Source organism: Lacerta agilis, chromosome 7 (genome assembly GCF_009819535.1).
Source record: "Lacerta agilis isolate rLacAgi1 chromosome 7, rLacAgi1.pri, whole genome shotgun sequence".
NCBI lineage: Eukaryota > Metazoa > Chordata > Lepidosauria > Squamata > Lacertidae > Lacerta > Lacerta agilis.
The window spans coordinates 63,594,900-63,701,245 of NC_046318.1; the positions used below are offsets into that span (position 1 = coordinate 63,594,900).

The following is a 106,346-nucleotide window of genomic DNA, read 5'->3' on the forward strand; positions in this document are numbered from 1 at the left end:
AGTTTAAGCCAATGGGCCTAATATTTATGTGGGAGAGTAAATGTAGCTACTGGGGAAGGTGTTATTTAGCCTTCTCCGGAAGGTTCATCTCATGTTCTTAAGGTTGAGCATTTGCCAGGAACTCAGGTTCAGCAGAGGGCCAACCGTCTTCCGTTCTATCATTCCTACTTTGCAGAGTACCCAAAAGCATCACATGCAGATTAGTAATAATTTTGTTCTGAATCTTTCAGGTTCAAGGAACTCACTAAGAGTGTCATGGCTAAGGACCTCCACAATCTCCAGCATCTACAGATAGAGCTGGAAGAACTGTCTGAAATCAGGGAAAGGCACTGCCAGTCAGTGTAGACTGAGCCAGATAAACAAAGTTAAACTCAGAAGGCCACTTCTTAGGTTCCAGTTTGGTCGGTGCTCCCACTTTTCTGCTTACCTCGCAACCTGAACTCAGGCAACTAGTCCCTTGTTGTCTTTTGCCATCTATTAATGCTGGGCAATCTGGTTCATGAGGTAGAGCATGAGACTCTTTGTGGGTTTGAGCCCCATGTTGGGCAAAAGATTCCTGCATTGCAGGGGGTTGAACTAAATGACACTTGTGGTTCCTTCCAACTCTACATTTCTATGATTCTATGGTGTATTTCCTGGCTTTTTCTTCCCCATCTTCCTTTTTTCCTTAACTGTTCCTGAGCAGCAGAAATATAGGCTCTCAAAGGTTATTGCAACAGGAACTTTCCTACTGTCTGCAACTGCAGCAAAAACGTTTTCTTTCTTCACTTCCCAGTGTGTGCACCATCCTGCCATAAAAAGCAGTGCCCTTACAAACAGCTGGAGTTCTCAAGAAACAAGAGACCTACAAATACGTTTTCGTCAGTATTTGTGCTACTGACATACTAATCCTGCCTCCTTGAAGTGAGATTCCTTGCAGCCAGTTCGAAAAAACTATACAATTAATATTGGTAAGGTATTCTGCATCTGCCCCTTTATTTGTCCTAAGAGATAGGAAGCAGCTTATGATTGGAATCAGATTGGCAAAGATAGTGACATCATTATGATATTTACTGGAGAAACAAGCTGAAGAGATTACATCAATTGGGGTTGGATTCCAAGAGAGTTAATTATTTCAATAACTTGAATGTCTGGAATCCTGGCGATTCTACATTGTTTTTCTTTGAAGAGTTGCATTTGTTTTGTTGAAGTGGAACCATGTCAAATTCAGATTGCCCATGCTATGCTTTAAATGTCTGAGCAATATTTGGATGGCCCAGTGACTATTCTTCTGTTTAATTTAAGATTGCTATTTTCAGGGGGGTTTTTATTATTCAATAAGAAAAGGGCCAAAGATTCAGGTGTTTGCTTAGAACTATGAGAATCAATTTCTTATTGGTGCTGAGATATGACTGATACAAACGTTTTTATATATTTTACTTTACCTTTTATGTTTACAGAATCAATGTTATACCAACTTATTCCTACTACAATATTTTTCACATTTTCTCATTTCTAGACTGCATTTGTAGTGGTTGTAAGCTAGTAATAGTAATGATAATATTTTTAATATTTATATGCCAGCCATTTAACTGCTTCCAACAAAAATATTAAGTCATTATGTCCACCTTACTCAAAATGAGTTTATGCATCTCTATCCACTGCAATAAGCTTTGATTACAATTGCAGCTGGCCAAACAATGTAAGAGGAAAAAGTAATAGGAAAGGTGATACCATTTATTGTATCAACTTTTATTGGTTGGAATGGAACATGTTGTATTCTGGCAGAATTCAGTTTCAGATAAAATGAAAAGCAGAATAACTACACACACACACACAACCTTGCACACAAGTGACCCTTGGGATGATTCATCACTCTTCTTTCCCTATGTGCTTCTGCGACATATATCCGAAGATATATGCACACAATACGATAGCAGAGTGCAAGCAGAAGCTAGGCATTGGAGGTGTGGAATCTAAGCTACTTTATTATATACAAGTGTTACAGAACAAAGGAACATGGCTCCTTTCTCCTCCTCCTTCTCTGAGAGAGAACAGACTAAAAGCAATAGTACAAGATAACGGAACAGTGTAACTGAACTTCTGTTCTCATGACTCCAACAGTATGGAATGTCAACACAGACATGTGATGAAAACAATCACACATCCTGCAATGGAGGAATGAAACCCCAACAATATATAGGCACAGCCTGGTGTTAAATCTCCAACCTCATCTCAGCCCAAGATACCCCAGTGTAACTTGTTATTTCATTCAGGGCTCAGTTGAAGCTGGCTGAGCTGGGCTTGTGTAAAGTCTTCAAAAAGGAGCATTTAGGGATGGGGCAGGGGCGGGACCACATTGGATCCTAATCCCATTCAGCTTGGTTACCGTACTTTACCTGGCAGTACAGCATAGAACACCATTTTAAACACTAATTTTCCCTCTGCCAAGCTTAGGCAGAGCAGCAGTGCTGCTGAACAGGATTTGGATCTGGTGTAACTTTACTCTGGCTTAACTTCAGCTTTATGCCAGTTTCATGTGCATATGTTGTTGTTGTTGTTCAGTCGTTCAGTCGTGTCTGACTCTTCATGACCCCATGAACCAGAGCACGCCAGGCACGCCTATCCTTCACTGCCTCTCACAGTTTGGCCAAACTCATGTTAGTAGCTTCGAGAACACTGTCCAACCATCTCATCCTCTGTCGTCCCCTTCTCCTTGTGCCCTCCATCTTTCCCAACATCAGGGTCTTTTCTAGGGAATCTTCTCTTCTCATGAGGTGGCCAAAGTACTGGAGCCTCAACTTCAGGATCTGTCCTTCTAGTGAGCACTCAGGGCTGATTTCTTTGAGAATGGATAGGTTTGATCTTCTTGCAGTCCATGGGACTCTCAAGAGTCTCCTCCAGCACCATAATTCAAAAGCATCAATTCTTCGGCGATCAGCCTTCTTTATGGTCCAGCTCTCACTTCCGTACATTGCTACTGGGAAAACCATAGCTTTAACTATACGGACTTTTGTCGGCAAGGTGATGTCTTTGCTTTTTAGGATGCTGTCTAGGTTTGTCATTGCTTTTCTCCCAAGAAGCAGGCGTCTTCTAATTTCGTGACTGCTGTCACCATCTGCAGTGATCATGGAACCCAAGAAAGTGAAATCTCTCACTGCCTCCATTTCTTCCCCTTCTATTTGCCAGGAGGTGATGGGACCAGTGGCCATGATCTTAGTTTTTTTTGATGTTGAGCTTCAAAAAACCATTTAGTGAGAGATATTTCACACATGCAGATTGTCTGAAGAACCCCAAACCCAATTATCCATTATTTGTGGAAACCAACTTTTCACTCCCTGATGGTATGCTCCTGAGGGTTGAGGACCCTTGGAAATGATGTGGGGTTTGGTGAAGGGGCCAGGGGCATTTATGGAAATGGTGCCCTTGCTTAGGTAAACAGAGCAGCAACTTATCATCCAAGCCATTTTAGATTTGTCACCTGAATTAATGATGCACAAAAAGCAAACACTGATTTGTGGAAACAATGCTAAGTGTCTCTTGGGAAAAGGTCCTAAGACTTAGGGCTGATGAAGATATCAGGTGAACTGAAAAGCTTGCACACTATTTGGCGACATTTTGATTGGTCTAATAAAGGTACCAAGCCCAATTCAAGGTGTTGGTATTGGTGTACAAAGCCCTACATGCCTTCCAATCTGTATTCCATGATGAGCAGGGGATGCCCAGCTCTTGATCCCATTAACAGGCATAGCCTGTGGCATGGCAACACAAGACGGGGCCTTCTTGGTGATGGTCCCTCAATTGTGGCACTCCCGCCCTGGGGAAGTGCAGTTGTCCTCCACACTTCTCATTTTTCGTTGTCACCTCAGTACATTTCTGTTTTCCCAGGCATTTCAGATATGTATTTGCTCTGGGATCTGGTTGAGCCTGTTAACCTAGACCTATGCCATTGCATTTAGTTTTGAAACATTGCTTCAATTACTGTATATAAATGGTTGCATGTTCAAGATGTTGTGCATCACCTTGGGCTTCTTTGGCTGGAAAGATGCTATACAAATATTAAAAATTAATATTGTCTTAATGTGGATTTTGGCTTTTTTTAATGGGCCAACACAGCAATGTTTACTTCTTTATGCTCACGACCAAAACTACTGATTTCAAAGGTCCTGCTCCTTTTCAGTTACATAATCGAGAAAATTAGAATTATGAGTCTCTGAGGAGGAGTCCAAAGGCATAACCTGGCTCCACAGAAAGAGAGGGGAGGCTTCGACCTCCGCTTTCTGGATCACCAGTCGCCAGAGCGGCGGCAGCCAGCGCTCGCCCACCGCCTTCCCTTCCCCACCGCCCGGCAGCGCGGCAGGGCTTGGCTCTCCCGCCGTCTCCTCCCCTTCCCCGCTTAGCGCCCTCTCCGGGATGGGACGGGGAGGCGACTGCGCCGCCGGTTCCCCCCTTCCGTCCTCCTTGGCTGCCGAGCCGGAGCCGCGCTGCCAGGAGGGCCCGCTCTCCTCCTCCTCCTACTCGGGACGCGCGCTGCCTGCTGCCTCCTTGCCCGCTTGCCTGCTGCTTTCGGGGCTGGAGCCGCCGCCGCTGCGCCTGGGAAGAGAGTCAGGTAAGAGGCGTCGCCGGAGGAGGGCTGCCTTTTCTTTTGGCGCCAGCTGCCGTCCCGGACCTGAGGCGTGAATGGCGGGGGGGGGGGGGGACTACTTTAGGAGGATGCAATAGAATAAGCATTATTAGGGGAGCAAGGCTTTCATAGAATCCTAATACGTATCTGTATCTGAAAGCAGAGGGACTGAGTGGAGGGGAGCGGGAAGTACCGTATTTTAAGGGAGCGCCCTCTACTTACTTACTTACTTACTTTATTTTATTTATTTTACTTTACTTTATTTTATATACCACTTTTATCTGATCTCAAGGTGGTGTGCATGGTTCATCCTCACAACAACCCTGGGAGGTAGGTTGGGTTTAAGAGATGGTGACTGGCCGAGTGGGGATTCGAACCCTCCTCTCCCAGGTCCTTGTCCAACACTCTAACCAGGGCCGGATTTAGGTTTGATGAGGTCCTAAGCTACTGAAGGTAATGGGGCCCTTTATATGTCTAGCTGTCCTTTGTCAACAACAAATTGTCACTGCTATATGGTAATTTATGGACCTAATAGGTATCTCAAGCCATTTGTCACTGTTGCTGTATGTAGGTTTTATTTTATTTTTTTATCTTATTTTTGTGGAAATGTGCATCCAGTGTTTTTCCCCCTTTAATTTTTTTTGGGTTAGGGTTAGGGTTATCTTTCCACGAATTGCATTTTTTTCTCTTCTAACCCCACCTGCTCTCTTTTAAATGCAGTTATATACATCTTGCGCACGTACCCCCCTTTTCTCAACAACAGGCAATCAACCCTTTCCCACGATATCTCACGGCTAAATAATGGCTTAATTAGTGCAAGGGCTCCGTTGGCATGAATGGAGGAAGGACAAATGAAAGTGACTGTGAGCAAAGAAAGCTAAATTTCTTGTATGTACTGTATATGATGTGCCATTTCCAAAGTCACTGCTGGACCTCTTAATGTGGAAAAGTTGCATTGGGGACTAGGTATCCAGGCAACTTTTCAAATCTTTAAACATGAGCAGTACAAAAGAAAAATCGAAGAAGATGTGCATACATACGTCTGCTGGTAGAATACATGCTCCGTGTACATTTTCACATGGAAGCACTTTGAAAAATGTATCTATATGAGTTTCAGTGGTGATGACTTGTGGTCAATACAACACTGGAATCTCAGTCCCATAAGTTCTGATTCTTAAGAAATCAAATTGTTCTACCACATAAAATACATAACCTAGCTCTGCCAACTCCATGGTACTATTAATCCTAAGTATTTTGTGGAAACTATAACAAGATTCAATTCAAAGAGATCAAATGAGCTGTCCCAAAAGAATCAATTTGATGAAAAGATACTTTGTCTGTAGAGCAGTTGAACATAACTTGCCAACTAGGAGACCAACGTCATTACAAAAATCTTCCTCAGTAAATCTTGCTTCCCCACATCTAGTGGAAATTATGCAAAGCTGACCAAACCATGGGATTACTTGTTTCAAATATCACTATATGCTTCTTCATAGCTGTCTTTATTAAACTAGAAAATGTTAGCTACAGAGATCCCAGTGGCTCCATATGCAATTTAAGATAATAGAGCATAACTTTTAGCTTTCTCAGTATGGATTGACAATTGACATGAAATGTTGCAGCAGTGAATGAGAACTTTTCCAGATATTTTAAGCAAGAAAAAGAGATCCCATCACTTGATTGCTGTAGGGGAGCCAAACATCTTTCTTCAAATAAATGTCGCTATTATTCTTAATGTTACTACAGTAAAAATAAAAAATAAAATAAATTCCACAAAGTATTATACTGAGATGGTTGCATTATATTACTGCTTGCTTATTTACATACATTACAAATATCAAACCATTGTGATCCAAAACCATCCCACTTTTTTTGACGACCGAGCCAATTTTATGTTATTTGTCAATGTTTCAATCACAGTTGTATCCTAACCCTTTTTATACCAATATTTCAAATGTTTCTCTAAGGAACTGAAATTCCTGTTACGGTACCATAACTGTAAGTGCTTTGTGAACGATGTCTGCATGTGTTCTCATGAGCACCTATTGGACAGTGTCGAAAAGATCCCAAGTAAACAGTAACACAACTCCCTTTTTTCTTATTTTGTTCCTTGGCACTGGAGCATAGTATGAAGACATGTGATGCAGCAAAATTACTGCAGCTAAGCAGGTCTGGGCCTAGTTATTGCCTAGACTGGAGCCTTCTTGGAAACCCTAGGTATGCCACCTTGAGTTCCATAATAAATAAAGCTAGGGGATATAAATATAATAAGCAAATAAGACAGAGATCCAAACCCCCAACTGTTGCACTGAAGGTCCAAAACAGCTTCATTGGGCCCCCTCTCGCATGGAGATCCCCATTCCTCCTGGCAAAAGTGCAGGTGGTCAAAAACACAGCCAGTGGGATTCCCACTGGCGGCAGCCCACAGAAAGACTCAAAACAGTAACAGGGAGGGGTGAGCCAGTCTGGGATCCACTGGCTCCAGAGCTGGCCCACTGCCATCACTTGGTGGCTTTGGACCTGATTCACTGCTAGCTCCACGCTGCTGTATCGGAGAACAGGGCTTTGCCTGCCCCTTCATCTTCCACCCAAGCTGGAATGTAAACAGCGTTTCCGTGCGCTGCTCTGGTTTGCCAGAAGCGGCTTTGTCATGCTGGCCACATGTCCCGGAAACTGTACGCCGGCTCCCTCAGCCATTAACGCGAGATGAGCACCGCAACCCCAGAGTCGGACACAACTGGACCTAATGGTCAGGGGTCCCTTTACCTTACAGTCTGCTAACCCACTGGGCTGCATAATATTGTGAGTGTTTGTAAATATGTGGCCTTTTCTATGTTTTACATTTGCATTTATATGTTGAAAAACTTAACATCTTGCCTTTCTCCAATGCTAAAGCCCTAGGAATGTTTACTCAGAACTAAATCCCATTGAATTTGATGGGTTACTTATTTATTTATTATTACATTGCTAACCCACCTTTCCCTCTACGAGCTCAAGATGGCAGACACACCAGTTCCCCCCACCTTTCCCATTTTATCCCCACCGCAAGTAAGTGTTGCGCAGGATTGCAGCCTTAAACTGCCCATATCACAGTACCAAAAATAAGTGAACATATATGCATGAAATTCATAATCTCAAATCACAGCAAGTAAGCAAGTTAGTGTGGCACAGAAACACCTGTTGTGGTGTGAAGTGTTAGGCTTCACCATAGGAGATCCAGGTGCAAAATCTTTGCTCTATGTATGCTTCCTGTTGCAATATGCAAATCAACCTCTTCTGTGTAACCTGCCCCACACATGATTGTTTTGAGCAGTGAACATCCTTGGAAGAAGGGCAGAATACAAATGAATCAAATCACTGGAAGATGTTTTACAGCACCTTCTAAAGTCTTTTACAAATGTTGTTAGTCTTTTTATATAAGATTGTTAATGATGGCATTGTCTTTGTTTTTAGCTTTTTCTATTTTATCTGTATAAGCTGCCTTGAGTCCTGGATTGGGGAAAGGGCGGGATATAAGTAAATATAACAACAACAACAACAACAACAACAACAACAACAACAACAACAACAATTGTTGCGTGTACATTCAGAAAGAATCAGCATTAAAAGTAAGGTGCACGGCATATTTCTGGCAGTGATTGCCTGACGATAAAACTTAATCTCATTTCCTCTTGTCACAGTGAAGTGCCCTGATTATCCATCTTGCTCCATTCTTTGTTCTTTCTGAAAAATGAAGAAAATGATTTCATGCTTCCTTTTGCTGGTTGGACTTTTCCCTGCCTTGGCCAGAGAGAGACACTTTCCAGGGACACTTTTAAGTCAAAGAAATGATGTTTCTTTACTTGGTGAGTTGCAAGTTGGCAATACAAACAATACCTGCATACAGTTTAGGGCTTCCTAATGCTTGTAGATTGTAAGCAATGAGGACTGCTCTGCTCTGCTCTTTTGGAAGGGATAATTATTGTGGAAGCCACAACACTAGAAATAGGATAGGGAAGCGGAGAAGTAGAACAGTTTGGGATGATGCATATACCATTATGATGAGTGGTCTTTTTAAACAGGCAGCACTGCTTCTGGATGGACCAAAGAACCTGATGAGTGGCAGAGAGGCTTGCATAACCTTTTCCTTGCCTGCTGTTTTCTTTATCAGATTACAAAACAGCCATGATTTTATTGGGGGGGGGGGAGGGCAGAGAGATAGTTGCTTTGGAGTGATTTGGAGCAATAAACAGTGAGCAAGAAAATAGTCACACACTCCCTTCTCTTCACTGCCTCTCTAGTGCCTGTTACTTTCTGGAAGTAGCTTTTACTGCTTAAAAAAGGCATGGTGGGTTGATGATTACATTCATAAATGTCTAGTTTAACACTTAAAATGGCACGTACATGTTGGGGAAATTTTTGTTATTAATAGCATTAGTTATATGAATTATACCCTATTGCTTGAAGTGTCTGGAATAAACTAGTACAGTAAATCTATTTTGCTAGAAGCTCAACTAGATGACCTAATGCACATTTTATATTTCCATTGCTTATGAATGTGTCATAAACACTGGATTCCCAATAGAGGTTAGGAGTCAAAATCACAAAAATTAAAGTTGTACGTTCACAGTTGTTGTTTTAATCCTTGCTGCTTAGTATTGTTAGAATTGCGTCAGAAAGTTCCATGAGGGGGATATACCCTATCCTGTCCTTTCCCTTTTGGACTACATTAATTGTAAATCAGAGCCATAATTGTGGGCATGGTTAGACAAAGCCAGAACTTTTCACTTCCATGTGATGTTTGCAAAGACTCCAAAATTTGCCTTGGCTAGAGTGCTGCATTTGACCCAATTTCTTCTTATTCCCGATTAGTTAATTATGGAACATATACAAAATCCACAGCTTTAGTTACTAACACTTTCCCTCTGACTATTAGTATTCCAAAGCTGCATCACTACTTCTCAGACTGGTGCCAAAGCAATGTCCTGGGAAGGAGGAACCTACACCTGGCATTCAAAGCTAGTAAGAGCCTTGTGACAACTGACGGGGCCCATGGAGAAGACTATTGGCTTTTTGGCTCCATTTCTTCATGGGAGGCCCCATTAGCTAAAGTGGTACCTCAGGTTAAGAACAGTTTCAGGTTAAGAACAGGCCTCCAGAACAAATTAAGTTCTTAACCTGAGGTACCACTGTACTTGAGTCTGAAAAGTTACACTGAAAATAGCTCACTTAATTTTTACTTGAAATGATAAGCATCTTTTGAGGGTGATTCCCCCCCCCCCTTGACTTTTTTCAACTACATTTGAATCAACACAGAGAATTCCAGCTTACGGCATAATTGGAAGGGAAACAATGAACTGGATCCAACTCCTCAGATTGAGGTCCAGACTTCCTAGTTTGGTCTCCAGTGGTGACCAAACTTAAGTTCAGCCCTCCCAACTCTATTTTAACTTCTTTCTTTCTGACTTCATTCCTGCAAATATCCCTTGCGTGTTATCCATGTGCAATTATTATACCATAATTATTAGTGTTTTATTCTACGTTAGAAAAAAAGAGAGAGAAATAGCTGCATACAGGAGTGAGGTAATAATATGGAAAACTAATAAATACGCCAGCATTTCTGCATCTCATTAGAAATGGAATGCCATTTTTGCTCATTTTGGAGCATGTTCAGCAACCTCTGGTTCTGAAAGTGTTAGTAACCTTTCTATGAATCTCTGAAGAAACCTTGACTGTAGCCCCCAAATGAATAAAACATAGTTACTTCATAGACCACAAATAGCATTGTTGTTCTGGGCCCACAAATGTTTCTGGTTGCTGACAAAAGACCAAATGAACCAGAGGGAAATATGAGCATTTCCCTCAATAAATTGCAGAAACATGTTTTCAGTTTTTATCCTTGAACTACTGATATTTGCTTAAGTACGCAACAATAGACAACAGTACCAAAAAACCCAAAAAACTTTGTATCTCCCCAAGATGGAACGTTGCTTCGGTGACTATAGAACCGAAGTGCCGCGAGATGTTGCCTGGTGTGCCGTGGGAAAAATTGAAAAATTACTTTATATATAGTCAATATAGGCACAGAGTTAAATTTTTTAACATTTTCTAATGGTGGTGTGCCTCGTGATTTTTTTCATGAAACAAGTGTGCCTTTGCCCAAAAAAGGTTGAAAAACACTGCTATAGAATATGTAGACTCAGGATAGGAGCCCATAATAATAGGTGCTTACCACTAGATAAAATTTGGTTGTTGCCTACATATTTTATGCTAATTCACAATTCTTTTAGTATTATTAGTACAGTCAAACCCTGGATCCCGAACGCCTCCATTTTGGTTACTTGCCCCTCCCATTTCAGCCTTACAACAACCCTGTGAGGTAGGTAAGGCTGAAAGATGGTGACTGTAGCAAGGTCATCCACAGAGCTTCATGGCCGAGTGGGAATTTGAACCTCGGTCTCCTAGGTCCTAGTCCAGCACTCTAACTACAACACTAAAAATATTGGTGGATTCAGCGTCTGTGGGTTGCTAATTAAATTTCATTTGCTTCCTAGTTCTCAATTCAAAATATATCACTCTACCTGACCCATCATACTCAATTTGGGGAATTGTTTGTTTTATATATCTGCTTTCCCCCCTCCTTTTTCAGAAAATTTTTGCAATAACAAACGGCTGGACCTTGTGTTCATCATCGACAGTTCTCGTAGTGTTCGCCCTTATGACTTTGAGAAAGTGAAAGAATTCATCTTAACCATCTTGCAGTTTTTGGACATTGGCCCAGATGCCACCAGAGTGGGACTCATTCAATATGCCAGCACGGTCAAACAAGAATTTTCCCTGAAGACCTTTAGGAGGAAACAGGATGTGGAGAGAGCAGTGAAAAGAATGTTGTACCTGGCTACAGGTACCATGACGGGATTAGCCATTCAGTATGCAGTGAACATCGCATTTTCAGAATCTGAAGGCGCTCGGCCACTCCGACAGAATGTGCCTAGAGTGATCATGATAGTGACAGATGGGAGGCCTCAGGATCCTGTCGCAGATGTTGCCGCAAAAGCCAGGAATTCGGGAATTCTAATTTTTGCTATTGGCGTGGGAAAAGTAGATATGAATACCCTCAAGTCCATTGGGAGTGAACCTTATGAAGACCATGTGTTTTTGGTTGCAAATTTTAGCCAGATTGAAACGCTGACTTCTGTGTTCCAGACTAAACTTTGTGGTAAGACTCTTAAACGTGGATTTTAAAAGTTTTGTTGAAAAGTATTTTAAAGGTGCCTCCTTCCTTCTTGTTTTTAAAAGAAACAGATGCATGCCAGAACCATGGGCTCCTTATCATGAAAGACAAATTGCAATGTGTTTGATAAATAGACAGGTTTTTTTTAGAAGCATCACAAATAATTATTTAAGGTTGCGTTCAAATGCAACAACAAAAAACAGTTTTCCATTATGTGCATGAGCCGCAGTGAACCTTGACTCACACAGTTTCCCTTTCCCTTTCCCTTTCTGTCTTTGCATGCGAAGGGACGAAATGTAAAACTTCTGATTGCAGTTGGTAATGAACTGCATCTTCCTGTTTTCTCTGAATATGGTAAGCTGTCATAGGTCGTTCACTTGTACATGCCAGAATCAAACAATAGTTTAATATCCTGGTTTGTTAATTAACTATGATTTGTACAAAGCAGAGTTTCCCATGTTCAGACAGAATGGGAAACTGTGGATGGTTATAAACTGTTAAGTAGTGGGTGGACACAGCAGGCGACACAATGATTTCCAAGCAGCTCTTGTTTATTCTCAGGCTGGAACAGAAGTGAGCTGAAGAGCTCAGCAGTCTGCTTATATAGAACTCAGCTACAAGCAACAGTAACAACTTTCTGTAGTTACCCAATCCCTGAACGTCACTTTTCAATCCCTCATTTGCATGTGCGGAACTGCAGCAGAATGAACTATATACACACACCCCTAGTGGCCTAGGGTGAGAACTTCAATACATAACATAAACCTTGTATGAAAGCTGTCAATGTCCCTTCAAGCATAAAACTCATTGTGGCTCATACATGTGGCAACAAAAGATTATTTATCATTATGTCTAAATCTTAATATAAATTTAATATCCTGTATGAAATTCACAGTCATACTAGGATTAAAGTCTTCTCTATGACATGATAGATTTATTTCTATTTTACATTGGGTACCAATCAGCTGTGCTGTTCCTGATGTTAGCCGCTTTGAGACTCCTTAGGGTAGTGATGAAGCGGGATATCTAATCCAAACTCCTCCTCCTCCTCCTCCTCCTCCTCTTCTTCTTCTTCTTCTTCAGTCTGGCTGACCATGTGCAATTTCTGCACATGTGAGTACATTCTTACTTTCCCATTATTCTCAGGGTACAGTTGGCATAGGATTTGTGTCTTTAGAAATCTGTGGTATGTTCCTGAAGATAGAAATGACATCCACACGTTAACAGGAAAACCAGAAATTGTGATAGTATGAACATGGACTGCAAAATATAAAATTTAAGAAATGCATTTCTTCCAAATACATTTTATTTTTTTAAGGGGGGAGTGGTTATAAACACCTAGCATGCCATAGTTCTCATTCTGGTAAGTATTAGAAGAACATTTATGGTCCACAGAAATTATTCGGGATTTACTCTCATTTGCATATACATCTCTCCATAATCTTATCACATTCTGACTCACATGAAAGCTCTCTCTGTGTTTAGTTACTGAGCTATGAACATAAATTTGTGAATTGACCTGTAGGGCATGCTTGCCTGGAGCTTGAAACTGCCCCCCCCCAAAAAAATCCTGAAAACCAAGATACCATCTGCACAAAGAAACCACCACGCTGACATCAAATCTTAAATTGTGTGGACAGCACGTTCCTCCGAACCCTCTTTTTATCCTCATCTGCAGTACAGATTTGCTAAACACCAGTGGGTATGGGGACTGAGGGTATTAGATATGTTCACTTAGTTCATCTAGCAAGCCCATCTGATCACTTTGGATAACAAAAGGGGCAGTGTGATGTGTTGGGCAGAATGGTGAACTTGGACCGAGAAGACCTGAGTACAACTCTGCTCAATCATAATGAAATATGATGCTGTGGTTGCAAGTAACAGGAAGGAAAGAAAAGGAGTACCAACACACACATGGCTGGATTTGTGAAGGGATTACTTTAGTGTGGGATTTTTATATGAAGATGTCCATATAAAAAATATTTTTGAGCAGGAAAGACTATTTTGGTGCTCATTTCATTCCTTTAATATGCATGTTCTCTTTGTCCGTTGAAAGAAAAACCTCTTATCTAGGTTTTTACACCTCTTACCAGTCTTTTTCTATATTAAGTCTTTAGCAGAAGTAGTTTTGTTTCAATTACTTTTCTTTTTTCAGTCCAACACATGTGCAGTGTGACTGAACATGGCTGTGATCATTTCTGCATCAACACTCCTGGATCCTATGTATGTAAATGCAAACAAGGGTATATTCTGAACTCAGACCAGAGGACTTGCAATAGTGAGTTTTCTATTGTATCTCTCTTATATCTTACCAACTCATAAATACAGTCTTTGGTGTAAAATTGCGAAGTTGTTATGGTCTCAACTGCCTGAAAACATTTGACATTACTTCCTTGGAAAATCAATATATCCACTGCTGTTACAGGTAGGTAGCCATGTTGGTCTGCCATAGTCAAAACAAAATAAAATAAAAAATTCCTTCCAGTAGCACCTTAGAGACCTTGGTATGAGCTTTCGTGTGCATCTGAAGAAGTGTGCATGCACACAAAAGCTCATACCAAGAACAAACTTAGTTGGTCTCTAAGGTGCTACTGGAAGGAATTTTTTATTTTATTTTGTATCCACTCCTGGTAACTTTTTTTCATAATGTGAAATGGTGGAATGGTTTTTTGGTGTGTGTATAAACATATTTTAAGAAAGCTACATGTTAAGTTTTCTCTAGTACAACATAGTGCAGTTTCTGATGTAAACGTGAGGCTGTACTTTCCTTTGCTCCATATCATTGGCTGCTTCTGGTGCGAGCTGGACAATTCTCAGCATAACAACACCAGGATATTATGCACTATGCATATTGGGGAAACATCTTTGAGGGGGGAATTGCTAACATTTTCAGCAACAGATCCATTTTTTTGTGGTTCTGCCCACAGGAAAACCAACATTGCTATATAGTTGGTAGTACATGTACCTCTTGCCTATGTCTTTCCCCTTTCAATTCTCCCATCATTTTAATAGTAGGAAAACTTTTTAAAAACACTTTGCATTTCCACTTTGTCTCACATTTTCTTTTTCCCCTGTGCCAAAGATTTCTTCACTTTCCTTGCCAAAACAGTGCATGATGTCTAGTCTCAGATCTTGTCATGGTTATTGCTTGCTATAGTGTAGAATACATTTAAAATATAAAATGTTTTATCTAAGATCTGGAGCCTTAGACTAGGGCAGTGTTTTTCAACCACTGTTCCGTGGCACACTAGTGTGCCGCGAGATGTTGCCTGGTGTGCCGTGGGAAAAATTGTTTATTTGATTCCTATTCAAGAGAATTGCTTTATATTATAGTCAATATAGGCACAGAGTTAAATTTTTTAACATTTTCTAATGGTAGTGTGCCTCGTGATTTTTTTCATGAAACAAGTGTGCCTTTGCCCAAAAAAGGTTGAAAAACACTGGACTAGGGCTTCTCTCCTGTTTGGGTCACCCTGTAACATGTTGAAAAAATAATTAGCTGCAATAGTCTGTCAAGGAGATCCAACGCAGCATTGTGGCACCAAATGCTTTATACACTTCTTCACAGTGTTTATAGTGAAGATTTCCCTCAGAGGCAAATCATTATGTTTTTCCTCCACTTGTGTCTCAAAATAAACATTATATAGTAGCACATGGCTTTTTTTTAAATTCTAAGTGGCCTTCCTTCCCATGATAACTTAGTTCAAGTAATGTACAGCAAAGTGATAAAAATTACAAATAGCATGGGCATAATTAAATAGAAGGTGCCCCAACACCACCAGTTTACGACATACAGCTTATTGCCTTCTCTTATAAAGTACTGATTTAGGACAGTAGTGCAGAAAATTGGCTGCAAGGAACATTATGATGAGTGGTGCCCAATGGGTGACCATGAAAATTGCCAGAAATTGGTGCAGTAGGAATGCACATTAATTCACCGGTAGAATCGCCGTTCCTGACACAGCACATAAAGTGCCTTTACTGCAATCAAGTGCAGAGAGAAAGAGAGCCATGGAGGGAGCAAGACTGATGATGGTCCATTTATATACCTTCCTAAAGGTTTTTCTCGCTTTTTATAAATGGCATAGTTATATTGTGGCCTAAGCTAAGTATAGATTCCCCAAGATATTTTTTCCCTGGTAACTATGGCCAAGGAAGCATGTGTGGCAGCTCTGGATGTATGCGCTGCTGATGGCCCTGTCACACCTATTGTAGAATATTAAGAAAGGTAGATGTTAGAACAGTTTTGTCGGCAACGGTTAGATTCAAGCTGATGCAGCCCTAGTGTGATTTATTTATTGCCTTATTTTAATGGTTTGTTTTACATATTAATATGCCACCTTTCAGAATGACAGTTTGCATCAAATACAAACAATTAAAAAAACACCAAACAAACCACTACTACAGTGTGATCCAAAAATATTGAGTGGATTCATCTAACCAGCCCCATCAGCAGAAGCTTTCCGGCCAGGGTTTTCCTCCTCTTTCCCCCCGCTGTAACCCACAAAATTGGCTTTGATGGGATCAGGAGAACCACCCCAGAACAGTGTGCAGGAGCAAGAAAGGAGTATCATTCTGTCTGGCAAGCTGGAATGATTGCATAGATTGAATGATGGGAAGAGTGTGGCATTAATTTCCACTTACTGTATTTTTTAATTTTTTAATTTGCATGTGTTGTAGAATGTCCAGAAGCATATAAGGCCAAAAGCACATTCCTCATGTGGCCTCTAATCTCTGCAGATATAAATAAGCCTTGTTTACATTTTCAGGCAATACATGGTCAACATTAACCAGATGTATTTAACTAAACACTAGCATCGGCTTTCAGTTAACTTCCACACTAAATTTAACATCCTCAAAATCACTTACCCTTTCTAATCTCTCAAAGTCACTAGCTATAATTCACATCTCATTAAAGTAAATGACAAGGCTCTCACCAGTAGTTCAGGTTTGTGTATTTCACTCGCTGGCTGCAGTTCCACAACCAGTTTATACATATATGTGACCCATTAATTTAATCAGCATTGACCTATGCGTACAGGAAATGTGCCCCTATGTTAGAAGGCTTTCCTACACCCAGTATCCAGATGTTGAGTGTGGATGCCTGTAGCAGGAAAAGCCGAAGTCTACATGTATTAGAGACTGTGTGGAGAGCCAGTGTGGTGTAGTGGTTAAGAGCGGTAGACTCGTAATCTGGGGAACCGGGTTCGCATCTCCGCTCCTCCACATGCAGCTGCTGGGTGACCTTGGGCTAGTCACACTTCTCTGAAGTCTCTCAGCCCCACTCACCTCACAGAGTGTTTGTTGTGGGGGAGGAAGGGAAAGGAGAATGTTAGCTGCTTTGAGACTCCTTCGGGTAGTGAAAAGCGGGATATCAAATCCAAACTCTTCTTCTTCTACTACTGAATCAAAGGAAGTACTTTAAATTATTGATACCACAAGTCTGGAATTCCCCACACAGAGCAGCCTGCAACAACTTATCCCTTCCTATTTTTTAAGAGAGTTTGAAAGAAAGAAAGAAAGAAAAGGAGGATTTTGGAAGGCTTCTTAAAATCGATTAAAACCATTCTGCTCACTAAACAGAATTGGTTCATCAAACAGATGAGAGTTAATTTTATTTTTAGTGTCAAGATCAGGAGCAGTCAGTGGGGTCACTGCCATGGAAACCAGCCTCTCGGCAGTGGGGGTGTTATATACTGAGCTGAATCCTAGAACAATAGGATCCAGAATGCAGCAGTCTGATTGGTCCGCAGGAGCCACCCAATCCAGCTCCAGGTGGAAGTGAATCAGCGACCTGATTGGCCTGCAAGAGCAGCCAATCAGGCTCTTGGAGGAAGTGAATCCGCAACCTGATTGGCCTACAGGAGTAGCCCAGAATTAGCCAATCACGTGGGGCCCATTGTGTAAATAATGTATATCTAGCAGACGTTTTGGGGAAAGACTCATTTCTTGCTACTATGAGCTGAATAAAGAGCATGAAATTCACACTTGACTCCGAGTATATTTCAGGGGTTTTTTGCTGCTTACTAGGACAGTGGCTGAAAGAGGATGGCAGTGAAGTTGGAGTGGCTCAGGCACACCAGGGAAAGCATCAGACTGGCTCTGCTGGTGTGTTTGTGTGCCCCCCCCCCATCCTGGCAAGCAGCAGTGATACAGCCCCACAGCCCCATTGTTTTTTTATGCAACAGACTAACATGGCTATCCTTAGTTTTACTACTGTTATTTTGTTTGTGTTGTTGGTTTCTAAATAGCTACACCATTTAAATAATGTTTTGTTTATTCTCACATTTGGGCAATTAAGATTTCCTTTCTGAAAGGAAACAAAATGTGTCAGGCATAGAGGGAACTTTGAAGAGATAGGTATAGCGTATCCAGTTTGTTCGTGCAGAAAACAAACCTATAATAAGTCTTGGCTGGGGAAAAAGTAAGCATGCCATTCTCTGGGAAAGCATGTGTGTATTTGTCACAATGAGCACAGATTGTATAAGTAAGCAGTTGCTTCTTTCACCAAATATTTAATCTATATTTTCAAAATTATGTCTAGGTTTTTAAAATATCAGTATCACATATCAGTTTTGACACTTTGTTTTAGAATGGTTTTTCATGAAGTTGTTTGTACTGTATATCATGAGCTTATGTTAAACATGACTTGCTTATTTTAATACCTTTCTCACATTTATCTTTAAATATGTCCAAATCTCCCTGGTCACAAATTCTTGAGGTAGGAAAAACAATCTGAATAAGCAAGGGTGACTTTAAATCACTTAAGTAGTACTGATTGTGGACATTTAGTTTCTAGGCTGTAGGCACAGACTGCAGTCCCAGTTCTTTCTAAGATTGTGGTGTCATTTTTATATTTTGCAGCCCAGGACCTATGCGAAGTTGAAAAGCATGATTGCGAACAGATATGCGTGAATACACCCGGATCCTATGTTTGCCAATGTTATGATGGTTATGAACTTGAGGAAGATGGAAAGAAATGCTTCAGTATGTATCTGCTTCCTATTGCTCTTATACTAAAAAAAGAAAGTAAGGAAAAAGAGGCTGCTTTTATTGCCATAACTGTCTTGGATATCTCTTAGCTCCTGAAAACCTTCCCATTAACCAGTTAAATAGTAATGGCTGGTATCCAAAGGGTAAATTGGGCACAGCCAAAGGTTTTGGGTGGGATTTTTTACTTTCTCTCTATGAACTGAAGATCACCCTAGGCCATATGAAAGTCCACTCAGTTTCAAAAGTAATTTGCTATGTGGATGGTGGTCAAAAAGCACAAAATCAAAGTCTCTGGGGCACATGGAACTAGATTTATAGTTGTTTGGGTCCTACCCTTTGATAAGAGTAACCTGAAAGAATCAGAAACAGAATAATCTTTATCTGCATCAGCCACTAGCCATAGCAATAAAATAAAATAAAATGTACTGAAGATAGAGGTAAAAACTTAACTATACGAAATACATTTTGGAGGTTTACATCAATAATCAAATAATAGATCTTATTCTAATTGCCCCGCTAAAAACCTTGCTGTTTTTGCTGCCACCTTATCATCTCGATCTGCTAAAAGAAAGGACACAGTATCAATGGTTGAGCAACCAGGCATGGTCAATAATAGAGGGGTAATAACCTCACTCCTCAAATCTTTATAAAGATTGCAAGCCAGAAGCACATGAGCTACTGACTCAATACTGCCATCTCCATCCACGTGGACATAACCGTTTTCCCAGTGGATATTTTTGAAATGGACCCTCAAGTACAGCTGAAGGCAGTATATTCAATCTTGCGAAAGTGAAAGCGCGTCTGTATTTTGGAATTGTTAAATTTTGCTAACAGGGTGCCAAAGTGTCAAAATGACTAGGTGGAAAATAATGATACCATGGACAAAATTTCCTTATTGTGGCCAAATGGTTCTGTCGCTCGATATCATATCCAAAAGAATATCAGAGTAGGTTCCCATATTACCACAGGGTTGACTCGTGCAGAGCTTGTCTGAGTCCCAGAGCGGGAGTTTTGTTAGAATAAAGTTATAAACACAAACAAAACCAGCTGCTCCCTGGTGGGGAGCCCCAACCAGTATAGCCCTCCGAGGCCCGGAGAAGTGTACCTGGCTGCCCCCTCACCTGCATGGGCCTGCCACAGGCTTCCATTGGTCACTTTCATTCCCATGAAGAAGGTTGCCTATGACTGCAGGCAGATCAACCTCTCTAGTCTCTAGTCTCCTATATTCGGTTTGGAGTATCAAGGATGACAGGGTGGCTGAGACCCATAAGCTGTCAGCTCACACGTTCCATTGCTTGTGGGGAATGGAAGGTTCTGCTGGCTGGGAAGCCGTAAGATAAAATCTTACAGAGCTAATGTGGGAATAGGATGAAGGGAAGGAAGAATTCATGTGGTGCCACTGTAGAAATTTCTCTAGGCAGGAGAACTCCAGCAATGGCAGGGAAATTCTCAGGCACAACAACAAACTAATAAGTTTAAGGGCACAAGCTCTTTGTGGTAGCTATGTGAGTTGTTCCTAATGTTATGATTGATCTGCTGTTTCCCACATTGTGGACTTCCCTTTTCTGGTGCTGGAAGGGAACACCTCCACATTTCATTAAAGAGTGTTCATTGATGCTAAACAACTGTCTTTCTCAGGCTCCAGTTTTTAAAAGCTTGCTTAAAAAAATATGCGAAAGCATACTGATTCCATCATATGTTCAAGTTTTCTTAGGCCCATAAACACAGTCACACCCCAATACTTTGTAAGCAAAACAGTTTCCCACAGCTGTACATTCTCTCTAGCAAACTTCACTCTGAAACCCATAAAACTTATTGCTTTTCAAATAACAGCTGTTTTATGTTACTACTTTGCATGAGGAATGGGTTATTCTTTGTTCTAATGAATACTTTACTTTCTGATTGCTGAATACATAAACTTATTATATATAAATCGGATGCATTTCCATTTACATGCACTATGTTCTCTTTTTGTTTATTTAAGTATTTTCATTTGTTTGAATACCTCCTGTCCTATGTCCTACTGAGATCCCTAAAAATCAAAGCCATCTTCTTTTGTATAGTATTTGTTAATTTCTCCAGGGGCACTTACACACACTAATTCTTCTGTAACTGTGCAATTCCTTTCCCCTAGAGAAAGGAAGAAGTGTGCATGCACACGAAAGCTCATACCAAGAACAAACTCAGTTGGTCTCTAAGGTGCTACTGGAAAGAATTTTCTATTTTGTTTCCCCTAGAGAGTTCTCATAGCCCAAATATCTAGCTTAAGTGCCATCATACTTTTCTTTTTCTTTAAGCTAGGGCTGAGCTATGGGCAGCTCTCAGGTCAGCCAGAAGCTGAAACAGACTAAAGAGACTGATAGGGAGACTTTTATAGCCTTTCCTATCCAGGAGGGCCCAATGGCCAACTTGGGCGGGGGGGAATCATCCAGAGCCTGTGAACATTTCACTAGGAGGAATTTGTTCCAAATGGCAGCTACACAGAGAATGGAACCCAGTTCTAGCCCTGGCAGCTTCTGGCACTTCAGGGACACAAGGATTTCTTAAAAAGCATTTCCATGCAATTTCAACCAAGGTATAAGCTTCTCTGCTCAGACTTAAATATATTCCAGGCTCATTGGATAATTTAGCAGGATGTTATTAGTGGCTTATGGAATGATGAGTCCTCTTCTTACTGCTCAAAACATGTCTATTCTCATATTCATGTTATTTATTTTCCCTTCCTCTTGACCTAATTCTACAGAGGTGTGGCTTTTCTACATTTAGCTTGGAGGAACTCTATAATACAGTATGTGCAGCTATAGGCAGCTTAGGCTGAAGTCCTATGTACCTTCCATATGAGTAAATCTAAATGAGCAAAGTGGGACTTAATTCCAATTGTGTGCTGAAAAATCATATTATTTTTTTTAAAAAAAATGAATGCCCTTACCCTAGCCATATTTACTTAGATTTAATTATCATCTAACAGTGCTTAAGATTGTGGTCCTGTTTTTCTACACCTTGAACTTTTAAGATACAATTTTCAGTGGCTCATGGGAATACTGTTTCCTTACATTTCCAGTGGTCAGGCATGAGTGTTGTTGCTTAAGTAGCTAAACCTTTACCACCTGAGCACAAGGGAGAGGGGTCAGCAGGCTCAGGGGAACCCCAAGTTTTGCAGAAGACAAATGTGCTTTCTTTCTCAAGAGTGGATTATATGTACCAAATGAATTACTACTACTTTTCTGAAGAGTAGATTATATGTGCCAGATACTATTAGTTTCAAAAACCTAGAATAGTCATGTTGTCTGAACATCTCAACTTTACCCCAGTAATAAAGAGTAAATTACAGTTGAATCAGAGCCCAGCCATTCTGAATTCTACGCTTAATAATTGAATCTATAGGACAGAAAAAACTAAAACAGTTTAAACATCAAGAACTGATGTTTTGGCAGAACTGAAGTAATACTGTAACACAGCACATATGTGTATGTGAGAACACACAAAAGATGTTGCATATGGTGTTTTGTGTGTGTACATTAACACTCACCAGATAAAATTGTGTGCCCTTCACTGTTAATATTAGAGATGTCTGACCCTCATCAAGATACTACAATTTCTTTCTTGCAACTCTTTGTTGGAATCCATTGCAATGTATATATGATTGGAACCAGACCATAGAAGGCAATATGTTCAGTACCCCCACACCCTTCTGGCTTTCAAACAATGTGAAATATTTAACAAAAGTAGTAATCAGAAGCAGATAAACATGTTTTCAGGAGAAAGGAACAACAACAACAAAAAACAGATGGGAGAATTGTAGTCAGTTTTTTTCCACACCAGTGGCCAATATCCCTAGTAACAACAACAATCTATGCATATATTCTCTCTCCTGCAATACAGCAGACTACCTGAAGTGACTTAAGATATATGTCTGTCAACTACCTTGCTGGGAATTAGATACCACATTTTCCGGTGTATAGGACGACTGGGCATATAAGACGACCCCCAACTTTTCCAATTAAAATATAGAGTTTGATATATACTCGACCGCAGATTCTCCACCTGGCGTATAAGACGACCCCCGACTTTTGAGAATATTTTCCTGGATTAAAAAGTAGTCTTATACGCCAGAATATACAGTATAAAGCAAATTCACATGTAAAGTATAAGAAGAACCAAACTGCCATTTTATTTTATTTTTTTAAAAAAGTCTAATGGAAAGTTTTGCCTACTTTACACTGATAGAATTTGGTCTAATAAAATCTTAAATGCTCTTCATTGCTAGATATTCCTATAAATGCTATTCAGATAAATGTTATAAATCGTTGGTCTATATGCTGTCCTGTAAGTTTAGTATGTTTACAATTCATATTGCCTCATTTCAAAGTGGATATTGTAGAGCTGTAAAAGATTTATTATGTTTTTGTATATGCTGGAAGCTGCCCAGAGTGGCTGGGGCAACCTAGTCAGATGGGCAGGGTACAAATAATAATAATAATAATAATAATAATAATAATAATAATAATATGATGATGATGATGATGTGTGTAATAATTGGGACTTTTCAGTTTAGAAAAAAGGCAAGCAAAAGGGGACATGATAGAGATTTATAACATCATGCATGCATGATGTCAAGAAAGTGGATAGAAAGAAACTGTTTTCCTCAGGAAGCTGAATGCTGGTTGTAGCCAATGCTAGTCCTGCTCAGAGCAGACCCACTGAAATTAATGGACACAACTAATATCCATGAATTTCAATGGGTCTACTCTGAGTAAGGGATCCAACCCCATTACTCATCTATTCGACAAAGGCACTAGTCACTGACTACTTTTGTAGTTTAGAAATAACTTTGTAATATATGTTTTCCCATTGATTGGGACTTCATTAGTATAAATAAGTAAATTATACCCTGAAATGTACTGTGGTTAGAGTAGATTGCTGTTACAGTGGTACCTCGGGTTGTGGACACGATGCGTTCTGGGGTGCTGTTTCGCACCCCGAAAAGTCCGCAACCCGAGTGGCGATATTGCGCTTCTGCACATGCGCGACCTAGTAAACACTTCCGGGTTTGCCGCGTTCATAACCTGCGCCGTTCGCAACCCACAGCGAACGCAACACGAGGTACGACTGTACTATAATTTTGTCTCACGAGGCTGCTGAAAAATTGCGCCTGAGATTTTTAAGGGAAAGCTGATTATTGCTTTAATTTTCAAGAAATGTTCCATATGACTGTCTTCGGCCTGGAACAAGGAAGGTGTTTGCCAGGAAAGTGGTTACACATCCTACATGACGGAAAGTCTAAATTGCTTGGATTCTGCCCAATTTCTTTAAGTCAGCAAAGCAGAAACTTCCATAATGTGAAAGAATATTATCAGCTGCTTTTTGTTCTGTTTTCCCTAGGTTGCCTAAATTACAGCAGAGTTATAGTTGTGGGATTTGGGGAGAATGCATTAATCCAAACAAATGGACATTAAAACATTTTTTTAAAGTAATAGGATTTTGGAACGTAAAAAAGAAATATAACAGGATCTAGCAGCTAGTTCATAATGGCTTAGTTGGCACTGTTGGGAATGCCGTACTTGGTACAATTTATATGAAACATGACATTATTTCTAGGGCAAAAATGGAAACTTAGTTCTTTTTATTAGTCCAAATGATCTAAGAAACCACTTTGTGATTTGATTATGTTTATCCTTTGTTTAGAATAATTCTTTAAAAACTGACACAAGCTCCACAGAGATAAATACAGTTCAGCTTTATCTATCCAAAATCTGCAGAGCATTCCAAACAATTTAGAACGTTCTGAAAGAGGGTTTGATTAACAGGTTTACATTTAGGCAAATAGAAGGCATCTGATAAGGGCACAAATATATTCTAATAAGCAGAAATTTGGGGTAATGAGTGTTTGCACAATGACAGATATACAATGTTTAATATTTTCAGGGTAAGCTTAAACCATTTCACATCCACTTTCACAAATGAGTTTAGTTTTGGCATCTTGCCTAGTGCTTTGTAGATAAATATTACGTTCTGTTTATATTTAGAGAATATGAATTACCAAAATGACTACAACAATGCTTCTTGCTGTCAAAGCCCAGTATGGTGTAATGGCTAGAGGGCTGGCTGGGAAGGCCCAAGTTCAGATAGCTCAGTGTGAAGCTCAATGGGAGGCCCTGAGGCTAAGTTGCCTAATTTATAAGGTTGTTGTAAGGGGAGATAGGGGACGGAGAATAGCATGCATGCATCTTTCAGCTTCTTGGAGGAAGATTGGGATAATAAAGTAAACAAGTCATGGTGAGCTATGAGGGTTTACATGATAAGGTCCGTGGGGTAGTTGTTCGCGAGTTACCAGGCAAGACTGACCAGTCTCTTAGTAGGTTTATTGTGCGTACTATTTGCAGTGCAGAGCTACAAGTTCATGTCTGTATCAGTCACTCGCAGAATCCAGGAGTGGCCCCTTCCAGCTGTGACCCCAACATAAGAGTTTCAGTATCCGAAATCTCCACCTCCCCTCCTTGCGTTTCACCCCTCTGCGCACTTGGGGCAACGGCTGAGCGAGAGGGGAGCAGGGTCTTTCCAACATCCCCAGAGTCTCTGCTCTCAAGCCCCTGAGCTGCCTGCCCCTCCCCACGGGAGACGTCGCTGCTTCCTCCGCTGGAGGAGGAGGTGCTGCTGGTCAGGTGGGGCCAGGGCGCTCTGTAGTATTTTAAAGGTTTAAAGGTGTGACATCATATATTTTTTTACCATTTATCCACATAATTAGCTGCCCCCGGTGGGAATTGGAAAATTCACAATGAATTGATATCACAACACAATAAACTAGTTCTACAGGAGAGAAGGAGAATCAGTATGGTACAGTGTATAGTATAGACTAGACCTGGGTTCAAATCCCTGCTCAGATATGAAACTCAGTGGGGGACCCTGGGCCAGTCACAGTCTCTCATGCCTTTCGCTCCTTGGAGGAAAGGCAGGATATCAGTGAAACAAACAAATTGATCCTGGGATGCCATTTTTGGTAGACGCTCCATGTTGGGTACAACACAGAGCATCTACCCAAAATGGCATGCCTGGGTCAATTAGTTTGTTTCATTGATATCCTGCCAATGTGGAGTCCTGAGTTACAATGTGTTGTATGGAGAGAGCACAGCTTTTTTTTCAGCCTGAACTCACTGGAACTCAGTTCTAGCACTTCTCAGGTGGGCTTCATTGTCATTCTAAGAGAACGAGTGAGGTGTTCATGGTGAGTTCCAGCGCCTTTTTCTTCTTCTGGAAAAATAGCACTGGAAGAGGGAGACTAGTTCTAACCAAATCACTGCTGCCCAAAGGATCCAGTTCCTGAATATTGTTCCGTACTCACCACATTTTAAGTAACGCCCTAGGCTTCTTCGAAACTGTAAATTTTTCTAGGCGATGACAAAGGAAACTTTCGTGTTTAACCTCGAGCAGTCAGAGTCAAGTTTATTTTGGCTGCACTGTGATAGTCGAGAAAGAGAACAGATTGCTGTTGAGCACCATTGCTCAAAGCTCTATTAGAACAGCTAGCACAGAGTTTCGAATGTGTCAGACTGAGTACAGCACCATTTCTACACCCATGTGCTTTGTCTCTCCTGAGGATCCATGAAGGCAGCTTTAATTTCAAGGATTGTGAACGTTACTTCCATTCCTCCAAACTCTGCAGTCCAGATGTATGGCATGCTTAAACCAAATAGGGAATCTCAGATCAGGGGGCCAAATGCAACCTTCCAGGTCTCCCCATCTGGCCCTCAGAACTCTCTGCAGGCCGTCTACCCTCTCCCTAAACCATACCCCTCACTGGCTCTGCTAACCCCCCCCCTGAATGTCTTTGCCTGGCTGCAATGTGTCCTTGGACTCTTGCCTCTGTCTTGTCTGCTCCTGTTCATCGGGCAGTGGGTTTTTCCACCTGCCTTGCTCCAACCTTAGGAGCCTTCCCTAGACCATGTCTTTGAGAACTGCAAAAGCAGCTGGGAAGAGAGAAGAGGAACTTGGGGATATATATATATATATATATATTTAAAACAATTTTATAAGTTGTGTGTCCTTGTTTCTCAATTTGATCCTTTTACGTGGTTTTGTGGTATTTAATGCATTGTGACTTGCTGTTATTTTTACTAATTATAGTTTAGTACAAAAATGTAATTGATAAGTGAACTGTTTAATTATTATTTGCTATTTAATTTTACTGTTTACTATTATATTCTAATGCATTGTTGAATATTGCTTTATTTGACATAAGTTGTTTATTTTAAAGTTATTGTGACTTTTTCTGGTATTGGATGAGATTGTTATGAGGTGTGTGATCTTTGCTGTCTATTTTGTTGTTTCTTCAGCTTGTAAACCACCTTGTGTATAATAATATAGAAAGGCGGTATACAAATTAAAAGTGAAATGAAAAAATGAAAAGGGATGGCGGGTAGAGAGGGGTGTGTGTGTAGAATGTAGCCTACTGTAGAAAGGTGAAATTCACATTTGTTGCTTTCCCCCCCCCCTTTGCCTGTGACCCTGCCCTCCACAGACATGCGGCCCTCTGAAGTTTACCCAGATTGGAATGTGGCTCTCAGGCTAAACATGTTCCTTACCTGTGGTTTAAGTTATCACTGGCCTCTTACCAACCCACAGCTGACTTGCACAGGAAAATTCCAACATCTTCAAAGGATGATGGAATTCTTCCCCAGGACACTTCACTTCCCTTTCCCATGAACACAAGGTATGGAAGATCATGCCTCAGAATGAAGTTCATCTCAGCTGTATAGTAACAATGTGATGGGAAGGTCAGTTTAAACATGTGCTATGCTCTTCGTGTCGCTGCAGCCCAAATTGTATCTAGATGGAGAACCACACACACATTGTCCACTTCTTTCAGCAGCACCTGACTAAGGGCCTTAGTTGATAAATTGTTATGTTGGCATCCGTCTGTCTTGAGAGACAAGGGAGTGAGCCTCCAGGGATGAAGTCATGCTGCTGCGTTAGCAACACCAAACTGACTTCCTAAGGGCGCAAGCCTGGGCAGTGTGTATGGAGGTCCTGGGTTGCCCAGATGACAAGACACACACTCCCTTTGGCCTTGCTGATGTGGTCCAAAACAAAGCAGAGTTATACCTTGGTCAGCAGCTTAGCTGCAAGATTGCCAGCAGGAAGTATACAAGGCACCATCCAGTCATCTTAGGGACTCCACTCCAGATTTGTGTAGGGTTTTCTTCTCCGGAAGATATCCCGCAAGGCCACGGAGGTTTAGGATCAGAGTTTTCCATCTCCTAGATGGGCTACCTGCCCACTGCCAGCGTTGCAAACATTCATTAGGCAAGTTCTGTCCCCAAGTGAGCTTGTTGTTCTTGTTTGTTTTTCAGTTGTAAATTACTGTGCTTTGAATAACCAAGGCTGTCAACATGAATGCATTAATACTGAAGACTCCTACTACTGTCAATGCCGCAAAGGGTTCATTCTCAATCCGGATAAAAAAACCTGCAGGCGTAAGTTTTCCACATCTATGCTTAGTTCTTTCAGATAGTAGCACACAGGTGCATAAAATCTGTTGTAAGGGGAAGTGCCACAGTTCCATGGCAGACCACCATCTGTTTTGCATGCAGGAGTTCCTGGCTATACCATGGCATCTCCAATGAAAAGGATCTCAGGTTGCAGATATTCTTGAAGGGCCATTCCTAGTAGGTGAAACTGGCCTAGATGAAGTACTGCCATAATGTACATTAACAACACTCTTTAGTACATGTGCCTATATGATACAGGTAGCAGAAAGCATGTGTTTGTTGCATGAACACAGTACAGTTTTAGAATACAGTACATTTGAAATATTTTACATACTGGTATGTGCCTTAAAAATATAATATGTGAAGCACCACTAAGTCACTAAAGTTCCAGCCCTGAAGCACTTAGAAGTAAGCCCCATGAAACTTACTTCTGAGGAGGCATGTATGGGATTGTGCTATAAGGTCTACTTCTATTTCTGTTTTGTTTTGTTTTGCAAACATTCAGAGTATACCTTAGGGCCAGATGACATGCGACTATCAAATTTGGCTTAACCTGGCCATTTTATTTTGAGGGGAAAGCAATACAGGCTGGAGGAGACCCTGGGCAGGAGCAGGCCCTGAAGGTCGTGGGAAAGGGTGTAGCTGGTGGGGTGCAGGCCGGTCTGTGGGGGGCTGGCGTTTAAGGGGTAGCAAGAGCAAGGAGATTATGGGAGTCATGGGTGGGCATTGGAGCTAGCTGGGCTTCAGGGAGGGGTTGTCTGCATCATGGGAAACTTTAATAAAAATATTAACGTGCAAAAAAAAAAATGAATAAAGCCCCTCCTGGCAGTGATACTGATGTAGACTAGAAGGTCCCTATTTTCATCTGCGGAATGTTGGGGTTATGGGTCCAACAAGACAAATTAGATGTATTCTGTTCCCATTAGTGGCTGGCAGGGTTGCATGGGTGAGGTTGTATCACTTTCTGGACCTCCTAACACCTCATGTTGCTGCCAGTTATTGAGAGGGCAGGGCAAAGCAAAGCAGCACTGACCTCAACATGGTGTAGATGCAGCTTTGGGAGTGTCAGACGGGCCTGCGGTTTGCTTCTGTCCCCAGATTTATAAAGATTTTCTTCCATTTTCTGTGAAAAACTAATGCTCTTCTTATAGTCACATCTCTGGCTGAAGCCTTTATTTTTGATTACAGTCTGCTTACTTTGTGTACTACTCCTGTTACTTAAACAATAATAATTTTCCCCCTCCCTCCCAATCTCCAGGACCAGACTACTGTGCAGTGCAAAATCATGGCTGCCAGCAGGAGTGTGTCAATACAGATGAATCCTATTACTGCCGATGCCAGCAGGGGTTTACTCTCAATCCAGATAAGAGAACGTGCAAAAGTATGTTGTCCTAAAATGTATAGTAAGTTCATCTGTTTTTACTTCTCAACATCGCCATCACAGCTTTTTTTAAGTTCCTTTTTGCCGTTTTGAGGTGTAACTTTTGAACATGCCTTTAAAAATCACCTCCTCCATATGTCCTCATTATAATGCCTAAAATCAACCAACCAATCCCCCACGCACATAGAAATATCTCTGTGCCAACTTAAAGCAGCACATGTGCATTAAGAAGCCTCCTTGGTGGAACTCCGGTTCAATGGCATTCTACCAAAAGACCATCCCTAAGCCTCTTTAAAGAAGGCTGATCGCCGAAGAATTGATGCTTTTGAATTATGGTGCTGGAGGAGACTCTTGAGAGTCCCATGGACTGCAAGAAGATCAAACATATCCATCCTTAAAGAAATCAGCCCTGAGTGCTCACTGGAAGGACATATCCTAAAGCTGAGGCTCCAATACTTTGGCCACCTCATGAGAAGAGAAGACTCCCTGGAAAAGACCCTGATGTTGGGAAAGATTGAGGGCACAAGGAGAAGGGGACGACAGAGGACGAGATGGTTGGACAGTGTTCTCGAAGCTACCAACATGAGTCTGACCAAACTGCGGGAGGCAGTGGAAGACAGGAGTGCCTGGCGTGCTCTGATCCATGGGGTCACGAAGAGTCGGACACGACTAAACAACTAAACAACAACAACAACAACAACAACAAGCCTCTTTAAAACCCAGTATGAAACTTAGAAGTTGCACTAACTTTTGGTGGCTGGTTTGCATGGAGGGTTTTGCATGTCACCTTTTTAACCTTATGTTTATATATTACAATAGGGCAAAGTTTATTTGACTATATTCCCAGAAACAGCCAGAGCTATGCATTTTGGAGAACAACACTTACACAAAGAAACTGATGAAACCACCCTAAGAGGCAGAATTGCATCTAGGGTTGAATGGTAAGCTCTTGGTAGGAGGCAGTCAAATGGAACCCCAAGAGCCAGCAGCATACGTCTTGGAGAGAAGGCAGCACTCACCTGACCTCCAGTCAGCAACATTGCTACTGCTGTTTACTGAGAGGTAGAGGGGGAAGGGAGAGGTTGGTGTGGTGGAGCCTATCTGGCACTCCCATGTGTGTGTTTGTACCATGCCTTCCTTACTGCTGCCTTGCCTGTAAGCAGCAACAGCAGCACTACAGATGGGAGGTCTGATGAGCACCGTAGCCCCATCACACCACCCACTACTGCCAGCAGTTAAAGATGCAGATCCCGTCTTAGTTTTCCCAAAATGAAATGCAGTTCAAATTATTCCTGCACTTTACGAGTAGAACAAACAAGCATGGCAGCCCCCATGTTTGTTTGTTTTTGGCAAACCATGGTTTGTCACCTTCCCCCCACAATGCACCATGTCAAAAATGAATTTTTGTGGAGCATTGCATTTAGGGGAAAATAAGATGGTGGGTGCAGTGGAGGCCCCAGTAGGCAATGTCTTCACCAATGGCATCATTGGGTTTCAGCAGGTGTTCTACTGGGTGTGTTAAGCCACTGCTGGACCTGCTAAAATCAGCCAAGAACTACATAAACAAACCATATCAAGTGCAATGCGCACAGATATTCTCTGCAAAAATCAAATATTTTGAAAGGTCTTGTCCTCCTGATACTGTCACTTGCATATGCAAAACAGTCCTGGTGAACTCTTTATTTTGCTTCTGGTGTCTAGCACCAAGCTGGAAGGTGAGGTTTTTTAATGGTTTTACATGATGGCTCTTAAGTATAATTTTTAAACAATTATGTTCCAGCATTGTTACATTACATGTTTTCCTTTCCCTCCCACAGGAATAAATGTCTGTGCTTTGGGAAAACATGGCTGTGAACATGAATGTGTTAACACGGAAGACGGGTATACTTGCAGATGTCGAGCTGGATACACTCTGAACCGTGACCGCAAAACATGCAGAAGTGAGTGTGTCAGGCATTCTGGTGGAGTTAATCTGTATACTGGACAGAGTTCTGAAGCAAACTTATGCTACAGATCTCCTCAGGCTTTTATAAATACGGGCTTTTGTAAAGCTAGCAAGATTCAACATAAGCTGAGATAATGCCAGCATGTGATTTAAATATTTTTCTTTAACAAACAAACTTGCTGCAAAGTTCTAGAAAGAGGAATGGCTTACTGCTGAATGTATTTTAGGTCCTTATCTTGGAAAGTGCAGATAATAACTAAAACAACGAGAGCACACGTGTGTGTGTTTTGTTATTGGTTCTGGGCCTCTCTGTTTCCTTGCTTTAGGCATCTCTTACGCAAAAAAATGACTTCTTGATTTATTATTGCAACTCCACATATTAAGTAGTTCTCCACATGGCACTTAGTTAAACTATGGAATTCACTCCCTCAAGAAGTAGCGATGGCTACCAGCTTGGATAGCTTTAAAAGGGGATTAGACAGATTCATGGAGAATAAGATTATCAGTTGCTGTCCGCCATGAAGGCTGTATTCTGTCTCTGCGGTAAGTGGCAGTATCATTTGGACTGCCAAGTTCTAAGAATCACAAGTGGGGAGTGCTCTGTTACAATCAGGTTCTGCTTGTGAGCTTCCACTGGGCATCTGATTGGCCAGTGTGAGAACAGGATGTTGAACTAGATGGGCCTTGGCCTGATCCAGCAGGGCTGCCTCCTGATGTGTGTGATGTCGTACGTCTGTGTCACATGTGTGATGTCACACGCATGCGACGAGCTCCCCCCCCCCCAATGCCACGCGAAACTCGGCGTCTCTGAAATCAGGATATCTTACCATCTGTCCAAAAGTCTCTTTTTTAAAAAAAATGGTAAATGCAGCTGCAGGAGGGGTAGGATTAGGATCAGGACTATGGCACTAAAGATGAGATTTTTAATCCTTTCCCCCTGTAACATTTTCCTGATGCAAAATCTGCTACCAGACTACTATTTGCTCTACAGGAGAAAACCTATAGGTTCCTCCATGGTACCACGAGTTTCCACCCTGAACCAACTGAAGCTTCAGGGAGGCAATTCATATTGAGAAAATGGTACACAGAAACAGGCTTAAAAAAAAAATCTCCTCAGCACTACATGTCTAACCACAATCTCCTTCTTGTGGCTTTATTTACCAATAAGAAATGCAGGAAATCTGATCACAGGTCCCCTGGTGTCCTTTCCGGTTTGGCCCTGAAAAGTCAGGTCATGCAAGTGAATAGCCTCTACTATAGTTATAGAAATCAAAGAGGGGGTGCCTTTGCATGTAGTGTGAGCTCATATAATGCACTTTTCCATCCCATTCCTGTACTTAGGCAGTCTGGAGGAATCATGCAGACTGTTTGCCTATTTGAAATGGTTCTAAGAGTGAGCTATAAAAATAGCAAAGAATGTCTGCTAGCAGAAAGTTAATAGAGCAGTTTGTTTGAAAAAGGGATTTCTTCCCTTCTCTCTCTCTCTCTCTCTCTCTCTCTCTCTCTCTCTCTCTCTCTCTCTCTCTCTCTCTCTCAGAGATCTATTTTTCCCCCCAGGAAAAAAAAAGTGTTTTGCTCTGTACTGCCAGAGCCAGCATAGAGGGAAATGTACATTCATAAAAGCACGTATCAGCTGCACCTCCCAGTTGTTCCTTCGCATGAGAAACAAACAGTCCAGGCTTCAAACTTTAACAAATCCTCTGTTGCATGTATATCTGGCATTCTCTCTCCTCTGTTAGGAAGTGCCCTTGCAACAGCTGAGCAGTCACGCTAATTTGGAAAAAGGTGATGTTAGGTTACCTCATTTCATATGATTAAATTATAATCCTGCTACACAGTCAGTCCTGAAGATTTCACTGTGGTGACTTTACCAAGTATGACTTTACCAAGTACTCCAAAAATGTAAACAGTAGTCCAATCCACCATCTGCCCAGTGTAAGGGAGGTTTGGATTGCTTTGTACACTTGATCAGATGTTCCCTCAGTTTTTAGGTATGCAGTTGGACCTTGGACTTTAAACGGCTTAGTTGCCGAACGTTTAGGCTTCCGGGCAATCGAAAACGTGAAGTGAGTGTTCCAGTCTTTGAACGTTTTTTGGGAAATCGAACGTCCGATGCGGCTTCCGATTGGCTGCAGGAGTTTCCTGCAGCCAATCAGAAGCCCGCGCTTTGGTTTCTGAACGTTTTGGAAGTCAAATAGACTTCTGGAATGGATTCCGTTCAACTTCCAAGGTACAACTGTATCTATATGGGTGTGGGTGTAAAAAAAATGGGGCCACGTGACAATGAAATGCAGAAAGTACAGCCTGTGTCCATTCTGTGCAGAGTTTTAACAAAGTCACAGTTTACAATGGTGGCTTTGCTTATCGTTGTTACTTGCATATTTTTTGCTTCTGGGCTTTAAAAATGGTTTAACGTTCCAATGTATTCTTTGCCATTGCTGATACATAACAATCCAGGAAAAGACCACTGTGCTGAGTCCAACCATGGCTGTGAGCATCTGTGCCTGAACACCAAGGACTCTTACATTTGCCAGTGTTCCGAAGGTTTCATCATTAATGAGGATCTGAAGACCTGTTCACGTAAGTCTCTTGATTTGGTTATTGCCAAGTGGGTTAAAGTGCTGAATTTTTTTTTATTTTGTTCTGAAAGGCAATTTTGAGGAAAACTCGAGATTATAGCATGCACTCAGGTTTTTTCGGAATCCATAATTAAAGCAGACAGGTTGGAATCTTGAGCCAATAAACAGAAACAAAGCTTCATAGTCCCATATTCCAAGCTACCCTTTAAAATTGATAGTGACATTCCCTGTTGTTTTCATGTGTGCCATCTCACAACACCCCTTTCTTCCATTAGTGAGGCATTCCTCAGTGGGCTGCTAGTGGGGCCAGGTGTGACACACCTTTTTGTTTTTGTTTTAACCCACTGTTTTATGCGAGTCTTTTGTATTGGAAGACTTGTATCTTCAAAATAATAATAATAATAATAAAAAGCATGCATGCAAAGGTAAACAACACCTGCCTGTATGCCCACAATGGACCCCAGGTTTGTGGAACTCAGGGTGGATGGGTTAGTACTAATTGAGGGGAAGGGGAAACAGCACACAGTATGAATACATCCCATCAAGCAACCCCCACTTGTGTGGATGGGGAAAATTGAGACAGAATTCAGTTGAATGTGCTCATGTGTGGATGAACTTGCACAAGGAAAAAACAAATATGCACAACCTATATGTGCATTAACACTTTGGTGTGTACACAGCCTAAGTTTAAAAGAAGAGAGAGGGCCCATTGGACCATCCCTTAACAATTCCCCAAATCACTAGTAATGAGTGATATAACTTCCCTTTCCCCACTCAGCTATGTTTTACTTAGAGTAGACCGATTGGAATTAATGGACCTAACCAAGGGCTTGCACACACTTCTGCTTGAGCCGTGCCTAGAAAGCACGGGCCACATGGTTTTCCCCTTGGCCCATTCCTTTCCCAGGGAAAACCTGCTCTTTAGCTCTAAATCAGAACAAACAGCAAGACATGGAAAACCTGATTGCCGTTTGCTCTGATTGAGCACTAAAGAGCAGCTTTCCCCAGGTGGGAAAGCAGCAAGACAGCAGGAAGTGTGGCTAAATCCTTAGTTATGTTCATTAGCTTTGATGGGTCTACTCTCTCTGAGTAAAACAGTTTAAAAGCAGCCTAGCCAGTCAATTTCCTGCATAAAAGTAAAATCAAGCAATGTGACCATCGGCATGACAACAGTGTTACGCAGCCATTCATGATTATGGTACTACTGGTACTTGATCAGGGTTAGCAGAAATATATAGTTTTAAGGTAACTACCTGGTATGTATGTAATCATATGGCAACACCCTGTGGTTGAGCAGTTAAAACAGAAACTTGGATTCTGTGGCCTGAAAGGAAAAACTGAAAATTAAGGGGAATAACACTTTAGTACAAGCTATTCTAACCCAGCCCTAGGTGTCTGTTTGAATCCAGACTAGCCAAAAAAACAACAGGCTTGCTGAAATAGTTTTATCAGCCTACCACTGGAAAGAGTTCTTTCCTGGGTAATAGGAGAAATGTTTATCCTTTATGGAGTTTTATTTTCCTCCGGGCAGCACTTGGGATTTCCATCAAAAGCTCTAAAATTTTATATTCGCTACTCAACTCCTGTGTGTAAATTTCTCATTTTATGGCTTTTCCTTCTGGAGATTCTTACTTCCCAGTTTGCTTTGCTTATTATTTAGAAACAGGCACTACTTCTTTTGTGCTGCTAGGAAATCTCATGGGTTATATTACTCAGTTGACATGAAGTTTAACAGTTGCTTAAATCAACAGCAGAGGAAAGAACCCAACACACTCATTCTAGTTCTAATACAAAGCACTTGAGAAATAAGTGGCAAAGAATTATTCAACATCGGGGGCAAATTAGCCTTTTTGTGACCCACCATTGTCTCCCAAAAGAGACGGATGCCAACAAATTTCTGTTACGTTTTTAGTTGTGTATCTTTTTTCAATAGGTTCTAAGCCACCTTCAGCGTGGCTTTAACTTTGGAAAAGTGCCATACAAATAAAATGATGGATTGGTCTAATTACCAAGTGGTACTTTCAATCACAGATAGCCAATGTGGTGCCCACCAGATATTGTTGGACTGCAACTTCCTGAACAATGGCCATGCTGGCTGATGGGAGCTGTGGTCCAGTATCCTCTGGAGGACTCCACATTGTCAATTCTGCCTGCTTGAAATGCACAGGAACTCCGGATATACATTGGAGTACATGAGTGTTGAGCTAGAGTCATAGGGTCCGTTGGTCTGCTCTTGGTGTGGCACTAAATGAAAGTGCATATGTCCTCCCCCACCCCACCCCCCAAAAAAGATTTTGGCAAGGGGTGTTGTGTCCCCCCCCTTTACTTTAATTCAGTGCACAGGAGACTAAATCTATCAACTTTTTCAGAAACTTCCTCGGTTATTATCCTGTTTGTCCTGCCTTCATTTCCCTCCACTTCCTCTGTTGTTTCATTTGCCTGTTTTCAAGTTCCCTGGGTGTTAGGACTCTTCTTTGCAAATACATAATAATATTTGCTACTTTTTTATTCCCAGGAGTGGACTATTGTTTGCTGAATGACCATGACTGTGAACATTTGTGTGTAAATAGTGAAAGATCTTACACCTGCCAGTGCTTTGAAGGATATGTGCTGCGTGGGGATGGGAAAACTTGCAAACGTAAGTTTGTTTTCCCCAACTTAGTTAACTTATTTTCTTATAACTTTTCTGTTAACCTAGTTAACAGATAAATAAAAATTGCCAACTTAATCTGTTAACCTAGATAACAGATAAAAAAAAATTGCCAATTGTTATTACTGTGAATAACATAGTTACAGAACTACACATGGAGGGGGGATGTTTTCAGACTTCACTAGTAGATTTAAGCAGTATTGTGTAGTATGATGATTGTTGAGCTCGAACCAAAGTTCAAATGAGTGATTATGAGAGGGAGCTTGGGGAAGCAGAGCCAAAGGTTTTGTAGTCTTCATGTTGACTCATAGGGTGATCACGTGGCATTACAAAAGAAACAAATTGTCTGTTTTCAGGTAGAGATGTCTGTAGATCTGTCGACCATGGATGTGAGCACCTTTGTGTCAGTGATGGCATTTCCTATGCCTGCAAGTGCCACGAGGAATTCATACTGAGCGAAGATGGGAAGACCTGCAGAAGTAAGCAAGCACTCCTTAATGGGCTATTCATTCTGAAGGCTCTGGTTTCAGAGGCTTGGGAGTGCTGTTTCAGCACTTCCCTCCCTGCAGCTCAGGTGTGTGGTATGCTTTAGCTCATCTTTGTCTACTGAACTAACTGGGTGTGGCAGGTGGAGGACCAGTGAGGGCTGTAGAGATAGTTGCTGCTGCTATCTCATGTTGAATCCATGGGCATCCAAGGGCATATAGCCCTGATCTCTAGTCCTCCTTAGGCATGATGAGAGTGGCCTCGTGCTTCTGCTGTCTTGCTGGAGCTTGTACTTTTTCCATGGGGGGGAGGGGTGCACAGGTTTCCTTTTTGTATTTTATAAGAGGCTGCAGAAAGTGGAAATGTGAGTACACTTGCACATATTATTTCCCCAAATTTCTTGTAACGTGCAATGAAGTCCTCAGAAAAAAATGAGATTGCGTCTCAAAGAGCATCTCTAACTAGCACATGGCTAGTTGCATGCTACTTCTGAAGCAGGCTTGCAGCCCCCTAATAGAGCTGGGGAGGTCCTGGAGAGTTCACTTGGAAGCTTGTAGGCAGGATTCTGCCAGATGATGCTCTGCCAGTTCACCGTTTCTAATCTAAAATCTCCATTGAGAAATATGTCCTCAAGTCAATTGGCTATGGCTGTGTTTGTGCTAATAAATACAGCATCACTTATACCTGCAATACTAGGAAGCATGCATACCAAAGGAGGATGTGAAAACCTGAAACAACTACAGTGTGAAAAGGGGGCTCATAATCGTCATGTGAATTCATTTTGACAATTTTGCGAAAGCAGGACGTGATCTGAGTTTTATTACATCTTTGCAATGTTGGTCATTCTACCTTTGCATTTATTTCATCTGGAAAACTTATTAATTATGAAAATTATCATTAGGTAAAGACCTCTGTAAATCGGTTGATCATGGCTGTGAGCACCAGTGTGTCAACAGTGGATACTCCTATGTCTGCAAGTGCCACGATGGATTTGTATTAAGAGATGATGGGAAGACATGCAGAAGTAAGCGGCTCAAGTCTTGATCAAAAGATAGTTCTTGTAAATCTGTTCCATCTGTTTTAATCAGCAAACTCTTAACTATTCTCAGATCAAGATGTCTGCAAATCTGTTGACCACGGATGTGAACATGTCTGTGTTAGTAATGGGGATTCATATACCTGCAAGTGCCATGAGGGATTTCTATTAAAGCAAGATGGGAAAATGTGTGGAAGTAAGTAATTTGATTATTCCTCCTATCAAATGAATTGTTGTTGTTTATTGAAGTTGTTGTTTTGCTTGTAGAAACACAGGCCCAGTTCACATGCAGCCCTGCTGCTATTCCAGCACACACAAGAAGAGATTGGAGGCATTTGCTTCTGGGTGTGCTGGTCCCAAGGGTAATCCAAGAAGTGAGGTCCAGGTCCGGTCCGGAGTTCAAAGAGTCAGTGAGGAGTCAGTCTGACAAAGCCAAGGCAGGATACAGGGCAGGAGACCAGGCAAGGTCAGGAACAGGATCATAGGTATAATCTGGCAAACAGCAATGTTGCTCCTGCAACCTGGGGCAGGGTCTGACAGCCTTTTATCTCTGACAAGGTAATGGCCAGTCCCGATCGCCCAACGACTCACCACCCTGTCTTGCCCGAAGGCGAGCACTCCTGCGAATACTCAGGTCTCTTCTTCTCTCAGACCTGAGTCTCTGCAGCTCGGGAGACGCCGGTGGGTTACTAGACCCAGGGGCCGCCTCAGCCTCTCCTGACCCAGCCAGTAGTGGAACAGCTGACGGCAACAAGGTATTCTCTGCATCTGGAGCCAGGACAGGCTCAGGCCCCTGACTCGGCCCAGCTGGTTGCTTGTTACAGGGGAACTTGTGCAGATGGGGGCTCTTCAGGATCAGGCCCCAGGCTTGGTTCAGATGATGTCAAAGGCAGAGAATCCGGTGCAGACTGAGACTCCTCTGGTTCCGAGTCAGAGCCTGAGTCTCTGGTCATCACACTGGGCTATACTAACCATAGTTTGACATTTTAATTTTTTTATTTATTTCTGTCCTGCCCTTCTTCCCAAATGAGCCCAGGGTGCAAACAGTCAAAACAATACAGTTAAATAAAATAAACATTTAAAAGCATTAAGAACACCTAAAAACATTTAAAAGAGAGCCAGTGTGGTGTAGTGGTTTTAAGAGCGATAGTCTCGTAATCTGGTGAACCGGGTTTGTGTCTCCGCTCCTCCACGTGCAGCTGCTGGGTGACCTTGGGCTAGTCACACTTCTTTGAAGTCTCAGCCTCACTCACCTCACAGAGTGTTTGTTGTGGGGGAGGAAGGGAAACGAGAATGTTAGCCTCTTTGAGACTCCTTTGGGTAGTGATAAAGTGGGGTATCAAATCCAAACTCCTCTTCTTCTCTTCTTAAAAACATGCCTTCACAACCAATACTTTCAAGATTTCGAGGATTTCAGTTTCAAATGGCTAGGTGAACAGAAATGTTTTTAATTTCCCCTTGAATGTTAATAACAAGGGAGGGCATTCCACAAAAGGGGTATCACCACAGAGAAGACCCTGTGATATCTGACGAGGTCAAACTGTGTTTAGCTATGGTGTATTAAAACAAGCCAATATTAAAGTATGGTTTCTGATTCTGGCTTGTTCCAGTAAAGCATAGTTTAAATGATGCAATCATGGTTCAGACATTAACAATGCACTTTAAACAATGCAGTTTAAACCAGGAAGAATGTTTTCAGTCTGCCTCTCTGGTACATGCTGCTTGGGAGGTCAAATAGAGTTAGGAAGATGAGTGAAGCATCAGGTTAGGAAGATGAGTCCAGCCAGCCAGGCTCATTTCCCTGTTTCTTTCAGGCGCTAGGCTGCTAAGATTAAAATACTTGAAGCTCCTTACCTGACTATTCTACAATCTTTGTACAATACTTACCAATAAAATTTTGATAAACAACTTAAGGATTTTAATTTGTTTTCAGGCAAAGACTTTTGCAAGACCGTTAACCATGGCTGTGAACATGTTTGCATGAATAATAACAATTCATACACCTGCAAATGCCATGAGGGATTCATACTGGAAGAGAATGGGAAGACATGCAGAAGTAAGCCACCAGAACTTTAGTCTTCATTTCTTTCTTCAGCAGACATCCTTTGATTCTTAAAGGAAAGGATCCAGGACTGTAAAAGTGCTATAAAATCTGAGGTCACGAAAGTTGGAGAATGTGATTAAGAATATACAGAGTATTCTAGGAACCAACAGAGGAAACAATAGTGGCCTTCCTTAGGAATCAATAAACACCTACAATTCTTTACCAGCACTGGGAATGGGACTGTTCCAACTCAGTTATTTTGCAGTATGAAAAGTTTCAGCACTGCATGCTCTACTTTCAAGTCAAAGACCCTTTTTCCTCCCTCACGCTGAAAGTCCTCTTAATGCTGCACAAAGATGGCCCCCTGCCTCTGCCTCCCCCCCCTGCATATCCAGAGTTGTGCCTTGTTTGGCTGGTAGGGATGCAAAGATGATAGGCTATTGGATTAGGACTAAAGACGCCCTGGATCAAATCCCAACTCAGCTTGAACCTCACTAGGTGATTATGGCCCATTCTGCCCATTCTGCCTAATCCTTTTGGAACAGAAATCTTCTCGTACTACAGGAGCGGAGGGAACCAGTCTGGTTTACCTTGCCTGGCAAATCCTTAACCATCCAGCTAATCTCTTAGTCAAGGCCTTTCCAAGTCCTATCTGACTTTTAAAACTGACAGGTTCCATCTTCAAAACAAAAAATAAAATAAAATAAAAATCCTTCCAGTATGCACACAAAAGCTCATACCAAGAACAAACATAGTTGGTCTCTAAGGTGCTACTGGAAGGATCTTTTTTTTTATTTTAATTTTGTTTTGACTGGCAGACCAACACGGCTACCTACCTGTAACAGGTTCTATCTTGATTGGCTGACACTCCACCCAGCCCTGTTTGGCTGAAGGATCTCCAGCGATAAAGTCCATCAGTCACAATTACAAATTGAGGGTTCCCTAACATTAAAGACAGCAGGATGATCTGTGCTCGTATGGAACACAATGTGTGTTGTGTGAACTGGAGTCCCTATGTGCACATTTCAGACACCAGATTTGGATAGTTGCTTTTACCACCCACTTCTTTATTCTAGACAGAATGTATGTATGTCAGATTCTGGAGAAGATGGCAACCAACTTTATTGGTTACAAGAAATAAATCCTAGTGTGCCGCATGAACACCATGCTGTCTGTATTTTAATCTGTCTGTGTTCAATTGCAAATAGCCTTGATTCTTACAACATTCTCAGTTATGTCTGAAATATGACGGAAAGCTGGGCTGATTTCTCCTTTTTAATTTATTTGCTGTCAGTATGGGATTTTCAGAATGGAATAAATGGTCTGTATTCACCCTTAGGTGATACACTGAGTTTATTTCACTGTGCTGTTGTTTTTATGTTGCTGTTTTATGTTCTTTCATTGTGTTTTAAAAAAAAACACCCTGGTTTTTCTTTTATTTATTAATTCTTCCTTTCCCATTTTATTTCCAAAGGATGCACTGAAGGCCCAGTTGATCTTGTGTTTGTGATAGATGGATCAAAAAGTCTGGGAGAGAATAATTTTGAAATTGTCAAAGAGTTTGTTTTGGGAATCTTGGACACTCTCACCATATCTCCCAAAGCTGCACAAGTTGGTTTGATACAATATTCTACTCAGGTTCGCACCGAATTCACACTGAAACAATTCAGCACTGCCAAAGACATGAAGAAAGCAGTGTCTCAAATTAAATATATGGGGAAAGGCTCCATGACTGGACTTGCCCTGAAGCAGATGACTGAGAGAAGCTTCACAGAAGCAGAGGGCGCCAGACGCTTATCAGCAAAAGTTCCCCAAGTGTCTATTGTGTTTACAGATGGACGGGCCCAAGATGAAGTTTCCGAATGGGCTGCTAAAGCAAAGCAAAAGGGTAAGATGGGAGTATACCGTATTTTTCGGTCCATAAGGCGCTCCGGACCACAAGACGCACTTGTTTTTTAAAGGGGGAAAACCAGGGAAAAATATTTTCCTGGTTTTCCTCCTCTAAAAAACAGGGAGGGGGGCACTGGAGGGGAAGCCCCTTCTCCCTTCACAGTGGCTCATCCCCGCTTCCTTAAAGGGACATGGGGACGAGGGGAGAAGGTTTCTCCCCTCCTCCCCATGTCCCTTTAAAGCAACGGGATAAGCCTGCTTTTGGCATCGGGGCACAGGGTGGTGGAGAAAGCAGCAGCATCCCCGCTGTTTCCTCCACCACCCCGTGCCTTGCACCGATCCCAAAAGCCTGCTTTTGGGATTGGCGGGCAGCGCGTGGGGTGGTGGAGGAAATCCTCTACCAACCTCCCTGCCGCCCACCGATCCCAAAATCAGGCTTCCCGCTGCCTCCCCCCATCCCCTGCCATGTTCGGCGGGAGGTGGGGGGAGGCAGCAGAGATGTTGGTGGATCGTGCTAGCAGCTCCGCTCGCCAAAGAAGCAACATCGCCGCTGCCTCCCCCCACCTCCCGCCGAACGCGGCAGGGGATGGGGGGAGGCAGTGGGAGGAAGCCTTCACTCCATAAGGCGCACAGGGATTTCCCCTTCCTTTTTAGGAGGGAAAAAGTGCGTCTTATGGAGCGTAAAATACGGTACTTACAATTATAAGCAGGAAGTCTGCAAAAGTGTGTTACTGGTGTGTATTTGCACCGTAACTATACAGGCAATGACCACATTGCCCGTGAGTTGCATTCCTGACCCCTGTGCACACCAGCAGAACATTTGTGAGCCCTAAATGCACCTAAAATAGTTGTTACCTGTATATACAGTTTATTGTGTGCTTGCACCAAAGAGGTGATCCTGCAGAGTGTCTGAGGTAGGGGCTTGGGAGAAGTTCGATTCAGTTCATAGTTTAAAGGCCAATCTATCAAATTCACATTTTCCAAAACAATATGAGAACTGAAACACAGGTATCATTCAAAATTTGCACTTCCCTGAATTTTGTGATGCAGTGTTTCAACCAAATGTTTACAAAATTGCATGTGTGCATTAAAATGTTATTGGTAAAAATAGCATAAAAATGTATTATATTAGAAATTGCTTGCAAAAATGTGCACATGTAAAAAAATTATTGGGAGAAATGTGCACCAATATGCAGGAGAACTTTCATAACAATTTATAATTAGGAAAAATGAGAGAGAACCGAAATGGATGAATCCTTCCATCCCAAGTCTTAGGGTCATCTCTGACCACTGGTCCTGCTAACTAGGGATGATGGGAGTTGTAGTCCAACAACATCTTGGGACCCAAGGCTGAGAAAAGTTTCTTTAAGCAATGAAAATGTGGAAGAATCCATTGATATATTTTTTTTTGTACACCAGAGTTCTTGAGACTAGAGCTTCCAGTTTGAAAGCCAGCATATATGCATATGCCTTTAAATTTTTTCAGTGGCACATAGCACTAAATCACAATTCCTCATTGCAGCCAAACGGGGTGATCTGGTTCATTAAACTATGGTTTGCACATAGCTTAAACCAGGCATGTGTAAAGTCAAGCCTGGGGGCCTAAAATCCTAAAAAAAGCTCAACAACTTCAGTCATAAAAAAGGCCAACAACTTTGGGGGGAATTTAAAAAAAAAAAAGCTCAACAACTTCAATCCTAAATAAAGGTCAACAACTTTGGTCGGCCCTCACGCATGTTCATCAAATCTGGCCCTCTTTGAAAAAAGTTTGGACACCCCTGGCTTAAACTAACCAAAGCTCCTAGTTATCAGTTGCAATGGGGAACTTGAGTTAATTTAAAGGCAGTTGAAAAACCTGATCACCTCTTGGCTGTGTGGGAGAAGGAAAGGGGATGGGGAGCACATGAGACCAAAGCTCATCATTGCTTGCTTCTGTAGTGCTAAACCAGGCGTCCCCAAACTAAGGCCCGTGGGCCGGATAAGGCCCGAGGGACTTGTTTATCCGGCCCATGGCGACCCCTGCTGCCACCGCCCGCTCTTACCAGTGCTGCGCTGAACGGCTACCCACTTCCAGGTCAGAGGAGCACTGGAAATAGCTTGTGCGCATACGCAAGTGTTCATTTCCAATGCATATCCAGGTCGGAGGAGGCCTGGATACAAGCTATTTCTGGTGCTCCTCCGACCCAGAAGTGCACCAGAAGTGGCGTGTCAGCACGCGTATGGGCATGCGCTGCCTGCCTGCCACACGATCATCGCTGGAGACCCAAGACGTGGTAAGTTTGCTGACCCCTGTGCTAAACTATAGTTTAGCATTACAACATGACAGGAGACAAGGCAGCCACAGCTTCTACTCCCCACTCCTTCCCCAGCCCTGCCATACATCCCATTCCTGACATGCATGCCTGGAGTTCTGATAACTTACAGCAAGTTGGAGAAGAGAGGTGAGCTGAGGAGGCTGGGAAGAAGCCACATCTGGACTTGTCTCCTGCTTCATTAGCAGATTTAAAGGTATATGCATGTTGTTCTGGCTTTCAGCCCGGTAACCTAACCTGAGATTGATGAGCTGCACAAGTTGTGGGACTTAGAAACATTTGATACATCGCTAGGAATTGGCCTGTGGTGAATTATCTTCTAAGGCAGAGGAGACATTTATGATCCAGTCCTAGATTTACTTCCAAAGACATACAGTGAAGTCATTAATCAAAAATGGCACATGCTGCTGCTTTCCCCATTGACAAACATGCCAAGATTCTGCCAGAAATGAGCCCTATGAGTCAGTGCAGCCCCAGAGCAGCCAATAAGAGTTGTGCTCAACATGAAGTTTGGTCTGGAATGTTTCATTATTGATATCCCACCTTTTAAAGAACGGAGTCAGGCATGGATAGTTCATTCATGAAAATAAAGCAAGTATTTGGAATGATATTTTTTCTCCTGACTCATGCAAGGCTATTTAAGGGGATATTGGTGCAGGAATTCAAAATGGAGAGGACTTACATTGTTGTTGTTGTTTTTCCCCTGGAACAGAAGCAATATGACAAAATGTAGTAGACACACAAGTTATTGCTGGATGTACTCACCGTTCCCAGGGGCTTCCACAGAAATATAAGAACTGACAAGTGCAGCAATCTTTTCTGATATCTGAAAACTTCTTCAGTAACAAGGATATCCTTTAAAGCGAGGTAGCTAATGGGTGGTCCTCCAGATGTTGGACTCCAGCTCCCACTGGCCCCAGCCAGCATGGCCAGTAGAACCATAAAATTGTAGAGTTGCAAGGGGCCCCAATGGTCATCTAGTCCAACCCCCTGGAGTGCAGGAAATTTGGGGATGATGGGAGTTATCTAGTCCAGCAAACTCTTGGAGGGCCACAGGTTAGCCATCCCCGATTTTAAGAATGACCATGGATCTACTTCTGTTCAAGAATATGCTATGCAAAACAAATTAAATTAATTAAATGATATCTTTTTTAAAAAAACCATTATTGATAAATCAGATGTGCCCAAGAAGATTTTTCAAATGTGGAGCAATTTGGACCTTCTTTGGAGGTCTTTAAGCAGAGGCTTGACAGCCATCTGTCAGGAATGCTTTGATGGTGTTTCCTGCTTGGCAGGGGGTTGGACTGGATGGCCCTTGTGGTCTCTTCCAACTCTAGGATTCTATGATTCTATGGACCAGTAATAATTGTGCCTTTAAAAAAAATTAAACGTATGCTATCAGTGCTGTTTCTGGGTTTCTCAAGCCCCAGATTGATGCCATAGGAATGGACAAAATTTTAGCCTTCCACAAATGGAAGAGCTTCTCTGTGGTTGGTGTTGACCTGCAACAGTGGAATACCCTAAATGGTGGGTTGCGCCTATGTCCCTCATTATTGATATTCACGGGGAATTTAAAAACATGTCTGTTTACCCAGATGTTTGGTGTCTGAAAGATAATGTTCGTGGCAACCTTGAATAGCTGTGAGGTTATAGAATTGTTTTAAGATGTTTAAAATACTTTATTTTTAGTTCAGTTATACTGAAATCCTTTGGTTGAGATTCTGGAATCCGAATGAAGTGATAATGGGTAATCAATAAACAGGAGATTTTAAACAAGACTGGCCAGATATAGCCAACTGAGCCATCAGCTGGAATAAGGAACATTGGCAGCCACTACATTTGGGCATCAGTCAAAGACAAATCATGTTTCAACCAAATCTTCAGTTTGTTGGGACTAACATGCCCCATTGATTTCAATGGCACTTAAGCTAGTACATGTATCGTTGCTGCTGGGTTGTTGTTTTTTTAAATAAAAGACAAGTTTCTGAATGTAAGTCCTGTCCCCATGGACACCCTCCCTAAATATCAGCACTAATCTGCATTCCTGCAGAATTATCTTGCATTGGTGTAAGGGGTCATGGGATAACTGAAGCATTTTCCTTTCCATTGATCATGTTGTGCCTTAACATAGTATTGTTTGACCATAAACATATTTTTTTTTAAAGGAATCACAATGTATGCCATCGGAATAGGGAAAGCAATTGAGGAAGAATTACGAGAAATCGCTTCCGACCCTCCAGACAAGCATCTTTTCTATGCAGAGGATTTCAGTGCCATGGAAGAGATTAGTGAAAAGCTGCAAAACAGAATCTGTGAAGGTAATAATTGTCCCAGATTCAGTTTTCTTGTATGAACAATTGATGCAGACAGAAGTTTGGGGCCTGGCAGAAGCGATCTAACCATTTGTCTTGAACATCTGCAAAAATCACAGAGATACGTGTAAAACACAATGAGCAATGACCCACTGGGAAGAGTAATATTTCAGCTGTTTATCACTCAGGGAATATATGACTTTATTCTAACGCCAGGGACATACACAATCATTTGTACTACTTCTGCCAGCTTAACAAGTCATGTTCGAAATGTACAACTCAAGAAACCCAGGAGAACTGGCAACGCCCTCCCCTTCCTATACACTGCAGAAAGATCATCAGTACTGCTAAAAAACAAAACCAACACCATGCACAATCCATTCCTTTGGGGATATTTGGCGGAAATTTGGTAATTTATAGTTTTCTGTTAAGATGGCGTGTTGGTCAGTATTAGTCACATCTGAGGGAATATGATGGAATACAGGGGAAGGACACAGGCAGCACTAAGTGGCAACAAGGAGGAACTCACAGTAAAAACATATTCTTTGGCATAGTGATTTTTAGAATAAAAATGAGTAGACAAATTCAGAAATGAACGACTCCAGGCTTGAAGTATTTTATTCCAGTTCTTGGAGCCATAGATCTGGCTTTCTATTGCTTATTTTAATTTTTTCCTGGCGGCCGCTATTCTCTCAGGTCAGCTGCTAACATGAATGTAAACCTTGCACTGGCTAGGAGATGCATTCAATTTATCTTCCATAGTCTCTCCCACGTTCATTACTTGCATTCATACATGACACAAATGCTGAAAAGAATCTCAGTTGCTCTTTTTAATGCCATGTATGAAACTGTCCCAATAAGAGCTGGAGATAACTAGTGCTGGATCTGTTTTGAAAACCCAAGTGCTTATCATGGTGTCTGGCATACACAATTCTGCTTTTTACCAGGATTGTAACTGATTGTTGTTGTTGTTCAGCCGTTCAGTCGTGTCCGACTCTTCGTGACCCCATGGACCAGAGCACGCCAGGCACGCCTATCTTTAATTGTAACTGATTAAACCATTTTTAAAAAAAACTAAAGGTGTCCCCAATTAATTAGGCAACAGATTGAGGGTTTTAAAAAATATGTTAATGCAAATACTTAAAAAAACTGTAGACTGCAAGCACCATCTTTAAAAGTGGTGTTACCCCCCCTTCTCTCACCAAGTAAGAATCCTCCTTCTAAGATGACACATTCATGCATAATCTAAAAACAAAGCACAGTGGTACCTTGGTTCTCAGACTTAATCTGCTCTGGGAGTCCGTTCGACTCCTGAAACCGTTCAAAAACCAAAGCGTGGCTTCCTATTGGCTGCAGGAGCTTCTTGCACTCAATTGGAAGCCGTGTCGGATGTTCGGCTTCCGAAAAGCGTTCACAAACCAAAACACTTACTTCCGGGTTTGTGGTGTTCGGGAGCCGATTTGTTCGACAACTAAGCCATTCGAGAACCAAGGTACCACTGAAAGTTTGGGTTGGATCCAATGAAAGGAGTGCTTCTGTCAGCTAAAGGAGCACTTCTATTAGAGAAAGCCTCCTTACTTAGGAAGCTCCTTGTGTCAGAGGCAGAGAACTTTTAGGTCCAGCCCAATAAGCAGTTCCTTTTCGTCCCATCCTGTCAGTTGCTAGCCTTTGCTTCTACGATAGTCCTAGGAGACTGAGGTGAATACACTTGCAGTAGCCATGGGCAATTTGGGAGGCAAGTAAAATAAATTAGTTGTCTTCCACCACTAATTTTTGCTAAGCTTAAGATATTTCTGCTCATAGTTTGCCTGGGCAATTTCCCCCCACCTCCCCGGTTGCAAGTCTTTTGAGCAATGTTTGTTACAGACTCAAAATGCAGAAGAGTCCTGGTCAGAGAATGGAGCACAAGTGTCTTGTATATATATCTTCCTTTTCCTGCCCTCCCACAATGTTACAGGCATCAATTTATAGTGACATACTCTTGCCCTCCATTTTTGCCCTCTAGGTCATTTCACATAACTCTTATATAAATACTGTATAATAGATAAATATAAAAAGAAATGCAAAGTCCACATTATTTGAAAATAAGCTCAGATTCAGACTTTAGCAATTTGTCTCTTACTGAAAAATTAAAACAGCAGTCGCCACTTTTCCTACCGCCTCTTCTCATCTATTGAATAAAAAATAGGGTTCTAATAGAGTACAGTATAAGATAGTTCCCTATGGCTCTCCAGATAATTGACAAATAATCCACTTTGCATCATACCACCTTCAGGTATCCTATATATTTTTTTGTGTTTTAACCCTAAACTCACAATTGTTTCACCGATTATCTGTGGCAACCTCTGCAATAGGAGGAACATTTTTCGTACTCTCTGAAGTAATACATGTTTCTGCAGTCAAGACCATGACCTCCCAAGCACATATGCATATATATTCAATGATGACTTAGCAAAGAACAAGCAGTAACAACTGAAATGATCCTGTTGAATAATTTTCTGTTGTCCAAAAACAATTCCAGCCATCTAAATCACCCTGAAATATCATTACGTCTTCCCAGTTTATGCTAGATCATTATGATGTTACAGATTTCTGCAGTAAATGCTGTTTTATTTCATATTGACAATATTTCTTCCAGGTCTGAAAGGCCACCAGGATTTGACAGCAAGTGTGCTTTATTCAGAAGATTCACGTTCTCAAGGTTTGAGATTCTAAGTCTGTTTATCTTCCATTTCCAGCTCACCTAAGTTCTCCACTAAGCATTTTTCATTCCCAATCATTTCTTGAAAAAGTAATATGAGGCCACTTTCATTGTAATGCTGTTGCTGAGCTCATTTTTAAATATTTGTATCAATATTTAAAATGAGTGCAAATCCATATGCAACACATGGTAGAGTTTTCATAACCTTATGTATAAGTTCAGGCACACGGGCAAGAATTTTTAAAATTAGAACATTTCAATTAAACCCATTATTTAGTTTTGAAAACATACTATGTATATTATATATTATCTCTGTAGATCTGGGTTTATCTAAAAGCTTCACATACGAAGCAAACTGAGGAATTGTCTTTTTTAGCACAGTGCACTCAGTCTTCTTTCACTAAAATAAAAACACAGATACACAAAACTTGTAAAGTAAAAAGCTGGATGGCAATAAGGAACAAGAAAGTATGTAAGATAAAACGTGGTTTACTATATTAAATTCTGTTTTGTTCTTTATGGTTCCTTACAGAACCCGAAGCAGCTACCCTAGCAATCACAGACGTTCTTGCCTGTTCCAATTTTGCAGTGCATCACAAGTATCTCTTTGAAGAAAAACAGCTGCGATCAAAAGTAGCTTCAGGTAAATCTACTTCCCTTCTGCACTTTAGCATGGTTATTTATCCTCCGACACAGGAGGACCCCTCCTCAGTTGCAATCCCTACCTACAGCTGAAGTAGTCCATTCCAGACACACATGTACCACTTTAGTTTACCCTATTTATTGGCTATTTACTTGTAATTCATCACAGCCAAGTCTGAATCTGAATAGAGAGGAGGGCTCTGCTGGATCAGCTTGGATTTGTGATGAATTGGGAAAGCATTAAGTATTCAATTTTATCAATGCTGTCATTGCAAAAATGTTTACTTCAAATAATCCCAATCCTGAGATTTTTTTCCCAGCAGGCTATGCTCTTCTTGTCCTGAATGATTGACAACCCTCAGAAGGGTTACACAGATGACACACAAGTTTGTTTTGATCCTGGGTTTTGCATGTTGCACTGCTATGAAAGTGACTATAATCTCAATTGTAGAGCACATGCTCTGGCATGGAAACCTCCCTCCGGAGGTTGTGGGCGCTTCTTCTTGGAGGTTTTTAAGCATAGGTTACAGATGCTTTAGTTGAGACACAGGTGTTTTAGTTGCACTTTAGTTGAGATTCCTGCATTGTGAGTGGTTGGACTAGATGACTCTACAATTTTGATTCATGTTTAAATCTTGTCATCTCCATTAAAGAGTATTAGATAGCAGATACTTGCAACCATGGAGAACTGTCAGTGGTCAGTGTACTTGAATAACACTGAATGCAGAGTAGACATTATGTAAATAGGTGAATAAATCCATCCTACTATGGGGCAGCTTCTCAAGCTTCCTTGCTGAACAAATTGGTGCTTGTATCCCTCCCTGTCAGTGATCACGTCTTGGAAGAGATTATGGGTTCCTTGGATTCAAGTCCTCAAACTCATTGAAGGTAGAAGTATTTCCTCTGCCCCAACTGGAGCAACTCTTATGTCAGATCTAAGATTTATCTGTCATGGATTGCCCTTTTGGAATCAATGCATTACTTTTGAGTCATAGAGCAAACAACAAATCTAATAAAAAATTGACAGGTAAAAAGTTTTTCTCAATCAGCTTCATAAGTTTCCTATGTACTTCATCGTTTCTTGTTTGTGACCTTCATTATGTTAAAATAGGACAGACGCAAGTGAGTAATGTTTCTAGCATGAATCTGTATTTATTTAATGTGTTACAGTACTGTTTTCTAAACCTCTCCCATCTGTTTTTCAGGAAATCCTTCAGAAGACAAGAAAGACCCATGTAAATGTGAAAACTTTATGACGTTCCAGAATTTTGCAAATGCTGAAGTTAAAAAACTAACACGACAACATATCCTTTTTTATATACCTATTTCATAATTTCTCAGCTTCTGAGAAAGTAAATACAGCAAATCCTCAGTTGACACGATTTATAGTTAAATCACATTTAGTCTTTAATAGGATGCAAATCCTGTTGGTTGCAATCCCATCTACTCTAAATTGCTCAACAGCCAGCATCCACAGTATTTTGGGGAGGGGAGTGGGAGAAAGGGGTGACTGCATGACATCCATAGCTTTCCCTGTTCCACTAGAACCTCTGCTTTTCATTAATGATGTAAGGACTTTTCCTCTGAACCCCCTTAGCCTGTTGAACTGTGTCAGGGAGGTTGAGATCAGAGGCACAAGCAGTAGCAGTTGGGCAGTTTTAGCTTATCTGGTGGCTTTCTAAAAGAATGTTAGTGGTGATAAATGTGGAACACAGGCTCCCTCTAGTGGCCACACCAAAATTCAGAACTGCAGCCAATATATAATGCAGTTTCAATTCAGAAAAATATACAGTCATACCTCGGGTTGCAAACGTGATCCGTGTGGGACGTTTGCAACCTGAAGTGCTGCATCTGGTGCTTCTGCGCATGCGCCGAAACCCGAAAGTAACCCGTTCCGGTACCTCCAGGTTCAGCGTGGTCCGCAATCCGAAAACGTGCAACCTGCAGCATTCATAATCCGAGGTATGACTGTAGTGAGCTTTACAACATCAAACAGGTAGTTAGGCCTGTGTTTCATAGGCTACTTCAATCCACAAAGGTGCATCACCTGTGTAGGGCTTACATATGCACTTTACAAATGGATGATGTGGTTATTTCATGTAGTGATAAATTCTAGGGTGACCTTTGATGAGTACAAATGCAGCACAATCCAGCCAAGAACACGCAGGTAAGAAGTGTGAGAAACAGGCTAACTCATCTCTCATTGATAAACCTAGAAGTGTATTTGCAACTCTCTATTACAGCAGGAGCAGGCCTATTGCTCTTACCCTTGCCAAAGGCCTACCTAAGCCAATATACTGTTATACACTGTGCTGATCTTCATCCCTCTGGGAAGACCAGAATCAGCTAAAGTTACTTCTACTGAACATCCTTATGTGGGATCCCCATTATGTACGTTGGTTGAAAATTTCTAACCATTTATAGAGTGCTGCTGTAGTCTATAATATTATAAATAAGAGTAAAGGGGTACCTTAACCTTTACTTAAGAGTGAAGAGGTGTTTCCTTAATTTAAGATTACTAGAAGAAATGTCAAAAAGAATGGAAGCCCTGGAAAATCGATTAAGATACTGATGGTGTTCTCAAAAGTATGTGCCGAGTTGGATATTTATACATATGAAGAGAGCAAATCTAAGCTATGTAAAAGAGCCAGTCTCCTGCTGGAAGAAAGAATTTATGGTTCCAGTACATCAAGACTGCATTTTTGTATTGACTGCAGAAAAAAATGGCAAGATTTAATTTTTATACAATTGTAGTATTTTTATCAATTGAGAAAAGCTATGAAATATTAAAATGGTGCTTTTAAAAGAACAGTTTAAATTATTTAGATACAAGGCCCTATTATGTAGTCTTTGATCTAATTGAGACAGTGGAATATGTACATGTTACCAAACAGCTTCCCAAACCAGATGCTTTAACTCTCAAGGGAAAAATAGTCTGAGGCACTGGTAGGAGCACCTTAGCTAGCATGTTTAAGCACACATATGCATCTCTCCCCGACGACCCCCCCCCCATGTTAACCAGTAAACACAAGTTTGGGATGCTTGTGATATTGTAACATGCAGTTCTACCCCAAAGCTGAATCTCAGCTTTGATATCCTAAAGAACATGGCACTAGATGCAAGTACACTCTAAAAATATCAGCCAATAGGGCAACAGAGGGAATAACCGCTTAGTACATTGAGAAAATGGCTTTTATGCCAGAATGCACATTTGGGTTATTGTTACAATTGCACAATTCAGCATTAATAGTCTAAGAAGTACAGGCAGCTCCAACTCTGAATTACATGAAAAGTGAAGCCCAAGTCCCAACAGTCTTGTTTCCTTCCCAGTATCTAGTTTTTTAGTGGCTTTATCTTAAGCTACTATCCCAGACTCCTTTCTGCTGCCAAGAAAGAACGTTACCGATTCTAATAACTTTTGGCTTCTGGAGCTTAAAAAGTCGTAAGACATAAATTCTGATAATTTGAGAATTTATATAATACTTTTGGTTGAGCTGCAACAATAAAATAAAGCTTCTTCTAGAGCACTTGGAAGCCACCTCTGAATATTTCTGAAAACATCTGATTTTCACTTGATTATCAGACCAAAGGCTACTGTTTATTATCTCCATTATTTTTGAATTTTAGAGCAGCAACCAGACCACTTACCCATTTGAATACAGAACCCAGAAGCCCCATTTTTAATTCTATTTAATTTTTGAAACTTCACCTTAGTGTGAAGGGAGGGTAGCAAATAGTAACCATCTTATATTGTATCATTTTCAATTGATAGCACCCTTGTTTGCAAATTCACACCTTATTTGCCACAGGCTTGCGTGGCAAAGCCAGTAATGTTGCCAGATGAAATGGACAGGGTATTATGGTAGACAACCCAAATTCACAAAACTCCCATTAATATAAATTCTGTTAAGCAATTGCCTCCCTTTCTCACTGAGTGACTGTTGACATTTTTGTTGCCTGAACTAGTTTTGAGCCAAGTATGATAAAACATTATGCTTTCACAGCTGCGAGGCACTAAATTCTAGAGGGTGGAGAATAAGGTAGTAAAACTTCTTCTAAAGATGCAGTCAAAAGCACATCAGTGCTCCAAAGTTTGTGGTAACGTACCCTAGACCTGGCTTCCCCAATCTTGTGGTCTTCCATGTTTTGCAACTATGAATATATGCAACTCAAGAAAGCTCCTGCCAATGGTAGATTTGTAACCAGTTTTATTACAGAAAATGTAAAGTTCAGCAATATCTACTTCTCACTGGTTTGCTCTGGCATGCTTCTAATGATGTCAGAATCACCTGTTGGGAGGGGGGGAAAGACACATTTTAACAAACACTCTAGCAAATGGTGCTGCACAATTAATTCTTCGTATCAAGATGCCAACAACCCATTCTTCCTTTTAGACATGCATTCATATGAACATTTTCCAGCATAAATTCAAAACTTTTAATTATATGGAGAAGTACATTATAAAGATGTCACTTGCAGTTAAAAACCAGAACTAGGGAGGCAAAACTAGCTCTGGGGACACACTACATAGTTATAATATAGCGAATGTCTAGCCTGCCCTGATCACTGAAATATCAGGACAGCGAGAATATTCGCAGTGCTTTAAAAGTTCAAAATGCAATACCTTAAGGAGTAGTTTGAGAGTAATGGCTTTTATACAGTAAGATATTACTTAAACTGAATAGATATTTTGAAGATGTTGGAGTGGTTTGGATTAATATTTTCAGGGACCTGTAGATCGCTTTCCTATGTATCTCCAGAATTAATTGATTCAGACTACAATATAGTGCAAGCTCGGTGACGTTCACTATGACTTAGCTCTAAAGCGACTATGCTCTCTAATAAATATGTGAAGAGCTGGGGGTTTAGAATCAGGACAATTTCCAGAGAATGTAATGAATGAACTTTGGTAGAATCACCTTAAAACTCTTCATCATATCCAAGGGTATTGTGGTACCAAATAAAACACGTACCTGGGTCAATGATGGCAAGTGTACACACTCTGTAGTACTTCCCACAAGCTGTACCCAATTCAATATTGTTACCGCTGTAGTGGTGCACACCAGTTTTGGCCAACATAGCATAGTACTCAGTTTCTGATTTCCTGAGAATTAAACACACATGGAAACAAAACCAATGTTTAAATTTATGGATTTTAATCTACAATACAGGCTGGAAATTTCACATGAGCACTAAACATTATTCCTCATGAAAGGCTTCATGATTTATCCCTGCTACCTTCTACTACTTACGATAGGGAGTCTAGCAGCTATAAAAATAACTTTGTTTTATAATGGATTATGGAACTTTACTATGCCATAGCAAAAATAGTCATGTTTAAGTGTTAAATCAATACTTCCAGTACATTTTGGGTCATGGTGTCAAGGTCTATTTATCTCCCATTTACCAAGAGCAAAATATGATGGTGAAAATATGGCCAAGTCTACATACCTACCTTCATCATTACTTTGGAACAAGTTAATTTATAAAATTATTTTAGTGGGAGATTACACCTAAGATTAACAGCACAATACTATGCATGCTTGTTGAAAAGTAATTTTAACTTAGTTCAATGGGGCTTGCCCCCAGGCATGTGTGCACAGGAGTCCCACTTAAAACAATTATTATTATTATTATTATTATTATGAACAAAAAACAAAAAACCCTGGCCATCTAAACAACATGCTCAATTTGTTTACAAAATCTCAAATTTTCAGTACTGTAAATCACTGTTACCCAACCAGGGGCCATCACTGTTTCCAAACCAGGGGTCAGGATATTCCAAGGGGGCCACAGGTGAAAATCACATAAACGGGGGGTTCACAGCACGAGACTATGGGGCAACAGAGGGATGTGAGAAGTGAAGAAAATAGAAGTCAGAAAAAGGTTGAGAAACTGCTGCAGATACACACTTACCTTAGAGCTGGGCAGTTGTTGGCTAGGATGACCAACTTGGCTTTGCCCTGTCGGATCATTTTCAGAGTCTGCTTGTATCCCAGTACATATTTACCACTTTTCATAACCAGCTGAAGTCTAGAGTTTATGGACTCGAGGGACTTTTTCTGAAAGAAAATGTTGAGGTATGGCAACTTCAAAATGATTCCAGCATTTATGAGTAATGAAGTTCCATATTCCGCATGTCTGGGCTTACTACACTGCACTCATCTAAGAATATGTTACAGGTAGGTAGCCATGTTGATCTGCCGTAGTCGAAACAAAAAAATTTAAAAAATGCTTCCAGTAGCATCTTAGAGACAAACTAAGTTTGTTCAGGCAGATCCTGAAGTTGAGGCTCCAGTACTTTGGCCACCTCATGAGAAGAGAAGACTCCCTGGAAAAGACCCTAATGTTGGGAAAGGCTGAGGGCACAAGAAGAATGGGACGACAGAGGATGAGATGGATGGACAGTGTTCTCGAAGCGACTGGCATGAGTTTGGCCAAACTGCAGGAGGCAGTGGAGGGTAGGGGTGCCTGGCATGCTCTGGTCCATGGGGTCACGAAGAGTCGGACACGACTGAACAACAACAAGAAGTTCTTGGTATGACCCTTATATATAGTGAGAGGGTGGGGAGGGGTATTACTCAGAAGGCTGGTGGGAATGGGTGATTGGCTGATAGGTGGTCTGAATAAAGACATTGGATTCTTATCTCATAATACATGATATAGCCATCTCACCCCTTGCTTTTTCCTGTAAGACCCATTGCAGTCGTTAACAGTCGTCAACAGGTTTACCACACCTATCAGCCAATCACCCAGTCCCACCACTATACAGTATATATATAAGGGTCTGGTGACTTCTGTTTCTGAAGTGTGCATGCATACGAAAGCTCATACCAATAACAAACTTAGTTGGTCTCTAAGGTGCTACTGGAGGGATTTTTGTTTGTTTCTTTCGACTAAGAATATGTATCACACAAAACACATCATTTTGTAAGTTTATAATTACATTTAAAATACATTCAAGTGCATAATGATGAGGAACTTAAATGTAAAAACTTATTAATTTTTTTCCTCTTAAAAAAATCAAGACAGGAGTTGTTTGTACATAGCTACGTGTTTTAGTTCTTAAACCAGGGTCTTAGGAAGAAAATGGAAAAACATCCTCAATGAAAAATAGTATTTAATAGTTAACAGCTTTCCTTTAGTCCCAAAACTTGTTTCTTATAAGATACAACTTACATAGACATGCTGATAGGATATATCAAACAGTAAGAGTTACTGACAATTTTGAACACATTCCTGCCCACACACTATTGTCTCTGCTTTCTAAAACTAAAACCCCTGAATTCTATCTCTTTTATACCCAAGTCTTTTAAAATTACTTTAAAAACCTGGTAATTTCAGTGGGCCTGGGTTCTTACAAAGTTCAGGAAATCTGCAGCCTTATGCTGACAGAAAATGCATGCCTCACCCAAAATTTATAAACCTGTCATTCTCAAAAACAATCCAACTTCACTGCCATTTGATTAAGCAGAAAAGCTGAGGCCACATGCAACACCACACTCCTGCAACCTTATATTCAACTCATCTTACACACGGAGAGATAAATTCATATAAAGCCACCATTGTGCCAATAGGCCACAGGCAGCTCCTTATGTATAGAAGAAAAAACACAGTACGCCTTGCACACCCGTCTACTAGCAAAAGCCTAGGAAACTAACACTGAAGTATTGGATTGGCAAGGATAGCCCTGCAAAGCCTATGGAGCTGCAAGGAACTAAGAACATACTCTTTATGAAATGCATACCGCTCCACCAAATAAGCAAATTAATCACATTAGGCTGTGCTTTGAAGCATGACAATTTTTTTTAAAAAAAAAAACGCGATCTATAAATTAAAATCCGACCAATATTAAATAAAAATTAATGACTCTACAACCAGGTTTGGCCCCAAGTTTCACAGGCTCCTCGCCCCGAAGATCACCCTCCTCTCCTCCCGTTTCTGCCTTTACCCACGTGAAGCCCCTTCCGCCCTCCTGCTGCCCCCCATGCCCGGTTCCTCCTCTCACCGTCTTCTTGGCGGCCACCATCCTGTCGGCTCACGTCGGCTCTGACGTTACCTGCGCCAAGGAAAACAAGGGGGGGAGAAGAGAGAATTAACGTCCCGCCGTATCCAGTCCCACCTGGTGCCCCCCCCCCCCGCGTGAACTCGGCTCCCCCCCCTCACCCGGCTCCCCTCACCCAACCCTGGGGAGACCCGCTTACCACAGAGGCACCTCCAAGATGGCTGGGCAGCGAGGAAAGGAAGGAGCTCCCGCAATGCAACGCGCAAAACCACGCGGCCCGGCCGCCGAGAACGGCTACGCTCGCGAGAGGGGGGAATTTCCGCGGCCGATTTCCCAAAAGGGAAGTGCGTTGCGTGGAGCATGCGCACAAGCCTCGAAATGGTACCGTAGAGATAGAAAAAAAAGCCTATTGTAGGCTTTCTCAACCTTGGTTCCTCAGTGTTGGGACTACGATCCCCATCATACTTGATGCCCCGGTTGTAGCCCAACAGCGTCTGGAGACTCTGGAGAAGGCTGACAGAGAAGAACTGTAAAGGCCATTCTGAAAGTAGCGGGCTGCTTAGAGAGTTTGAGGCGGCTCCCTCCATCCAGGCTCTCGGAGTCGAACGGCGGCGTCTTTACGTTTTCCTATCTCTATGCCGCACTTGGCCTGAGCAGCCTCCTCTCTTTGCTTCTCTCCGCAGAGAGCAAGCTCTGTAAATGAGAGCGAATCCAGCCATCCTCGGGGCATAGCAGTGGGGAACAGCAGGGCGGGTTGACAGCTATGGCATGGCCTGTTAACTTAGGCTGCAGTTGTGCTTGAAAGGTTATGCTCATATAAAAAGGCATATAATTCAGGTGGGGGGGGAGTCTTCCGTATTACAGTACAGTATATGATCTATAGTCAAAGAATGTACAGTATTGTGAAGAAAGACACGGCCGCTTAATTTTTTTTAAAATGTAAAACATTTTACTCTGGAGTAAACAAACGACGTAATTCAAAGCAAAGGAGGGTTCACTAGCACTTAATCTTGAAATTCTATTTTCAGTGTAGATGGGGCAACAAGTACACCAGGCCACTGAACTTTGCCGCTTTCTACTTACCTAGAATGATTTCAGCTTTGGTGAGAACATGTACAGTGGAACCTTGGTTCTCAAACGACTTAGTTGACGAACAAAAAGGAACCCGAACGCAGCACACGCAGAAGTAAATGTTCCGGTTTGTGAACTTTTTTCAGAAGCCTAATGCTTTCATTCTGAGTGGTTCTGTTGAGGGACCCGCGCAACACGCTGGTGATATTTGGAGCTTATATTTGGCAATTTTGTTTCTGCAACTTATTTGGCGGTTTTGTCGCTGCGAGTATTTTGGTTAATTTGTTTTTGTGACTCTGTGGAACCCAGTTCAGCTACTGTATTTTCAGGAGCACTCTTGCAATTTGATTGTGTGGCACTGCGAAAATGGATAAAAGTTGCAAAGGCAAGAGAACCATTAAGAGAGCAACAATAGAGGTGAAGAAGCAAATTATTTCCAAGCATGAAAGTGGTGTCCGTGTAAGTGATCTGGCAACGCAGTTTGGTATGGCCAAATCTACAATTTGTACCATCTTAAAAAATAAGGAAGCCATTAAAGGAGCCAATGTTGCAAAAGGTGTTAAAACACTCACAAGGCAACGAACACAGACAATTGAAGAAGTGGAAAAATTGCTTTTAATATGGATAAAAGAAAAACAGTTGGCCGGTGACAGCATTTCTGAGAGCATAATTTGTGAAAAAGCTTTACATCTACATGCAGAACTCATCAGAAACACCCCTGGAACAAGTGCCGAGGGTGAGATTTTCAAGGCAAGTAGAGGTTGGTTTGATAATTTTAAGAGGAGAAGTGGCATACACAGTGTGGTGAGACATGGTGAAGCTGCCAGTGCCAACAAATTAGTTGCTGACCGATTTGTTTTGGATTTTAAAGATTATGTTGAGTCACAGGGTTTCATTCCCCAACAAGTTTTCAACTGTGATGAGACAGGCCTCTTTCGGAAGAAAATGCCAAAGAGGACCTACATAACAAAGGAGGAGAAATCATTGCAAGTGAATAGTGATGATGTGGAGGAGTTAGTGGAGGACCACAAGACTGAGCTCACCACAGAAGAACTCCAAAACATCCCGACGGAGCAGCAACAGGCGGCAACTGAGGAAATATCTTTGGAGGAGAGCAGAGAAATTGTATCTACTGCACTGATCAAAGAGATGTGTGCAAAATGGGCTGAAGTGCAAAGTTTTGTTGAAAAATATCACCCTGATAAAGCTGCTGTAAGCCATGCCACCAACACTTTCAATGATAATGCTATTTCTCACTTTAGACAAATTTTAAAACATCGGCAAAAGCAAATATCAACTGGAAAAAAATTAGTGAGGAAAAGAATCAGCGGGTCTGAACCAGGTGTCAGTGGTGTAAAAAAAGCAAGGGAAGGAACAGCAGGAGAGGAGTCACTTACTGCTATTATGGAAGAGGACCCTGACCCCTCATCCAAACAATGACTATCATCAGTGAAGGTAAGGAAAAAATTACATTTTCATTTTTTATCTACAATACTGTTTTGTTTATTTTACAGTATAGCACATTGTTTATTACTTTCATTTTATGGATCAATTGTTGTTTTTAAAAGTCTGGAACAGATTAATCCTTTTTTCATTATTTTCTATGGGAAAGTGCACCTTGGTTTTCGAATGTTTTGGAAGTCAAACAGATTAAGTTTGAGAACCAAGGTACCACTGTATATTCAAATCAATGGCCCCGTCATGGGCTCCCACATGACTCCACAGTATGCCAACATTTTCATGACTGGTTAGAACAACACTTAGCTGCTGTCTCCAAAAAGTCTCACTTCTACCCAAGATACATGGATTCCATCTTTATCACCTCATCAGGAGGCACTTAGTGCAGTTTCTATAAGGCTTCAAAAAATTCCACTGTGCCAACAACCTAAGACTAAGCCAGTCTTTGCAAGCAGTTCAGTTTCTGGACACTGCAAAATAGCGCGACTTTCTGCAGTTCCTTTCCTTCTGACCTCACTGTTTACAATTCCCTACTCCCTTCACTATGTGTATATATAGCTGCCACTCAGAAAAACGCTTCATACGTTTGATGGCGTGGACTGTAGCTCATAAAATCTTAATGCATTTGTTAGTCTTTAAGGTGCCACAAGACTCACTTTTGTTTTCTTTATAATCTATTGCTATCAAAGATGGCAAACCTGGGGATAATTTGTGCTTAAATTTATGCCACACAGAATGCATATTTCTCTCACATGGATTTGATTTGGCTTCTTTTAGAATTATAGTCCAGCTGCGTTTTATCAGTGTGGACATCCTAATCTTTGTCATACCCTAAAAGCTGCCAGAGCTGTTTTGACATGCCCTATAAACAGGCAGATATTAAACTTATTGCTTTTGTACATTTGCACCCTCAGACAAATGAGAAAGCTTTATTAGAACTCCATTCTGGCACCCACACTAATTACTTTTCTTTCTATGGGTATTAAAAGTGGCAGACTGAGCTTTATGATAATGATCATATTTAAAGCAAGTGTAAACATGTTCATTCAATTTTCCCTGGTTCATGCACTGTCCTATTCATTTATTGTCAGGAAAACAACTATGCCTCATTGTTCCAAAGCGAGCAAATCTGGAATTTGGGATACTAACAAGGTTGGCATTTGCTGAATCAGCATCGACATTTCTTGTCACTCAGCCATCCAATCAAAAAACAGTTCCAGAACAAAAATGGATAAAGGAATGAAGTCCGCTGGAGGGCAGAGAAAATCCTGATGCTTATTGTCAATTTGAGCATATCCAAAAACATTCAATGCCCAGTTTAAATGTGAGTAACACTGTTAGAACAGTCACTCGAATAACACAAATGGAGTCCAGAGAGAAAAGAAATTGGTAATACTTTACTAGGGGAAACTGAACTATACAGAAATATACAGAGAAGTTTCTTAATTCAGATCTAGTACACAGGGAGGCATACAATTACACAGAGGAGGAAACACCTTTGGACCTAACCAGCCAATCAGAGCTTGAGATACCACAGCAAGGATTGTGCCAATCTCACTGGTTGCTAGGCAACAACACCCGCTCTAGGTTGGCTAACTGAACAATTAACCCTTTGGTTGCTAACTGAATGATCCCTGCTGTTGCACTTCTAAGAAATGCAATCTTGTAAAAAGCCATGAAATTCTGGGCATTGTAGTTTGTTAAGGTTGCTGGTGATGTTAGCTCTCTGAGAGGTAAAACTACAGTGCCCAGAATTCTTTGAGAGAAAGAACGTGTTTCAAATGTGCTTTAAAGTTATAGTGTGTGCACATCTTAGATTATTATGAATATATCCTCTTATTCTATAATACAATTCAAGGCCAGTCATAGGAGATCCCTTTATAATAGGGGTGGGGAACCTATGGCCCTTCAACTCTCATCAGTCTAAGCCAGCATGGCCAATGTTTAGGGATAAGAGCTTGTTCACAGAGCAGAGCAAGGGAGGTGTGCAGAAGTCAGCAAGTTCCCCATTCCTGCCTTGTAGGTGGTGTTTTGCCCCAGGCCTGAGATTTACCACCCAGTTTTTAGATTGTACACCTGCCCTGGTCTGCTCTGTGAACAAGCTGCAATCAGTACAGGAATCAGATGTGTTTCAAATGTGCTTGACATTTAAAAACAAAACAAAACATTCTAGAAGTCTTATTTATTGCAAGTATTGCAATAATTAGAACAATTAGATAAACAGCCTCTCGTTTGCAGAAGTTAATGGGCGTCTACAGAAATGTGATCATGATTAGGTCTGTGGTTTCAATAAGATTACTCTAACATAATGCATTTTGATAACCTTTGATGGTGGTTGGATTTTAAGACATTTGAGGGCTTATACTGTTTTCGTTAATGTAAGGTTTTAAATTTCTACAGTAAAGGTGAAAGAGTTCTGCACTTTGTGTTCAGTTATGTTTGCGTTGCATGTAAAAGGTTTCTGGCAGAACATAAACGACTGTTGTGTCTTAACAGCTTTACACAAACTGGTGCCATGTCTAGCCTTGAACTGGCACTAAGTACTTGAAGGGGGGGAACCGACACCCCAAAGGTGGAGGACTTTGAGGTCCATGCTGGATCGCCTGGAATGAGTGCTGAGGATCCCCTTGACAGGCTGTCTGGTGGGAAACTGTCTGAAGAACCCTTTGAGCTGTCAGAGGAAGAGACTGAGCCAGCCCTCAGTCCTGAATAACTCTGGCACCAATTGGCCTGGGCACGGACTGAAGAGCAATGACATAGCATGGGTCTGCAGACGCAGACGTTGTACATGGTAAGCAATTGTTGGAACTCCTTTACTACCAGCAGCTGGGGTTAGGGTGTTATGTATGAGGCCACAGTATATAAGGTCTTACACATTAGCCTTTTAGTTGCAGGAAACAACACAGATATCTCTTCTTGTTTGTGGGATCCTTAGTCCTGCTTCCAATTCCCTCACCTTGCTGAATTCACTGTGATGTTCAACTTGGGTGTACTTTTGGATCACATTTTGGACCTAGTCTGATTCTCTGTGGCTCAAGACCATAGCCCCCTGAGGGCATGCCCTGCAGCATGACAATTGTTTCATTTAACCAGTGTCCTTAGTAATTCATATCTATCCATTGGTATGTTGCAAATGCCACCACTATTGCATCATCTGGTGTTAAACAGTGACCAGCATCACATGCTCTTTGACCTGATATAACAGTTCCTTGAGATAGTCACAGAAGGAAACGTTTGCAGTGCAATCCTGTACAATTCAACTCAGAAATATGCCTCATTGCGTTCAGTGGGGCTTACAGGTAAAGGTCTATAGGAGAGCAGCCTCATTTAACTAAACTTTAATTCATAAAGTAACACCCCTCCCCAAAAAGCCCCCTAGGTTTCAAAACTTATTTGTTCATTGTCAGTTCTTTTTCACATTGTTTTCTGTGGCAACTTCTTATTTAATTCTACAGAAGTGCAATCAAGGTTATGGTTTGAAGGAATGTAGGGCGATCATCTTGCTGAAACTAAACTGGTGGGGGTCCAGCCAGCACCTACATGAGAGATTTCATGCAGCTTAAGACTCTGACTCAAAGAACATCACCCCCAGAAAAGACATTTATCTATTGTAAAGGTATTTTACCAAACTAATAAGACAATTGATAACATCCCCCCTTAAAACACTTTGCTTTTACACTGAAAACACCCGTTTTATTTATTTGTTGAGCCACAGTTTATGTGGTTTGTCATATGAAAACATTCATCATCGTTTCATAATTACAGTCGCTATGAAGAGGCTGCCAAGAAATGCTTTATTGGTTGCAGGGGCTCATGAGAGCAGCATACCTTGTGGACTGGCATGGAAAGTATGCCAATCTCAAGGAAGCCACCAGGAATGTGCAAGGAAGCAGCAGCAACCTCACAGCAACCAAGCATGAGTACTGGTTATATAATGCATAAAAAGGCCATAATTACTTGTTTTTTAAAGTCTGTTATTTTATTGGTATTCTCTTATGAATGTTTTACATCACTTTATGTAAACTGCTTAGAGTTGTTTTGGTTAGGTGGCATACAATCGTTAAATAAATGTATGAATTTAAGCGAGGCCTATCAGGACTTGTATACTGAAGCCGTTTAAAACAATGGAAACATGCAATGTATTTTGCTCAGTGTGGCTGTTCTTATTTGTTCCTTTGTCAATTTTTATTGTATTTCGTGTTTCTCATGTTACTGTAGTCACATTGGATCGTACAAGGAAAAGTAGGATATTAATATTTGAAATACTGTACATACATGCAGTGACTATGACCACCAGGTTGAATCATGGCTAAGAAACACAGGCCTTTCGCCAGTCCCTGGTGTTTAGGTGGGGACAGAGTTTGGATGACATACAACTATTTCTCTGCCATTACTGTTGTGGAGGTCCTACCTTCATTCACATAGAAAGCGTCCAAAAGGGACAGGGCACCAGCGAATTTGAATCTGCTGGATCTGAAGCCCCACAGATCTCCTGAGGATCCTGATCTGGTTAGCGAAATTAGACAAAACCACTGACCCCGTTCCCATCTTGGGTCTGCCACCCACTCCTGCTTGACCCCACTTAGGATTCTCACTGGGTGGCTTTGGGGTAGTCAATTATCTCTTCCTCACAGGGTTAAACTGTGAGGGTTGTGGTACGGATGAAACCGGGTGGGGGGTGAGACTGAAGGGACCACCTAACATTAAGAGTTGCCAACCTCTTTGGGCCGGTTGGCACATTTGGAATTTTTAGAAAGATCCCTTGGCAACCATCACAAAATGGTGCCATTTTGTAGGTGTGGCATAACACCAAATGCCTACCTACCCCATAAAAAAGAGGCAGGACCACAAAATGATGCAACATACCGTACCTCTGCACCCATTGCTTCATCAGTGGGAAAAGGTACATACAGAAAGCAGCTCTTTGTACCTCTTCTCTGTTCAGAAGGGATGGGAGAATGGGTGCTGAAGTCTGGCATCCAGTGAAATGTGGAAATGTTTAAAGTGAGGAGGTTCAGGATAGCCAGGATTTATGTGGGGGGGGGGGCAGATTTTATGTTGGGGGGGCATAACCAAGCTATCTGTGATTGGTCAGTTACTTAACTATTTTTATTTATTTACTTGATTTAGGGGAGCAGATACCCCCTGCCCCCCTTTTCAGCCATGCCCATGGGTTCATTGCAAAAGAGGATGAGTCCTGCAAACAGGAACTAAGTACAAACCATCTCTGGTGCACTGGGCATTTTCAATAGACTATTTGTGGACCTTATAGGAGGTACTGGCAGGTACACTCCTGCCTGTGGACACCACCCTTGATGTACCTCATCCAGATTTCCTTGGCGAAAGGGTGGGATAAACATGTCACTCGTAATTGCTATTTTCCAGCACTGCAGAACAAAACCCACCATGGGAGCCTTATAGCTGCTTCACACACATTTTGAGAGGCAGGGGTGCAATTGGTAATTTGAAACTCAGGATTTACAGGGCATAGGGGAATCTCTTTGTATAGCTCAGCTGTGGGGACCATTTGGCTCTACAGCTGTCCTTGAACTACAACTCCTACCAGCCCCAGCATGCAAGGCTTGCCTGGGAGTCTTAGTTCAGCAACACCCGGAGAGTCAAAGGCTGCCCACCACATCTTCTTCAGGGGATCATATTCATTGGATCGCTTATTTCAAATTTGTGGTGAGCCAGCCCTGCTGAAAGGGGCCCAGGACATCAGCCCCCGACCCCAGCACCAATTTATCTCCCTGCTCTTGTTTAATATCTATACTGTATTGGTCGCAGGGGAAGCAGGCCCAAAGCAAACAGAGGGGGCAGCCGCCCACTAGGCCCTACTGTCGCGTTAAATTGCGATTTTAAAAAGCGACACCGGCCACCCACAAGCGGTGTGCCCCGTCCCCGTTGTGTCATGATCACCTCGTTGGACCTCCCGGCCTCTGCCCCGCCGAGCCTGCACGAGGCGCCTGTCCCGCTCCCGCCGCGCCTGCGCCGTGCGAAGAAGAATGCCCAAAGTTTGGAGCGCCCCGTGTTCGGCTACCCCTGGCCGCGCGCCGTTCTCATGGCAACCGAGCTCGAGCGATAAACACTCCCGCGGGAGCCTATGAGAGGGAAGTTCCTCGGCACGCGCAGCTCAGCGGGGGGGCGGTGGCCGCTTTCCCCCCTTTTTTAGCGCCTGGGAGAGGAGACACCTGCGCGCATTCCCTTCGGCAGCAGCGGAGCGGGAGGTTCGCTTCCTGCGGAGGAGCCTCCCCGGGAGACCCGTTTCTTTGCCTCGGCCCGGTGTGGGGAGTGGGGTCCCGCCGCGGAAATGGGGTGCTCTAGCAGCGCTCAGACCCAGGTCAAGGACTGCAGCCGGCCGGCTCCCAAGTCTCCGGACGCCAACGGGCTGCAGAAATGCGGTGAGCGCCCCTTAGGCTGCCTGCTGCTGCTGCTGGTGGTGCTGTTAACAATTTATTATTTTTCCTTTTAAAAAGTTTCTATCCTGCCCTTACAAAATTGCTGCTGCTACTCTGGCAAGCGGAGCAGGCAGGGGACGCGGGCTCAGCACACCTGGGGGTGGGGAGCGTTTAAAACACCTGTAGTAATTAATGGTAAAAGCAGCACCTAATTTAATTCCCGCTTGATATTCGCTCCCTTTGTAATATAAATATGTTGGGAGTTATGTGGCAGTGAAACTTTTATTATATGTTCCGCTCAGTCGAGGGTTTGCGCGTCGTGCATTAAAGTAAGCCTCTGGAGCCGTAATACGTTTGTAAGGAAGGGGCAAGAAATGTGGTTTGCCCCTCACGGAGCTACAATTCCCAGCACCCGTAGCAAACCGCAGTTCCCAGGATCCTCTGTGTGTGTGTGTGTGTGGTTGAAATATACGGAGTGTAAGTTTTTGGGTTTTGTTTTTTTAAGGTGTCGCAATATTTTTTTCGTAGCAAGAGGCGCTCAGTTAATAAGAGTTGAATCTGGTGCGGGGAAAGGAGGAGGATTCAAATCCGTTTGGAGCCGTATTATTGTTAGGGTCACCACACCTGCTCTTTTCCTGTTCTTTTGGGGTGGGAATTCCACTTTCCTGGAGCCTACATAACAAGGTGTAGTTGCTGAAGTTCTGTTTCCATCTACTGTATACATCCAGTAAAGAGGCAGGTAACAGTCCTCCTTTGATTATCCTACTTTCTGCATTCCTTGTTACCTTCAGATAGGAAGATAATTTTAACCTCTAGTCCATAATCTGTAAGGTAGTATTCCCTACTAGTCCTACCTAGAGAAGACTCATGGAAAATTATGAACATGGCTAACTTTAGGTCCATTAATTTCACTGGGTTTATCCTGTAGAAAAAATTAGTTGAATAGAACCCTAAATTTGCTCCCTCTTTTCTTGCCTATCCCCATGCCTCCATTTTACTTTCTCTGTGGCTAATGGAGGTAAGCAAAAGAATAAAAAGTTGGGGTGGGGGGAGCCCACTTCCCACCTTAGTTTATCTTGGCTTGTTCTAGTACTAAAACTTCCATTCTGGCAATATTCATCCTGATCCACAGGAGCTAGTCCATTTAATTGTACTAAATAAGCAATTATAGGGCTGTGGGCCTATTTTGTAACTACCAATAAACTGCATATGGCTGTGTCATTGTTATGTAAGTTTGGCAGATAGTTTGTTTTAATAACCTAGTCTACAGACCTGTGTTAAACTGGACTGCTAAGAGTTAAGAGGTATTAACTCTCCAGTATAAATTATAACCAGGCTTCAAAAAAAAGCTGTGCTGAAACTCTGCATAACTTGCCTGAGTTGTGTATAAATTTGGGTGTTTACACCCAAGAAACACTGAGAATGTATATTGTTTGTATTATTATTCTGTGTATACTTACTTCCCTGTGAGCAAACCTCAGTTAACATGGTAGGACCTACTTTTAAGTACAGTGGTACCTCTGGTTATGTACTTAATTCGTTCCAGAGGTCCATTCTTAACCTGAAACTGTTCTTAACCTATAGCGCCACTTTAGCCAATGGGGCCTCCCACTGCCGCTGAGCCGCCAGAGCACGATTTCTGTCTTATCCAGAAGCAAAGTTCTTAACCTGAAGCGTTATTTCTGGGTTAGCGGAGTATGTAACCTGAAGCGTATGTAACCGGAAGTGTATGTAACCCGAGGTACCACTGTAAACATACTTGGTTACACTTGCAAAAAAGGTTCTCAGACTTTCATAGTTTGTAGATAGTGCACTAATCATTTTTCTTCTCTATATTTTAACAACTGTGCAAATGCTGATACATGCCAGTCTTCTCAATAAAGCTTTATTAAAGTATATATTTCTTAATCAGACTTTTAACTTATCTGGTACTCCTTGATAAAATACCACATGAAAAAGCTATGTCTAAATTTTTGTTTTAATGTCCAGTAACACAATACAGCCTTGGCATTGTGAAAACAGACCTAGAAATAAACAGCTTTTCATATCTTTGTTTGAGTGCAGATTTTGTGTGTAGTATAAATGTTTATGATAAAAGTACTGTATGTGCTTCATTTCAAAATTGGATGCTCTGATCACTCCTGGATGAAGTGGCTTGTCTAATTCCATTGCATTATAAAATGATGCCACAGGAGACTGAAATGTGACACAAACTCAAACTCTACTAAACAATGCAATTCCTTACAACTGGTCTAAAAATTTACTGTTGTTAACTTCTGAGCTTGACATCCATTATATGCTGGTCTTGAAAGCAGTGTAGAAACTGTGACTGGTCCAGAATGGGGTGACTTTGTTTGCGGTTTAGGGGCTGCAAGTCAGGGACATATTATGCTGATTTTGTGAGATATCCACTGTTCTCCAGTTTGTGGACTACATTCAGTGTGTGAATAAATGACAAATGGACAAAGGCAAAGCTATAGTATAAAATTAAAAACATAGCACTTCAAAAAGAGCAGCAAAAAAATAATAATCCTGGGGGAAATATCAATCCCATGGTTTAAGTTGAAATTATTTCCCTTGGGCATTTTGGACAACTAAGGGCTTTAGCAATTAGTTACACATATGGCAAAATCTTAATGAGGCCTTCCTCTTCTTTTTAAAGGATTTACACATCTACATAGTGGAAGGTAAGGAGACCACTGAATATATAAAGGCATGTAACTAATTCTGCTGTACTCTTGGTGAGATCATTTTACCAGGAAACAAACATGTCATTCTGCAGTTATAAGCTTTTCCCTGAGTTCCCTTGAGGCTTCTTCACTCAAAACAGTTTCTGTAGGATGGTTTAATAAGTTAACTTGTCAAAATTAATTTGGGTGGGACACTGCTCGTCATTACCATTCAGACTTGTTGGGGTGGGTAATGGACAGAAACATCTATACATACCTCTGCTTTCAGGCTACAACATGAACACTCTGCCTTTCTGCTTCTAAGCATCAGAACTAAACAACTTGACATGTTCATTCAATAATTCGTGAAATAGCTGCTATCATGAGATGCAAGATACCTGTGGAGGAAGGGTTATGCATTGCCTTATGTCTATTGTTGTAGGCCTGGTCCACTTGTATTGGCTGCAGTAAAAGAACAGTAGTTTATGTGCAATAAACGACAATGATTCACATATGGAAGGAGAGCAGTAAAAGTACTGTACTTGGTTTGGAGTGGGCTTACTCCCGCTGACTTTAGTATTGGGGCAGGTTTTTATGTACCCCTCTGTTTTGTCTGAATTTAGAACTGGATGGGACAATTGAGCCACTCTCTGTTTTGAATTTCTTATAGCGCATTCTACATGTTTCATTAGAAGTTATAGCTAACATGCATACTGATAACCACACTATCAAAAAAGAAAAAAGTAGCCCTAGAGTTGCTTCTGGTGGTGTAGTCATGCCACTCCTAGAAATTACTCTTTCAGATGTGCTTTGATATGGGTGCCATCAAGTTTACAGAAGAACAGTTGGTTGTATGGATAAATGGGATATATAACTCTTTAAAATACATGAACCTACCTATAGATTTGCTCTCAGTAATAATTTGTGTTCTTCTTTTCTATTTGCTTCATCAACATTCCCAAATTAGAGGACAACTTGCCCATCGCAGTCGAAAATGAAACCGTTTCTGATCAGACCAAACTTGGGGCAATGGAAGAAGTGGAGCTGGGCTCGGATGGAGCAAAACTAAGCAAGGGTGTTGCTGAAGAGGAAGCAGATGTTATGATCCCTGGAATGACCAACTGTGCCCTTTCTACCTGTCAAAGAGTCGACCCCGAAGGCACAGAGCCTCAACCAGTGGCGCCGGAAGAGAAGTTCAGCAACAGCTTGCCTGTTGCCCTTTTAGAAGCTGGTGAGCCTCGACCTGTGAAACCAGCCGAAGAGGTTGGTGAGCCTCAAGTAGCCACAGAAACTGCCAACATTTTGCCTCCGGAAACTGTACAGGACAGTCAGCCTGAGCCTGTTGAATCAGCAGAGACAGGCGCAGCTGAGCCTGCAACTGAGGAAATTGTTAGGAGTCTTGTAACGGAAATTGTGAAGGAGCTGCAAGTGGATGAAGAACAACAGACTGAGGGTAATAAGTTGTGCTATTTCAGATTGAGAAGGCCAAGTTCTGACTTGTATGCAGATTCCGCCGAGCTTAATGATTTTTTTTTTTTGCATGCACGTACCTGAGGGCAAAAATCTTGCCCTGTGGGCTTGAGTTATGTGTAGCTTTGACAAATAATTAGACTAAAAGGGCCCCTCTGAATAACTGAGGTCAGTGCCACCAATTGTTGTCTTGTTTTGTTTCCTTGTGCTCTCATTTCATATACTTAACTTCCTCCTCCGCCCCCAGCAATCATTTATGCTACGATGATGAGATGCTAACAAGAGAGTGGGTGGGAAAGCCCTGCTTTGTTGCATATTGCCATAAGACAAATGGCACATACTTTGATTTGGTGATGGATCTGAACATTCTGACATCAAAGTAACTTGTTTCTCTTATTTTATTTATTTATTAGATTTGTATACCGCCCTTCATCCAAAGATCACAGGGCGTTTCACAAGTTTTTGCTAAATTAAATTCCTAATCAGTCCAATCAAAATTATTGCGATGTGTATAAGTTAACAAAGAATACAACGCTATTATTGGTTTCAGTCTGCTTGTGAAGTAATAATATTTATTTAGAATTGCTTTGCTGCATTACATCAAGCATTTATCTTGTCCATTATCTGTCTCCCATCACACCGGGAAAATTCCCCTTTGAGATGCTGTTTGGCCCTGGACTTTGGTAACTGTAGGTATTCTGCATCTGAACATATCAAGAGTTATACCTAGTGCTGAGTGGCTATTAGCTATGATAATCATTTCCCATGACGAATTTTTTCTGTACCACTTTTATGGACAATTTTTTCCCATACCACTTTTATGGCAGGATTTCTGCAAAATGCAGGCTGTAGGAAACAAGGTTGTATTCATTTACTGAATGGTCTGAAAAAACATAAAAATCACTTAATGCATGGGTGAATGGAAATTGTTTACATGGACGTACATGTCTTGACACATGGAATGCTGACAGATGAAAACCATATAAGAAGCTTTTGACTGATGTTTAGTAATACGATGTTAAGTTACTTATTTCACGAGCAACTTTTCTAAAAGTACACAGAGGACAATGGTAGGTACACTTTTATGTGGCAGATACATTTATATCAGCTGGCAAGTGCTGCATGTCTCCTGTGCTTTCAACTATTTATTCTTTGATGTTATAAAGAACATCAGTGGGGGCTGTTCCATTAGCACAAGTGGAGCATTGCCCCATCAGATTCAGGCAGGTGCCACCTGCCTGCCTTCTTACCATCAGCCCCAAGGGTGCCTTCTCCTCAGTCTAAGTGTTGCCTTTTATAGAACTCTGCAAGAAGGAAGAGGATGAGGACAAAGCTGGAATTAGTTGGTTTTGCCTGTCATTGGCTCCACCTACCTTTGGCCTCTTGTCTTCCATTCTACCAGTTTCAAAGGGTGCCAGCTGCCAGTGCAGAACCTGCTAGGGCACTCAATACTCTTTCAGTGTTCCCTGGCTTGATCTCTATGGTTACTGTTCCAGGTGAGACAGGAGAAAAGAAGGAAACTGAGATGCACCGTGATGCAGTAAGTGAGGGCTCTGAAACAAAAGAAGAAATGGGAGAAGCTACGGCAGCAAGAGAGATAGGTATGTTGATGGAGGAGCATAGGGCTAATATATTAGAAGTTTAAAATGCTGTATTCATATTCATAACCTTTCATCAGCACCTCCAGGATGCTGCCTGCATTATTTAAATAGAGGTATTTAAACAGTGTCCTGCAGGTAATTGCTTGTTTGTAAATCTGACTAAATTGTGTAGGATTAACTCAGAGATGGGGAACCTGTGGTCCTCCAAATGTTGAACTTTGACTTCCTTCTGCCGCTAGCCAATCCAAGCAGTGGCCAAAGATTATGGGAACTGTAGCCTCGCAATATCTGGAGAAAACCAGGTTCCTCATCCCTGGTCTGTGTGTCTAGGTTTGCTCTAACCTCATCTAGAGGTTGTCAGCTTTTGTTTAAAAATGGCAGTAGGGACATGGCAGTAGGGACATGGGATGATGCCTTCTCCAAATGAGTTCCCGCCACGTCTTGGAAGGAAACTCCCATTAACCCAGCCAGCATGACCAGTGGTCATCGATGATGGGAGCTGCAGTCCAGTGCATCTGGAGGGCAGCAAGATGGGGAAAGTAGGGCCTGTCTGTCTGCCACTTACCTCCTACAACCCCCTTGGAAAGCCCTCACTTCAGCTGGGTTCACTTCTGGCATAATAGCACAGCTGTAGAGAAAAGTCCTTTGGGGAGGGGTCAGACTGTAGGGAAGCAAGCAGCAGGGCACAGTGAGTATTGAAGCACTTGTGTGAACCCTTTTGCTGTCAAAATTGGACTACCACTACCTGCTTTCATCTACTTTGGCCCCAAGCCATTTGAAGCAGATAAGCTAGTTAAAAATAGACTTGGAAAAGATGCACATGTGGGAAATGAGAAGCTTAATTATACACATTTACAGTAATTCCATAGTTACTATTTGCCAAACACATTCTAATAATGATCAGATTGCTACCATGGCTCTGGGATTTCCCATTCTCGGATTTCTGTTATAATAGGTGAGGAATGGGTAGGGTTCAGAAGCTAACTCGCTGGACAAAACAAAACAAAGTACAGGTTTTGACTAGAGACAAAAGAACAAATGAAAAGGCAGGCAAAAGGGTTCATCGCTCAGGCCAGATCTAACATTACAGCACTTTAATTTCCCTCAATCTTAATTGATGGTGGAGATTTCCTTTCTGTGAAACTGAAGGCCCCCTACTGCTTTGGAAACCAGGGTCTGCAATTAAAAGCTCATCATAGCACCCAGGAGAAATGCTTGATATAATTACTGGAATTTCTTATAGTGGGAAGAGGAAGTGCCTGCGCATAAATCTGCCCATGAAGAGATAGCTGTGTTTTGTCTTCTTAGCTCTCTCACACACGTATATGTACTTAGTAACTTGCTGTTTTGAGTTGTGCAGAATTACAAATAAGAAATAGTTGCAACCCTCTCCTCTCCCGCATTGCACTCTTTGAAAACTCAAATTACCAGTGTCAAGATTTCTTTTCTTTTCTTTCTTTAATTGAATCTGCTTTCTCAAATCAATTTGAAGCAAAAGATGGCTCTTAACAAGTGTAAACTTTAAATGTTTTATCATATGGCAACACTTTGCATCATGTAGCCCTAGTACTGGTCAACAGAGGCTCAGACAGCTTTGTCTTGTTTTATGGACCTTTCTGCCCATGCTCAATCCTCTGGTGTGCTAAACAGTCCCATTTGGCTTTTGTTTAGCTGTTGTGTGATGCTGGAAGTCAGTACAGTATTTATGGACCAGGGTGGGGAACCTTAGGCCTGGGAACATCTCCCAGGCCACACCTCTCTCCAGCCATGTTTTGTACCACCCTCAAGTATTTTTTGCCTTGCTGGAACGTGCCCTTCAATGGTAATAAAAATTACTTGCTAGCCTGGATTGAGGTTAGAAAGGAGTATACAAGCATGTGCAGAAAGTAGCCTACTGTACAAAGGTAAAATTTATATTGCTTGCTCTGACTACTGCTTCTGGCCTGGCCTGGTATATGCCCCGTGCCCCTAGTTGCCCAGAAGGGAATGCAGCCACCAGGCTGAAAAAGGTTCTCTGATCGTTATAAAGGATCACCATTTTCATCTGATCTGATTCTTCCCAATAATCCACTTTAAGCTTTACTGTATTGGTCGCATTGTTCTGACGTGCTAAATATTAGCAGCAGAAGCTTCTTCGTATGATTCATAAAGATGACTTCCTTTTAAAGAACTGTTCCTAGAATATATTTGTCTAAAAGTCATTGCCACTTTTAAAATCCTGGGTTTTGTTTTTGTTTTATATTGCAGAAGCTACAAATAATGAAGAGTGACTCATGGCTTCTGCCTGGACTTCATCTTTGGCTGCTCAAATAATATTAGCACTGTGATTTTGGTATAATCTGGTTTTTATAGAAGCGTGTATGGACTTGTCACTTCTGAGCACTAGGGGAGAAACCATTTTAATGATTTTATTTTGGGAAGTCAAGTTGCCAAGACACTGAGGAATTGCAATGTGTTAACCTTTCATGTTTGCCATAGATTGCCTTCTGTAAACTTCCATTTAAGTGAAATCATGTGTTGCAAATCAAGAACTTCATCTACTGTATTTCAGTTAAAAATAAATTGCTAGGGCAAACAGTTGACACCATAAATTGTAGAACTGAGTGCATGGAGATTCTCCAAGTGCTAGATATGAAAGGGTCTGAGCATTCTTAAGTTCTAGTAATAATGTTGCAGCCATGAGGTTTTTTTAAACGCTACCAGTACAACTCTTAAGTGAATTTTGTTACATAAAACAAGTATGGATATTGGAGCTTAATATTGCTGCTTTGGTTCAATCTGGAAAGATGCATCAATTCATGTCTTGTTGTTTTTTTTGTTGTTGTTTTTTTTGAACTAATGAAAGTAGTCACTGCAATCCAGCACTCAAGGGATGAGAGCTAGCATGTAATTATGGCACTTTGAAAGCACAGGATAACTTGTCACATGTTGACAAAACAAGCAATTCTGTACACTTTAGTAAGAAATTACTGATTAGCACAACAGCAACATACACTGTTACTGTATTGTGGTGGTAGCACTTCTGTTAAAATGAAAATGTAAAATTCTGTAAAATTCTAATCAATTCCTGAAAACACATGCTAAAGTAAAAGTATAAACCAAATGAATTGCTGCCTCTAGTGTGCAATTATATGTACTTCTAGAATACTTTATAGATTCACCCCCAAGTGTATATGAATTATATTTGCCTTTGTAAACCTGTTGATAGTAATTATGAAAAGTGAACCTTTCAGTCTTTTGCACTTCAAGGTTTCTCTTTGAAATCTTATAGGTGAGCAGGAGAAAATAATTTCACATAAAAAGCAAGAACTTTGCAGACATTTAGTGTGATTTTATTGATTGCATATTTTAGAGAAGTTGGGTAAACTTGAGCAGAGCTGATCTTTACCCACCTTATGTCTGAACCAGGAAACCTTTGTTTTATGCCGGGGTATACTTGATAATGGTTGGGATTTGTGCCTCATGTAGTCTATAAAATGGTAATCTTAAACACTGAAATAAAGCATTTATGGAATGTCTGCATGAAAACTAATTCTCTATTCTAATATCTATAGGCTTATGTATTCTGTGTTTCACATCTTTACCTTCAGAAACTAAAACCACTTGCAATACATTTTCTTTTGTAAGGAGCATGTAACTTGCATGCTATTGGTGTCCATGACTTGATGGATAACATATTTTTGTGACATATTAGCATGGTAAGAACTGTTGGCCCTATACTAGGATGCACCTGAAACCAGCAAAGTCTGCATTCAGTATCACTTTTATTGGTTTGGGAAGTCGTCTACTCTGTGTACTTGTTCTACATCACGGAAAAGCAATTGACAAGCTTTACTCCTTTAATCTAGGTGGGTATTTATCATATCTCTAGGAAGGAAGGAATAGGTGCATGTAAGAGTTTGAAGGTGTCCATTAATTGGGCTGCCTATTTGCCTCAGGTGAGATACAAGTCCAAGGCAAGGATTCCTACAGAGGAGTCATTTATACCCCACACCTCAGAGGCAAAGCAAGCTCACCCAGTCTTGGGAGGCCTGTTAAGGGGCTTTTTATAATGGCAGCACCAAGATACTCTTCTGTTGCCACCAGTACATACATTATTTTCCTGCCTCCAAATGGGTTCGGTGTGGTGAAATAGTCTTCAAAGCTTGATTGTATGTTTGTGATGGAAGGGACTATCTGCCCATTTAGTCTTCAGAGTGAAATAATTACAGGAAGAAAATAGTTTATTGCCATTTTTAATGCATTTGCCTCAGCACATGTCCCATACTAAGTGCAGGTAATATGGAGTGCTCAAAAAACCTTAAATTCTTCTCACTCCTGTATTTCATGCTTGGTTTGTGTGACTGGTTCCTACAGAGATAATTCTTAAGGCTATAATATAATTTGGCTTGGAAGTGTCACTGAATGACTGAATTGTGATGCAGCGGTACCTACAGGTGAAACTCGAAAAATTAGAATATCGTGGAAAAGTTCATTTATTTCAGTAATTTAACTTAAAAGGTGGAACTAATATATGAGAAGGCTTGACATATCTCGCTTTACATGTCATGAGTCCATCTCATATATTAGTTTCACCTTTTAAGTTAAATTACTGAAATAAATGAACTTTCCCACGATATTCTAATTTTTCGAGTTTCACCTGTACTTGGCCTTCACTGCTGCCTATTTCTATGTGGTATTTTTAGGAACAGAAGGTCCAATTTAAACACCCAAACACTTATTTGTGAATGAAGAAACAAGTCTAAATTTGATACTTTATGCAACTGGTTTATTATGTAACACCCCCCACAACCACAATGTTAATTAAAATTAGCTATTTTTGAAGGTAATGTTATTTAAAAGCACAAAATACAAAACACCTCAAAAGATCCTCTCAGTATAAAATTGGCATCAACATTAGGTTGTTTAGACAGTCAGATGGGGTCAGGACAGAAGTTCTATGACTAGATTTAACCACTTTGAAAAACAAAGTTAATATCCACCTCCAATACAGTATTCTGAAAGAATCCATCACAGTCTTTCCTTCAAACATTTTTACAGGTAGGGTTGCTTAATGTAGTGCATAGCAAGAATGCTATATTGGCTTCTAAGCACTACAGAATGAATCTACGTTAATTCTTTCTATAAACTATTACACAGTCTCCCTCAAAATACTACTTCAAGGGCCAAGATGTACCCAAGTATTCAGATCTTTAATGAGCTTCATATGTACCAAATCCTGCAAGGGCTCAGAGCATTTACGGCACAGTTGAAAGGGGATGCGTGAGGAGGATCTTTGCCAGAAGAATTCATGGAGGATCCCAGTCTTGAATTTGACTACATTATAAGAAGCCAGTGTCAGAACTGAATCCCTACACAAATCATTCCTGATCCCGTGGAAAGGAAATACCAAGAACAACTAAGTTTATAGTCGTGCTGGGGCATCTTGCAGCGGTCCAGTGATGGCAATAGCTTCAATCTCCACACGTGCACCCTGTAGGGAAGATGTCAAACTGCATTATAAAATCAGTGCAGGAGTCTTTTGCACCCCACAGCTTTGTGTCCATTCCAATTTAATCCTCCAACTCCAAGGGTCTATATTCCAATGGTGGCTTCTGTGTAATAGAAAGCACTTCCACTTGCTGGAGGGGGCATGTATAAAATTTGCAGCCCTTCATGCCACTTAAAAGCTGTAAAAATGTGAGAGGTGCTGTTTATGAGAATTCTATGCAAAGCTTAAATGTATACAAGCACTGCAGCCATTCACGACACATAATAGTGTTATTATAAATGGTTACAAAGCATATCTTGAATATGTTAAGCTTTACATGGAATTGTCACACATAGTCTCTTAAGTTTCATTCTTGTTTGGCTCTAAACAATCCATTGAGGATTACACTTCATGTCTTCTAACCATGTGCTCTAGTCTATGAAAGCTAATGTCACAATAAGTCTTTTGGTCTTTAAGGTGCCAAAAGACTCAAACTGAAATCCTATATGCCCTTACTTGGGAGTAAACCCACTCAACTCAATGGGGCTTGCTTCTCAGTCATATATAGGATTGCATTGTTAGGTTTTTCAATAAATACAGCACACTGCCTCTCTTCTGTAAATTCTCAAAATTACTGGTAAGTTAATTTTTTTAAGTCCTTGTGTCTTTCAATAATTTTAGAAGCAGTTCTATCTGCAAGAAATCAGATAGAAGCTGTTTTTGTAGAAATAAAACAGCACTTACTTTTGGCAGAGCAGCAACTTGGTAAGCGGCTCGGGCTGGAAAGTTGCTCTTGAAGACTGAGTAGAATAGAAAAGATATTTCCATGATTATATCGACAACATGAAACACAGTTTTGCTTACATTTGTAGCAGTTTACTGAGTTAGGTAAATAGATTCACCAATGATACAGCAAGCTATCTGTATTCTTGTACTATGCAACCACAGGAAGTACAATCAGTATTATTAAGTTTTTAAGCCTTAAGGCAAGGAAAAGCTAGCAGATATGTGGGAAATGCCAAGTGATGCCTTACAAGAAAGAGGAATTTTCAGTAATCAAGGAAGAGAGCACTGAAACCCCATAAAACTCTTCATTTGACTTAACTAAAGCAAAATAAAAATAACAGGTTGTATAATCCAGCTATCCTTGATAGAGAGAGGCTTTGTTTGTATGTAATGGTATTTCAAAGCCAGGGGTCAAATTTAGCCATCCAGGCCCATCAACATTTTCACTATGCCATAATTCCTCACCAGGCCTGCTTCATGCTCTCCTCTAGTGATAGTGCCTGGCTGGAATCCAAGTAAGTCCTACTCAGAGTAGGCCATAGAAACTAATGGAACTAAGTCATGTCCATGGAACTAGCACTGGATATAACCATTTACAAAAAAAAAGCAGCTCACAGACTGTTTTAACAAAAGGGCTCACATGAGCATTCAAAACAGAACAATTCTCTTTCCATTCCACCACCACCACCCTGGCCCAATCTTGATTTTCTCATTCCATTCTGTGTCGCTCTTGTCTTGTCAACTGAAGCCATCTTGGTAGAGACCACATCACTTCATGTTTTGTAAAGGGCAAAACATTGTTGCTTGTACAGCTGGCGGTACACAAGTGTTAGAACTGTAGCAGTATTTACATTGCTTGTAGATTTCATTAACATCATCAAAGTCCTTCATGTCAGCCATCAGCACAGTAGTCTTCACCACTATACATGAGAAAATGGTATTTTAAACTCAATTCCCAACTATCAAGCTTTAAAACTATAATAACAATGTTTCAGCGTGTGTTAAGGTTTGAGCTGGTTGCTCCAGCTCAACCGCATGGCTCTTATCAGCCATTCTTGAGTTCCTATACCAATAATTTAGGAACATTCACCATTTTGTAACTAAGCCAGGTTTTACTGCCTGTGCAATTTTTTCTGAAAAGCCCATGAATCTGATCTTTGGAGAGTTTGGAAGTGGGGAAGAAGGAAACTTTGGAAGGAACTTGGAAGGGCAGATTTTAAACGTCTATGTTTCAATCCTATATTTCTATGCTTTGCTGCTGCATAATTTGTGATTTTAAATTTCTGCTGGGATTTTTTCACCAAAGAGTACTTGCCCCAAACTTGGATCTTGGCACCCGGGAATTCTCCTTTTATACTTAACCCCCCCCCCAAAAAAAACCTAGCTTCCCAGGTGCAAGAATCCTATTCTTTCCTATGCAGCTCAGATAGCAACTTGCTGTTAAATGGTAACCAGGAGATAGTTCAGATCACTGGTACCTGTTAATTCAGAATTTCACATGAAGAATAAAGGCAATCTTTCAAAAAGGTGACATACTAAAGCTTTCAAAATCCTAAAACCCACCAAAATGGGGGCTCAGTAAGATGTCTGTATCAACCAGAATTTTTTTTTTTTGTAAAGGGACATGGGAGGTCATGTAAATATGAGAAGAGGGAATGTTCTTGATTCCAATCCTGCAGATATTCACAGCAGCCCCACCTCTGTCATTGTCCCTCAAAGGATAGAGATGCTTCCTTTTCCTGTCTGATTCAAGGTAAGATAATTCAGAAGTAACGCATTTAGCATAGCTTCTACTCACCATTGTTATAGTCACAGCCAGCAGCTTTCAGAATTTCTCCAATATTGTGAAGGGCCTAAACACATAAAATGGTTTTGAGTCATTTATTTGGATCTGCACACCTCACCCCTAGGAGTCACAGCCGGTTACAACATATGCACCATTTTAAAACTTCATGAAACACAGGGTGGGAACCAGCAATTTATAATGATTAACAAAATTCAGCAAAATACTAAATCACCAAGGCCCTCATCCAGAAGGAGTTGTGCTTACAAGTCAAGTCACAACCAGCCTACGTTCCATGAATTTCAATGAAACGTAAGGAAAACTAGCTTTCTCTGCAGTGGCAACTATTTGCACAAGAACCTTGGGATTTTAGTCAGTTATTTATTTATACAAATGAGTATATACTACCTGTTGCAATCAGCCTCCAGGCAGCATGCGAGTTAAATAGAACAATAAAATAGTAAAAACACCAATATAAATAAAATGCAACTGTTTAAATAAAACCACTGCAAATCACATAGAAATGTTTTTGCTGCACTGTCTCCTAAAGGCACATCCATTTGGCAGCTGGTTGTCACACAGGGCCAATGTCAGACCATTGGTCCATCCAGCTCAGCACTGTCAACACTGACTGGCAGTGGTTTTCTGGGACTTCAGACAGGTGCCTCTCCCAGCCCTGCGGAGAGATGCTGGGAATTGTTCCTAGGATGTTTTGCAGATGCTCTACCGCTGAGCTATGGCCTTCCCCATTCCCAAAATAGGGGCCCAGAATGTGTCCTCCTACTCAGCACTGTCACCCAAAAGTGTCCTGCAAAATGTGAGCACTCTTTCATCCAGTATCCCTCGGTGCAGGGCACAAAGATCTTCAATGGTCCCTGGCAGCTATGTGGTTAAGTGGGACCCAGCCCCCAGCCCCACCCCAGGACTGGACATGTTGAAACAGTACACCTGATCTTCTATTTTGAGCCTTGCGGACATGCCCTTAAGATTTAATTTATGCTACATTAATAATGACATCAGACTCATTGTCAGAATAATAACCATGTTTCACCTGGTTGGCTTGTTCCTTTGCTCCTCCAGCTACAAATTGTCCATTTGAGGGATCCAGGCCTAGTTGTCCTGCGATATACATGGTCCTGTCTACCAACACTGCTTGGCTAAGGTTCAGTAGCAGAGCAAAACAGAGAGAACAAGAGGAAGAGATTTACTTTTTTGCTATCAAAGTATTTTCTTTTGGTTTCCCAAAGATTTCCCATTCATAACTTAGACATGAGCGTGCTTGCTTGCTTTATTTATGACGTTTGCATGCAGCCCCACAACATAAATTTCTCTGGGTGGATTATAATGAACAAGTAAAAAAAAAAACCAATACAAAATAAAAGAGAGCCATTAAAGCAAAAGCAACATGAATTCAACAAGAAAACAAAAACTGACCTCAAAGTTAAAACATTTTGATTTAATTAAAAACCATGGAGGACCAGTCTACATGAGTTATTGAAAATGTCTGAATGAACAGAAAGGTCTTCAACAAGTCTAGCTTGACTTAATCCTCAACATACAAGCATCAGTACATTTCAGTCTTCTGGGTGGTAGAAAGATCTTGCTCTTCGTTCTGTCCTGAAGTTAGCTATAGTATTCTAAATTCTCATGTAATATAACTTTGGTCCAGCTGCTAAGAAATCCTGATCCAAAGGGAGAAAAAGCAAGGGGAGGGGGATTTTGAGTGGGAAAATGGTTTGAGGAAAGATGGCTCTTCCCCCAATGCTCTGCTCAATATTACAGCGCCCTGTGAATGCTTCCCATTAAATAATAAACTAAAAACCAGGCTACAGTTACACACAACTGCACATAACGTGTAGTTTTGACCCAAATGAAACTTCCAGGTTACAACTATGCAGCCATAAAGCTCTTTCCAAATCAACTCACGATGCAATCTTAGGCACACCTTACTCAGAAGTAAGTCCCATTGAATTCAGTGAGACAGTATTGGATGGAAGCCAAAGAAATGAATAGTAAGTAACAAAGATATTTAATTAATAATCATAAAGATTCAGCAGGCACTTACACTGTAGACATTCAGCTGCCAGATTAAAACACAAAAGTTGTTTATTCAGGCCTTTGGACATTAGCATTGTTGCAGTTTACTCAAGGTTGCATTGCATACTGTCTTTATTGAATCTGGTGTATTGTGGTATTTTACAAGACCAATTGTGTTTTATGAAATGCTGTTGCTATTGGTACAGATACTGTATCCTTGTATGCTGGACATATAAACAGATTCATCAAGGTAGGTTTTGCTATAGGATGCTGGGTCACACAGCTTTATGGCAGTCTGGGAATTTGTTATATGCCAGTTCAGTTGGTGCCAAAAACTACTGCCACCTGGCAAACATCCAAGTGGAAAGCAGCAATTTGCCGCTGACTATAAATGTGATTTCAAGTTCTCTTTTCCCCCTCTAAAGCTTAAAAGTTTATTTGGTGGAACCAGTGCAGTTGCAAATATTCTAATCTGATGCTCTGCTGGTCATTCCAATTCCTACACCAATTCTAAGAACACTCAGGCTGAGTTCAGAGAACCTTATCACACTTTTTAAGTAAAAGTGACAGAAAACCATGAACCACCACAACGTTATCTGTGGGTTTCAGTATATGATGGACATCCAAGAGATTCTGCAAAAATCCTGTTAGCAGAAACTGAACTGGCAGTGGATCTAGAAACAGTGAGCCAGACCTTTGCTTTCACCCACCTCAACAGTTCTTGTCCCAGCAGAGCAAATGCTGTTACTGAAATCTACCTTTAAACCTCAAAATGCACCAATTAAAATGTTTACTCTGGAAATTTAGGCTGTACAAGGCATTCCTTTGTAGTTGTTTTTTTTTAAAGCACTTAACTGCATCGTTTTAGCACCAATTTAATGCTCAAGGACACCACCCTCTACATTCCCTTAACATGCAACTCTGTGAATGTTGGCCTCTCCTAAATACATGGTGCGCTAGCCAACTAATTTGGAACAGCAGATTGCAACACTCAATTATAAATGGGAACACCTTCAAACAAGCTAAAATGATGCAAGCCTAGCCTGGGACCAACATTTCTGCAGTTTGGGGCAGAACATTAAAAATTAGACTAATTGTTACAAGTTGGTAAACAAAACCAAGTGCATGCCACAAAAGGACAAAAATCCCTTCAGTTGATGATCACATGGGGTTGAGCTCTTTTTTCTAAAAACAGAGCCCCCCCCCATTGTGCCTTAATTATTCTTCTACTTTCTACCCATTACTGCTGCTCAGCATTGTTCAGCATATGTAGATGAGACCAGCCATTAAATGTAGTGCGCTCCTATTCAGGGTTTTGTAGCATTTCCCAAGAGCATTCAATTTCTCTCCACACCTCTCCCAACAAACAGCTTTTCCCCAGTAGGACAGCATTCCATGCTCACTGACCATACCCAGGCCACAACCAGACCATGACATGCACCTCCCACCCACTTGCAACCTCCTTCTTTAGCGATCACTCCTAGCTGAGTAAGATTGTCTTCCACGAACACGGTTTTAACAGTAAGTGACTGTGGAGGCCGGTCCTGGATCCTCACGTCCTTCCACATGGGGGACATAGGTTTCCGGCAGGGAGTTCATCACGGTGAGGCTTTGCCAAACGTACCTTCCTCTTAGCACATTTCTCCCTTTCAAAGTCCACGACACCTTTGGTAAAGGCAGTTCTCCAATTGGAGCACTTGCAGGCCAGTGTCTCCCAGTTGTCAGTGTTTATACTACATTTTAAAAGATTTGCCTTGAGAGAGTCCTTAAAACTCTTTTGTTGACCACCAGCATTACGCTTTCCTTTTTTAAGATAGGATGCAACCTCCATACCACTGTGTGTTACAGGGGAAGGGTCTGGATTCAGATATGGACCCAAACCAATTATTAATGGCAGACTACAACCTAGGAACAGGACCACCTCAGAGTATGTACATTATGAACATGACACATGTCTACAACTGGTGTCTTGCTTGATGCAAGAGAATAGTTTTACCAGTGGTGTCAAGTATCCCGTATCGGCCGGGATTCTCCCGGTTTTAAATGCGTTTCCCGCTGCTATCCCGGATGACTCAAAAACCCGTATATTCCCGGGTTGTGGGTCACCTCGAGCCGAGAAACGTGCCCCCGCTTAACAGCTTGTTTCGCTCCCCTCCGGCCGTGCGCCTTGCACGGAGGATGGTTTGCAGAGGAAGGCTGAAGCTGGCTGTTGAGCGGCGGGCGCTCCTCGGCCTGGGAAAGCAGGAGGGAGGCGGCGGAGGGGGAGCCCTCCCCCTCAGGGTTTCCCCTTCGCCCAGGGTGCCGGGCTGCGGGAGGGTGGGTGGTGAGGCGAGGCGCCGACGGGAAAAGGTAAGAAGGTGGGTGGCTGACTCGTCGCTAAGAGCGAGCAATCCGCACCCAGCTTCGTCGCGGCCCTGCCTTCGTGAGCCTGGCTTCCCGGGGCTGGCAGAGCAGGACGGAGGAGCCGCCCAGCGCGGCTGCTGCTCTAGAGGGGGAAAGGTGAAGGCGGAAAGGAGAGCAGCATGGCGTGCTACAGCGGGGAATACGTGGTAAGGGGGCCACCACTCACAGCCGGCAGGGCACTCAGCCTGAGGGGAGTTGGGGGGCGGGAAGGTGGCGGCGCTGGCGCCGACAAACTCAGTGGTGGGAAGTCTCCTGAGGGGAGAAAAAGGCGGTTTCGGCTGCCGCTGCCCCTCCTCCTGCTGTTTTCTCAGGCGACTTCCGCCTGCTCCGAACGGCCCCCCGACAAGGCCCCCACATCTTCAGAGAGGTAGGATACTATCATGGATTGAAGGCAGGCACTGGATGAATTGTGCTGGAGCGAGAAGGCTTTGGGAGGGCATGGCAAAGTATTCTTCGTATTAATATCGTTATCATATTTCTATCATGCCTGGATGCCGCTGCTCCACCCACTTTTGCTTCTGGCTCCACCCACCACTGCCACGTGACTGTCATAGGTGAGGCTGCTGATCCCTTATTTTCAAATCCGAAAGTTGACAGCTATGAGCTTTACTTGCAGATGCTGAGGTATGTGAAGAACAGAAACTACAAACTAAGAAACCAAACCTGACTACAGCTCTTATTATTGGGGAAGAAAATATCTTTTGCAATATTGAGGTCTCATTAAAGATTATTAACATGCCTCCTTCAGGTATATCAGCTTACTCCAGACTTCGCCTTGAAGAGAGACTCCTTGGCCTTTTTCATTTTACACTAAACTTTTAGTCTAGCTAGCTTCTTCGTTAATGATTAAAAAATGCAGTAATGGCAAACCAGCTCTTACTCAATGGACAGCTTAGTGTAGGACAGCATTTTCCATTTGAGGAGTTCAATAAACTTTACATATATTCAGGTTTTGATGACAACCTGCCTCTGTTTGCCTTATTAAAAAATTTGAAATGTATTAAAGCTCTTCACATCTTTATTAAAAACCATTCTAATTGAAAGGATTAGTAGCTCCCTAATCCCTCAACAGGGAGGTGGTTAAAAAAAAGAAAAGAATGCAAGACTGAGGCGTCACCCTGAGGGAAATTTTCCAGAGGTCAGAAATAGCTATTATTATTCATTTTTACAGGTTGGTAAAAGGAAGTCATGTTTTTATTTAAAGAAGGAGCTCCACCCAACACTACAACCAAAGTCTTGGACTGAGTAAAATTATTTATGGGACACAGGTGGCGCTGTGGTCTAAACCACAGAGCCTAGGGCTCGCCGATCAGGAGGTCGGTGGTTCGAATCCCTGTGACGGGGTGAGCTCCCATTGCTCGGTCCCTGCTCCTGCCAACCTAGCAGTTCGAAAGCTCTCCAAAAAGTGCAAGTAGATAAACAGGTACCGCTCCGACAGGAAGGTAAACGGCGTTCCCGTGCACTGCTCTGGTTCGCCAGAAGCGGCTTATTCATGCTGGCCACATAACCTGGAAGCTGTACGCCGGCACCCTCAGCCAGTAAAGCGAGCTGAGTGCCGCAACCCCAGAGTCGTCTGCAACTGGACCTAACAGTCAGGGGTCCCTTTACCTTTACCATCTGGGGTATTCACATACATGAATATAATACTTTCAACCAATTACTTTTTTGGCTGAACTCAGGTTTTTTAAAGTATTACTCCTTTAAACAAGGAATTGACTGATCTGGCTGTAAACATGCAGACATTATTATTATTATTATTACTAAGTACATATCCCCTCACATTTTGGGGCACAGCAAGTTAACACAATGCATTTAAGAACACTGGAAATTGCCTAATACCAAGACTATTTGTCTGACTACTCCAAGTGACAGTGGCTCTCTAGGATTTCAGGCTACAGGCCATTCCTATCACCTGATATCTGCAGCAGGGATTGAGCCTGGGCCCTTCTGCATTGGCCCACTTGACTTAAGAACGTAAGAGCCTGCTGAATGCCATTGACAAGCCTTATCCATTAATCCATCTCATCCAAGTTGGTGGGCATCACTGCCTCTCTGCGGGAAGGAGTTCCATAGTTTTACTAGGAGCTGGGTGATTAAGTGTTTTCTTCCAAACATACAGCAGCCCTTTCCAGATTTGGGGGGCTTTGAAGCTCTTTGCCGTACTTCCTGAATTTTCCACACGTTTGCTGAGCCTAGCACCCCCAGCAACTAACCACTGTATTCAGAGACATATGATGCCTCTCTCTGCTCCTGGAATATTTAGCCATAGTGACTAGTGGCCATTCTTGATTCCTCCAGCGATTTCCTTGGGAACCCCCCCCCCCCGCTTCCTTTTCTAAAGCCGCTGGCATATGCCCATCTTGTGGCAGCGAGTCCCGCAGGTGAACTGCAGTCCGCGTACAATGGAGGAACGTTGCCCTTACCTGTAAGGGCCCATGGCAGCCGGAGCCTTAGCGGTGCTGATGATCTTCTTTACTAAGGCGGCCATCGCAGCAACAAGCAGCAGCTCCTCGCTCAACGGATCGCTGGACGAACGAAGCCGGCGGCTCTTTGCGCTTGAACTTTAACCGACTCCCACTCCGCCCGCCCCCGCCCCCCCCCCAAAAAAACCAACCTCGCCAACGGCGGCCCCGCCTCCCACGCAGCAACTTAACGCCCCGCCTCCAGCTCTAAAACCACGTGTTTTGTTTTTTTAAACGGCCTTTTAAGTCCCTCGCCGCCCACCGTACAGCCTCCTGCCGCGAAGGATTATGGGGCATGTAGTCTTGAGCGCTTATGGGGGGAGATAGGAGAATAAAGAAATTGCCGCGAGGCGGAAGTGGACGCAACGTGGTCGCCTGGGCGAAGTGCAGCGCGCCGGATCCGCAGGAGAAGAGTCTGCCTTTTTCCTTAAAGGCCTGCTTCATCAGCCCAGCCCAGACAAGTTTCAGGTACCGGGTTGTGGGGGAAAGGCGTGGGACTGGGAAGGAGGCTCGCTCCACCGGCTGAAATGGTGCTCATGGTTCAGAAGTGACTTGCAAGAAGGCAGTTTCTAACATATCCTGCTCTCTACTCTCCAGCTGGACGTCCCGCACTAGCGCGTTTATGGCTGCATGGGGAGAATGTCTCCTTGCCTTTTCATTGGCTTGCCCCCCCTGGGGACAGGGGGAGAGGGCATGCTTTGGAAATGGGTAGAAACCAGGGGCTTTATTTTCATCGCATGTTCTTAAAAATGCATTTAAAATACTGGAGCACAAGAGCCCCGCTGGATCAGACTTGGGGCTGTGTAGTCTAGCCACTATGAGGCCCTGAGAAGCCTGCAGTTGCTTTGCAGCGGGAGGAAAAAACGCATAAAAACAATTCCCTTGCCCGTGCATTTTTGTTCTAGGTTGCTCAAGATTATATAGCAGGCTGTATTTTTTTTAAAAAAAGTGCAAATGTTTGCTGTGGCATTGCACAATTTAAAATGGTAGTGAAAATGCCATGACTCATTCCCCAGCCTCTTTTGTCTTGATTGGCAGTGGTTAACCAGAACGCTTCTAACCACCCAAATTGCTGCTGCTTTCCCTCGATTTACTGCTCCTAAAGTAATTCTGCACTGGAGTAAACAGTATTGTTATACGCTGCTGGTGTTGATGGAAGTGCAGCCCTGATAAGAGAAAGATGCTGACTCAGTATTGGGCACTGCCTGTGAAAGTGATGGGATGACTCTGCAAAAATGAAGGCAAGTGGGACTGGAAAGCTTAATGCAACATTGTCCACTACTTGCTGGCACAATGCCTTTGATGTTGTTCATTTCATAGTATTTTTATTCATTTTTTCAATTACAGAAGTGGACATGGGTTGGTGTACTAAAACAGGTGGAAATCAGTTTCTGGTGGGATGTTGCTGTTAATCATAGTTCTGCAACCATCTTCTTTTTTAGATGTTTGCTTTGTAATGAATCTTTTGAAGAGCTGCAGGTCTTGGTCAGCTCTGAAGCGCTACATATATTCATTATGCTATTAACCCCACAACTTAGGCACATGTAATTTGTGCGCATTCAGCTTTATGCAAGTGGCAAAACAAAACAAACAAAAAACTTGAAAGGGAGTAGACCTCCAGGAAAAATAACTTTGTCATTTCCACTCGCCATTGAACCCGAAGTCGCTTGTGTTTTGCTGCCACAGGAATGTCAAATGCAAAAGAGAAGAAAAGAGCCAAGAAGATGAAAAACCAGCCTACCAATGTGACCTTTACCTTCGATGGTGGGCCAAGCAACAGTGAAATACACTTTCAAAATGGTGGTGATGGAGCTTCTGAATGCAAGAAACAAGGTAGCTGTAGTGGCTTAGTGCGAGTCTAGGGAATCTATGGTCCTCCAGATGTTGTTGAACTTCCACCTCCCATCTGCCTCAGCCAGTATGGCCAATGGTCAAAGAGGATGGGAATTAATTCAATCCCAAAACGTCTGGAGGTCCCCCATCCCCATTTTACGGGTACAGACATCTGAATTGGTATGAATTACCCATGAAACTTTGACTCTAAAAAAATAAAGGTAATCTGGAGATAAGAATGAAACCTTAGAGAAGGGGCCTTTTAAAAACAGGGCCAAATTTGACACGGCCCTTGTCTGCTCCCCTGGCCCAAAGGAGGGCTGTGTGTGGTCACATAAGTTTGAAAAAGGGAGGGGGGGAAGAAGGGAGATTTGTCTGGAGAAAATTGTGGTGGGAAGGGGATTGGCTGTTCGGTTGAGAAATAGCTCCCTTGTGTGCTTCTTTTGGGCTAGTTGGTCCACTTGTCAAACATAAGGAGGCAGAACTGATTAGTCCCCAAGTGTGTAGGGTGTAGTAGCTTAGCTTGCCAGCAGATACCTCCAGTTGGGAAAGAAGAGGTTGTGTTTCATTCCCTGCTTGAAAAGCAGCATTGTTGGAGTGTCCAACAGTGATCGTAAGAATAAAGGAGAGAACCCCAAACTGCAGTCCACAGACCACCAATGGTCTGCAGCATGCCTATAGAAATGTAATTAAAAATCTTACAGCATAGAACATTGTGTATTACAGTTACTACAAAACAAAACAAAACCTGTGAGTGGAGTACCATGCACCACCCTGAAGCTTCAGTAAGCTTCAGCTGATGTATTTCATTGTCACTTGGTGTGGTGTTCTGGTGTTTCTGAAGAGGCTGCAGCTTAACTCCAGAACTGCTCACTGCTGTAAAATGTTAACTATCTCTAAGTGTAGTTTCATCTAAATTTCTTTACAATATGTTCACATGGTTCAGTGTAAAAATTCTTGTTTAAAATGCTGTTTAGATAAAGGAAGGATTTACCGGTAACTTTTGTAACTTATCGAATTAAGTGATAGGAGAGTTGTTGCCAAATTCTGGAATCAATTTTCTTTCAGTGCTATCGATATAGGTTGTAGTATGCTCTTAGTTTGTGACTTCAGTCAATTTACATGGTAATTCTTTGACTTGCCAACAGATCTGCGTTCTGAAACCTCACAACAGGGCTTTTCACAACAAAAGGCTTCCTGTGAAATGCCCAAATATGTCACAGGTAAGCATACATGAACAATGAATATCACCCAACATGTCTGTGTTAAGGTGTCAAACTAACCTATTTCTTAATGCAATAAGAACAAGCCAAGAGAGTCACAGGCTCATCTGCACAGCCACGGAGGAGGAGTTCAGAGATTTTTATTTATAATTACAATTAACCCCAGACTTTTAATAATCACAGTTCTTCTTCCAGTAATGTTTTGGCATTCTCCGTGTTGAACCTTAAGTTACATACCCATAGTTTTAAGAGATTTTAAAAAGAGATTTAATAAAATTTATGAACCTCATTGCCGCCAAGTGGGAAACTGCCCTCATTTAGTGCTTTCAGGTGCTAAACAAATTCTCTTTTTATTTCAGTGTCTCCTTTTGTTCAGGCTCGTGCTGCAGAAATAAAAGCTATGCTGAAAGCTGTTACGCAGAAGTCTTCCAACACCTTAGTGTTTCAGTCTCTACCGAGACACATGAGGAGGCGAGCTATGAGCCACAATATCAAACGCCTGCCCAGGCGACTTCGTGAGCTTGCCAGAATAGAGGTGTGTCTTTAGCTTGTTTTCCCAGTTAGCTTGCTCATGCTTCCGTGTAATAGTTCATCCTTGTTCCTTGTACATAACCTTTCCTTTTGTGTGTGTTGGGGGGTGGGGTGGGGGAATGTAATAGCTGTTGCACATAGGATGGTGTTAATGCAGCAAGGCATGGCAGGCCTCTGTGGGACTTCCCCCATTCCAGGAGGGCTTGGAGGGCAGTGATAGGTCACTGTGCTGTCTCCAGTATAAACCCCATGAGTCCCAGTGCCCTCCACCCCAGATAACAATAATAATTTTATTATCTGTCTGGGTTGCCCCAGTCACTCTGGGCAGCTCCCAACAAAATATTAAAAACGCAATAAAACATCAACCATAAAAAACTTCCCTGTACAGCACTGCCTTCAGATGTCTTCTAAAAGTCATATGGGTGAATTGAATTGGGTTGCCTTCCCTTTGGGAAACAAATTCAAGGGAGGGAAAACCCTTGTCCCCTTGTTCTACCTATGCAGACAGAGAAATTTGAACACCAGAAGAAAGAACTGTCAAAGAGCAAGTGCCGCAAAGCCAGGCGGCGCCATACGAACTTGGTGGTGGAGTTCAACCGCAGGCAAAAGAAGAACGTGTGGCTGGAAACGCACATCTGGCATGCAAAGCGGTTTCACATGGTGAAGAAGTGGGGGTACTGCTTAGGAGACAGGCCCACAACCAAGAGCTATAGGGCCTGCTACCGGGCCATGACTAGCCACTGCCTCCTTCAGGTACTGTGGCTTTTTATGCCTTCATACTTGGCAGGAGAAACACTTTAGCTTTTTAAAAAACCAGACAAACACCAGAGCATGTTCTCTTGGCAGAGTCGATCCCATAGACTGTCTTTCTCCTTACTGTTCTAAAGCACCTGTTGAGTGGAGAAAGAAAATGAAGTTGGCTTATCAGTATCTGGCTGTTTCTGAGTACCATCCTGCCCTCGTGTCTTCAGTATACTGCCTGTTGAGTCCTTGTTAACATATAATAATCTGCATATCTAGAGATAGCTTTTGCTCTTCATGCTCCTCATAAGATAGTCGGAGAATGTTGATTATCAACAGATGAGATAGATTTTGAGTAGTGCTTCTATCCACATTTTCTAAATGCTTGCAAACTCAGTCTCCTGATATGTGAATTAGTCTAGAAGAATGACTCGGTTTTTTATAAACAAAATCCATCATTTTCTTCTGACCTCTCAAGCATGCCAGGTTTTTCTTTCCCAGCTTAAAATTCAATAGCTTTTCTTTTACATCAGGATTTATCTTATTATTGTTGCTTGGAGTTGACTGGAAAAGAGGAAGAGCTGCTTACAGCACTTGCTCGAATGTGTAGCATAGATGCAGGTAACATTTCCTTATTTTAAAATGCATATGTTGTGAATGCTAACTGTTGGGTTGGGCATGGGCGCCTGCTGTCTAGGGCTGGGTGGTACTAAGTATGCACATTTAGTATTTTTGCAAAATACAACCACGTATTATGCAAGGGGAAAGGGCATAATGAAGGGCTAGGTGTATATTTAGTAGTTCTTTGCACTCCCATTATTTGTTCCTGCTCCTCCTACCTAATTTGCTGTTGTCAGGAAAGTCAATTATCTATTTTGCTGTTGAGTATAGTTTAGGTCCACTATGATATACTGGTAGATGCCTGTGATCAGTGTGGCACATTATAAGTTTGTAAAATAAAGCATACTGTGACTTTTGCAGCAGTGATCACTAGTGATGGCCATGTTATGTTTAGAGCAGCCTTCGAAGTAAGTCTTCCAAAGTTGTTCTCCCACCCTGAAGCAATCCTCCAAACCATGGTTCCCATACATGTTTGGAGGAATGGTTCAAACCATAGTTTGCTAGTTTGTGTATTGCAGAAAACTCTGCTTAGAACAAAAGGCAAAATAAGGAATTAAATCAAGAAGGGAATGATGTATAAGCACATGCATACATGGCTTGTTCAAGATTCTCCAAACTATTGCTTGGACTATTGTCCTAGTGTAACCATAGCCTGTTAATCATTTTATGTTATGTGGGTCTGTAAGGGGGAAACAAAACAAGTCTATAGTTGATCAGCTAGAAGAAATTCTTGTCATAGCTAATCAGGACTAGTCATAAAGTTTGTTTAGAAAAAACACTAAGCCGTCATTTCCTTTCCATTCCCAATACAACTTTAGCAGAATAAAAACATCTTAAGAAGGTTCATTGTGGGCCTGGTGTGTGACCAGCTCTGAATTCTTTAAAGAAATAACTACTGTAGGAGCTATTTCCCCCACCTCTATGTTCCATCTCTTAACTCTGCCAGTTTAGACTTCGGAATGCTACTTCTAGCTGTGGTCTCCCAGTGACAAAGGTTATATTATCTTTCTAAGTGGGCACTATTTTCTTGAGCATTTTTAGCCTGTCTCTTCTCAGGGCCCACATTTGCAGCTATTCCTTGTCTATCTGGGAAGCGCCAGGGTGCTCTCACCATGTACCAGGCAGACCGATATCCTGCAGGTGCACTTGGTCCAGTTACTTTCCTTTGGAAACCCAGAGATGGGACTGATAGCACTTCCGAAAACAGACAACTGTGGATATGGACCCACCCTGTCTTTAAGCAGGTACAAGCCGTTTCTTTTCTTTTTTAACATTTATAATTTGTGTGTTTAAAAAAATACCTGTATTAAAAAGCTAACTTCTTGTGAAGGGGAAGTAGGCCTGAAGTGGAAGCCTTTCACATGATTTATTCCCACAAAAAAAGTCAAAAGGTCATGTGGATGAAGGGAGTGCCTGAACCCTCCCTTTAGCACAGGTAGAAGATCAGGGAAAGAGCTGTCTTTATACCAGGTCAGCCTGTTTGTTCAACTAGTCCAAGGGCAGAAGCACTCTCCATGAACTCGAGCAAAGGCCTTCCACCCAGCCTACCTGAAGCTTTTAGCCACAGATGCCAGTGGTTGAGCCTGGGGCCTTCTGCACAAGCTGTACAAGCTGAGCTAAGTACCCAAACATTTGGCCTGAGCAACTGTTTCATCTTACGCAGTACTGGCGAAACTAGGTTTGTAGAAAGTGCTTTCTACAAAGAGAGCCAGTGTGGTGTAGTGGTTAAGAGTGGTAGACTGTAATCTGGTGAACCGGGTTTGCATCTCCGCTCCTCCACATGCAGCTGCTGGGGGACCTTGGGCTAGTCACACTTCTCTGAAGTCTCTCAGCCCCACTCACCTCACAGAGTGTTTGTTGCGGGGGAGGAAGGGAAAGGAGAAGGTTAGCTGCTTTGAGACTCCTTCGGGTAGTGATAAAGTGGGGTATCAAATCCAAACTCTTCTTCTTTCTAAAAAGAGTCTTACATAAATCGTTTGTAGGGTCATTGAGATGTTTATAAATATAAAATCCCTTTTATTCTTTTGACAGCAGGATATGCTACTGAGTGGACTTGAGCTCCATCTAGAGGGCTGTCAAACTGAGAATGCGGAGCTAAAAAGTCCATCTGCCAGCCCTCTCTTTCAGCTGCTTATTTCCAAGGATGCCGCTGTTAACCTCTCGCCTGAAACCTGCATGGTGGCCTGAAACCTGCATGGTGGCCTTCACATTTGATGAGCCCTTTTCCCTACTTCCCATTAGGAGATCTTGGCTGAGTTAAAAGCAGCCTTCCGGTGTTCTGAGCCCATGGAAGTCTGTAACCCTGAACCAGCTGCAATATTGCCTCACGAAGAAAGCCAGTCGGTTGTTGCTGAGGAAGTTGGCCAGAAAAGGAAGAGGAAAGACAACGGAGGTGAAATGGCTGTCCCAGTGAAAAAAATTATTGGCGATGGAACCAGAGATCTCCATCAGTCCTATTGCTGGACATCACAAACTACTGGAGTTGTGATAAGGTACTTGTTTGGGTACTCTTAACAAATTTCTCATTTATAGTCTAGTTAAGTTGCCTCATTATACGAAGGGATGAGGAAGAACTTTGGTAAACAAATTGGCCTAATCTACATCACCTGAACTAGGCCCCCATTTTCACTATACATTCAAAACAGTGTCATACCACTTTAAACAGCCTCTTTAAACAGAAAGAATCTTGGGAACTCTAGTTTGTTAAAGGTACTGTGAATTGTTATAAAACCCCTATTCCCCTCAAAGAGCTACAATTTAGTGTAGTTTAACAGTCAATCCCTCTTCCAAAGAACTCTAGGAATTGTAGCTCTGTGAGGGAAATGGGAGTCTCCTAACAATTCTCAGCACCCTTGACAAACTACAGTTCCCAGGATTCTTTGTGGGAAAGCCATGAGATTGTACAGTTTTAATTAGGTACTGAAATAAGAATTTTTGAGATTACAAAAAAACAAACCAGAACGGATTTATGAATCAACACATGTGAAGTGGACACAAACTGGAACTGGACTAATTCATCACCCCGGTCTTCATGTTTTGACATGTAGCTTTTGTCTTTTCCAGCGACCTAACAATGGAGATTCTCAGATATCGGTTAATTGGTCCCCTCTCAAACTGCGTCCTTACAGAGGCACTCAAAGCTGCTTGCATCCATACTGTAAGCTAATCAGCAATTTTCATGCTTGCTTTTGTCATGTCGCATTGCTGTTATTGCATTGCTGTTTAGTCAACTGCTAGAATCCAGTATTGGGGTACTACACATGTTTGTACTACATTAGCATATGGTTCCCAACTCATCTAGAAAAGTTTGGGACATCTTGTGTTAGTCATACCACTGACTTAGTGTCCTGAACCTCCCTATTATAAAATAATACAGGATAATGCCTAGAGCTGTATAATGGATAGAGCTATAAAGTATGCCCTCCCTTTAAAACTGTAGTAGATCACAAACTTTGCTTGCAAAAGATCCCAGATTCAATTCCTGGCATCTCCAGGAAGGCCTGGGAAAAACTTTTGGGTAGCCCCTGCCACTTAGAATAGACTGGTGGACTTCATCTCCCATCAGCCCAGCCAGCATGGCCAGTGGTCAGGGATGATGGGAGTTGTAGTTAACAGCATCTGGAGGGCACCGTGTTGGATACTCTGGTGTAGACAGTACTGGGCTAGGTGAACCAGGGGTCTGGCTCAGTGTCAGGCTGCTTCCTGTGTTCCAACTGCAAAAGAAATTCAGTGGCAGTCTTGTGTGCATGGTGGTAGAAGAAGCAGACGTTTGTGGCTCTCTTTGGTATGAGCAGGAGGACCAATTGACTTGGTTACACCAGGATGCTGGATCATTGCTCCTGCCTATTCTCATATTATGCGCTGATGCAAACTCCCTTGCTCAGTATTCAAAACCACTCTAAAACACTTGAGTGTTTTGGATATATTTGAGTTGTACATTACCATACTTTGGTAGCAATCATCACCAATCCTTTGACCACTTCTTGGAGGTCTTGGCAGTTATACCATAACCAGCTTTCATGTAGAAGTTGGTTCTCTAGGAGACAGTTACACATATGTCCATTGGCAGCCCTTGAGGTAAAAGGGGAGGAACTGAGCTTTGTAACAGCAAATTACATATTTCCCCCTCTTACCTTATGTGTTGTGATTGGTTATCTAGGAAGTGGAGCCTACAGATTCTGAAATCAACCGTTGGTGGATAGATAATTGCAGAGATCCTGATCTGGTGTCTCTTCATCGCCGTCAAGAAGCCATCTTTGAATTGTTGCAAGGTAGCATTTTAGTAGTGCCTTCCGTTTACATGCTTTATATACTTGCTGGTGTACATTTGAACTTGAAATATCAAAATGTAATACTTGTCGGTAAAATGTTTATGTTTAAAGGTGCATCCATTTTGTGTTTAAAGGGTTAACTTCATCAGATGTTCCATCAGGTACTGTACTGGGTTTGACTGTGGGGGACCCTCGAGTGAATTTGCCTAAAAAGAGATCGAAAGCCATGTCAAATCCTGAAAGATATCAAGGTAAAGTATCTCATCTAATATGTGACTGTAAAGAGTACATCAATCTACTTTTATGTCAGGTTAAGTTAATGTGTCTTTATTAAGCATTAGCAGAGAGTGCACTGCCCAGGGCTGCCTGGGAATTTTTAGAAACCAAAACTTAATGTGATTTTTAAATGGATAGTGTAGTGAGATTGGACCCATCATGCTAACAATTGGGTGGAGTCATGCCAAAGTCACGTTTTAGTCCACCATCTTGATTCAAAATGGCTGACACCCAAGCATTGATAAAGACCACTTCCCCCACCTTGGGAACCTTTGTAGTGAGTTTGTCAGTGGAATCTGAAGAGGTAGCCAAACCTATAGAGAACACACAGGCAGACAGGCAGACCATTTTCTAAAACTTATAGTATATTCCAGGGAGCGTTGCTCTTATCTCATGGCTTTTTAGGGTTCCATTAAACATAACAAATAGATGCACACATCCTATATTAATGCTATGTAGAGAATAATGGCAGTTGTGAGGAAGGGACTTGGCACCAAACTGGTCTTGTGCTCAATGGAAGCCTCTGTTAAATGGTACAGATGATCCAGGTTCGAATCCTGGCGAGGCCAACAGGTGCTATACCTCAAGATGCAACACTTCATTTCCATGTGCCCGTATTTCCTACAAACATACACTTCAGAAAAAGTGTTAAAGAGTTCTCCACATATAACAGCGGAATGATTGGCTTGCCACACTAATCTAGCCTTAGAAATATTTTTCTGTAATGAGAGTAAGAATCAGAAGTTCCATATATTCTGACTCAAAGCCACTCTCCATTTTGTTATGCAGGGTGTATCTCTTAGTCCTGGGGCCCTTTAACTGAAGATGCCAGGAATTAATGCTTGGATTTTTTTTTTCTATTTGCAAAGGATGTGCCATGATGTTCAGTTGTGGCGTCTGCTCCTGGACCAAACCTTAAGAAAATCTTAAAACTTTGGTTCTTTTCTTCTACATTATAAGGTCCTTCTCCACTTGCCAGGGCAACATTGTTTGGTGTTTCCTAATAAAGTGCTTTTCAGCCATAAATATGCACTCAGGTAGCCATGGTTTGATACTTCCAATTGCTTCGGTGTAGATTCACAAATGCGTCTAGATCTTCTGTGTGTGTGTGTGTGTATATGTATATATATATATATATATATGTATATATATATATATATATATATATATATATAGCCCTATGAGAAACTTTGGGTTGTGCAAGGCAGCGAGGGACACGCCAGCCCTCCCAAGCCTGTGCGACTCTGCTATCTACCGTAGCCTTTCACTATATATGTTTGTGAATTTAATAACCCTTTCTGTTTTGAGGCATTCTGCAGGCAGTGCATGCCCATAAGCAGTGCATGCAAGCTAAGGCTGATGGCTGAAGAACAAAGGGTAGCAAGAGAAGATCTTAAATGGATGTATGTGGGGAACCAGCAATGGGAGCCTGGATGGCTGAAGACTCGTGTTTGCAAACAGGCAGAGGGGAAGATGCCACCTAAGAAAGAAATCTTAAGGAAAGCTGGTGCTTCTTTTGGATAGTGCCCCTACATTAGCTTAGGGTTGTGTCCAACAACGTCCTGCTGAAAATGAGAGCCCACAAAAAGTAATGTTGGCCAACAACTTGAATGACTTAGAAAGAGGATTAGAGGATTCATGAAGGAAAAGGCTATCAGTGGCTATTGACCACTCAGATTACGTTCTCTTTCTGCTCTCTGAGGCAATGTGCCTCTGAAACTGGTTGCTGGGAAGTACAGCTGGGGAGAACGCTGTTCTGCTCAGGTCCTGCTTTCAGGTTTCCATAGGCATGTGGTTATCCACTGGCAACAGGATGCTGGCCCTGATCCACCAGGGCTCTTAATATTGTTACTCAGAGGAGGACCATTGAAATTAGAGGGATGAAGTTAGCCATGTCCCTTAATTTCAGTTGGTCTCCTCTTGAGTACAACTGGCACTGGATACAACTGTCATGGAGGAAACATTTATTTGGTTTTCTGTATCTTACATATTCTCTATAATTATTTAGTAGTTCATTCTCTTACTTGGCATGCATGCTTTTCACATTCTTAGGGAGGCATTCAATTCATTAAGGTTCTGCAATCTCCCGTAAAATACGTGGCGGAGTAAGATTTCTTCAGGTGTAGTCATTTGGAGATTCATTGCACTGTGTGTTTTGGGTAAAGTGTTCCAAATATCACACATGAAGTTGGGTACTTTAGGCAGGGTATACTGATTTGCTAAGCATGTCGTCACAATCTAAAGTTTTCTTTTGCTGGAATAGCTAATACAGTGGAACCTCGGCTGCCGAACACTTCGGAAGTTGAACACTTTGGCTTTCAAACGCCAACAATCCGGAAGTGAATGTTTCCATTTACGAATGCGGCTTGGAAGTCGAATGGCTTCCAAGGCACGTTTCTCCATTTTTTTCAATGGGTTTTGCCAACCAGAATTTGCACCTTGATTGTCGAACGTTTCAGTAGTCCAACAGTCTTCCGGAACGGATTGTGTTCGACAACCGAGGTTCCACTGTACTAAAAATAAGAAGGGTGACAATGGGCCACAGGCATATCAACCTTTCAATAGAACCATTCTCTTAAACACACTCCTCTTTTGGCACCACGATTTCCCCACCCTTCACCCAAAGCTTAATGCCAACTATCTGCATGGCAAATGAGTGCACACTGATCCTGTCACACACTTCCCAAAGATCTGTAGATAGGAGTGAAGGGATGTTTAAAGATTCTCTTAGAGAGTGGTGCTTGACTCTGCAGTGAGAAAATAGTGCATCAGGCTTGGATCTCAATATGCTCGGGCAGGAAAAGGAGAGCTGTTCCAGAATGTAAAGTTCAAGGGGAACTCCGAAATCACCACCTTCACATCAGCCTTTAAAGCAGGTATGGGGAGCCTGTGGCCCTCCAGATGTTGTTGCTGCTCCCATCAGTCCAAGCTAACTTGGCCAGGGTTTAGGGATGATGGTACCTGGAATCCATCAATATCTGGAGGACCACAAGTTCTGTAAAATTAGGACTGTTGCCTACAGCTCCACAAACTCCTAGAAGGCTTTGACTTCTGTTAGAGTAGAAGTCAAGGTTCATTTCTCTCTGTGCTGTTAAATGTGTGTTTGCTCTTTGTACAAAATACCCCTTTAAATGAAGTAGCAAAGGGTTGCTGTGCTCCTAAGATAAAACATTCAGCTAGTTTCTCGTGGAGTATGAACTGAAATTATTAAGGTTAGAAGCTTTAATGATCTTTCCACAACTTGCTGTTCTTCATTCCCCTTTGTATGCTCTTAACCTTTTAGTGACAACAGGTTCCTCTTTTTTTTTCTTTTCGTTAGAGGATGAAAAAGTCAAGCAGCTGATCTTGGAAGGGGTGCCAGCAGAGTGTGCACAGAGCTTTCTTTGGGACCAGAACGTCCGCAAGAACGTCACAGAAAATAAAATGCCAGAACAGGTAACCTTTAAATCAGAAATAACAATGAAGCAGTTGGATATAAATGTCAGCCGCTCAGTGCATTTCTGTTAAGCCCAATTACTTTGAGACTTGAAATGCCTGTTTCAAAATCCTGCCCATTTCTTTCCAGCTGGTGAAGTGTACCAGAGTAGGCTTGGATTTCTAATTTGAAAACGTTACCTCATCATTTACTTTGCATCTCTAGTTACATAATTTGCACTTACATAGGGCAATATCCAGCTAAACCATTCTGCTAGTGCAAGGACTTGCAGCTGGCGAAATGGACCTTCCCCTCCTTCCCCTCTCCCTCTGTGTCTGCTCTGGGGTGTTGGAGGGGGGAACCCTCACCACAGACTTAGGGGGCACATGGGGAGAGGAGAGGGAGGGGAAGTTTTGTTGCACAGCCAGAAGTCTTTGTTCTTGCAGAAGTGTTTAGTTGGATGCTGCCCACAGACAATCCACTGAGTACATTTTATATCCCGCCTTTCTTCCATCAGGATCTCAAAGAAGTATATGTGAGGTTCCTAGGCGATCTCCCATCAAGATGCAGACCAGACCTAGACCTGCTTGGTTTCAGCAAGGTGGCTGGATCCTGTGTCCCGAGATCTGTAAACATGGAAATGGCATCATAGCAGACACAGTTTTGTTTGATATTGATGGGCGACATGTCAGTCTCTATCTCTCCTTTCAACAGTGATTTATAAAGAGTTACTAAACTACCGAGCCATTGACAGAAAGAAATTCAGATTAGGCTTGCAAGCTGCCATATTGCTCTACTAACACACAGGAAACGTACTGCATTTAAGAAAAATTGTTGTGTTCCAGGAATAGCTTTCACTTATGGCTTATTAAATTGTTTTAAGGTAAAGATAAGTTTAAGTGCCCACAATGCTGAATATGAATATTTTCTTCTTCTTCTGGTACCTCTTTTTTAAGCAAACCTCTGTGTGCTTGTGTCTGTCCCCTCTCATCCCAGGATTTGAATCATCTGAGAAGTAAACTCTTGGTGCCTGGATCACATCTTGACTTAGGCCCCCGAGAATCCAGGATTCCTGTACTCCTGATTCAGCAGCCTGGGAAAATGGCTGGAGAAGATCGACTAGGATGGGGAAGTGGCTGGGATATTTGCTTGCCCAAAGGTTGGGGCATGGCTTTTTGGCTACCTTTTGTAAGTTATGTTTCAGATTGAAAAACCGTGGGTAATGGACTATAATTGCTGACTAACATACCTTTGCTCTTTAGGATGATTAAAGCATTTTAAAAAATGCATTCACCCTGACAGCTCATGATTAAATTAACTCCATGTTTTCTACGAAGTATCTCATGGTGGTTTTATGGTTTTATATTGATACCAATTCTGTTCCTCCCGTTTTATTGGAGAAACAGAGCCCCAGAGGCATTGCAGGCTGAGCATCCACACTAGATTCACTTTCCTAAAAGGACTTGCAGCTTCTCCTCTCCCAGCCTTAAGTGTTCAAAATGAGGATTCATTGCAGGCAAATCTGTTGCCGTGTTTTCATGCAATCCAGAAAAGCAGCGGTAACTTTAGTTTACGGACCTTTCCTCCTGTTCTTGCATTCTCTTAACTTACAATGGTATAAATGGTTGCAGAAAGAGTTTTTATATCACATTGCTGTCCCTATGTCTAGATCCTAAGGCTACAAAATGCAAACCAAACATTGCAACTGCTGTGGATTATACATACATACATATATATATATATATATAGAGAGAGAGAGAGAGAGAGAGAGAGAGATCCTCTTCATAATGAAACCGAAAGTAGATTATTTGGACTGAGCTGGGCAGTTTCTAAGAACCTTGTCAATATTAGCTTCTCTTACAATTTGAAGCTTCCAAGCCTGTGGAACAGCATCTGCACTGAGATACAATAGGCACCTGATATCTGTATCTTCTGAAGAACAACGAAGAAGTTTTTGTTCAAGCAAGCTTTCCCACCTCGATGAAAAGGTCCTTCCTTAGGTGTTCATTTTGTTTTGTTTCTAAGTCTATCTTCAGTTGTTGTTTGTACTTTTTAACTGCTTTTATGGCCTGTCTCAATCGCCTTGAGACTTACGTACAAGGCAATTCATAACTGATAAATAAATAAAAAAGTCACTCTTACACATTTGTTTTGTAGCTATATCGAGGTGCACATGTTGGGGGATTGCAGGAGGCTCTGAAACATTCTCTGTATAAGAGAACACCGCACATCCCACACGATTACCCGGACTCTCCTGCTGCCATGCAGTTTGCCAAAACATTGGAGAGAAATCTTCTTGAAAAGTTTAAGAGGTATGTATCTGAGATGCACCTGGGAGCTTCCCACCTTACCTCAGCCAGTACATGTGGTATATATTCAGATTAAATCTTCAGCAAAATTGCCTTTCCGAAGGCAATGGGAACGTGACATTTTAGGTCACAACTCAATATGGCAAAAGACGTGAAAGCACATTCCTCCAGCCAATAATTTAGGAAAAGAATTTCTTTTAATCTAGCCAAGGTTAAAAAAAAAGAACTTATCCTTTTTACCAATGTAATTCTTGGCAGTTAGGCAGTATAGAAGAAGAAGAGTCTGGATTTGATATCCTGCTTTATCACAACCCTAAGGAATCTCAAAGCGGCTAACAATCTCCTTTCCCTTCCTCCCCCCCCCCCCACAACAAACACTCTGTGAGGTGAGTGGGGCTGAGAGACTTCAAAGAAGTGTGACTAGCCCAAGGTCACCCAGCAGCTGCATGTGGAGGAGCGGGGAAGTGAACCCAGTTCACCAGATTACGAGTCCACTGCTCTTAACCACTACACCACACTGGCTCTCAAATAAATAAATTAATAATAATAATTTTCTATTTTCCTCTTATGTTTTGTTGCTTCTAAATGAGAAGTTTTTTTCTCTATCATAGGCGTCCTCCTGCGAAAAGAGCCAATTATGTTAAGCATGGGACCTTGGCACCATTCCTCTGTCCCTGGGATAAGCTGACCAGAGATTGGGAGGCGAGAAACAGAGCTTTTGTAAAACATGTACCCACATCAGAGCAGGAGTCTTGTGCAACTGAGGAACAGGCTTCTTGTGGCCCCAGCTCTGGAGCACCTGCGGCTGAATCACCTGTGGCTGTCAGTTCAGAACAGGAAGTGGAGATGAGCTCCTCAAACATGCAGGTGGAAGAAGAGAGAAAAATGACGGATCTATGCAAGAGAGATGAAGCTGCATCAGGTTCGACCTTCTGTGTTCTCAGGTATGCACACCAAATCAGTTCCCCCATTGACCATAGTGGGAAATCAACTTGCGACTCATGTGAATCCATACATAGGGATTTTGAGTGTGCAAGCTGTTGCCTTGGAACAAGAGTTAGATCCTTCAGTACTTCATCTTCTGAGGCTTACCCTGGTCAGATGTGACAAGCTTTAGAAGCTGTTATGTTTATGAGCTGTCTCACAAACTTGCAAACTGCTTATTACCGGTGTACACAAATGTCCTCTGCACTTTGGAGCTTTGAAAGGCTTGTTTCAAGTGAGTGTGGTCAGTTAGCACCTGATTATTTCAACAATTAGCTCTTAAAGAGGAGTCTCTTGCCCTGCAGATTCCCATGCTTATATTTTTTGAGTGGCGTAGGAGTGCAAGAGTCCTATATTCAAAATCCAACTCTTACTCCAAAACGTACTGCGTGACCTTGGGCTACTGTCTCTTAGCCTACTTTGCAGGGTAAAAGTTAAGCTGAAAGGTGGACGGGAGCACATTGTATGCCACCCCTGCGCTCCTTGAAGGAAGGGCATGATAAACACGTAATAAGTGCAGTATTTAAACTCTGAACAAAGTTGTGCAGTCTCAGTAAGCTCTTCATCATCCACACACACACAGCAGCTTTACAGATACTGTACTTTTTCATAGCAAAACCTCCTATATATTTACAGTGTGTTCATTCTGCAGGTATGGATCCTTATGTGGTATGGATCCATGCGCCAAAGGGAAGGCAGAAGTATAATATAAAAAAAAAACTAAACTAAACTATATAAACAGCCCATTGAGACTTGAGCAACCTCAGTCACCACATATAGTTGACTAACTACAGGAAAACAAGGAAGGGGAAATGGAATGGTGTTCCCTGGCAAAGGGTGGGAATTCTGTACGGGAGCATTCTATACTGCAACATTATGTTGCAGGGCCCGCTTGTTCTGTACTGAACTGCAGGAAAACATAACTTGTTGTTGTATCTTTTTCAATAGGAGCAGAAAATTATTAAGGCAGGTATCGTTCTGGTGCCGGCCAACACCTGGGAGAAATCGGAGGCTACAGCGCCTTGTTGCCAGGGCAGATCAGAAGGATCTGCCTGAAGATGCCCTCCTGCCTATCTTTCAACGTTATCCCAGGTCACTGGTTTGGGTCAGCTTGTCCCTTCTCAAAAAAGGTAGCCCAGAGTTACACGCAATGATTTGCATTCCAACAAAAGGAGATTTACTGCAGCTCAGCAACGACCAAGACTACTGTGGTCCTCGGGAACCTAAGCACAGCGACAGATTTAAGAGCAAGATGTTGAAACGAAAGGGAAGGAAAAAGAGGGAAGGCATTGGGAAGGCCACAGAAAGCAGTGCCTTGAATACAACGAAGGCCGCACCAACGGAACATGAAGATCTGGTTCTGGGCTTATGGCCGAACCCTTTGCCAGATCTTGCATCGCACTGTTCCAGAGTGCTCTTGGGATTTGTCACTCAAGGGGACTTCTCCTTGGCCTCTGGCTGTGGTGAGGCTTTAGGGTTTGTTAGTCTGACAGGGTTGCTGCAAATGTTGGTGGGTCAGCCAGTGGACCAGAAAGGGCTTGTGGTGTTAAGAAACCCAGCCTCCCTACAATACAGATTTGCTAGGCTTGCAGTCGAAGTCTAACTTTGGTTGGAACTCGTTGGCATTCAAAAGTACCAAAGACGCTTTTCTCTTGAACGTGTACAGGCATCTTAATTTTGAGCCAGAGCTTCCTAAAATATACCTTACCTTTGTGTATATGTGACATGAAATAGACTTTAAAACTGCAGTATTCTATATTGTGTTCAATATCAAATATCTCTTCCATTGCTTATAGCCACACACACTGAACTTCTATACTTAACAACAAATGCTAATTGCTTTTTTATGTTTAAACCAGGTGTGGGGGACCTTTGGCTCTCTGAATGTTGCTGCTGTATAACTACCATAATTGGTCATGCTTGATGGGGCTGATGGGAGTTGTAGTTCATCAATACTGGGGGGGGGGGGCAATTCCCCACATTGGTGTATGTTATCCTCTCCCCTCCCCCTTTACATACAGATTTGCCTCAACTAAGGAATTCTGCCCCCGTCCCCCCTTGTAACATAGTGGTTTTGGCTGCACATTTCAGGCTTACAGTGGCTTTTTGGGCCCGTACATTTAGCAAGTAAGATTTCAGGGTATTTAAGATGGTACTTTTTTTCTGGAACCACGGTATTCCCTCATGTTCTGTTAATACTGGAAGAATTCCCCCCAAATCTGCCCCCTAACCCCCCCCCCCCCCGGATGTTGAATTG

General features: G+C 42.0%; 6 protein-coding genes and 1 non-coding gene across 10 annotated transcripts; 4 read left to right on the forward strand and 3 right to left on the reverse strand.

Moving 5' to 3' along the window:
• The first annotated feature begins 4,346 nt into the window (after positions 1-4,346).
• On the forward strand, positions 4,347-53,081 carry MATN2 (matrilin 2). Of its 3 annotated transcripts, XM_033155625.1 has the most exons (20): positions 4,349-4,588; positions 8,284-8,448; positions 11,232-11,801; positions 13,972-14,094; positions 18,681-18,803; positions 28,157-28,279; positions 29,553-29,675; positions 31,493-31,615; positions 34,078-34,200; positions 36,715-36,837; positions 37,206-37,328; positions 38,237-38,359; positions 38,445-38,567; positions 40,305-40,427; positions 41,890-42,303; positions 46,783-46,935; positions 49,568-49,630; positions 50,163-50,273; positions 51,478-51,576; positions 52,792-53,081. In XM_033155625.1, the coding sequence occupies exons 2-20, from the start codon at positions 8,334-8,336 to the stop codon at positions 52,842-52,844; spliced, it is 2,931 nt and encodes a 976-aa protein (XP_033011516.1). In that variant the 5' UTR covers positions 4,349-4,588; positions 8,284-8,333; the 3' UTR covers positions 52,845-53,081. The 3 variants fall into 3 exon arrangements, with proteins under 3 accessions (XP_033011518.1, XP_033011517.1, XP_033011516.1); XM_033155626.1 differs by lacking the exon at positions 28,157-28,279 and having other exon boundaries at positions 4,348-4,588; XM_033155627.1 differs by lacking the exons at positions 38,445-38,567; positions 40,305-40,427 and having other exon boundaries at positions 4,347-4,588.
• A 1,382-nt stretch (positions 53,082-54,463) lies between these two features.
• On the reverse strand, positions 54,464-58,576 carry RPL30 (ribosomal protein L30). The gene is made up of 5 exons (XM_033155628.1): positions 58,477-58,576; positions 58,281-58,331; positions 56,189-56,334; positions 55,246-55,376; positions 54,464-54,561 (listed from the first exon to the last, which is right to left on the reverse strand). The coding sequence occupies exons 2-5, from the start codon at positions 58,299-58,301 to the stop codon at positions 54,512-54,514; spliced, it is 348 nt and encodes a 115-aa protein (XP_033011519.1). The 5' UTR covers positions 58,302-58,331; positions 58,477-58,576; the 3' UTR covers positions 54,464-54,511.
• On the reverse strand, positions 54,737-54,870 carry LOC117050531. Its single transcript, XR_004427101.1, has one exon. It is a non-coding gene; the product is annotated as a small nucleolar RNA SNORA72 (small nucleolar RNA).
• A 996-nt stretch (positions 58,577-59,572) lies between the features above and the next one.
• On the forward strand, positions 59,573-64,888 carry LOC117050184 (tigger transposable element-derived protein 1-like). The gene is made up of 3 exons (XM_033155629.1): positions 59,573-60,803; positions 61,898-61,958; positions 63,303-64,888. Exon 1 carries the CDS (start codon positions 59,715-59,717, stop codon positions 60,786-60,788), a length of 1,074 nt encoding a protein of 357 aa, XP_033011520.1. The 5' UTR covers positions 59,573-59,714; the 3' UTR covers positions 60,789-60,803; positions 61,898-61,958; positions 63,303-64,888.
• A 2,127-nt stretch (positions 64,889-67,015) lies between these two features.
• On the forward strand, positions 67,016-75,520 carry ERICH5 (glutamate rich 5). Its single transcript, XM_033155631.1, has 4 exons — positions 67,016-67,207; positions 70,841-71,326; positions 72,840-72,944; positions 75,192-75,520. The coding sequence occupies exons 1-4, from the start codon at positions 67,117-67,119 to the stop codon at positions 75,212-75,214; spliced, it is 705 nt and encodes a 234-aa protein (XP_033011522.1). The 5' UTR covers positions 67,016-67,116; the 3' UTR covers positions 75,215-75,520.
• Positions 75,521-77,695: 2,175 nt separating this feature from the next.
• Positions 77,696-88,010, reverse strand: RIDA (reactive intermediate imine deaminase A homolog). The gene is made up of 6 exons (XM_033155632.1): positions 87,847-88,010; positions 82,035-82,140; positions 80,999-81,053; positions 80,052-80,120; positions 79,159-79,214; positions 77,696-78,417 (listed from the first exon to the last, which is right to left on the reverse strand). Exons 1-6 carry the CDS (start codon positions 87,909-87,911, stop codon positions 78,349-78,351), a joined length of 420 nt encoding a protein of 139 aa, XP_033011523.1. The 5' UTR covers positions 87,912-88,010; the 3' UTR covers positions 77,696-78,348.
• Positions 88,011-88,249: 239 nt separating this feature from the next.
• POP1 (POP1 homolog, ribonuclease P/MRP subunit) lies at positions 88,250-106,043 on the forward strand. 2 transcript variants are annotated; one of them, XM_033155633.1, is made up of 16 exons: positions 88,250-88,353; positions 89,572-89,718; positions 90,867-90,941; positions 91,301-91,476; positions 91,977-92,225; positions 92,747-92,834; positions 93,891-94,078; positions 95,076-95,326; positions 95,898-95,991; positions 96,994-97,105; positions 97,240-97,356; positions 100,701-100,816; positions 101,793-101,984; positions 102,954-103,108; positions 103,717-104,049; positions 105,038-106,043. In XM_033155633.1, exons 2-16 carry the CDS (start codon positions 89,574-89,576, stop codon positions 105,690-105,692), a joined length of 2,946 nt encoding a protein of 981 aa, XP_033011524.1. In that variant the 5' UTR covers positions 88,250-88,353; positions 89,572-89,573; the 3' UTR covers positions 105,693-106,043. The 2 variants fall into 2 exon arrangements, with proteins under 2 accessions (XP_033011524.1, XP_033011525.1); XM_033155634.1 differs by having other exon boundaries at positions 88,250-88,349; positions 89,569-89,718.
• The last annotated feature ends 303 nt before the right edge of the window (positions 106,044-106,346 follow it).

Bases quoted from the DNA above. Each gene is read 5' to 3' on its own strand.
- MATN2 (XM_033155625.1), top strand. From the start codon at position 8,334: ATGAAGAAAATGATTTCATGCTTCCTTTTGCTGGTTGGACTTTTCCCT. The intron at 14,095-18,680 runs GTGAGTTTTCTA...TATATTTTGCAG, and splicing joins AGACCAGAGGACTTGCAATA to CCCAGGACCTATGCGAAGTT. The intron at 50,274-51,477 runs GTAAATCTACTT...TCTGTTTTTCAG, and splicing joins GCGATCAAAAGTAGCTTCAG to GAAATCCTTCAGAAGACAAG.
- RPL30 (XM_033155628.1), bottom strand. From the start codon at position 58,301: ATGGTGGCCGCCAAGAAGACG. The intron at 55,377-56,188 runs GTAAGTGTGTAT...TTTAATTCTCAG, and splicing joins AACAACTGCCCAGCTCTAAG to GAAATCAGAAACTGAGTACT. The intron at 54,562-55,245 runs GTACGTGTTTTA...CCCTCCCAACAG, and splicing joins ACTTGCCATCATTGACCCAG to GTGATTCTGACATCATTAGA.
- LOC117050184 (XM_033155629.1), top strand. From the start codon at position 59,715: ATGGATAAAAGTTGCAAAGGCAAGAGAACCATTAAGAGAGCAACAATA.
- ERICH5 (XM_033155631.1), top strand. From the start codon at position 67,117: ATGGGGTGCTCTAGCAGCGCTCAGACCCAGGTCAAGGACTGCAGCCGG. The intron at 71,327-72,839 runs GTAATAAGTTGT...TTACTGTTCCAG, and splicing joins TGAAGAACAACAGACTGAGG to GTGAGACAGGAGAAAAGAAG. The intron at 72,945-75,191 runs GTATGTTGATGG...TTTATATTGCAG, and splicing joins TACGGCAGCAAGAGAGATAG to AAGCTACAAATAATGAAGAG.
- RIDA (XM_033155632.1), bottom strand. From the start codon at position 87,911: ATGGCCGCCTTAGTAAAGAAGATCATCAGCACCGCTAAGGCTCCGGCT. The intron at 82,141-87,846 runs GTAAGGGCAACG...ACTGAACCTTAG, and splicing joins GCTGCCATGGGCCCTTACAG to CCAAGCAGTGTTGGTAGACA. The intron at 81,054-82,034 runs GTGAAACATGGT...TTATGTGTTTAG, and splicing joins CAAAGGAACAAGCCAACCAG to GCCCTTCACAATATTGGAGA.
- POP1 (XM_033155633.1), top strand. From the start codon at position 89,574: ATGTCAAATGCAAAAGAGAAGAAAAGAGCCAAGAAGATGAAAAACCAG. The intron at 97,357-100,700 runs GTAAAGTATCTC...TCTTTTCGTTAG, and splicing joins AAATCCTGAAAGATATCAAG to AGGATGAAAAAGTCAAGCAG. The intron at 100,817-101,792 runs GTAACCTTTAAA...CTCTCATCCCAG, and splicing joins AAAATAAAATGCCAGAACAG to GATTTGAATCATCTGAGAAG.